The sequence below is a fragment of the Coffea arabica genome, chromosome 11c, assembly GCF_036785885.1.
Source record: "Coffea arabica cultivar ET-39 chromosome 11c, Coffea Arabica ET-39 HiFi, whole genome shotgun sequence".
NCBI lineage: Eukaryota > Viridiplantae > Streptophyta > Magnoliopsida > Gentianales > Rubiaceae > Coffea > Coffea arabica.
Genome location: NC_092330.1, coordinates 20,795,704 through 20,915,212, shown reverse-complemented (window position 1 = coordinate 20,915,212; position 119,509 = coordinate 20,795,704). Strand labels below are relative to the sequence as shown.

Sequence of the window (119,509 nt, the reverse complement as noted above, 5' to 3'; positions counted from 1 at the left end):
TGGAGGCGGTTGAGAGGAGGTCCCCTGTCCAGATTCAGGCTGAGATGTGGGTTGTGGAGTAGGCCGTGACATTTGACCCTTGATAGCTCCCCTTTTGAAGCGTTTGGATGTCCGTTTGACAGTAGGAAGATCCTCATCCACATCCCTGAGTGGATGCTTGCGTCCGGCAGTAACTTTTCCTCCCCTTAGATTCACCATTGTTCTAAATGTGTGGAATGGAGGATGCAAATGATGCACACAGCAGTAGGGAAGTGAATCACACAGAAATTTTGGGACAAAAATACCTTGAACGAGATTTGACAGAGCGGTTATGCAAGAGTAGGGTTGTGAGGAAAATTTGGGGATTTGCGAAATGTTACTCAGTTTGGTGAAATGATCAGGAGAAATAAAACGCAAACGATGGGGAAATGTTTTGGTTGAGTCAATTTGGGAATGGTAGCTACAGAATGGTACGAATTTGAGAGTGAGGGAAGAGAGAGTTTTCGTCCGAGAGGAAATAGGATATGAAGAGACTGAAGCAAATAAGGAAGAAAGTTGATTTAAAAAATGAGCCGTTGCATTGTCGGACGGCCGACCGAAGTTGTGCGTCCGACAGCTGCGTTCGAATAGGCGCAATCTGGAAAATGACTGAAGAACATCATCGAACGTCCGTTCATCTTCTTTCGGACGTCCGAAGACCCAAAGAAAATTAAGATGATTTTTCGATTATTCCTAATTTTGATCTTAGATGAATGAACTGTTCTAATGGCAAAGTTTTCGTAAAAATATCAGCAAATTGATCTTTAGAACAAACATAATTTACACAAATTTCACCTTTTTGAACAAGATCACGAATAAAGTGATGCTTTATATCTATGTGTTTTGTCCTAGAATGATGAATAGGATTTTTGGTCAAATTGATAGCACTAGTATTATCACAGAATACAGGCATGCAGTCATACAACAATCCAAAATCATTCAAAGTGTGCTTCATCCATAGAAGTTGAGCACAACATGCACTAGCGGCAATATATTCCGCCTCGGTGGTAGACAAAGAGATTGCACATTGTTTCTTGCTAAACCAAGAGACTAAACAATTTCCAAGAAAATGACAAGTTCCACTCGTACTCTTTCTATCCACATGACAACCTCCAAAATCAGCATCCGAATAACCATATAGAGCAAACTCATTAGATCTAGCATACCAAAGACCATAGTCTAATGTACCTTTCAAATACCTAAAAATTCTTTTTACAGCATTCAAATGTGATTCTTTTGGACAAGATTGAAATCTAGCACACAAGCAAACAGCAAACATAATATCAGGTCTACTTGCGGTTAAATAAAGTAGGCTTCCGATCATACCTCTACAATGCTTTTCATCCACATGATTACCTTCTTCATCTTTGTCAAGCTTTGTAGAAGTGCACATTGGAGTTCCAACTTGTTTTGAGTCCTCCATGCCAAACCTTTTCAGCAATTCCTTGGTATATTTTGCTTGATTTATAAAAATTCCCTCAAGAGTTTGATGTATTTGAAGTCCAAGGAAGAAATTTAATTCTCCCATCATACTCATTTCAAATTCATTTTGCATAGTGGTGGAAAACTCCTTACATAGATACTCATTAGTAGCACCAAAGATAATATCATCAACATATATTTGCACAATGAGAAGGTCATTCAACACATGCTTAGTAAAAAGTGTGGTGTCCACAATACCTCTTTTGAAACCTTTTTCAATCAAGAACCCACTTAATCTTTCATACCAAGCTCTTGGAGCCTGTTTTAAACCATATAAAGCTTTAGAAAGTTTAAACACATGACTTGGAAATTTTGTATTTTCAAAACCAGGGGGTTGATCCACATACACTTCTTGATCAATAAAACCATTTAAAAAGGCACTTTTAACATCCATTTGAAACAATTTGAAACCTTTGAAGCAAGCAAAAGCAAGAAGCATTCTAATAGATTCTAATCTTGCTACGGGAGCAAATGTTTCATCAAAATCAATTCCTTCTTCTTGTGCATATCCTTTAGCAACTAATCTGGCTTTATTTCTTACAACAACACCTTTATCATCCAACTTATTTCTAAAAATCCACTTTGTGCCAATGATAGGCTGATTTTGAGGTCTATCAACAAGTGTCCAAACTTCATTTCTCTCAAATTGATTAAGTTCCTCTTGCATAGCCAAAATCCAGTTTTCATCCTTTAAAGCATCATTGATATTTTTAGGTTCAAAAAGAGAAACTAAAGCAAAATTATCAATCAATTTTCTAGATGAGGAACGAGTGTTTACCTTCTCGGATGGATCACCAATTATAAGTTCTTTTGGATGATTTTGGCTGAATTTCCAAGCCTTGGGAAGATCTTTGAGTGGATCATCATTTTTGTTTTCATCTTCCACTTCTTGATCATTATGAACTTCATTTTCCATTTCAGTTGCTGCTGGTTTAGAACTTCCTTCATTTCCAATTGATAGCTTTTCCATTCCTTCTCGAACACCTACATCATCATCCTCACACAAACTTTTGGAATTATCATCATTTGCTTCATCAAATGTTATATGTATAGCTTCTTCAATCACAAGTGTCCTTCTATTAAAAACTCTATATCCTCTTTTATTCTCACAATACCCCAAAAATATTCCTTCATCATATTTTTTGTCAAACTTACCAAGATGTTCCTTTAGATTCAAAATAAAACATTTACAACCAAATACTTTGAAATAACCAACCGTAGGTTTCTTATCAAAAATCAGCTCATACGGAGTTTTCTTTAAAATAGGTCTCAAGAGTATTCTATTCATCACATAACATGCAGTGTTTACCGCTTCAGCCCAAAGATATTTAGGCAATCTACATTCATTCAACATAGTTCTAGCAGCCTCTTGGAGAGTCCTGTTTTTCCTTTCTACAACACCATTTTGCTGTGGAGTCCTTGCAATAGAAAACTCATGTGTTATACCATTATGATCACAAAATTCTGGAAAACCACAATACTTGAATTCCGTCCCATTATCACTTCTAATCCTAACAATTTTTAACCCAAGCAGATTTTGCACTTTAGCAAACATTGAAGTAAAATTCTTGAAGGCATCATCTTTATGAGCAAGAAATATCACCCAAGTGTATCTAGAATAATCATCAACAATTACAAAACAATATTTTTTACCTCCCAAGCTAGTGATTTGAGTAGGACCAAATAAGTCCAGATGCAAGAGTTCTAAAGGTTTGGAAGTAGATACACACTTCTTTGGTTTAAAAGAAACTTTTGTTTGCTTTCCAAATTGACATGCATCACAAATTTTATCCTTTTCAAAACTGATTTTTGGCAAGCCTCTAACAAGCTCCTTTTTCGAAATTTCCTTTAGTAAATCCATGTTAAAATGACAAAGTCTCCTATGCCACAACCAAGGATCTTCATTTGAAGTTTTAAGACATTTTAAGCTAGAAGAATCAACTTTATCAAGAATCACAATATATATGTCGTTAAACCTCTTCCCTTTGAACACAATATTATATTTGGAATCAAGTACAATGCATTCATGCTTTTTAAACAACACATACAAGTCTTTATCACACAATTGACTAACACTAAGCAAATTATATCCTAAGTTATCAACTAAGAGCACATTATGAACAAAGGTTTCACCATCCTTACCAACATCACCTATTCCAATTGTCTTAGCTTTCACATCATCACCAAATGTCACCTTTCCACTTGATTTTGATTTCAGCTTTATAAACAAAGAAGGATCACCGGTCATATGCCTTGAGCAGCCGCTATCAATGAACCATTTGGACTTGTTTGATCATTTTTTCTGAAAAGATAAAGTGTTTGGTACCCTTTTTAATTTTTGGGTCCATAAGAGTTAGCATTGTATCTAACTAACCACATGCATCTCATCCCTTTGTTCAAATTCCTTTTCACATAGCAATCTCTACTCAAATGCCCTTTTTGACAACAAAAACTACACATGATGGAAGAGTTTTTAACATGTACTGGTTTAATATATCTTAATCCACCTCTTCTATATGTTGTGAAGCCATGTGCAACTTTGTTGTGTGAAAATGTTTTTTGACAAGCAGTAAGATGAGTAGATGACATGTTCTTTTTGAAGAAATCCTGCTTTCTTGCATTCAAGGTTTCATCCAATTTATCCATTCTTTTCTTCAAATTACCATGTCTTTCCTTCAGCATTTCACAAATATTTGTCTTTCTATCAAGCTCATTTTGAACATTGCATCCGGCTCTTACAAGACTTTCATTGTCAGTCTTTAGTTGTTTATTTTGTTGAAAAAGATTTGTATTTTCTTGAATGAGAAAAGCCATTTTCTGTTTTAACTGCTTGTTTTTATCATACGATTCCTTCAAGGCATCATGCAGTTTCTCAACAAAGGATTCAAGATCATCATCTTCATCATCATCACTTTCAGATAGAGAGTGTGTGGAAGTTACCTCATTATTTCCAATAGCCATGAAGGCCATTTGAGCTGATTCTTCTTCTTCTTCAACTTCCCCTTCGGAGTTGCATTCATTCCAAGTAATCTGAAAGTTGTTGAATCTTGGCTTCCTATCAGTTTTTCCATCTTTCATCTTCTTCATGGGGCATTCGTTTGCATAGTGTCCAGGTTGTCCACATTCGAAGCATTTGTCCAACTGTTTCTTGTTGAAATCTTGTTTTCCTTTGTACTTTGCAATAGATGGCTGATTCTGGAATTGATTGCTAGGACCTCCCCTTCTAAACTTTCTTTTATTCAAGATTCTCTTGAAGCCTCTGGTTATGAGAGCAAGATCATTATCATCACCCTCTGAGTCTTCATCATCTAAGTGAGCTGTATCATCTTCACCTTGAGTAGTCTTTAGAGCAATGTTTCTCTTTGCTCTAGCATCCTCTTCCTCCTGCACTTTAGATTTCAGTTTCAACTCATAAGAGGTTAGTGAGTTTATGATAGATTCAATAGGCACAGAACTTAAATCCTTAGCCTCCTCTATTGCAGTCACTTTATTTTCCCATTCTTTGCCCAATGCATTGAGAATTTTCCTGTTCTTCTCTCCCAAAGTGTACTCTTTGCCCAATGCTTCAAGATCTTTGATCAAGTCAGTGAACCTGCAATATATTTTGTCAATATCCTCAAGAGGTTCAATTTTAAATGATTCATATTTTGTAACCAAGATAGCATTTTTCTGTTCTTTCACGTTGTCACCACCCTCATGGATTTCCCTTAGTTTATCCCACATTTCTTTGGCCGATTTGCAGCCTTTTACTCTAATTGATTCATTTGAATCTAGGGCACTATAAAGAACATTCATGGCCTTGGCATTCAATGTGAGGTTAGTCCTATCTTGAGCATTCATTTCAGCTCTCGTTTTTGGCCGAAGCAACCCTGTATTTGCATCAAGAAAGTTAGCTTCATGCGGTCCTTCACTCACAATAAACCATAGTTCAATATCAATAGATTGCAAAAAGATAATCATCCGTTCTTTCCAGCTAACATAGTTAGAGCCACTGAACATGGGAGGCCTAGTAACAGATTGCCCCTCAACAAACATAGCATGACTGGTTGTCATCTTTACTCCAAACCGTTAGAGCTTAATCTCAAGGAGACCAAGCTCTGATACCAATTGTAAGTCCCAAATACAACCAAGAGGGGGGGGGTGAATTGGGTTGATTAAAATCCTAACCAAATTTATGCACTTTTCCTTTAATTGAAATTTACCTTCTTTTCTAGTAATGATTTGCCAAGTAGATTAGAAGACAAGAGCAATATTGATCAGAAAAACAAGTATAGAAAAGCAATGAGAATTTTATTAAACAGAAAAGTAAAATAGGGAATCAAACCAGGTGTCTACCAAGCTATCCTCAAACTTGAAGACCAAACACTAGGAAGAGCAACTTCTCTTTGATGAAAGAAGATCGACTAGATGTACAATGGAGGGAGCACTTCCTCCTTGCCCTAAGCCTTGCTTAGTCAAGCTAAGAAGTTTTACAATCACTCAGAAAACCCTCAACAAAGCTACACTAAGGATCCTTTCAACCACAAAAGAAATGCTCAACAGAAATTCACACCACTTTAATACAAATCTGCTTTGGAGACTATTTTCTAGCTAAAATATCTCTTGAGAACTTGTAAACAAAGTGAGCAAAAGTCCCTCCTTGGTTCTAACCAGTTTTGTTTTAAAGGGAACCAGAAATGGGCTTCATCAATGCTTCCAACGGATAGAAGGCAGCTGAAGAGTCAACTAGCCGTTGGAGCTGTCGGACGTCCGACGAACAAATCATCGTCCGAACCAATCGTCCGAAAACAGCAAGTTTGACGTTCGGACGTCCGATGAGTGTTTATCGTCCGACAGTACAGCGTCCGAGCTTAGGCCGAGAGTTGGCAAGTTAATTTGGAATTTCTCGGACGTCCGATGCGGTTGATGTGCGTCCGAGGTGTGCGTCCGAACCTTCCGGACGTCCTATGGCTCTTTATGAGCGTCCGACATAGCTTCCTTTTTGATGTTCTTACTTCTTTCGGACGTCCGACAGTTTCCTTTCGGTCGTCCGACCTGTTTGTCCTGTTTTTGCTTCTCCTTTTGATTGTTTTGCATTTCATGACACATTCGAACCTGATTCTAAACACAAACACTCATATTTGAAGAAAGTTAGATAAATATTTCAAAGTACCAAGAATAACACACTTGACGTACTAACAAGACAGTATCTTTTATTGGAACAAAACAATGACTAAATTCATTCATATTATTTCAATCTTGTTTGCCACATCCAAAGCATCGTAGACTGAAGTCAATTAAACATATGCTTTCTTTGTTTCATCAGGCCTGATCAAAGTGTTCACTTTCTTGGTCTGTATAAACAAACTTTTGTGATCATCAAAACCAAGAATAACAGTTTATGATTCTAAGTCGACATGAGAGGTACTTCCCACCCGAATCGGTGTGGTACATACTATAGCCCAGTAGTCGATGAGACATCGCTCCAATCGACTTAGAAAAGTTTATGGTTCTGAGACGACATGAGAGCTACCTCCCACCCGAATCGGTGTGGTACATGCTATCGCTCAGAGAACCGATCATTTATTTAGGGTTTTGAGCCGACATGAGAGGTACCTCACATCCGAATTGGTGTGGTACATGCTATCGCTCAGAGACCCGATTATAAGATTATAATTATAAGGGTTGATGGCATTCAGTCCAATCGACAAATACCGTTATAGGCCGAGGAGTGCACTCCAATCGGCAGTCATACAGTTCAATTATGAGTCGAGGAGATTCACTCCAACGACATATGCAACCCTAGCATATAATTCAATTCATATCAGGCAATTCAATTACAATTCATTTAAATGAGAATGCGTTCGATAAAGTACATACTCGACTCAGCAGTTATAAACCATCCATTTCATAATGAGCAATTCACATAATTTCCAAATATTCATGCACTTGACACTCACCTAGGCAAAATAAGAGAGTGTGGTGCACAATTCAAGTGTTTAAACATCCGTTGTGAGATCCTCTTGAAGGTCTCCTTGAGTGCCAGAGTAAATAATAATTATCTATCACACACAATCCCTTAAAAACCCCTAGTTATCAAGGTAGATTGTACATCCTAAGAAAATATCATGAAAATGAGCCTTAATTATTCATAAATCGAGGCTCAAAAGTGGGGTTTAATAATACAAGGAAAAATTGATTTTCATCTTTGAAATCAAGTGTAAAACGGTCAAGCAATATCGAAGGGAAATGGAGAGTTTCTAAAAACTTAATTCCCTTCAAGTTCAAAAATTCCAGATTTGAGGTGAAATCTTTGAAAAATCATATCTCACACTCCGTAGGTCCAAAATTGGAAAAATTGGTACCGTTGGAAACTACTTCCAAAGTACTAAAAGTTCCTAGAAGGCACATTTTCATGATTCAAAATGCAAGACACTCAAAATTTGGCTTCAAGTTGCTGATTTGGACTCTCAAGACAGATTTGGGGTTGGTTTTTGGCAAATTTTGGAAATTCGGCAAAATTCACAGAATGTGAACTAGCCTCTGACATTTGGAAATCAATTAGAATTACAATCAAAGTTTAAAACACAACAAACAGAACAAGAATCGGAGTTTTGAACGCCAAGATATAGCAGCTCAAAGTTGTTCAAAATTTCTCACTGAACAAGGGTTTTCCAGATTTGAAACATGAACTTTGAGACTTTGGTTGGGCATCGAAATGGACTTGGAATGGCACCAAATTTGGTAGTATTACAATATCATATAAGGGCTATTCCTCTGTCAAATTTCCTGCAAAAATTCATACAGAAGATCAGTTAACAAAGCCACTAAAGTTCCAAGAATTTCCAAGGCAAATCTGCCTTGTACTTCCATTTTCCTTTTTCTAACTTTTGGCCAATGAAATCATTTCAAATCTGGTCCATTTACAAATAAAAGGTCTAAAAAATATCCAACATGCATTTGGTAGGTGATGGACATCAACAGATTCAAAATATCAAGTCCCAATTTGAGCTAAGCCATTCGGCTAGCCAAAATGAGGGTTTTCCATCACTGAGACAGTTTTGTAATTCGGCCACAACTCACTCAATTCAACTTGGAATTGAGAATGGTTGCTGGTGTTGGAAACTACATTTGTAAGGTTACAATTTCTCAGAAGAAATCATTTTGAAATTCTATCCATAGCTAGCTCAAATTCAAGCAACAAATTCCAGTACCTCACTGTCTCTCTGGCACAGTCGTGAAACAGGACAGGTAAATTTGAAGAGCTGGTATGGTTCACTCAGGTTGAATCAGGGGAAAATTTTATGCCGTTAAAAATTGGAAGTGTCTATTTTCAAATGCCGCAAACAGCACTCAATTTCAACGCTGGAGTAAAGAGTTATGGTCATTTAAAATTTGCTGCCAGAGTGACTCTGAACACATTTTCCAGCTATGAAGAAATTTCGAAATCCAAACATTTACCCAACCAAATCGAGTGATTTTTGGTGAAAACTTTCCACACAACCTATACAACATATCTATGTCAAAATTAAGACAATTTGACTACCAAAAAAAAAATGCACCAAGGCTGCGGCAAGAACAGGGCAGATTCGGCCCTTCTTAGGTTTCAACCTCCTTTGATTTTCTTTCCACTTTTTCAACTTATAACCACTCATTTAACACTTAATCAACATAAATAACATCCAAAATTATCAAATCAGTCCAACATGTCCATTGTGAGATTTCATAAAGCCCACTCAAGTGATTTCCAACAAAATAAAGGTACCCACATGAAACTACAAGCTTCTAAGTGAAATTAAACTCATTATAACTAAGATTCAAGGGTTGGATGATTCACTACCTCCTTGGTTGTTGAACTCAGAATTTTTGGCCACTAGAAGCTCCAAGAAACCGTGGAAATGGTGCTCCTCTCATAGTCCAAGATGATCTCCAAGTTGTTTTGAGGTTGTGGTATGAATTTGAGGTGAAAAGGTTCAAGATCTCGGAGTGAAATGGGATGAAGGTTTTTGCTCCTTCTTTGGCTCCAAGTTTCGGCCACAATGAGAAAGAAAAGAGAGAGTGAAATCTGATAATGAAGCTTCTTGAGGAAGCTTGGTAGGTAGCTTTAAGGTGCACAAAAGTCAACTCTCTATTCACGCGCGTACGCGCGCGTTTTGTGTCCGATTCCTCTCGGGTTTGTTTCACTTATGCACTAACCCTCTAATGCACTTTCTTAAACACTATTATTATTTACTCTTAGTAGTCTAGATTAAGTTTCTAAAATCCATCAATTAGTCGCGCGCGTGAAAACACGAACTTCGGACCCGTGCGCGATAAAGTGCAATTTCAAATAAATTCTTGTAACGATGATATAACTAACTAATACTAGGGTACATAATCATGAAAAGAACTATTTTAGAAATAAGCCATGAGTCCTCACATGAGTCTAGTATTAATTTCTCAAATCTTCAATTAATTTGTACCAGCGTGTCTTTCGGAAAACTTTCGACGCGCGCACAGTGTAAGCTTAATTTTAGGTTACTCATATCTAACCTCTCAATTAACTTTTCTTAATCTACTATTGATCATTCTTAATTCTCCAAGACTAATGTACTCTCGGATCGAACATAGCCTCGAAAAATGTGTACTCTTTATTTTCCACTAAACGAGTCCTAGAAAAATTAATTTTACTAACGAGATGTGTTAAAATATAATTAAGACATTATTCCATGTAAATAAGTTTAAAATGATTGAAATAAATTATTCGGAGAAAACGGGTAAGTAGATGATTAATTAAGCCAGTAAAATAAAATAAAATGAGAAAAATTTGGGTCCTCACAAGAATTATTCCACTTCTTTATTTTAATATTTAGATGCCAAAGGACAGCAACAAACGATTCCACATTTATGAGAAACAACTTTGCAAGCTTCACTATGTTTTGGACCAAAAGTGGTCTTTGAAGCTTTGAATGTCATAGGATTTCATATATCTGAAAATACTTAACTATACATAAGGTCTAATAAACAAGAAAAAACAGCCTTATCATCATTCATATGTGGTTTGTTCAAGCTATTAAATGACAAAGTAATTTGTACAGCAAGCACAATTCCAAAAAAATAACCAACACACCACATTTATATAATTGTTTAACATACAACTTGTTTCAAGGTCTAACAACCTTTTATATGTTGATAGTATAAACATAGAAAATGATTCTATTGCAATTCAGGTGGCAAAAGTAAAACAGTCTCCAAATTTCCTAAATAAACAACAAAAGTAACAAGCATTCACTAAATTCCTAAGGCTTGATATTACAAGTTAATATTGTCACCTACCAAGAACTAATCTTCAATAACTTATGTTACTTTTAAACCATAGCAGCCATTATATCTATAATAAATATATGTCCTAGTCACAATTTAGGGTCTCACATTGGCTGAAGAATTATGAGAATGTCCCCTTTACAAACATAACTCAATTTAGACAAGTATATATAGTTGAAAATTACTTACCAATCAGTACGTTCAGATGTGCCTTCATCATCTTGCTTGTTGGCTTGCAACTGTGCTTTCAAAGATTTAAGGAGATCTTGCATTTCACTTTGTTGGTTCTGCATTTCACTTTGCTGGTTCACAAGCTTCTCCATAAGTTGCTGTTGAGATTGGACTGTTATTTCCAACTCAGCTGAGCGCTTCTCGGCTTGTTCTGCTCTTTTCTTGAATTCATCCATCTCTGCGAGCTTTTCTGCAATTATGCCAGCTTTGGAAGGACCACGGCCATGTATGTATCCAGTTACACGTCCAGTCACTTCAATGGAAATGTCTTCTTCAGTCCTATTTGCACCACTGGATTCAGATTCGAACTTTTTCTCCTTCATCTTGCTCTGTAATCATATAAATTCTGAAGTTAGATGTTCATAAGAGTTGTACAATGATATTCGAGTACCAATTCGTATTTTCTTACTAAGTTCAGAGCATATGTTTCGTCAACCATTGCATTCTTCTTCCTGCTGAAGTGGGTGATGTCACAAAGTTCTATTGGTCCAACTTCCCTTCCCTCTTGTGCTTCCTGTTAGTTTAAAAAGTTAAATAACCTGACCAAACAATCCAAAAGACATCTCTAGGACAGTCAATTACCCGGTCAGCTTTATGACTAAGAAAGGATTTTGTTCCAGTTGTATGAGCAGTTTTTTGCTTTGATCTATTGATCTTGTTCCTCTTACTTATCTTCTGTACTTATCAAGTTTAGCCGTGATCAAAATTTCACACACAAAAATATGAGTAAGAACAATAGTAAATGATCAAAATTCAACTATGTACCATAAAATTTGTACTACAGAAGTAGTCACAAAGGTAAATCCAATCAGATTCTTCAACATATTGTGGACGATTTGCAAATGCTTCCTCTTTTGTACTAAATTTCTTGAAAATCTTGTGGAAATTGTAGCGTCGACTTCGGTACTGTGTATTTAACTGCTTAAGAAGTGCTGGCTTAACATGTTCTCCTTCATCATAAGCAAAACTATTCTAAAATATAAGTGAAAACTTTTCTATAAATGTTAGAAAAAGTATATAAAAGACCTGTTGTAGGATTATTTGTTACCAAGTCAAGAAGAAAAACAAGCCTTCAAAACAATTTGACTTGCACTAACAAGTTTTAACGTTCCTTCTCTATCAGATTCTTGGAGTTTGGACCATTTTTCTGCTTTCGATTTGCCATATTTTCGAATGGCACAACTTGCCTCTGAGATATATTGTTGTGCCCCTTCTCCAATTACTCTTCCACTAACTTCAGAGACCTGAACTTTTACCTTTTTGCCGGCCTTCTTTTCCCTGGACAGTGCAATATTGTGAGTATATCCTCTTTTCCTAGTTACATTGATGCCATCTACTCAAAACATAGTACAAGGTTATGAATATGAGTGGAAAAATCTGAAATGAAATTAACTGTGTAATATAAATTACAAACAAATCTCATATATACCGGTATCATTCTGTTGAACATCCCTGCTCTCATTATTCTGGTTAGTTCCATAACCAATGGACTGGTTAGATCCGACTTGTACTGAAGTAGGAGTAGTGTCTTGCTGCTCAATAGATGTAGGAGTTGTCAACTCGTGTCTTGATGATCTTGTAGTGGTTTTGCGACCATTTGAAGTAGTAGGACCCTACAATTCAGCCAACTACACATTAGAAACGTACTTTTCGAATATGGATGCCAACTTGCAAGTGAGTATAAATCCCTTTTTAACTAGGTCCCAAAGCCCAAAAGTAAGCACTAACCTCAGTCTCATGAAATAGGCGATAGGCTAAATTCAGCACCATTATTGGCATTGCTAGTTAGATTACCATTTGGGACACCAACTTGCTACAGTGAAATAAGAAATACAAAGTTTTGGCAGATGCTTAATTGTTTAGGATCAATGGTATACAGAGGTGAAGGTACAAGTACATAGTTGAGTCAATTTTCATCACCTGTTCATCTATTTTTTCTCTAGCCTGTGCTGCATTACACGTTTCAGCACCTCGAGTTGGTCGCGAAGGATATTTTCCTTTCTTCCCTGGTCCAGCCATGTAAATACAGGATAAAAAAGATTACAATCATCCATGGCAACTTTCGTTGGATATATATGCAGCATTTGATTTGATGCATCTAGACTAAATATGACTAGAAAGTCATGACATGTTACAATTACCAGCAACCAAACGAGGAACTTAATTACTATGCCTTGTACTTTACAATAGATTTGATTTGATGCATTTAGACTAAATATGACTAGAAAGTCATGACATGTTACAATTACCAGCAATCAAACGAGGAACTTAATTAATATGCCTTGTACTTTACAATAGATATTGCAAAGTAGAAGATAAGAGTGACTAAAAATAATTCAAGATAAGAAAAATACCTGATATGAACCAAAAGTTACATGGTAAGAATAAATAGAAATTGAAAATGTTATTTTACAAGATCATTTAGTCAGACTCATAGTCATCACTTGCTACAAATTTTTCATTTTCATCTTCACTCGAGCTCAATTGCTGAATTTCATCATCATCTACAAAAAAAAAACATCCATTTTCCTGGCACGTTTAGCTGAAGAATCAGAATTTAGGATGCTAGCTTCTATAGCTTCATCAGCTAGCATATCGCCTCTTTTCAAGTTAGACAAATCGACATTCTCTTGTACTCCAATTAGGTCTTCAAGATAATCTTCTTGGTAAGCCTCTTCCTCTTCACATGATTTATCTTCGTCTTTTTCAAGAACAGCATATGATGAACGTGGACTAACTGTCTCGACAACATGCCAATGACCTCCAAGCCTCGTATCCTTTACGTAAAAGACATGTTCGGCTTGGGAAGCTAATACAAATGGCTAGTCTGTATACCATTTTTTTGACAAATTGATGCTGTTCCGATTACTTTGTTTGTCTATTTTAAGACATGAGCTATTTTTTAAGTCCCACCAATCACACTTGAACAGGACTACTCTGCTTTAAGTGAGGAGTATTCAACCTCTAAGATATCTGTAATAGCACCATAGAAGTTTATTTCTACATCAGCATGCTCACCCTTCACCATAATGCCACTATTCTAGGTTTTTCTGTCCACCTCACGTGTTTTGGTGTGAAATCTAAACCCATTGACATTACAACCAGGATATTTGTTCACTCTAAAATCAAGTCCTTTGGCCAAGGACAATAATTCATCACAACATCTACCATGTGCATGCATGTAACTGATCTATGTAACCCAAATAAGAAATTAGAATGACTTAGCAAATTAACAACTATATAAATACCACAAGTTTCCTAGCAGTTTATTCCATACTTACATGCTCTTCAAACCACTTTGGAAACTCTAAATCTTGCATCTACTGTACATTCGACACATTTTGCTGTTGAAGCAATTCTTTGTGCATCCTATTCAATAGTATTATTAGTTATCTATGTGCTACGGTTAGTGCTATAATTGACTAAACATATTACACTTCTCGTAGATAGGGGAAAATAAATTTATTACCTTATGTAATCATCAATTTTTTTACAATTTTTCAGGATGAATAAATGTATTTTCATCAACTCTGATTCACTTAAGCAACAAAATGTTGCTGCCCCAAAAGGCTAAGCCATTCCAGAAAAAATAGACAACTTTCCAGCAGCTTGAAAGCGCTTCATGTTTCGTTCTAGTTTATTAAATATTGTAGGAACATTGTGCAAATACCTGGAAATGAATGTTAGACATTCATCATCCAAGTAACGCTCAACAATGCATCCTTCCCGTCGAGCTTTGTTGTGCACATAACCTTTGTACTGACCCATTTTTCTGTGTCACAAAAAAAGCAGCCAGCGATGTCACAACAGTAGGACCCTATGAAAAAAGAAGATTCAGTCTTAAAATAGCCTTTACAGTACCTCTCAAATGGGAACATCCACTGGTACTATGCTAGGCCAGCAAGTTTTGCTTCAGCAGGTAAATGGACCATTACATCGAAGAAATTTGGAGGGAAAATTTTTTCAAGTTTGCAGAGTATTACAACAATGTTTTTCTCCTGTGCATCTAACTCATCTACGTAAAGAGTCCTGGAACAAATTTTCCTAAAAAAATTGCTTAGTTCTACCAAAGTTTGGGAAACATCCTTTGGCAGCATGCCTTTAATTGCTAATGGAAGTAGATATTGCAAGAATACATGATAATCACGACTCTTCATCCCTGAAATTTGGCACTCTTTTGGCTTAATACAATGAGATATGTTTGAGGCAAATCCATCGGGGAACTTAAGTGTGCTAAAAAACTGGCATAGTTTTTGTTTCTCAATGCGTGAAAGAGTGTAGCATGCAGCGGGCATCACCTTTGAATCCCCCTGAGTTTGAAGATGCAATTCTTCCCTCAATCTCATTTCCTTCAAATCCTTTCTAGCCTGCCAAGTGTCCCTATTTTTCTGACCCGTACCCATCACTGTACCCAACAAAATTTCACACACATTTTTGAGATATGCATAATGTCCGAGTTGTGTCTAATTTTGTTAGTACTCCAATATGGCAGCTCAAAAAAAATGCTCTTCTTCAACCAATTTGACTGATTTTGCATGCGTTTTCTTTTCTTCTCTTTAAGCAATTCAGGTGCCTTGCCAAACTCCATTTGGTCAATACCCTGAAATTTTTGCAAGATTTCTTCACCAAATAAAGTTCCAACAAGTTGTCTAAGATCTCTCTCGCCATCAAAGGACTTTCTTTCTCTACGCCATTTATGGTCAGCTGGCAAAAATCGCTGGTGCCCCATATAGCAACATTTTAATCCATTTCTCAGATATACACTAGTCGTCTCATCTAAACAAACAGGACAGGCTTTATAACCTTTCGTACTCCACCCTGACAAATAGGCATATGTTGGAAAATCTGTGACCCCCCCACTTCTCCCAAGGGCGAACCCGAGGGTATCGGCGGGATGCCTGCCTAGCTCGCGCCAGGACTCAAAACACAAAACTATTAAAACTATATAAACCAAAATAGTACTATTCACAATATATTCAATCCCGAAAGAGTATTTACATCCTCAAAAGGAGTTATCGAGACTACTATAGAATTCTATGCTACTAACTAAAAGCAGAAGTAGACCCGAAGACGGGTTCTTTATACAGATCACCAAAGTAAAAGAAATATCTTAGTTGTCCAACCATTACAAACCAACCTAGGTACACTAGTGATAGTGCAAAAGGGTTTCCCCGCGTTGTCCACTGTTAAGGAAAACAAAGGAAAGGGGTAAGCTAAATGCTTAGTAAGTAAACGGGGTAAAAGCGTAAATTTCACATTTAGATAAATAACTATTTCACAAAAATGTCAAGTCAAGTGCAAAAGTAACAGTACAATAAAACTAGGCCACACTTAAGGTCCGTAGAACTCTACTTGTACACCCACCTTGTGACGCCTCCGCTTCTCCCAAGGGCGAACCCTAGGGTATCGGCGGGACGCCTGTCTAGCTCGCGTCAGGACTCAAAATTTCAAAACAATAAAACTAGATAAACCCACAAGCGTACTATTCACAATATATCTAACGTCAAAAGAGTTCCATTTACATCTTCAAAAGTATCGAGTCAAACCACTCTAATACATTATAGTAACAACCAGCAGAAGGTAGATCCTAAGGAGGGTCCTTATACAAACCACCAAAACAAAAACAAATATCCTAACTGTCCGACTATTACAATCAAACCTAACTATACTAGTGAAGTGCCAAGAAGTTCCCCGCGTCGTCCCCTGCTAAGGAAAACAAAGGAAACGGGGTAAGTTAGAAGCTTAGTAAGTAAACAGGGGTAAAAGCATAAAATTTCACATTTAAAGAAACAACTATTTCACAAAATGTCAAGTCAAGCACAAAAGTAACAATACAAAGGAAGGATACAGGTTGGCTCCAAAGCCAAGTCATTTGCCATGCGTGATCTCCTATCGCCACTTGTACACTCACCGAACACCTTATCACCCTCACTGGCCAGTCACCTCACAAACTTGCTCGGGCGAGTGAAATCACAAACTTGAGCTTGAGTCACAAGCTCGGGTCACAAACTTGGTTCACAACCGGAACCTACGAACTTGGTGACCTCAGACTAGGTTGGACTGGCTCTGACCAAGCCCCGGCCGGCTCGAATAGTCCATCCAAGTCTTGAGATCGGGCCCACAACTTCAACATATTTCACGAACTCACGAAAGTCACCCCGAGCTCCAAGCTCAAGGGGTTCAAATCCAAAATAATTCATATATACACATCTCATGGAGGAACATAGGTACAAACTAGGGTTTAGGTCGAGTGTGATAAAGTACACCCTCGCCTAAGTCCCCCTTTTCACATCAAAACACATAAGCAGTTTATACACATAAATGGCCTGAATACTTACTCAAAATACGAAAGTAGTACAAAAATCACTTCGCGCGTGTTCGCTAGTAGTGGGTCTCACCGGCTCCGCCTAGCTCACCATTGTCTGAAATAGAAGATTTTATCATATTATATCACAAATGGCTACTAACAGACCCAAAACAAGCAAAACGGCAAAAATCGGCACACGCAAGTGCGGAAACAGCAAAATGGGCGCACGCGCGCGCGGAACGGCAAACGGAAATGGCCAAAACTGCCATCTCAAACCATTTTGATAAAAAGTTAGGCTAGGAATGTCGGATCAAGGTGAACGAAACACCGTTTTGAAGCTATAAGGAAGGGCTACAATTCTCCTGAAGACACCTTAATCTAGATCTGAATGGAAGCAGGTCGAAATTATGGAAAACAGTACCAGAAATTTACGTCTTAGGGTGACAAACAGGGTTTGTTTACTGGACCATAACTCACAGCTCACAAATCCAAATCAAGAAATTCCAAAGGTGTTGGAAAGCTAGGACATAAGGCTATAACTTTCATGTTTGGACCAAAAGCTGAATCAATATAGAGCATGGAGGAAAATGGGTCCAAACATTCCTGTCAGAACTGTCCACATTCGAAGGCAGTTCTGACAACAGATCTTGTTTTGGTCATAACTGGAGCTACGGGACTCAAATTTGGATGAAATTTATACCGTTTCGAAGCTAAGACCAAGATATATATTTATTATGAAGGAATCAACACCCAGTTCGCACGTTATCAAAACAAATAAAACATGGTCCGAAGCAAAAGTCAAAACGTAACACAATCCAGGGTACAAAACAGGTGCTAGTGTTTTGGCTATAACTCGGGCTACACTGATCCGTTTGACCTGAAATTTTGTAGGCATATTCAGGACATAAGAGGCTACAACTTTAATGTTTTGAGAAACTTCTGAATCAGCACGCAGCATCAAGAAAAATGGAGCTTAAGTTCAGGTTTTGGGTTGCCCTGCTTACCCGAATTTGCCGGTTTTTGCGCGTCGCAAACGCATGGTCCGTTCTATGATTGTTATGCAGGTTTTATAGCTAAATGCAAACCAAATACACACCCTAATCCAACTCCTATGAAGGCTTCCAATGATCCGAAATTGCACCATACAATTTCCACAAACTAACCACATATTATCTACACCTTCTAATTGAACTTCACATGCACTCATTAACTTAATCTAACCATTAGTGCAACAAACCCTAACCAAATTAACCCTAACCAAGCAATTACTCCTCACTTTAGCCTAGGGTTTCTTAACCCAAATTAGTTTCTACCACCCACTCACCAAACAAATGAAACAAATCATCAAACACAACCACTACAATCTTCATAGCATAAAATTAGAGCTAATTGACTTGTTTAGCATGAAACCCTAATTAGGGCTCCTATGGCTGAATCATCAAGGCCCAAATTTAACCAAATTACTCCATAAAAACAAATGATAAACATAAGAGGTACCATAATCAAGCACAACTAAGATCCATTACCAAAAATAGCCACTAGTTCATCAATCAATAATCAACTTAAGTCTTCAAATAGACTTTCTTAATGACCTTAAGCCAACTCCAAAGTGGATTCTTTATGCTTCAAAATGAAGATTTATGGAAGGAAATTGATTGAACTTCACAAACTTCCCTTGGTTTCTCCCTTCAAGGTGGCCGACCCTCTCTCTCCCTTTTTTCTCTTTAATTTTTGTTTTGTTTTGCCAACTAATGACTTATTTATGGCCCTTGAGACTAATATGTGGTGCAAGACCACTTAGGAGAGATATTTATTAAGCTAACCAATCACACAAGAGTGCTTTATTTGCTTTTTAACCCTTACACTTCAACTTAGCTTTAGTTCCACTCTTGCCCTCAAACATTTTGGACTCTTTCAATTAACTCCATAGGTCATAACTTAATCTAGTCCAAAACATGTCTTCACACTTAATTACTTCACTAATCACTTTCCTACCTTAATTACCTATACTTAAGCATACTTTATTTCACATAAAAGCAATTAAACCACAATATTTTGTCAAGGACAAAGTTAGGGTTTAAACCCAAATAAAAACTTCTAAAAAAACATAACACTAGAGATTTACTCATTTAGGGTTTCTAACCTTTTTAAACTTATTTAACCTATAAAATGGATCAAATCCTATACTTACCCGCATTAAAACACACACTAGCATAACTAACTTTAATCACCACTCGAACTTATGTTTAATACAAAACTAGGGTTTCAATCCTAACCCCAACTTAGGGTTTTCAAATTAGTCCCAAAACCTAATGTTACCGCACAAATAATGAATAAAACTTAATATCAAACTTAAGAACGGACTGGGGCCTCACACACCTAACACCTTATCACCCTCACTGGCTAGTCACCTCACGAAATTGCTCGAGCGAACGAAATTGAGCTTGGTTCACAAGCTCAGTTCACAAACTTGGTTCATATTCTCGGTGAATCGGATTCACAAACTTGGTGACCTCAAACTAGGTTGGACTGCTTTCAACCAAGCCCCAACTGGCTCGAATAGTCCATCTAGGTCGGAAGATCGACCCCAACTCACAAACGTCACCCCGAGCTACAAGCTCAAGGGGTTCAAACCCAAAATAAGTCATTTAGACGTGTCATGTATAAATATGCATGTAAATTAGGATTTAGGTCGAGTGCGACGAAGTACACCCTCGCCTAGGTACCCTTTCATTCATCTTAAACACATAAGCAAGTTATATACAAAAACGGCCCGAATACTTACTCAAAGGACCAAGATAGCAAAAGTACGAAATCGCGTCGCGCAGGATAGCTAGTAGGCCCCACCGACTCTGTCTAGTTCATCACCGTCTGAAATAGAAGATTGCATCACATTATATCACAAACGGCTACTAACATGCCTAAAACAAGCGAAACGGCAAAATTGGCACATGCAGTGCGGAAACGGCAAACGAAAACGTGAACGACCGGCAACGGAAACGGCAGATTTGGCACCTAGAATCGTTTTGATCAAATTTTAGGCTACGATTATCAGATCGAAGTGCATGAGGTACTGTTGTGAAGCTAAGAAGAAGGGTTACAACTTTCATGAAGACACCTCAAGCCAGATCTCAATGGAATTAGGACAAAAATGTGCAAAACTGTTCCAGCCATTTTATTTCGGGTTACCAAATAGGCCCTGTTTGAAAGACCATAACTCACGACTCAGGGATTGAAATCAAGAAATTCCAAAGGCGTTAGAAACCTTATTTATAAGGCTATAACTTTTGTGTTTTGACCAAAAGCTGAATCAGTACGGAGCATATGGAAAACGGGTTCAAAGTTCCTGTCAGAACTGTCCAAATTCGAAGGCATTTCTGACAACTGATCTTGTTTTGGTCATAACTGAAGTTACAGAACTCGGATTTGGATGCACTTTATACTGTTTCGAAGCTAAGACCAAGATATACATTTCTTATGAAGGGATCAACACCCAGTTCGCACGTTATCAAGACAGACAGAGCATGGTCAGAAGCAGAATTCAAAAACGTAACACAATCCAGTGTTCAAAACAGGAGTGAGTGTTTTGGCTATAACTCGGGCTACACTGATCTGCTTGACCTGAAATTTTGCAGGCACCTTAAGGACTTAAGAAACTACAACTTTCATGTTTTGAGAAACTTCTGAATCAGTACGTATCATAAAGAAAAAGTGAGCTCAAGTTCAGATTTGTGGACTGCCCTGTTTCCAGTTTTGCCGGTTTCGAACGTCACAAACGCATGGTCCGTTTCTATGGTTCTCATACAAACTTTCAGGCCAAATTCATACCAAATAAACACACATATACCAGCTTCTAATAGCTTCACAAAAGGCCCAAAATTCCTTTCCCAATTTAATCCCAAAACTTACCAAACACTAACCTTAATAAAGATTCTAATCTCACCAACTCTAGCCACTTCAAAACTTAACCCATCAAACCCTAACCAAGCTAATCCTTAACCAAGTTTATACTCCTTGCTTTAGCCTAGGGTTTCTTAACCCAAATCAGTTTTTATCATTCACTCACCAAACCAATGAAACCAATCATCAAACACAACCACTACAAGTTCAATAACACAAGATTAGAGCTAACTAAAATGTTTAACAAGAAACCCTAATTAGGGTTCATATGGCTGAACATCAAGGCCCCAAATTTCACCAAATTAATCCATAAAAACAAGTGGGAAACATAAAAGGCACCATACTCAATCACAACTAACATCCTTTACCACAATAACCACTAGTTCATGAATCATTAACCAACTTAAACCTTCAACTAGACTTTCTTACCTCAAAATAACGTATGTATGATGGCTAATGACCTTAGGCCAACTCCAAGGAGGATTCTTTATGCTTCAAGATGAAAATTTATGGAAAAATTTTGGTTGACCTTTGCAAACTTTCCCTTGTTTTCTTCTTCTTCTCCCACGGCTCCCTCTCTCTATCTCCCTCTCTTGTTTTGCTTTGTTTTGTCTTACTAAAGACTTGGTTAGGTCCCTTGTGACTAATATGTGGTGCAGGACCACTTAGGAAAGATATTTCTTATGGCTAACCAATCACATAAAAGTACCTTATTTGCTTCTTAACCATTGCACTTCAACTTAGCTTTTGTTCCACTCTTGCCCTCAAACATTTGGAACTCTTTCAATTTACTTCATAGGACTTAAACCTAATCTAGTCTAAAACATGTAATCACACTTAATTGCTTCACTAATCACTTTCCTATCCTAATCACCTATACTTAAACATACTTTCTCCATAATAAAAACAATTAAACAACAACCTTTATAACATTGGCAAAATTAAGGTTTTAATCCCAACTTAAGCTTTCTAATCTATTGTAACACTAGAGGGTTTACTAGTCTGAGGTTTTCTAACTTTTAAACTTACTTAACCTATATAAAATAAATCGAATCCCATAATTACTTACTCCAAAACACGCACTAGAATAGCTAGCTTAACTATAACTCGATCTTGTGCTTAATATAAAAGCTAGGGTTTTAATTTTAACCCAAATTAGGATTTTCTCATTAACCCTGAAACCAAATTTTATCGCACAAATAATGAATATCACCTAATATGAAACTTAAGAACTGACCGGGGTCTCACAACCTCCCCCACTTAGAATAATTTCGTCCTCAAAATTAATGCCTTTATTCGTGAACCATAATTGCAGGGTTTACAAGAATACATGTCGTCAGGGTCTATTAAACACTTGCAGTGCGCCGATAAGAGAGAGCGTACCTTCGATGCCCGCCGAAGGGTCAGTCACCTCCTGTTGACCCATTGCATATACTCTAGCTAGTCCTTTGGGTCGATTTTCCCCTGCATTTGACGGCTTAGCTGTGGTCCCTTCAGTCGGTGGCTTAAGTCTCTCTTTCTGCATCTTAGGGCATTGAGCAATTAGATGTTCCGTACTACCACATTTAAAGCATTTTTGTACCGAACTATTTTTCCAGCAATTCTCATCAGTGTGATTGCCCCCACAGAAACTACAGGTCGGTTTAGTTCCTATTGTTGATCCTCTATGCTGGCCACTCCTCTGGAACCTTTGCCCTACCTGACCTTTTTCCACATTATCTTGTGGACCACCAGTTGCTCTACTCATCTTAGAGGGTGACTCGTTTCTCGAGTTTTGTCTGGTTGCAATATTGCTTGAGCTAGGTTGTTTTCTTTTTCGGTCATGGAAGGCTTTAACCTGTCCCCTGGTAGTCTCAATTCTTTGTGCCTTTTCTAGTGCCTGACTAAATGTGTCCAGTTGGGCGGCCGCTAGTGCTTCTTGGATTTCCACATTTAAACCTTGAACGAAGCGGCGGATTCGTTTTTGCTTCGTTAGCACCAGATCTGGGGCAAAGCGAGAGAGTTTTGTAAACTGGATTTCATACTCCGCCACACTAGATGCCCCTTGATGCAAGCGAATAAAATCATCTTCCCGTTTCTCTTGCACAATGGGCGGCAGATATTTTTCATTAAATTCCCGTGTAAAATTAACCCATGTCCAGGGGGTCTGTTCTCGCTCCCACTTGGCTTTAATCACATTCCACCAAGTTCGAGCAGCCCCGTCAAACTGAAAAATAGCAAAAGATATCTGTTTTTCCTCCGAATACCCAAGTGCGGCAAATATATCCATCATACGGTCCATCCAACCCTCTGCTAGGTCAGGATTAGGTCCACCTATAAACTTGGGAGGTGCAAATTTTTGGAACCGTTCTAAAGCACGGTCCTCTCCCTCGTGATTGCTTGGATTATTTCCAGGGTTTCCTATAGTATTCCCATGGCCCTGACCTTGTTGGTCAACCATACGTTCTAGCAGGTCAGCCATTCGCTGGATGGCTGTAGCTACTTGATCTGGCTCATGTTCATTTTCCCTTTCAGGGTTTCGTCCTCGCCCTCTACCTTTACCCCGACCACCGGAGTCTATTTCGATTCAGAGTCTATAAATCCCAATAAATTGTAAACTTAGTATTCAAAATGTGAACAAAATAGAGAATACCAAATAAAAATGCACATATACAAGAGTCACACAAAAAAATGAACCCAGAAAGATTGTTTTCAACTATATACATATATGTACACAAAAGGTTATTTACAAAAGTGTTCCCAAAAGTCACATATATATCTACAAAGTCATACCAAAAGAGATACAAATCACCCGACCTCCTGTTGGTACAAAACCCAGTATACACATGAGCACCCAGCTCCAAAATGTAGTCAGTCAACCAAATAACAAAAGAAACCAGCCATGTTGGTTCTAACAAAAGTAATCCGCCAGATAGTCAAAAGAAAGTACAAAGGCGACCTTAAACGCCTCCCCTAGGAGCCCAATTCCGAACGGAACCTAGAGTATCCACCTCGCCGATCAACTCTGGGCCGGTAGCTCCTGGTGGTGCCTCCGCGGCCATATCTAATAGGACCTCGCAGTCCAATGTAATACTCCGGGCCCTCTCCATAAGCTGCCTCTTCATAGCGAAGAGGTGCTGGTGTGCGTCTCGGAGGCCCCGCTCCAAGTCCCTAATGCGCAACGCCTGCCCGTGGCCAACCTCTCTAGCCTCCTCTAGCTGTCTAGTCAAACGATCGCAAGCCTTCCCCAAGCTGCGTCGCTCGTCGTCCACTGCCAGGACGACCTCGTCAAGGTAGCCATACATATAGCAACACTCACAGGGTCGGTGCAACACCTGACCAAAGGCGGAATACAAAGTGTAGGGCTCCCTAGGCCTCTTCCGATATCGGATCACCCGCCTACGCATCACCCAGTCCTCCGGGCCCCTCGCTATGACGGCCCCACCTTTCCCTAAGGCATACCAAAGGGGTTAGCGAACCGCCTGCCCAGCTCTCGCCGGGACTACTAAGTCGATTTACACAAACCCGATATAGTGCGCGCGATAGGACCCAAAGAAAATGCACAATTGGAAACTACTAAGGTGAGAACATGCCACCAAACCAAAAAATCATAGTCTCGGCGAAATACATTTACTAGACAAGATTAAACACTTATACATATATGTACATTGGAGTCTTGAACAATTGAATATACAGTGCAATCCGAGGTATTCGTACTACACAAAATATCATTAGGGCTTCGTTTTCAAAAGAGCAAGTACAATTAGGGTTTCCAACCATTGAGGAGCAATACAAAATATCTAACTAGCTCAACTCATGCTTCAAAGTCACAATTCCAAGAAGTGGTTCCTTGCAAGGAAAACAAAGGTAACAGGAAGGGGTGAGCTTTCGCTCAATGAGGTACCAAACATATAGGGGTAAAATCATGGTCTTTCACGTTTAACCCATCAGATACATATACTAGATATAAAAGAAACCAGATTGGACACAATGATTCAAAGGAAAGGATACAGGTGGCTCTCAGGAGCCAGATTTTCATCTGCAGTACTTGATCCGAACTCGTTGACTCTCCGTCAACGTAAATAGAACCAACATATCCGTAGACCCCACTTTACACCAATTTTCCGTCCACCAAACATACCCCTACCGGGCCCGAACATCGAACAGAACAGAAGTGGTAATACTCGAGTATACCGGAATCAAGGGTCTCAATATCCAAAGATCCCAAAACAGATTACCGTGGTTTGTTATCTAATCGACCAGGCCGTTGCCGGCCCGACTCGAATAACTAGCCACAGGTGTTGAGCTCAGAGGTCACAGAAAGGTCGTTGGATACAAGTTTCCAAACGACGTCCGAACAGATACTGATACAAATACAGATAACAGATACAGATTCAGATTTAGATTCGCACCAAAATTGGCATATGAACAGACAAGAGAACGAGTGTAATAAAGTACACCCTCATCTCAAACAAAATAAACAGATAGTGCAGTCATTTAAATCACAGATTGCAAGGCAGAAATCAAGTTAAACAGCAATTGAGGGGAGTGGTACACTCACCGGTTTAAGTACAGATACTTCAAAAGTTTTCACATCAGATTGGCTTTAATCACCAAGGAACCCTAAAATCATCAAAGTAAACCAATTGAAGGTTTCACATCCAAAATCGAGTAAACGAAATGCACAAGTAAGGCTCGACCAGATGTCATATGCTGCCCCAGGTTCAGTACTAATACAGAGCAAAAAGATAACAGTTGGTCCTAGGGTTATAAACAACCCCCAAAACCCTTTATTTGTACTAAGATCAACTCAATTGAAGGACTCACATAGCCCTAAAATTTTGGGCAGCATGCCCTTTGTATTTACCTATTTTCCCAGCCACTTATGGCTTCGTTATTTCCTCAAGCAATCCCAAAGTCTTACACAACATCAATTCATTATAACAGCCGTTCAATAGGCTCATAGTCATTCAAGTACAAGATTTAGCTAGGAAAATAATCGGAATGAAAGGTAGGTCCTAAAACCTAAAAACAGTTTTGACGTCATTTAGCGGTTTTGACACCACTGGCACTACGGTTATCGGATGGAAGTGCAAGACACACCGTTTCGAAGCTAAGAAGTAGGGATAAAATGTTGTAGAAGGCCACTCAGTCCATTGTCTAGTGCAACCAGGTCAAAAATGCAATATACTAAATCAGAACCGAAAAAACAGGTTAACAAACCGCATTCTGGTTAACGAAACGTAATTCAGGCTACCTGAGTCCAAATCAGGTGAAACCAAAGCCATTCGAAAGCTAAGACACCAGGCTACATTTCATCAGAAGACCTCAACAACCAAATCAGTTATATTCCCAATCATATTAGCCAATTACAGAAGCAATTATCAAGTTCAGGTAGAAACAGGGCAACAAGGGTTTTTCGGTCTTTTCACAAGCTACGATACTCCGATTGGCCTGAAATTTTGTAGGCATCTCTAAAATATCATTCCCTACAACTTTCATGTTTTAACCCAAGGCTAATTCGGCCTCTAACTATGATGAACAGTAGCAGACAGAATTAGGGAAAATGAAACCCTAACTTTCCAATTTTCCTTCCAAAACTGAAATTTTCTGCAATTAACTACCATTCACCCACTAAGGCTTCATTCTAGATCATTTCCAATCATCACATATGGCCACACCACATGAATCATATTAAAACAGAAAAATCATAAATAAATAGAAAATGTCATCAATCTCACTAAAATCATAAAATAACCGACAATTTCACCTCTTAAACTACCACAAGTTGTTAATTAGGCATCATTAGATTGAGGAGAGAGGTTTCTTAGCTACTCACCTTAATAACTCAAGAGGAGGAGCAACTTGACACCATAAGCTTTCAAACCACTTCACAACCAAGCTTAACTTCACTAACTTAAGAGGTTTTATGGAGTAATTTGAAGATTAACCAGTTGAATTGAAAGATTGGGCAAGATTGGAGCTAAGAAATTGGAGAGCTTTTCTTTCCTTTTTGCTTGATAAGGGCCGGGCAAGAAGCTTGCAAATTTGAGGAAATTTTGGTCAATTTTTGGTTTAAATGGTAAAGTTATGAATAGTAAGTCAAAAGTAAGATTTAACCTCTAAGTGACACATGTCACTTTCATTAATTGCATGCCTAACCTTTTGTCTCTCTCACACCAATCCGCTGGGTAACCTCTAAATATCTCATAACACCCGATAAATTAAATCCAGTATCCAAAACTTAACCGAACTGGCCGAATTTTTCCGAACTTTTCGCACTAGCGGGTCCCACGTCCGATATATACTCTTAATTTTTCAAAAACTATGCGATACTAGAAAAATGATTTAAAAACCATATTTACACATAAAAATTATTTTTAAGATTTTCCAAATGAGAAAATGTGGAAAAACGTGCAATTAAAAGAAAATAAAACCTAGTAATTAAGAAAATTACGGGTTCTCACACTCTCTCCCCCTTGAAGAAATTTCGTCCTCGAAATTTTCTCTGAGCGGAATCGAGCAAAACTCAAGTAACTAGTAGCCTGTACCTTCTACGTCCTCAGAAGAAACGAGGCTCTTCCTTCCAGTCCCTTCTCTAGTTGACGGTCCAGGGTCGGTCTGGGTTGGCTGCTGGGTTCCTTTCTTTTCGTGCAATAAACTCGGGCAATTAGCAATCTGATGCTCGGCGCTCCCACAGCGCAGACACCTTCTCCCCTTTTTCCAACAATCCACTTCAATATGATTGGATTTCCTACAATAACCACAAATTGTCACACCACCCGCTCCACGACCCTTCTTAGCAAATGGCCTACCTCGCTTACCCTGTTTTGACCTTTGACTCTCACGAGATGCGCTCCTTTTCTTTGCACGGAAGGTCTTCACTTGTGGCCTTGCAATTTCTGTCCTTTGAGTTTTTTCTGGAACCCCCATAGAAGTAGTGCTTCGGGCCATTGCTAAGGCCTCTTCGGAAATCCCTTCGTATTTTATTTTTAGCTCTAAATTCTTGTGCAAGAGATTAATTTTCTCTGAGTACTCGTGCTTCCATCGCCCTTCCCAGTATGCGGCTAGGTTCTTTTGAACTTCTATTTCGTCTCGGAGAACCGCGATTTCCTTATACATCTCAACCCAATGTGTCACGTCACAAAATTGCTGGAACTCAGATGGTAGCCTGTCGAGCAAAACAATGGATCATAATAAATTCTTGCATACACGTGGCACTCTCGGTCCATGTTTTCTTCAGCTGTTATTTCCCCCCTTTTCTTCTCTTGACCCCTAGCCTAGTTTTGTTCCACAGTTATGACCATATCCGCAACTACGTCTTCCTTCAGATATATATAGTTTTCCCTTCCCTCTCTCTTTTCTTTCCAAAAGGGTACTTTAATGAATGAATGCAGTAAATAAAATAACAAAATCCAACATACCAATTACACAAATAACATATTGCACCTAACACACCATATCAAAAGACGGATAAGAAAGTACACAATTACATATCAAGTTGGACAGATAACCATGTACACAAACACATATACTAACGTCAGGTGGTAGGAATATACGGGCGAACCAAAAGGAAAAGGTGAAGCCGTCCCAGTATCAGCCCGTCTGGTCTCTCACGTCACTTACTATCCAAACTAGATGTCCATTGACCTCTTGTGCTCATTCTAGTCAGACAAAGCCTGTTCATGGTTCCAAAATGAAATCTCCAAATACTTAACACCGCCTCAACTTTAGAGTACTCGGGCACGAGAATCCGAAATAAAATAATTCACATCTCGAGCTGGCCAGTCCCAAGAGTAAACTATCTACAATCGAAATTCCTACCCGACATACCTATCTATGATTCTCAAATACCATAAGAAAATTTAAGGCCTAGAACCTTCGCAATTCGTAGCTTATGCTCGAACGAGTACTTAATCCTTCATACCTATTCACCACTCAGTCCATGCTCACTCCGCGCAGAGACCACACGAAGCAGGCTCTGATACCACCTGTGATGGCCCCACCTTCCCCTAAGGCGTACCAAAGGGGTTAGCGGACCGCCTGCCCAGCTCTCGCCGGGACTACTAAGTCGATTTACACAAACTTGATATATTGCGCGTGATAGGACCCAAAGAAAATGCACAATTGGAAACTACTAAGGTGAGAACATGCCCACCAAACCAAAAAATCATAGTCTCAGCGGAATACATTTACTAGACAAGGTTAAACACTTATACATATATGTACATTGGAGTCTTGAACAATTGAATATACAGTGTAATCCGAGGTATTCGTACTACACAAAATATCATTAGGGCTTCGTTTTCAAAAGAGCAAGTACAATTAGGGTTTCCAACCATTGAGGAGCAATACAAATTATTTAACTAGCTCAACTCATGCTTCAAAGTCACAGTTCCAAGAAGTGGTTCCCTGCAAGGAAAACAAAGGTAACAGGAAGGGGTGAGCTTTCTCTCAATGAGGTACCAAACATATAGGGGTAAAATCATGGCCTTTCACGTTTAACCCATCAGATACATATACCAGATATAAAAGAAACCAGATTAGACACAATGATTCAAAGGAAAGGATACAGGTGGCTCTCAGGAGCCAGATTTTCATCTGCAGTACTTGATCCGAACTCGTTGACTCTCCGTCAACGTAAATAGAACCAACATATCCGTAGACCCCACTTTACACCAATTTTCCGTCCACCAAACATACCCCTACCGGGCCCGAACATCGAACAGAACAGAAGTGGTAATACTCGAGTATACCGGAATCAAGGGTCTTAATACCCAAAGATCCCAAAACAGACTACCGTGGTTTGTTATCTAATCGACCAGGCCCTTGCCGGCCCGAATCGAATAACTTGCCACAGGTGTTGAGCTCAGAGGTCACAGAAAGGTCGTTGGATACAAGTTTCCAAACGACGCCCGAACAGATACTGATACAAATACAGATAACAGATACAGATTCAGATTCATATTCGCACCAAAATTGGCATATGAACAGACAAGAGAACGAGTGTAATAAAGTACACCCTCGTGTCAAACAAAATAAACAGATAGTGTAGTCATTTAAATCACAGATTGCAGGGCAGAAATCAAGTTAAACAGCAATTGAGGGGAGTGGTACACTCACCGGTTTAAGTACAGATACTTCAAAAGTTTTCACTTCAGATTGGCTTTAATCACCAAGAAACCCTAAAATCATCAAAGTAAACCAATTGAAGGTTTCACATCCAAAATCGAGTAAACGAAATGCACAAGTAAGGCTCGACCAGATGTCATATGCTGCCCCAGGTTAAGTATTAATACAGAGCAAAAAGATAACAGTTGGTCCTAGGGTTATAAACAACCCCCAAAACCCTTTATTTGTACTAAGATCAACTCAATTGAAGGACTCACATAGCCCTAAAATTTTGGGCAGCATGCCCTTTGTATTTACCTATTTTCCCATCCACTTATGGCTTCGTTATTTCCTCAAGCAATCCCAAAGTCTTACACAACATCAATTCATTATAACAGCCATTCAATAGGCTCATAGTCATTCAAGTACAAGATTTAGCTAGGAAAATAATCGGAATGAAAGATAGGTCCTAAAACCTAAAATTAGTTTTGACGTCATTTAGCGGTTTTGACACCACTGGCACTACGGTTATCGGATGGAGGTACAAGACACACCGTTTCGAAGCTAAGAAGTAGGGCTAAAATGTTGAAGAAGGCTGCTTAGTCAAGTTTCTAGTGGAACTAGGTCAAAAATGCAATATACTAAACCAGAACTTCAAAAACAGGTTAACAAACCGCATTCTGGTTAACGAAACGTAATTCAGGCTACCTTAGTCCAAATCAAGTGAAACCAAAGCCATTCGAAAGCTAAGACACCAGGATACATTTCATCAGAAGACCTCAACAACCAAATCAGTCATATTCCCAATCAAATTAGCCAATTACAGAAGCAATTATCAAGTTCAGGTAGAAACAGGGCCACAAGGGTATTTCAGTCTTTTCACACGTTACACTACTCTGATTGGCCTGAAATTTTGCAGGCATCTCTAAAATATCATTCCCTACAACTTTCATGTTTTAACCCAAGGCTAATTCGGCCTCTAATTATGATGAATAGTGCCAGGCAGAATTAGGGAAAATGAAACCCTAACTTTCCAATTTTCCTTCCAAAACAGAAATTTTCTGCAATTAACTACCATTCACCCACTAAAGCTTCATTCTAGATCATTTCCAATCATCATACATGGCCACACAACATGAATCATATTAAAACAGAAAAATCATAAATAAATAGAAAATGTCATCAATCTCACTAAAATCATAAAATAACCGACAATTTCACCTCTTAAACTACCACAAGTTGTCAATTAGGCATCATTAGATAGAGGAGAGAGATTTCTTAGCTACTCACCTTAACAACTCAAGAGGAGTTACAACTCAAGAGGAGTAGCAACTTGACACCATAAGCTTTCAAATCACTTCACAACCAAGCTTAACTTCAATAACTTAAGAGGTTTTATGGGGTAATTTGAAGATTAACCAGTTGAATTGAAAGATTGGGCAAGATTGGAGCTAAGAAATTGGAGAGCTTTTCTTTCCTTTTTGCTTGATAAGGGCCGGGCAAGAAGCTTGCAAATTTGAGGAAATTTTGGTCAATTTTTGGTTTAAATGGTAAAGTTATGAATAGTAAGTCAAAAGTAAGATTTAACCTCTAAGTGACACATGTCACTTTCGTTAATTGCATGCCTAACCTTTTGTCTCTCTCACACCAATCCACTTGGTAACCTCTAAATATCTCATAACACCCGATAAATTAAACCTAGTATCCAAAACTTAACCGAACTGGCCGAATTTTTCCGAATTTTTCGCACTAGCGGGTCCCACGTCCGATATATACTCTTAATTTTTCAAAAACTATGCGATACTAGAAAAATGATTTAAAAACCATATTTACTCATAAAAATTATTTTTAAGATTTTCCAAATAAGAAAATGTGGAAAAACGTGCAATTAAAAGAAAATAAAACCTAGCGATTAAGAAAATTACGGGTTCTCACACTCTCTCCCCCTTAAAGAAATTTCGTCCTCGAAATTTTTTCTGAGCGGAATCGAGCAAAACTCAAGTAACTAGTAGCCTGTACCTTTTACGTCCTCAGAAGAAATGAGGCTCTTCCTTCTAGTCCCTTCTCTAGTTGACGGTCCAGGGTCGGTCTGGGTTGGCTGCTGGGTTCCTTTCTTTTCGTGCAATAAACCCGAGCAATTAGCAATCTGATGCTCGGCGCTCCCACAGCGCAGACACCTTCTCCCCTTTTTCCAACAATCCACTTCAATATGATTGGATTTCCTACAATAACCACAAATTGTCACACCACCCGCTCCACGACCCTTCTTAGCAAATGGCCTACCTCGCTTACCCTGTTCTGACCTTTGACTCTCACGAGATGCGCACCTTTTCTTTGCATGGAAGGTCTTCACTTGTGGCCTTGCAATTTCTGTCCTTTGAGTTTTTTCTGGAACCCCCATAGAAGTAGTGCTTCGTGCCATTGCTAAGGCCTCTTCGGAAATCCCTTCGTATTTTCTTTTTAGCTCTAAATTCTTGTGCAAGAGCTTAATTTTCTCTGAGTACTCGTGCTTCCATCGCCCTTCCCAGTATGCGGCTAGGTTCTTTTGAACTTCTATTTCGTCTCGGAGAACCGCGATTTCCTTATACATCTCAACCCAATGTGTCATCTCACAAAATTGCTGGAACTCAGATGGTAGCCTGTCGAGCAAAACAATGGGTCATAATAAATTCTTGCATACACGTGGCACTCTCGGTCCATGTTTTGTTCAGCTGTTATTTCCCTCCTTTTCTTCTCTTGACCCCTAGCCTCGTTTTGTTCCACAGCTATGACCATATCCGCAACTACGTCTTCCTTCAGATATATATAGTTTTCCCTTCCCTCTCTATTTTCTTTCCAAAAGGGTACCTGAAATTTTGCAGGCATCTCTAAAATATCATTCCCTACAACTTTCATGTTTTAACCCAAGGCTAATTCTGTGACAGCCCCACCTCTCCCTAGGGCGTACCCCAGGGTTCGGTGGACCGCCTGCCCAACTCTCGCCGGGACTCAGTCGTTCACTACAGTCCTCAAATAAATACAAGATATATCTCAAATATAACTCAAATGTTCCAACATTTATATATCAATAGCGAAGCGTCCACGCTTCCACTGCGCCACTCTGATCCATGATCCCTATTCTTATACAAGAGGAATTCCATAACAATAAAATCACAACAAGCCTTCCTTCGCCACGAGCCCTGTGGAGGGGAATAAAATAGTTTTGGGGTGAGCTAGAAGCTCAGCGAGTAACCAGTAAAATCAGAAATCAAATATATTTCACAATAATGCATTTCGATCATTTCGATGATGTCATGATTCAGAGATCAAATGTACGTTTATTGCTCTTATGAGCCGGTGAAATCATTGCACTTGAACACCCAACGCTCAAATAGATCATTTAACGTTAACATTGAGAGGGAGCCCCTTTTTGAGCTCCAGATAAACATGAACATGAACCATAAACAAGGTGGAGACGTTGGTGTCCAGCACTAGACTTTCCCAGAACTCATTGAAGCCAAATCATGTCATGAATCCACATGCAAGCACGCATGATATGCAATCGAATAAATAATGCAAGAAGCATTTCACAAGTACTTTGGAAATAGTTTAGGGTCACTCACCTCCATGGCTCAGAATCATCCATCATATAACATTGCCTTGCTCAAATCCAAGTCTTAGATCGCCAACTCAAAGCAATCAAACCCTTTAAAACTTCGGACAGCACTTCCCCTAAATTTGCTTACTTTCCAGCCATCATGGCTTCATTATTTCCTCAGCCAGTCCCAAAGGTACACACACAACAACAAGTTCATCCAATAGTCATTCAGCAAGCTCCAAGTAGTACTAGTACAAGTCAAGCTAGGGAAAAGTCCGGAAATGAAAGTTAAGCTCAAAACCAGAAAAACAGTTTTGATGTCATTTTGCGGTAATGGTACCAAAGGTGCTACGATTGTCGGATGAAGGTGTAAGACCACCGTTTCGAAGCTAAGAGACAGGGCTACAATATTCCAGAAGGTCACTCAACCTAGTTTCGAGTGTAACCAGGTCAAAAATGCAAGAAACTACACTAGAACTGGAAAAACAGATTCACAGAACGCATTCTACCGGAAACATCATAAATCAGGCTATCCAAGTCCAAATTTAGAAATTCCAAAACCAGCTGAAAGCTAAGAAACAGGGCTAAATTTCGTCAGAAGGTCTCAACAACCAATTTGGAAGCAATTCCAGCCAAAACAACCAATTACAGGCGCAATTCTTACATTCGGGTAAAACCAGAATAGCAATAGTAATTTCGACTTTTCTCTTTCTACACTACTCCGATTGACCTAAAATTTTGTAGGAACCTCTAGAATATCATTCCCTATAACTTTCATGTTTTAAGCCAAGGCCAATTCGGCCTCTATCTATGAGTTACAAATTCGGGCAGAATGTTATCATCATAAACCCTAACTTTCCAAAATTTCTTCCAAAACAGAAATTGTTTGCAATTAACCACTTTTTCCACCTCATAGAGTCCTTAAACATCATTTCCAATCATCATACATAACCACACAACCATGTTCATATTAAAACAGAAAAATCCCCAAAAATTATAAAACTTCATCAAGTCAACCACAACTCAAGATATAATCCATCAAACCATCTCTTTAGCCATCACAAGTCACTAATTTAGCATAATCAAGAACAAAGAAAGGATTGCTAGACATGAACCTTGAAATATCAAGAAAGTTGATGGCTTAGTCCTTTGCCTTCTCTAATCACTCCACCACTACCTTCAATCTTCCTAAACAAGTGACTTTTGTGGAGGAATTTGAAAGTTTAACGGTTGTTGATTCACAAGATTGAGCAAGAAATGGAGCTGGAGTTGAAGGCTTTCTTCTTGTATTTTTGCTCCAAGAGGTTCGGCCAAGACAAGCATAAAATGGAGAGAAATTGGTCAATTTTTGAGGTTTAGTAAAGGTGATGCAAATTAGTCAAAGTCCAACTTTGAATAAGAAGGTGACACATGTCACCTTTTTTGTTTAAAACTTATCTTTTTGTCTCTCTAATACAAATATCTTAACACTTTGTAAAATAATATCACTTAATACAAAATTCCAACAAGTTGTCAAAAATATAATGCATTTACCGCACTTGCGGGTCCCACGTCCGGTATACGCTCTTAATTTCTCAAAAACTAACCGATACTAGAAAAATCATTTTAAAACTATCTTTGCACATAAACTTTATCCGGAAAATTTTTCTAATAAAGAAACTGTGGAAAAGGCGGGCAATTAAATAAAATAAACCTTAGAAAATTAGAAAATTTTCGGGTTCTCACTCTCATTCTTTTCGGGGCGTCACAAATTCGGCCTCTAACTATGATGAATAGTGCCAGGCAGAATTAGGGAAAATGAAACCCTAACTTTCCAATTTTCCTTCCAAAACAGAAATTTTCTGCAATTAACTACCATTCACCCACTAAGGCTTCATTCTAGATCATTTTCAATCATCATACATGGCCACACCACATGAATCATATTAAAACAGAAAAATCATAAATAAATAGAAAATGTCATCAATCTCACTAAAATCATAAAATAACCGACAATTTCACCTCTTAAACTACCACAAGTTGTTAATTAGGCATCATTAGATTGAGGAGAAAGGTTTCTTAGCTACTCACCTTAACAACTCAAGAGGAGGAGCAACTTGACACCATAAGCTTTCAAACCATTTCACAACCAAGCTTAACTTCACTAACTTAAGAGGTTTTATGGAGTAATTTGAAGATTAACCAGTTGAATTGAAAGATTGGGCAAGATTGGAGCTAAGAAATTGGAGAGCTTTTCTTTCCTTTTTGCTTGATAAGGGCCGGGCAAGAAGCTTGCAAATTTGAGGAAATTTTGGTCAATTTTTGGTTTAAATGGTAAAGTTATGAATAGTAAGTCAAAAGTAAGATTTAACCTCTAAGTGACACATGTCACTTTCATTAATTGCATGCCTAACCTTTTGTCTCTCTCACACCAATCCGCTTGGTAATCTCTAAATATCTCATAACACCCGATAAATTAAACCCAGTATCCAAAACTTAACCGAACTGGCCAAATTTTTCCGAACTTTTCGCACTAGCGGGTCCTATGTCCGATATATTCTCTTAATTTTTCAAAAACTATGCGATACTAGAAAAATGATTTAAAAACCATATTTACTCATAAAAATTATTTTTAAGATTTTCCAAATAAGAAAATGTGGAAAAACGTGCAATTAAAAGAAAATAAAACCTAGCAATTAAGAAAATTACGGGTTCTCACATTCTCTCCCCCTTAAAGAAATTTCGTCCTCAAAATTTTCTCCGAGCGGAATCGAGCAAAACTCAAGTAACTAGTAGCCTGTACCTTCTACGTCCTCAGAAGAAACGAGGCTCTTCCTTCCAGTCCCTTCTCTAGTTGACGGTCCAGGGTCGGTCTGGGTTGGCTGCTGGGTTCCTTTCCTTTCGTGCAATAAACTCGGGCAATTAGCAATCTGATGCTCGGCGCTCCCACAGCGCAGACACCTTCTCCCCTTTTCCCAACAATCCACTTCAATATGATTCGATTTCCTACAATAACCACAAATTGTCACACCACCCGCTCCACGACCCTTCTTAGCAAATGGCCTACCTCGCTTACCCTGTTCTGACCTTTGACTCTCACGAGATGCGGTCCTTTTCTTTGCATGGAAGGTCTTCACTTGTGGCCTTGCAATTTCTGTCCTTTAAGTTTTTTCTGGAACCTCTATAGAAGTAGTGCTTCGTGCCATTGCTAAGGCCTCTTCGGAAATCCCTTCGTATTTTCTTTTTAGCTCTAAATTCTTGTGCAAGAGCTCAATTTTCTCTGAGTACTCGTGCTTCCATCGCCCTTCCCAGTATGCGGCTAGGTTATTTTGAACTTCTATTTCGTCTCGGAGAACCGCGATTTCCTTATACATCTCAACCCAATGTGCCATCTCACAAAATTGCTGGAACTCAGATGGTAGCCTGTCGAGCAAAACAAGGGGTCATAATAAATTCTTGCATACACGTGGCACTCTCGGTCCATGTTTTGTTCAGCTGTTATTTTCCCCATTTTCTTCTCTTGACCCCTAGCCTCGATTTGTTCCACAGCTATGACCATATCCGCAACTATGTCTTCCTTCAAGTGTATATAGTTTTCCCTTCCCTCTCTCTTTTCTTTCCAAAAGGGTACTATAATGAATGAATGCAGTAAATAAAATAACAAAATCCAACATACCAATTACACAAATAACATATTGCACCTAACACACCATATCAAAAGACGGATAAGCAAGTACACAATTACATATCAAGTTGGACAGATAACCACGTACACAAACACATATACTAGCGTCAGGTGCTAGGAATACACGGGCGAACCAAAAGGAAAAGGTGAAGTCGTCCCAGTATCAGCCTGTCTGGTCTCTCACGTCACTTACTATCCAAACTAGATGTCCATTGACCTCTTGTGCTCATTCTAGTCAGGCAAAGCCTGTTCATGGTTCCAAAATGAACTCTCCAAATACTTAACACCGCCTCAACTTTAGAGTACTCGGGCACGAGAATCCGAAATAAAATAATTCACATCTCGAGCTGGCCAGTCCCAAGAGTAAACTATCAACAATCGAAATTCCTACCCGACATACCTATCTATGATCCTCAAATACCATAAGAAAATTTAAGGCCTAGAACCTTCGCAATTCATAGCTTATGCTCGAACGAGTACTTAATCCTTCATACCTATTCACCACTCAGTCCAGACTCACTCCGCGCAGAGACCACGTGAAGCAGGCTCTGATACCACCTGTGACGGCCCCACCTTCCCTTAAGGCATACCAAAGGGGTTAGCGGACCGCCTGCTCAGCTCTTGCCGGGACTACTAAGTCGATTTACACAAACCCGATATAGTGCGCGCGATAGGACCCAAAGAAAATGCACAATTGGAAACTACTAAGGTGAGAACATGCCCACCAAACCAAAAAATCATAGTCTCAGCGGAATACATTTACTAGACAAGGTTAAACACTTATACATATATGTACATTGGAGTCTTGAACAATTGAATATACAGTGCAATCCGAGGTATTCGTACTACACAAAATATCATTAGGGCTTCGTTTTCAAAAGAGCAAGTACAATTAGGGTTTCCAACCATTGAGGAACAATACAAAATATCTAACTAGCTCAACTCATGCTTCAAAGTCACAGTTCCAAGAAGTGGTTCCCTGCAAGGAAAACAAAGGTAACAGGAAGGGGTGAGTTTTCGCTCAATGGGGTACCAAACATATAGGGGTAAAATCATGGACTTTCACGTTTAACCCAACAGATACATATACTAGATATAAAAGTAACCAGATTAGACACAATGATTCAAAGGAAAGGATACAGGTGGGTCTCAGGTGCCAGATTTCCATCTGCAATACTTGATCCGAACTCGTTGACTCTCCGTCAACGTAAATAGAACCAACATATCCGTAGATCCCACTTTACACCAATTTTCCGTCCACCAAACATACCCCTATCGGGCCCGAACATCGAACAGAACAGAAGTGGTAATACTCGAGTATACCGGAATTAAGGGTCACAAATGCAGCGGAAACTAATCCCAAATATACATAAAATAATTCCGAATCCAAAATTGTACAAAGTTTAGGCCATCCGTACACGTGCACAAGTACTACAAATCCTTCCTTCGCCACGAGCCCTGTGGAGGAGAATAAAATAGTTTTGGGGTGAGCTAAAAGCTCAGCGAGTAACCAGAAAATCATTAATTAAATCGGTTTCACAATAGTTCATTTCGATGATGTCATATAGCAATGATGTCATAAATTAAATGATAAATCCGGAAACAACTACATCATTTGCAAAACAGTAAATATGGATTATCAATAATTCAAGAAACATTTACAATGGAAAGCGATAGTAACATTCATGAAAGGATACATTCATTCTCCTGACATATCCTCGCTCATTTGGTCATTCATTTCATTTCATTCACCCCGTCCCTGGCTTTTGGCCAGGCTCCACCAACCTACATAGGTAATACTCGAGTATACCAAACGTTCACCCAAGTTCCTAATCGCCTGATCGAATCCGCTTCTGGCTCAAGACGACCGGTAACAAGGGGCAATGGCCAGTTCAGCCCAAAAAGCTTACATTCATGCGCAAGTAACATTTCAATCGAAAATTTCACATTTATCGAGGTCGAGTGCGATAAAGTACACACTCGCCTCGAAAACTCGTTTTGGAAATCATTATAAGCGCTTAACACGTTATCAACCAAAATACAAGTCATGAAGTCAAGAAATATAGCAAACAAGGCACACTCAAATGCCAGCACACATGATATGCAAGAAAACATTTCAAAAGTAACTTTGGAAACAGTTCAAAAGTAAATAATGTAAGAAACGGTTCATAAATAACGTTAGAAGTAGTTTGAGGTCACTCACCTCCATGGCTCAGAAATCATCCATCATATAACATTGCCTTGCTCAAATCCAAGTCTTAGATCACAAACTCAAAGCAATCAAACCCTTTAAAACTTCGGACAGCACTTCCCCTAAATTTGCTTACTTTCCCAGCCATCATGGCTTCATTATATCTTCAGCCAGTCCCAAAGGTACACATACAACAACAAGTTCATCCAATAGCCATTCAGCAAGCTCCAAGTAATACGAGTACCATTCAAGCTAGGGAGAAGTTCGGAAATGAAAGTTAAGCTCAAAACCAGAAAAATAGTTTTGGACGTCATTTTGCGGTAATGGTACCAAAGGCGCTACGATTGTCGGATGAAGGTGCAAGATCCACCGTTTCGAAGCTAAGAGACAGGGCTACAATATTACAGAAGGTCACTCAACCCAGTTTCGAGTGTAACCAGGTCAAAAATGCAAGAAACTACACCAGAATCACAAAAACAGATTCATAGAACGCATTCTAGCGGAAACATCATAACTCAAGCTCTCCAAGTCCAAATCCAGAAATTTCAAAACCAGCTGATAGCTAAGAAACAGGGATAAATTTCATCAGAAGGCCGCAACAACTAATTCGGAAGCAATCCTGACCAAAACAACCAATTACAGGCGCAATTCTTACATTCGGGTAAAACCAGAACAGCAATAGTAATTCCATCTTTTCTCAAGCTACACTACTCCGATTGATCTGAAATTTTGCAGGCAGCTCTAAAATATCATTCCCTATAACTTTCATGAAGACCACTCTGTCCATTTCTCACCCTAACTAGGTTAAATTTTCCAAAACAACTCCAGATTTTCCAGTTCGAAATTCACTGCGGAAATCAACTAGCAGTCCTGCTTTATTCACTCATATCTCAGCACACACAACTCCAATTCAGGTAATTCCAAGGCCATTTGAAAGCTAAGATACAGGGCTAGAATTCTTAAGAAGACATCAACAACTAAATCAGTAGTATTCCCAGTCAAACTAACCAATTACCAAAGCTGATTATCAGTTTCGGACAGAAACAGGGTAGCAGGGGTATTTCGGTCTTTTCACAGGCTACCGAGCTCAGATTGAGCTGAAAATTTACAGGTAACTAGAAAACATCATTATCTACAACTTTCATGTTTTGTGGTAAGGTCAATTCGGCCTCTAACCTAGTCAAACAGAAATGGGCAGAACTGAACCATAAGAAATCTCAATTCTGGAATTTTCTCAACAACCATAGAAATCACCAAATCTTCCACACAAACCCACAAAAGTGGTATATAAACCATCATTAACCCTTATTAGCATCTTACAACATCAAAAACAACATTTCTACCCAATTGCTATAAGCTTTTACAAGAGTTCAAGGCTGCTTTACCTTCCAAAGGTGGGTTTACAAGGCTGCACTTCAAGAACCAAGTTCATTAGCTTTCTTTTGCTCTAACTCCCAAGCTTGTTGGATGGGTTGCACAAAACCAGAATTTTTTTCTTGTTCTCTCTCTTATTTTCTCTTGGTTTTTCTCCCCTCTTTTCTCCCTAGAGCTGGCTGAAATTCTCCTTGTTGTTTTGGCCTTTGGTCTTGCTAAGAAGATATTAACTAAGTCCCTTGGTCAAAGTCCACTACCTTTTTGATTAGCCAATGAAAATTAAGCTTGGGAATATCATGGAACCTTTAGGAAGTCTAGCAACTTGTAATCAACCAAAGTCACACTATGGCCCAAACTTCTTTTAATCTTTACAATTAACTCCAATGAGTTGTTAAAAATATACCACATTTACCGCACTAGCGGGTCCCACGTCCATAATACACTTCAAACTTAACGTGGACTAACTTGTATCAAGGAAATGAATTGAAAACTATATTTCCTTATAAAAATGTATAAGAAATGAATATATTGAAGAACGGTACAAAATTATAGACAAGGAAACAAAATAACGTCTAGAAAATATATTAAAAAAAAATTTTCGGATTCTCATACTCATACTTTTCGGGGCGTCACAATCTCCCCTCCTTAAAAGAATGTCGTCCTCGACATTCCATCTTGCCCTAATCAAGTCGAGATATCCTGCAAGAATCACTAATATTGCAAACCAAACCCACAGTCCGGCATCCTAAACTTCAAGCCTAGGATACACTACAGAGATCTGAAACCTAAGCTCTGATACCAACTGTGACGGCCCCACCTCTCCCTAGGGCGTACCCCAGGGTTCGGCGGGCCGCCTGCCCGGCTCTCGCCGGGACTCAGTCGTTCACTACAGTCCTCAAATAAATACAATACAAATCTCAAGTATACATCAAATGGTCAACAAATACTCATCCGTCTCCAATAATTACGTGTCACAAATGCAGCGGAAACTAATCCCAAATATACATAAAATAATTTCGAATCCAAAATTGTACAAAGTTTAGGCCATCCGTACACGTGCACAAGTACTACAAATGCTTCCTTCGCCACGAGCCCTGTGGAGGGGAATAAAATAGTTTTGGGGTGAGCTAAAAGCTCAGCGAGTAACCAAAAAATCATTAATCAAATCGATTTCACAATAGTTCATTTCAATGATGTCATATAGCAATGATGTCATAAATTAAATGATAAATCCGGAAACAACTACATCATTTGCAAAACAGTAAATATGGATTATCAATAATTCAAGAAACATTTACAATGGAAAGCGATAGTAACATTCATGAAAGGATACATTCATTCTCCTGACATTTCCTCGCTCATTTGGTCATTCATTTCATTTCATTCACCCCGTCCCTGGCTTTTGGCCAGGCTCCACCAACCTACATAGGTAATACTCGAGTATACCAAACGTTCACCCAAGTTCCTAATCGCCTGACCGAGTCCGCTTCTGGTTCAAGACGACCGGTAACAAGGGGCAATGGCCAGTTCAGCCCAAAAAGCTTACATTCATGCACAAGTAACATTTCAATCGAAAATTTCACATTTATCGAGGTCGAGTGCGATAAAGTACACACTCGCCTCGAAAACTCGTTTTGGAAATCATTATAAGCGCTTAACACGTTATCAACCAAAATACAAGTCATGAAGTCAAGAAATATAGCAAACAAGGCACACTCAAATGCCAGCACACATGATATGCAAGAAAACATTTCAAAAGTAACTTTGGAAACAGTTCAAAAGTAAATAATGTAAGAAACGGTTCATAAATAACGTTAGAAGTAGTTTGAGGTCACTCACTTCCATGGCTCAGAAATCATCCATCATATAACATTGCCTTGCTCAAATCCAAGTCTTAGATCACAAACTCAAAGCAATCAAACCCTTTAAAACTTCGGACAGCACTTCCCCTAAATTTGCTTACTTTCCCAGCCATCATGGCTTCATTATATCTTCAGCCAGTCCCAAAGGTACACATACAACAACAAGTTCATCCAATAGCCATTCAGCAAGCTCCAAGTAATACGAGTACCATTCAAGATAGGGAGAAGTTCGGAAATGAAAGTTAAGCTCAAAACCAGAAAAATAGTTTTGGACGTCATTTTGCGGTAATGGTACCAAAGGCGCTACGATTGTCGGATGAAGGTGCAAGATCCACCGTTTCGAAGCTAAGAGACAGGGCTACAATATTACAGAAGGTCACTCAACCCAGTTTCGAGTGTAACCAGGTCAAAAATGCAAGAAACTACACCAGAATCACAAAAACAGATTCATAGAACGCATTCTAGCGGAAACATCATAACTCAAGCTCTCCAAGTCCAAATCCAGAAATTTCAAAACCAGCTGATAGCTAAGAAACAGGGATAAATTTCATCAGAAGGCCGCAACAACTAATTCGGAAGCAATCCTGACCAAAACAACCAATTACAGGCGCAATTCTTACATTCGGGTAAAACCAGAACAGCAATAGTAATTCCATCTTTTCTCAAGCTACACTACTCCGATTGATCTGAAATTTTGCAGGCAGCTCTAAAATATCATTCCCTATAACTTTCATGAAGACCACTCTGTCCATTTCTCACCCTAACTAGGTTAAATTTTCCAAAACAACTCCAGATTTTCCAGTTCGAAATTCACTGCGGAAATCAACTAGCAGTCCTGCTTTATTCACTCATATCTCAGCACACACAACTCCAATTCAGGTAATTCCAAGGCCATTTGAAAGCTAAGATACAGGGCTAGAATTCTTAAGAAGACATCAACAACTAAATCAGTAGTATTCCCAGTCAAACTAACCAATTACCAAAGCTGATTATCAGTTTCGGACAGAAACAGGGTAGCAGGGGTATTTCGGTCTTTTCACAGGCTACCGAGCTCAGATTGAGCTGAAAATTTACAGGTAACTAGAAAACATCATTATCTACAACTTTCATGTTTTGTGGTAAGGTCAATTCGGCCTCTAACCTAGTCAAACAGAAACGGGCAGAACTGAACCATAAGAAATCTCAATTCTGGAATTTTCTCAACAACCATAGAAATCACCAAATCTTCCACACAAACCCACAAAAGTGGTATATAAACCATCATTAACCCTTATTAGCATCTTACAACATCAAAAACAACATTTCTACCCAATTGCTATAAGCTTTTACAAGAGTTCAAGGCTGCTTTACCTTCCAAAGGTGGGTTTACAAGGCTGCACTTCAAGAACCAAGTTCATTAGCTTTCTTTTGCTCTAACTCCCAAGCTTGTTGGATGGGTTGCACAAAACCAGAATTTTTTTCTTGTTCTCTCTCTTATTTTCTCTTGGTTTTTCTCCCCTCTTTTCTCCCTAGAGCTGGCTGAAATTCTCCTTGTTGTTTTGGCCTTTGGTCTTGCTAAGAAGATATTAACTAAGTCCCTTGGTCAAAGTCCACTACCTTTTTGATTAGCCAATGAAAATTAAGCTTGGGAATATCATGGAACCTTTAGGAAGTCTAGCAACTTGTAATCAACCAAAGTCACACTATGGCCCAAACTTCTTTTAATCTTTACAATTAACTCCAATGAGTTGTTAAAAATATACCACATTTACCGCACTAGCGGGTCCCACGTCCATAATACACTTCAAACTTAACGTGGACTAACTTGTATCAAGGAAATGAATTGAAAACTATATTTCCTTATAAAAATGTATAAGAAATGAATATATTGAAGAACGGTACAAAATTATAGACAAGGAAACAAAATAACGTCTAGAAAATATATTAAAAAAAAATTTTCGGATTCTCATACTCATACTTTTCGGGGCGTCACAATCTCCCCTCCTTAAAAGAATGTCGTCCTCGACATTCCATCTTGCCCTAATCAAGTCGAGATATCCTGCAAGAATCACTAATATTGCAAACCAAACCCACAGTCCGGCATCCTAAACTTCAAGCCTAGGATACACTACAGAGATCTGAAACCTAAGCTCTGATACCAACTGTGACGGCCCCACCTCTCCCTAGGGCGTACCCCAGGGTTCGGCGGGCCGCCTGCCCGGCTCTCGCCGGGACTCAGTCGTTCACTACAGTCCTCAAATAAATACAATACAAATCTCAAGTATACATCAAATGGTCAACAAATACTCATCCGTCTCCAATAATTACGTGTCACAAATGCAGCGGAAACTAATCCCAAATATACATAAAATAATTTCGAATCCAAAATTGTACAAAGTTTAGGCCATCCGTACACGTGCACAAGTACTACAAATGCTTCCTTCGCCACGAGCCCTGTGGAGGGGAATAAAATAGTTTTGGGGTGAGCTAAAAGCTCAGCGAGTAACCAAAAAATCATTAATCAAATCGATTTCACAATAGTTCATTTCAATGATGTCATATAGCAATGATGTCATAAATTAAATGATAAATCCGGAAACAACTACATCATTTGCAAAACAGTAAATATGGATTATCAATAATTCAAGAAACATTTACAATGGAAAGCGATAGTAACATTCATGAAAGGATACATTCATTCTCCTGACATTTCCTCGCTCATTTGGTCATTCATTTCATTTCATTCACCCCGTCCCTGGCTTTTGGCCAGGCTCCACCAACCTACATAGGTAATACTCGAGTATACCAAACGTTCACCCAAGTTCCTAATCGCCTGACCGAGTCCGCTTCTGGTTCAAGACGACCGGTAACAAGGGGCAATGGCCAGTTCAGCCCAAAAAGCTTACATTCATGCACAAGTAACATTTCAATCGAAAATTTCACATTTATCGAGGTCGAGTGCGATAAAGTACACACTCGCCTCGAAAACTCGTTTTGGAAATCATTATAAGCGCTTAACACGTTATCAACCAAAATACAAGTCATGAAGTCAAGAAATATAGCAAACAAGGCACACTCAAATGCCAGCACACATGATATGCAAGAAAACATTTCAAAAGTAACTTTGGAAACAGTTCAAAAGTAAATAATGTAAGAAACGGTTCATAAATAACGTTAGAAGTAGTTTGAGGTCACTCACTTCCATGGCTCAGAAATCATCCATCATATAACATTGCCTTGCTCAAATCCAAGTCTTAGATCACAAACTCAAAGCAATCAAACCCTTTAAAACTTCGGACAGCACTTCCCCTAAATTTGCTTACTTTCCCAGCCATCATGGCTTCATTATATCTTCAGCCAGTCCCAAAGGTACACATACAACAACAAGTTCATCCAATAGCCATTCAGCAAGCTCCAAGTAATACGAGTACCATTCAAGATAGGGAGAAGTTCGGAAATGAAAGTTAAGCTCAAAACCAGAAAAATAGTTTTGGACGTCATTTTGCGGTAATGGTACCAAAGGCGCTACGATTGTCGGATGAAGGTGCAAGATCCACCGTTTCGAAGCTAAGAGACAGGGCTACAATATTACAGAAGGTCACTCAACCCAGTTTCGAGTGTAACCAGGTCAAAAATGCAAGAAACTACACCAGAATCACAAAAACAGATTCATAGAACGCATTCTAGCGGAAACATCATAACTCAAGCTCTCCAAGTCCAAATCCAGAAATTTCAAAACCAGCTGATAGCTAAGAAACAGGGATAAATTTCATCAGAAGGCCGCAACAACTAATTCGGAAGCAATCCTGACCAAAACAACCAATTACAGGCGCAATTCTTACATTCGGGTAAAACCAGAACAGCAATAGTAATTCCATCTTTTCTCAAGCTACACTACTCCGATTGATCTGAAATTTTGCAGGCAGCTCTAAAATATCATTCCCTATAACTTTCATGAAGACCACTCTGTCCATTTCTCACCCTAACTAGGTTAAATTTTCCAAAACAACTCCAGATTTTCCAGTTCGAAATTCACTGCGGAAATCAACTAGCAGTCCTGCTTTATTCACTCATATCTCAGCACACACAACTCCAATTCAGGTAATTCCAAGGCCATTTGAAAGCTAAGATACAGGGCTAGAATTCTTAAGAAGACATCAACAACTAAATCAGTAGTATTCCCAGTCAAACTAACCAATTACCAAAGCTGATTATCAGTTTCGGACAGAAACAGGGTAGCAGGGGTATTTCGGTCTTTTCACAGGGTACCGAGCTCAGATTGAGCTGAAAATTTACAGGTAACTAGAAAACATCATTATCTACAACTTTCATGTTTTGTGGTAAGGTCAATTCGGCCTCTAACCTAGTCAAACAGAAACGGGCAGAACTGAACCATAAGAAATCTCAATTCTGGAATTTTCTCAACAACCATAGAAATCACCAAATCTTCCACACAAACCCACAAAAGTGGTATATAAACCATCATTAACCCTTATTAGCATCTTACAACATCAAAAACAACATTTCTACCCAATTGCTATAAGCTTTTACAAGAGTTCAAGGCTGCTTTACCTTCCAAAGGTGGGTTTACAAGGCTGCACTTCAAGAACCAAGTTCATTAGCTTTCTTTTGCTCTAACTCCCAAGCTTGTTGGATGGGTTGCACAAAACCAGAATTTTTTTCTTGTTCTCTCTCTTATTTTCTCTTGGTTTTTCTCCCCTCTTTTCTCCCTAGAGCTGGCTGAAATTCTCCTTGTTGTTTTGGCCTTTGGTCTTGCTAAGAAGATATTAACTAAGTCCCTTGGTCAAAGTCCACTACCTTTTTGATTAGCCAATGAAAATTAAGCTTGGGAATATCATGGAACCTTTAGGAAGTCTAGCAACTTGTAATCAACCAAAGTCACACTATGGCCCAAACTTCTTTTAATCTTTACAATTAACTCCAATGAGTTGTTAAAAATATACCACATTTACCGCACTAGCGGGTCCCACGTCCATAATACACTTCAAACTTAACGTGGACTAACTTGTATCAAGGAAATGAATTGAAAACTATATTTCCTTATAAAAATGTATAAGAAATGAATATATTGAAGAACGGTACAAAATTATAGACAAGGAAACAAAATAACGTCTAGAAAATATATTAAAAAAAAATTTTCGGATTCTCATACTCATACTTTTCGGGGCGTCACAATCTCCCCTCCTTAAAAGAATGTCGTCCTCGACATTCCATCTTGCCCTAATCAAGTCGAGATATCCTGCAAGAATCACTAATATTGCAAACCAAACCCACAGTCCGGCATCCTAAACTTCAAGCCTAGGATACACTACAGAGATCTGAAACCTAAGCTCTGATACCAACTGTGACGGCCCCACCTCTCCCTAGGGCGTACCCCAGGGTTCGGCGGGCCGCCTGCCCGGCTCTCGCCGGGACTCAGTCGTTCACTACAGTCCTCAAATAAATACAATACAAATCTCAAGTATACATCAAATGGTCAACAAATACTCATCCGTCTCCAATAATTACGTGTCACAAATGCAGCGGAAACTAATCCCAAATATACATAAAATAATTTCGAATCCAAAATTGTACAAAGTTTAGGCCATCCGTACACGTGCACAAGTACTACAAATGCTTCCTTCGCCACGAGCCCTGTGGAGGGGAATAAAATAGTTTTGGGGTGAGCTAAAAGCTCAGCGAGTAACCAAAAAATCATTAATCAAATCGGTTTCACAATAGTTCATTTCAATGATGTCATATAGCAATGATGTCATAAATTAAATGATAAATCCGGAAACAACTACATCATTTGCAAAACAGTAAATATGGATTATCAATAATTCAAGAAACATTTACAATGGAAAGCGATAGTAACATTCATGAAAGGATACATTCATTCTCCTGACATTTCCTCGCTCATTTGGTCATTCATTTCATTTCATTCACCCCGTCCCTGGCTTTTGGCCAGGCTCCACCAACCTACATAGGTAATACTCGAGTATACCAAACGTTCACCCAAGTTCCTAATCGCCTGACCGAGTCCGCTTCTGGTTCAAGACGACCGGTAACAAGGGGCAATGGCCAGTTCAGCCCAAAAAGCTTACATTCATGCACAAGTAACATTTCAATCGAAAATTTCACATTTATCGAGGTCGAGTGCGATAAAGTACACACTCGCCTCGAAAACTCGTTTTGGAAATCATTATAAGCGCTTAACACGTTATCAACCAAAATACAAGTCATGAAGTCAAGAAATATAGCAAACAAGACACACTCAAATGCCAGCACACATGATATGCAAGAAAACATTTCAAAAGTAACTTTGGAAACAGTTCAAAAGTAAATAATGTAAGAAACGGTTCATAAATAACGTTAGAAGTAGTTTGAGGTCACTCACTTCCATGGCTCAGAAATCATCCATCATATAACATTGCCTTGCTCAAATCCAAGTCTTAGATCACAAACTCAAAGCAATCAAACCCTTTAAAACTTCGGACAGCACTTCCCCTAAATTTGCTTACTTTCCCAGCCATCATGGCTTCATTATATCTTCAGCCAGTCCCAAAGGTACACATACAACAACAAGTTCATCCAATAGCCATTCAGCAAGCTCCAAGTAATACGAGTACCATTCAAGATAGGGAGAAGTTCGGAAATGAAAGTTAAGCTCAAAACCAGAAAAATAGTTTTGGACGTCATTTTGCGGTAATGGTACCAAAGGCGCTACGATTGTCGGATGAAGGTGCAAGATCCACCGTTTCGAAGCTAAGAGACAGGGCTACAATATTACAGAAGGTCACTCAACCCAGTTTCGAGTGTAACCAGGTCAAAAATGCAAGAAACTACACCAGAATCACAAAAACAGATTCATAGAACGCATTCTAGCGGAAACATCATAACTCAAGCTCTCCAAGTCCAAATCCAGAAATTTCAAAACCAGCTGATAGCTAAGAAACAGGGATAAATTTCATCAGAAGGCCGCAACAACTAATTCGGAAGCAATCCTGACCAAAACAACCAATTACAGGCGCAATTCTTACATTCGGGTAAAACCAGAACAGCAATAGTAATTCCATCTTTTCTCAAGCTACACTACTCCGATTGATCTGAAATTTTGCAGGCAGCTCTAAAATATCATTCCCTATAACTTTCATGAAGACCACTCTGTCCATTTCTCACCCTAACTAGGTTAAATTTTCCAAAACAACTCCAGATTTTCCAGTTCGAAATTCACTGCGGAAATCAACTAGCAGTCCTGCTTTATTCACTCATATCTCAGCACACACAACTCCAATTCAGGTAATTCCAAGGCCATTTGAAAGCTAAGATACAGGGCTAGAATTCTTAAGAAGACATCAACAACTAAATCAGTAGTATTCCCAGTCAAACTAACCAATTACCAAAGCTGATTATCAGTTTCGGACAGAAACAGGGTAGCAGGGGTATTTCGGTCTTTTCACAGGGTACCGAGCTCAGATTGAGCTGAAAATTTACAGGTAACTAGAAAACATCATTATCTACAACTTTCATGTTTTGTGGTAAGGTCAATTCGGCCTCTAACCTAGTCAAACAGAAACGGGCAGAACTGAACCATAAGAAATCTCAATTCTGGAATTTTCTCAACAACCATAGAAATCACCAAATCTTCCACACAAACCCACAAAAGTGGTATATAAACCATCATTAACCCTTATTAGCATCTTACAACATCAAAAACAACATTTCTACCCAATTGCTATAAGCTTTTACAAGAGTTCAAGGCTGCTTTACCTTCCAAAGGTGGGTTTACAAGGCTGCACTTCAAGAACCAAGTTCATTAGCTTTCTTTTGCTCTAACTCCCAAGCTTGTTGGATGGGTTGCACAAAACCAGAATTTTTTTCTTGTTCTCTCTCTTATTTTCTCTTGGTTTTTCTCCCCTCTTTTCTCCCTAGAGCTGGCTGAAATTCTCCTTGTTGTTTTGGCCTTTGGTCTTGCTAAGAAGATATTAACTAAGTCCCTTGGTCAAAGTCCACTACCTTTTTGATTAGCCAATGAAAATTAAGCTTGGGAATATCATGGAACCTTTAGGAAGTCTAGCAACTTGTAATCAACCAAAGTCACACTATGGCCCAAACTTCTTTTAATCTTTACAATTAACTCCAATGAGTTGTTAAAAATATACCACATTTACCGCACTAGCGGGTCCCACGTCCATAATACACTTCAAACTTAACGTGGACTAACTTGTATCAAGGAAATGAATTGAAAACTATATTTCCTTATAAAAATGTATAAGAAATGAATATATTGAAGAACGGTACAAAATTATAGACAAGGAAACAAAATAACGTCTAGAAAATATATTAAAAAAAAATTTTCGGATTCTCATACTCATACTTTTCGGGGCGTCACAATCTCCCCTCCTTAAAAGAATGTCGTCCTCGACATTCCATCTTGCCCTAATCAAGTCGAGATATCCTGCAAGAATCACTAATATTGCAAACCAAACCCACAGTCCGGCATCCTAAACTTCAAGCCTAGGATACACTACAGAGATCTGAAACCTAAGCTCTGATACCAACTGTGACGGCCCCACCTCTCCCTAGGGCGTACCCCAGGGTTCGGCGGGCCGCCTGCCCGGCTCTCGCCGGGACTCAGTCGTTCACTACAGTCCTCAAATAAATACAATACAAATCTCAAGTATACATCAAATGGTCAACAAATACTCATCCGTCTCCAATAATTACGTGTCACAAATGCAGCGGAAACTAATCCCAAATATACATAAAATAATTTCGAATCCAAAATTGTACAAAGTTTAGGCCATCCGTACACGTGCACAAGTACTACAAATGCTTCCTTCGCCACGAGCCCTGTGGAGGGGAATAAAATAGTTTTGGGGTGAGCTAAAAGCTCAGCGAGTAACCAAAAAATCATTAATCAAATCGGTTTCACAATAGTTCATTTCAATGATGTCATATAGCAATGATGTCATAAATTAAATGATAAATCCGGAAACAACTACATCATTTGCAAAACAGTAAATATGGATTATCAATAATTCAAGAAACATTTACAATGGAAAGCGATAGTAACATTCATGAAAGGATACATTCATTCTCCTGACATTTCCTCGCTCATTTGGTCATTCATTTCATTTCATTCACCCCGTCCCTGGCTTTTGGCCAGGCTCCACCAACCTACATAGGTAATACTCGAGTATACCAAACGTTCACCCAAGTTCCTAATCGCCTGACCGAGTCCGCTTCTGGTTCAAGACGACCGGTAACAAGGGGCAATGGCCAGTTCAGCCCAAAAAGCTTACATTCATGCACAAGTAACATTTCAATCGAAAATTTCACATTTATCGAGGTCGAGTGCGATAAAGTACACACTCGCCTCGAAAACTCGTTTTGGAAATCATTATAAGCGCTTAACACGTTATCAACCAAAATACAAGTCATGAAGTCAAGAAATATAGCAAACAAGACACACTCAAATGCCAGCACACATGATATGCAAGAAAACATTTCAAAAGTAACTTTGGAAACAGTTCAAAAGTAAATAATGTAAGAAACGGTTCATAAATAACGTTAGAAGTAGTTTGAGGTCACTCACTTCCATGGCTCAGAAATCATCCATCATATAACATTGCCTTGCTCAAATCCAAGTCTTAGATCACAAACTCAAAGCAATCAAACCCTTTAAAACTTCGGACAGCACTTCCCCTAAATTTGCTTACTTTCCCAGCCATCATGGCTTCATTATATCTTCAGCCAGTCCCAAAGGTACACATACAACAACAAGTTCATCCAATAGCCATTCAGCAAGCTCCAAGTAATACGAGTACCATTCAAGATAGGGAGAAGTTCGGAAATGAAAGTTAAGCTCAAAACCAGAAAAATAGTTTTGGACGTCATTTTGCGGTAATGGTACCAAAGGCGCTACGATTGTCGGATGAAGGTGCAAGATCCACCGTTTCGAAGCTAAGAGACAGGGCTACAATATTACAGAAGGTCACTCAACCCAGTTTCGAGTGTAACCAGGTCAAAAATGCAAGAAACTACACCAGAATCACAAAAACAGATTCATAGAACGCATTCTAGCGGAAACATCATAACTCAAGCTCTCCAAGTCCAAATCCAGAAATTTCAAAACCAGCTGATAGCTAAGAAACAGGGATAAATTTCATCAGAAGGCCGCAACAACTAATTCGGAAGCAATCCTGACCAAAACAACCAATTACAGGCGCAATTCTTACATTCGGGTAAAACCAGAACAGCAATAGTAATTCCATCTTTTCTCAAGCTACACTACTCCGATTGATCTGAAATTTTGCAGGCAGCTCTAAAATATCATTCCCTATAACTTTCATGAAGACCACTCTGTCCATTTCTCACCCTAACTAGGTTAAATTTTCCAAAACAACTCCAGATTTTCCAGTTCGAAATTCACTGCGGAAATCAACTAGCAGTCCTGCTTTATTCACTCATATCTCAGCACACACAACTCCAATTCAGGTAATTCCAAGGCCATTTGAAAGCTAAGATACAGGGCTAGAATTCTTAAGAAGACATCAACAACTAAATCAGTAGTATTCCCAGTCAAACTAACCAATTACCAAAGCTGATTATCAGTTTCGGACAGAAACAGGGTAGCAGGGGTATTTCGGTCTTTTCACAGGGTACCGAGCTCAGATTGAGCTGAAAATTTACAGGTAACTAGAAAACATCATTATCTACAACTTTCATGTTTTGTGGTAAGGTCAATTCGGCCTCTAACCTAGTCAAACAGAAACGGGCAGAACTGAACCATAAGAAATCTCAATTCTGGAATTTTCTCAACAACCATAGAAATCACCAAATCTTCCACACAAACCCACAAAAGTGGTATATAAACCATCATTAACCCTTATTAGCATCTTACAACATCAAAAACAACATTTCTACCCAATTGCTATAAGCTTTTACAAGAGTTCAAGGCTGCTTTACCTTCCAAAGGTGGGTTTACAAGGCTGCACTTCAAGAACCAAGTTCATTAGCTTTCTTTTGCTCTAACTCCCAAGCTTGTTGGATGGGTTGCACAAAACCAGAATTTTTTTCTTGTTCTCTCTCTTATTTTCTCTTGGTTTTTCTCCCCTCTTTTCTCCCTAGAGCTGGCTGAAATTCTCCTTGTTGTTTTGGCCTTTGGTCTTGCTAAGAAGATATTAACTAAGTCCCTTGGTCAAAGTCCACTACCTTTTTGATTAGCCAATGAAAATTAAGCTTGGGAATATCATGGAACCTTTAGGAAGTCTAGCAACTTGTAATCAACCAAAGTCACACTATGGCCCAAACTTCTTTTAATCTTTACAATTAACTCCAATGAGTTGTTAAAAATATACCACATTTACCGCACTAGCGGGTCCCACGTCCATAATACACTTCAAACTTAACGTGGACTAACTTGTATCAAGGAAATGAATTGAAAACTATATTTCCTTATAAAAATGTATAAGAAATGAATATATTGAAGAACGGTACAAAATTATAGACAAGGAAACAAAATAACGTCTAGAAAATATATTAAAAAAAAATTTTCGGATTCTCATACTCATACTTTTCGGGGCGTCACAATCTCCCCTCCTTAAAAGAATGTCGTCCTCGACATTCCATCTTGCCCTAATCAAGTCGAGATATCCTGCAAGAATCACTAATATTGCAAACCAAACCCACAGTCCGGCATCCTAAACTTCAAGCCTAGGATACACTACAGAGATCTGAAACCTAAGCTCTGATACCAACTGTGACGGCCCCACCTCTCCCTAGGGCGTACCCCAGGGTTCGGCGGGCCGCCTGCCCGGCTCTCGCCGGGACTCAGTCGTTCACTACAGTCCTCAAATAAATACAATACAAATCTCAAGTATACATCAAATGGTCAACAAATACTCATCCGTCTCCAATAATTACGTGTCACAAATGCAGCGGAAACTAATCCCAAATATACATAAAATAATTTCGAATCCAAAATTGTACAAAGTTTAGGCCATCCGTACACGTGCACAAGTACTACAAATGCTTCCTTCGCCACGAGCCCTGTGGAGGGGAATAAAATAGTTTTGGGGTGAGCTAAAAGCTCAGCGAGTAACCAAAAAATCATTAATCAAATCGGTTTCACAATAGTTCATTTCAATGATGTCATATAGCAATGATGTCATAAATTAAATGATAAATCCGGAAACAACTACATCATTTGCAAAACAGTAAATATGGATTATCAATAATTCAAGAAACATTTACAATGGAAAGCGATAGTAACATTCATGAAAGGATACATTCATTCTCCTGACATTTCCTCGCTCATTTGGTCATTCATTTCATTTCATTCACCCCGTCCCTGGCTTTTGGCCAGGCTCCACCAACCTACATAGGTAATACTCGAGTATACCAAACGTTCACCCAAGTTCCTAATCGCCTGACCGAGTCCGCTTCTGGTTCAAGACGACCGGTAACAAGGGGCAATGGCCAGTTCAGCCCAAAAAGCTTACATTCATGCACAAGTAACATTTCAATCGAAAATTTCACATTTATCGAGGTCGAGTGCGATAAAGTACACACTCGCCTCGAAAACTCGTTTTGGAAATCATTATAAGCGCTTAACACGTTATCAACCAAAATACAAGTCATGAAGTCAAGAAATATAGCAAACAAGACACACTCAAATGCCAGCACACATGATATGCAAGAAAACATTTCAAAAGTAACTTTGGAAACAGTTCAAAAGTAAATAATGTAAGAAACGGTTCATAAATAACGTTAGAAGTAGTTTGAGGTCACTCACTTCCATGGCTCAGAAATCATCCATCATATAACATTGCCTTGCTCAAATCCAAGTCTTAGATCACAAACTCAAAGCAATCAAACCCTTTAAAACTTCGGACAGCACTTCCCCTAAATTTGCTTACTTTCCCAGCCATCATGGCTTCATTATATCTTCAGCCAGTCCCAAAGGTACACATACAACAACAAGTTCATCCAATAGCCATTCAGCAAGCTCCAAGTAATACGAGTACCATTCAAGATAGGGAGAAGTTCGGAAATGAAAGTTAAGCTCAAAACCAGAAAAATAGTTTTGGACGTCATTTTGCGGTAATGGTACCAAAGGCGCTACGATTGTCGGATGAAGGTGCAAGATCCACCGTTTCGAAGCTAAGAGACAGGGCTACAATATTACAGAAGGTCACTCAACCCAGTTTCGAGTGTAACCAGGTCAAAAATGCAAGAAACTACACCAGAATCACAAAAACAGATTCATAGAACGCATTCTAGCGGAAACATCATAACTCAAGCTCTCCAAGTCCAAATCCAGAAATTTCAAAACCAGCTGATAGCTAAGAAACAGGGATAAATTTCATCAGAAGGCCGTAACAACTAATTCGGAAGCAATCCTGACCAAAACAACCAATTACAGGCGCAATTCTTACATTCGGGTAAAACCAGAACAGCAATAGTAATTCCATCTTTTCTCAAGCTACACTACTCCGATTGATCTGAAATTTTGCAGGCAGCTCTAAAATATCATTCCCTATAACTTTCATGAAGACCACTCTGTCCATTTCTCACCCTAACTAGGTTAAATTTTCCAAAACAACTCCAGATTTTCCAGTTCGAAATTCACTGCGGAAATCAACTAGCAGTCCTGCTTTATTCACTCATATCTCAGCACACACAACTCCAATTCAGGTAATTCCAAGGCCATTTGAAAGCTAAGATACAGGGCTAGAATTCTTAAGAAGACATCAACAACTAAATCAGTAGTATTCCCAGTCAAACTAACCAATTACCAAAGCTGATTATCAGTTTCGGACAGAAACAGGGTAGCAGGGGTATTTCGGTCTTTTCACAGGGTACCGAGCTCAGATTGAGCTGAAAATTTACAGGTAACTAGAAAACATCATTATCTACAACTTTCATGTTTTGTGGTAAGGTCAATTCGGCCTCTAACCTAGTCAAACAGAAACGGGCAGAACTGAACCATAAGAAATCTCAATTCTGGAATTTTCTCAACAACCATAGAAATCACCAAATCTTCCACACAAACCCACAAAAGTGATATATAAACCATCATTAACCCTTATTAGCATCTTACAACATCAAAAACAACATTTCTACCCAATTGCTATAAGCTTTTACAAGAGTTCAAGGCTGCTTTACCTTCCAAAGGTGGGTTTACAAGGCTGCACTTCAAGAACCAAGTTCATTAGCTTTCTTTTGCTCTAACTCCCAAGCTTGTTGGATGGGTTGCACAAAACCAGAATTTTTTTCTTGTTCTCTCTCTTATTTTCTCTTGGTTTTTCTCCCCTCTTTTCCCCCTAGAGCTGGCTGAAATTCTCCTTGTTGTTTTGGCCTTTGGTCTTGCTAAGAAGATATTAACTAAGTCCCTTGGTCAAAGTCCACTACCTTTTTGATTAGCCAATGAAAATTAAGCTTGGGAATATCATGGAACCTTTAGGAAGTCTAGCAACTTGTAATCAACCAAAGTCACACTATGGCCCAAACTTCTTTTAATCTTTACAATTAACTCCAATGAGTTGTTAAAAATATACCACATTTACCGCACTAGCGGGTCCCACGTCCATAATACACTTCAAACTTAACGTGGACTAACTTGTATCAAGGAAATGAATTGAAAACTATATTTCCTTATAAAAATGTATAAGAAATGAATATATTGAAGAACGGTACAAAATTATAGACAAGGAAACAAAATAACGTCTAGAAAATATATTAAAAAAAAATTTTCGGATTCTCATACTCATACTTTTCGGGGCGTCACAGTCTCAATACCCAAAGATCCCAAAATAGACTACCGTGGTTTGTTATCTAATCGACCAGGCCCTTGCCGGCCTGACTCGAATAACTTGCTCAGAGGTGTTGAGCTCAGAGGTCACAGAAAGGTCATTGGATACAAGTTTCCAAACGACGTCCGAACAGATACAGATACAAATACAGATAACAGATACAGATACAGATTCAGATTCGCACCAAAATTGGCATATGAACAGACAAGAGAACGAGTGTGATAAAGTACACCCTCGTCTCAAAAAAAATAAACAGATAGTGCAGTCACTTAAATCACAGATTGCAGGGCAGAAATCAAGTTAAACAGCAATTGAAGGGAGTGGTACACTCACCGGTTTAAGTACAGATACTTCAAAAGTTTTCACTTCAGATTGGCTTTAATCACCAAGAAACCCTAAAATCATCAAAGTAAACCAATTGAAGGTTTCACATCCAAAATCGAGTAAACGAAATGCACAAGTAAAGCTCGACCAGATGTCATATGCTGCCCCAGGTTCAGTACTAATACGGAGCAAAAAGATAACAGTTGGTCCTAGGGTTATAAACAACCCCCAAAACCCTTTATTTGTACTAAGATCAACTCAATTGAAGGACTCACATAGCCCTAAAATTTTGGGCAGCATGCCCTTTGTATTTACCTATTTTCCCAACCACTTATGGCTTCGTTATTTCCTCAAGCAATCCCAAAGTCTTACACAACATCAATTCATTATAACAGCCGTTCAATAGGCTCATAGTCATTCAAGTACAAGATTTTGCTAGGAAAATAATCGGAATGAAAGGTAGGTCTTAAAACCTAAAAATAGTTTTGACGTCATTTAGCGGTTTTGACACCACTGGCACTACGGTTATCGGATGGAGGTACAAGACACACCGTTTCGAAGCTAAGAAGTTGGGCTACAATGTTGAAGAAAGCCACTCAGTCCAGTTTCTAGTGCAACCAGGTCAAAAATGCAATATACTAAACCAGAACCGCAAAAACAGGTTAACAAACAGTATTCTGGTTAACGAAACGTAATTCAGGCTACCTAAGTCCAAATCAAGTGAAACCAAAGCCATTCGAAAGCTAAGACACCAGGCTACATTTCATCAGAAGACCTCAACAACCAAATCAGTCATATTTCCAATCAAATTAGCCAATTACAGAAGCAATTCTCAAGTTCAGGTAGAAACAGGGCAACAAGGGTATTTCGGTCTTTTCACAAGCTATGCTACTCCGATTGGCCTGAAATTTTGCAGGCATCTCTAAAATATCATTCCCTACAACTTTCATGTTTTAACCCAAGGCTAATTCTGTGACAGCCCCACCTCTCCCTAGGGCGTACCCCAGGGTTCGGCGGACCGCCTGCCCAGCTCTCGCCGGAACTCAGTCGTTCACTACAGTCCTCAAATAAATACAAGATAAATCTCAAATATAACTCAAATGTTCCAACATTTATATATCAATAGCGAAGCGTCCACGCTTCCACTGCGCCACTCTGATCCATGATCCCTATTCTTATACAAGAGGAATTCCATAACAATAAAATCACAACAAGCCTTCCTTTGCCACGAGCCCTGTGGAGGGGAATAAAATAGTTTTGGGGTGAGCTAGAAGCTCAGCGAGTAACCAGTAAAATCAGAAATCAAATATATTTCACAATAATGCATTTCGATCATTTCGATGATGTCATGATTCAGAGATCAAATGTACGTTTATTGCTCTTATGAGCCGATGAAATCATTGCACTTGAACACCCAACGCTCAATTCGGAAGAAATTCCAGCCAAAACAACCAATTACAGGCGCAATTCTTACATTCGGGTAAAACCAGAATAGCAATAGTAATTTTGACTTTTCTCTTTCTACACTACTCCGATTGACCTAAAATTTTGTAGGCACCTCTAAAATATCATTCCCTACAACTTTCATGTTTTAAGCCAAGGCCAATTCGGCCTCTATCTATGAGCTACAAATTCGGGCAGAATGTTATCATCATAAACCCTAACTTTCCAAAATTTCTTCCAAAACAGAAATTGTTTGCAATTAACCACTTTTTCCACCTCATAGAGTCCTTAAACATCATTTCCAATCATCATACATAACCACACAACCATGTTCATATTAAAACAGAAAAATCCCCAAAAATTATAAAACTTCATCAAGTCAACCACAACTCAAGATATAATCCATCAAACCATCTCTTTAGCCATCACAAGTCACTAATTTAGCATAATCAAGAACAAAGAAAGGATTGCTAAACATGAACCTTGAAATATCAAGAAAGTTGATGGCTTAGTCCTTTGCCTTCTCTAATCACTCCACCACTACCTTCAATCTTCCTAAACAAGTGACTTTTGTGGAGGAATTTGAAAGTTTAACGGTTGATTCACAAGATTGAGCAAGAAATGGAGTTGGAGTTGAAGGCTTTCTTCTTGTATTTTTGCTCCAAGAGGTTCGGCCAAGACAAGCATAAAATGGAGAGAAATTGGTCAATTTTTGAGGTTTAGTAAAGGTGATGCAAATTAGTCAAAGTCCAACTTTGAATAAGAAGGTGACACATGTCACCTTTTTTGTTTAAAACTTATCTTTTTGTCTCTCCAATACAAATATCTTAACACTTTGTAAAATAATATCACTTAATACAAAATTCCAACAAGTTGTCAAAAATATAATGCATTTACCGCACTTGCGGGTCCCACGTCCGGTATACGCTCTTAATTTCTCAAAAACTAACCGATACTAGAAAAATCATTTTAAAACTATCTTTGCTCATAAACTTTATCTGAGAAATTTTTCTAATAAAGAAACTGTGGAAAAGGCGGGCAATTAAATAAAATAAACCTTAGAAAATTAGTAAATTTTCGGGTTCTCACTCTCATTCTTTTCGGGGCGTCACAAATTCGGCCTCTAACTATGATGAATAGTGCCAGGCAGAATTAGGGAAAATGAAACCCTAACTTTCCAATTTTCCTTCCAAAACAGAAATTTTCTGCAATTAACTACCATTCACCCACTAAGGCTTCATTCTAGATCATTTTCAATCATCATACATGGCCACACCACATGAATCATATTAAAACAGAAAAATCATAAATAAATAGAAAATGTCATCAATCTCACTAAAATCATAAAATAACCGACAATTTCACCTCTTAAACTACCACAAGTTGTTAATTAGGCATCATTAGATTGAGGAGAAAGGTTTCTTAGCTACTCACCTTAACAACTCAAGAGGAGGAGCAACTTGACACCATAAGCTTTCAAACCACTTCACAACCAAGCTTAACTTCACTAACTTAAGAGATTTTATGGAGTAATTTGAAGATTAACCAGTTGAATTGAAAGATTGGGCAAGATTGGAGCTAAGAAATTGGAGAGCTTTTCTTTCCTTTTTGCTTGATAAGGGCCGGGCAAGAAGCTTGCAAATTTGAGGAAATTTTGGTCAATTTTTGGTTTAAATGGTAAAGTTATGAATAGTAAGTCAAAAGTAAGATTTAACCTCTAAGTGACACATGTCACTTTCATTAATTGCATGCCTAACCTTTTGTCTCTCTCACACCAATCCACTTGGTAACCTCTAAATATCTCATAACACCCAATAAATTAAACCCAGTATCCAAAACTTAACCGAACTGGCCAAATTTTTTCGAACTTTTCGCACTAGCGGGTCCCATGTCCGATATATTCTCTTAATTTTTCAAAAACTATGCGATACTAGAAAAATGATTTAAAAACCATATTTACTTATAAAAATTATTTTTAAGATTTTCCAAATAAGAAAATGTGGAAAAACGTGCAATTAAAAGAAAATAAAACCTAGCAATTAAGAAAATTACGGGTTCTCACATTCTCTCCCCCTTAAAGAAATTTCGTCCTCAAAATTTTCTCCGAGCGGAATCGAGCAAAACTCAAGTAACTAGTAGCTTGTACCTTTTACGTCCTCAGAAGAAACGAGGTTCTTCCTTCCAGTCCCTTCTCTAGTTGACGGTCCAGGGTCGGTCTGGGTTGGCTGCTGGGTTCCTTTCTTTTCGTGCAATAAACTCGGGCAATTAGCAATCTGATGCTCGGCGCTCCCACAGCGCAGACACCTTCTCCCCTTTTCCCAACAATCCACTTCAATATGATTGGATTTCCTACAATAACCACAACTTGTCACACCACCCGCTCCACGACCCTTCTTAGCAAATGGCCTACCTCGCTTACCCTGTTCTGACCTTTGACTCTCACGAGATGCACTCCTTTTCTTTGCATGGAAGGTCTTCACTTGTGGCCTTGCAATTTCTGTCCTTTAAGTTTTTTCTGGAACCTCTATAGAAGTAGTGCTTCGTGCCATTGCTAAGGCCTCTTCGGAAATCCCTTCGTATTTTCTTTTTAACTCTAAATTCTTGTGCAAGAGCTCAATTTTCTCTGAGTACTCGTGCTTCCATCGCCCTTCCCAGTATGCGGCTAGGTTCTTTTGAACTTCTATTTCGTCTCGGAGAACCGCGATTTCCTTAGACATCTCAACCCAATGTGCCATCTCACAAAATTGCTGGAACTCAGATGGTAGCCTGTCGAGCAAAACAAGGGGTCATAATAAATTCTTGCATACACGTGGCACTCTCGGTCCATGTTTTGTTCAGCTGTTATTTTCCCCCTTTTCTTCTCTTGACCCCTAGCCTCGTTTTGTTCCACAGCTATGACCATATCCGCAACTATGTCTTCCTTCAGGTATATATAGTTTTCCCTTCCCTCTCTCTTTTCTTTCCAAAAGGGTACTTTAATGAATGAATGTAGTAAATAAAATAACAAAATCCAACATACCAATTACACAAATAACATATTGCACCTAACACACCATATCAAAAGACGGATAAGCAAGTACACAATTACATATCAAGTTGGACAGATAACCATGTACACAAACACATATACTAACGTCAGGTGCTAGGAATACACGGGCGAACCAAAAGGAAAAGGTGAAGTCGTCCCAGTATCAGCCTGTCTGGTCTCTCACGTCACTTACTATCCAAACTAGATGTCCATTGACCTCTTGTGCTCATTCTAGTCAGACAAAGCCTGTTCATGGTTCCAAAATGAAATCTCCAAATACTTAACACCGCCTCAACTTTAGAGTACTCGGGCACGAGAATCCGAAATAAAATAATTCACATCTCGAGCTGGCCAGTCCCAAGAGTAAACTATCAACAATCGAAATTCCTACCCGACATACCTATCTATCATCCTCAAATACCATAAGAAAATTTAAGGCCTAGAACCTTCGCAATTCATAGCTTATGCTCGAACGAGTACTTAATCCTTCATACCTATTCACCACTCAGTCCAGGCTCACTCCGCGCAGAGACCACGCGAAGCAGGCTCTGATACCACCTGTGACGGCCCCACCTTCCCCTAAGGCGTACCAAAGGGGTTAGCGTACCGCCTGCTCAGCTCTCGCCGGGACTACTAAGTCGATTTACACAAACCCGATATAGTGCGCGCGATAGGACCCAAAGAAAATGCACAATTGGAAACTATTAAGGTGAGAACATGCCCACCAAACCAAAAAATCATAGTCTCAGCGGAATACATTTACTAGACAAGGTTAAACACTTATACATATATGTACATTGGAGTCTTGAACAATTGAATATACAGTGCAATCTGAGGTATTCGTACTACACAAAATATCATTAGGGCTTCATTTTCAAAAGAGCAAGTACAATTAGGGTTTCCAACCATTGAGGAGCAATACAAAATATCTAACTAGCTCAACTCATGCTTCAAAGTCACAGTTCCAAGAAGTGGTTCCCTGCAAGGAAAACAAAGGTAACAGGAAGGGGTGAGCTTTCGCTCAATGAGGTACCAAACATATAGGGGTAAAATCATGGCCTTTCACGTTTAACCCATTAGATACATATACCAAATATAAAAGAAACCAGATTAGACACAATGATTCAAAGGAAAGGATACAGGTGGCTCTCGTTGACTCTCCGTCAACGTAAATAGAACCAACATATCCGTAGACCCCATTTTACACCAATTTTTCGTCCACCAAACATACCCCTACTGGGCCCGAACATCGAACAGAACAGAAGTGGTAATACTCGAGTATACCGGAATCAAGGGTCTCAATACCCAAAGATCCCAAAACAGACTACCGTGGTTTGTTATCTAATCGACCAGGCCCTTGCCGGCCCGACTCGAATAACTAGCCACAGGTGTTGAGCTCAGAGGTCACAGAAAGGTCGTTGGATACAAGTTTCCAAACGACGTCCGAACAGATACAGATACAAATACAGATAACATATACAGATACAGATTCAGATTCAGATTCGCACCAAAATTGGCATATGAACAGACAAGAGAACGAGTGTGATAAAGTACACCCTCGTCTCAAACAAAATAAACAGATAGTGCAGTCATTTAAATCACAGATTGTAGGGCAGAAATCAAGTTAAACAGCAATTGAGGGGAGTGGTACACTCACCGGTTTAAGTACAGATACTTCAAAAGTTTTCACTTCAGATTGGCTTTAATCACCAAGAAACCCTAAAATCATCAAAGTAAACCAATTGAAGGTTTCACATCCAAAATCGAGTAAACGAAATGCACAAGTAAGGCTCGACCAGATGTCATATGCTGCCCCAGGTTCAGTTCTAATACGGAGCACAAAGATAACAGTTGGTCCTAAGGTTATAAACAACCCCCAAAACCCTTTATTTGTACTAAGATCAACTCAATTGAAGGACTCACATAGCCCTAAAATTTTGGGCAGCATGCCCTTTGTATTTACCTATTTTCCCAGCCACTTATGGCTTCCTTATTTTCTCAAGCAATCCCAAAGTCTTACACAACATCATTTCATTATAACAGCCGTTTAATAGGCTCATAGTCATTCAAGTACAAGATTTAGCTAGGAAAATAATCGGAATGAAAGGTAGGTCCTAAAACCTAAAAATAGTTTTGACGTCGTTTAGCGGTTTTGACACCACTGGCACTACGGTTATCAGATGGAGGTGCAAGACACACCGTTTAGAAGCTAAGAAGTAGGGCTACAATGTTGGCCCAGTTTCTAGTGCAACCAGGTCAAAAATGCAATATACTAAACCAGAACCGCAAAAACAGGTTAACAAACCGCATTCTGGTTAACGAAATGTAATTCAGGCTACCTAAGTCCAAATCAAGTGAAACCAAAGCCATTCAAAAGCTAAGACACCAGGCTACATTTCATCAGAAGACCTCAATAACCAAATCAGTCATATTCCCAATCAAATTAGCCAATTACAGAAGCAATTCTCAAGTTCGGGTAGAAACAGGGTAGCAAGGGTATTTTGGTCTTTTCACAAGCTACGGTACTCCGATTGTCCTGAAATTTTGCAGGCATCTCTAGAATATCATTCCCTACAACTTTAATGTTTTAACCCAAGGCTAATTCGGCCTCTAACTATGATGAATAGTGCCAAGTAGAATTAGGGAAAATGAAACCCTAACTTTCCAATTTTCCTTCCAAAACAGAAATTTTCTGCAATTAACTACCATTCACCCACTAAGGCTTCATTCTAGATCATTTTCAATCATCATACATGGCCACACCACATGAATCATATTAAAACAGAAAAATCATAAATAAATAGAAAATGTCATCAATCTCACTAAAATCATAAAATAACCGACAATTTCACCTCTTAAACTACCACAAGTTGTTAATTAGGCATCATTAGATAGAGGAGAGAGGTTTCTTAGCTACTCACCTTAACAACTCAAGAGGAGGAGCAACTTGACACCTTAAGCTTTCAAACCACATCACAACCAAGTTTAACTTCACTAACTTAAGAGGTTTTATGGAGTAATTTGAAGATTAACCAGTTGAATTGAAAGATTGGGCAAGATTGGAGCTAAGAAATTAGAGAGCCTTTCTTTCCTTTTTGCTTGATAAGGGCCGGGGAAGAAGCTTGCAAATTTGAGGAAATTTTGGTCAATTTTTGGTTTAAATGGTAAAGTTATGAATAGTAAGTCAAAAGTAAGATTTAACCTCTAAGTGACACATGTCACTTTCATTAATTGCATGCCTAACCTTTTGTCTCTCTCACACCAATCCACTTGGTAACCTCTAAATATCTCATAACACCCGATAAATTAAACCCAGTATCCAAAACTTAACCGAACTGGCCGAATTTTTTCGAACTTTTCGCACTAGCGGGTCCCACGTCCGATATATACTCTGGGTCCGTTTGGATTCTTGTTTTTGGGCCTGTTTTTGAAAAACTGTTTTTCACAATCCAAATGCTACAGTAAATGTGTATTTCAAAAACAACTCCAAAAACACCAATATCCAAACAATATATCAAAAACAACTCCAAATACATATTTAATATGTTTATTTCAACTTATATATTTCAATTATGTATAGGATATATATATTATATTAATTTAAATATATTTATTTATACATATTATAAATATTTTACTTTATATAAAATATATTTTTATATATTTATATAAATACTATATATTATATATATTATAAATATGTTATTATACATTTATATAAATGTTATATATTATATATATTTAATATATACATAATATATATTATATATATTGAACATTTATATAAATGTACATTTAAACATAATATATATATTTATGTATATTTATAATATACATTTATATTATGTATTATATATAATATAATACATTTATACATTTATATTAATATACATAATATTAATTACACATTTATACATAATATTAATAAATGTATACATTTATATTTATTACATTAATACATTTATACATAGTATTAATATATATTTATAATATATTAATTTATACATTTATATAATATTCATTTATAATTTATACACATTTATAATAATATACATTTATATATTTATAAATATATTTATATTATGTATTATATATAATATAATACACTTATAATACATTTATATATTTATTTATAAATATAATATATAATAAATAAATAAATATAATACACTTATTTATTTATATATAATATATAAATTTATTTATAAATATAATACACTTACTTATTCAGAATAATATATAAATATATTTATTCATAAATATATAAATGTATTTATTCATAAATATATAAATGTATTTATTCATAAATATATAAATATATTTATTCATAAATATATATAATTGTATTATAAATGCATAAATGTATATAAATATAAAAACATATAAATTATAAATTATAAATTATAATATACATTTATATAATATTCATTTATAATTTATATATTTATAGTAATATACATTTAAACATTTATAAATATATTTATATTATGTATTATATATAATATAATACATTTATATATAAATATATGAATATATTTATTTATAAAAGTACAAATATATTTATTTATAAATATTTAAATATATATTTATAAATATTAATAAATGTATTATAAATGCATAAATGTATATAAATATAAAAATATAAAAATTATAATTTATAATTTATACATTTATATAATATTCATTTATAATTTATACATTTATAAATATATTTATATTATGTATTATATATAATATAATACATTTATATATTTTTATATAAATTTATTTATTTATAAATGTATAATTATATATTGTTATAAAAATATAAAAATTATAAATTATAAAAATACTCGAAAATATGTTTTAAAAATACATCTAAAAATATTCCATAAAACATCTACAGTAAAAGTTTTTTATATAATTTTTTAAAAACAACTCCAAAAATAACTAATCCAAACGGACTTGTATTTGAAAAACGAAATGCTACAGTGCTGTTTTTGAAAAATAACCCCAAAAACAGCTAATCCAAACGGACCGAATTAATTTTTCAAAAACTATGCGATACTAGAAAAATGATTTAAAAACCATATTTACTCATAAAAATTATTTTTAAGATTTTCCAAATAAGAAAATGTGGAAAAACGTGCAATTAAAAGAAAATAAAACCTAGCAATTAAGAAAATTACGGGTTCTCACACTCGCACTCGGAGGTCTCAGTCCCGGTCCCACGCCGCTGGGTCCTGCACCGCTAGAACTGCTCGGATCCATACCTACAACACAGTCATTCGTCAGTTCCCTGGCATTTCAGCTTAAAATATACCATTCATCTTAAAGGAATCATAAGGGATCAAATATGCCTAGTGCCTATCACGTATATCCCAATTGCCCAAACCCTCTAACCTAGGCGTTTTGATACCACCTATGACGCCCCTACTTCTCCCAAAGGCGAACCCGAGGGTATCGGCGGGACGCCTGCCTAACTCGCGCCAGGACTCAAAACACAAAACTAATAAAACTATATAAACCAAAAGAGTACTATTCATAATATATTCAATCCCGAAAGAGTATTTACATCCTCAAAAGGAGTTATCGAGACTACTATAGGATTCTATGCTACTAACTAAAAGCAGAAGTAGACCCAAAGACGGGTTCTTTATTTAGATCACCAAAGTAAAAGAATATCTTAGCTGTCCAACCATTACAAACCAACCTAGCTACACTAGTGATAGTGCAAAAGGGTTTCCCCGCATCGTCCCCTGTTAAGGAAAACAAAGGAAAAGGGGTAAGTTAAATGCTTAGTAAGTAAACGGGGTAAAAGCGTAAATTTCATATTTAGATAAACAACTATTTCACAAAAATGTCAAGTCAAGTGCAAAAGTAACAATACAAATGAAGGATACAGGTTGGCTCCAAAGCTACGTCATTTGCCATATGTGACCTCCTGCCGACCCTCCGTCGACCACACTTAAGGCCCGTAGAACTCCACTTGTACACCCACTTAACACCTTATCACCCTCACTGGCCAGTCACCTCATGAAATTGCTCGAACGAACGAAATTGAGTTTGGTTCACAAGCTCGGTTCACATTCTCGGTGAACCGGATTCACAAACTTGGTGACCTCAGACTAGGTTAGACTGGCTTCGGCCAAGCCTCGGCTGGCTCGGATAGTCCATCTAGGTCGGAAGATCGACCCCAACTCACAAACGTCACCCCGAGCTACAAGCTCAAGGGGTTCAAACCCAAAATAAGTCATTTAGACATGTCATGTATAAATATGCATGTAAATTAGGGTTTAGGTCGAGTGCGACGAAGTACACCCTCGCCTAGGTACCCTTTCATTCACCTTAAACACATAAACAAGTTATATACAAAAATGGCCCCACCGGCTCTGTCTAGTTCACCATCGTCTGAAATAGAAGATTGTATCACATTATATCACAAACGGCTACTAACATGCCTAAAACAAGCAAAACGGCAAAATTGGCACATGCAAGTGCGGAAACGGCAAACGTAAACGTGAACAGCCGGCAACGGAAACGGCAGATTTGGAACATAGAATCGTTTTGATCAAATATCAGGGTACGGTTATCGGATTCGAAGTGCATGAGGTACTGTTGTGAATCTAAGAAGAAGGGCTACAACTTTCATGAAGACACCTCAAGCCAGATCTCAATGGAATTAGGACAAAAATGTGCAAAACAGTTCCAGCCATTTTATTTCGGGTTACCAAATAGGCCCTGTTTGAAAGACCATAACTCACGACTCAGAGATTGAAATCAAGAAATTCCAAAGGTGTTAGAAAAATTATTTATAAGGCTATAACTTTTGTGTTTTGACCAAAAGTTGAATCAGTACGGAGCATAGGGAAAATGGGTTCAAAGTTCCTGTCAGAACTGTCCAAATTCGAAGGCAGTTCTGACAACTGATCTTGTTTTGGTCATAACTGAAGCTACAGAACTCGGATTTGGATGCACTTTATACTGTTTCGAAGCTAAGACCAAGATCTACATTTCTTATGAAGGGATCAACACCAAGTTCGCATGTTATCGAGATGGACAGAGCATGGTCAGAAGCAGAATTAAAAAACATAACACAATCCAGTGTTCAAAATAGGAGTGAGTGTTTTGGCTATAACTCGGGCTACACTGATCCGCTTGACCTGAAATTTTGCAAGCACCTTAAGGACTTAAGAAACTACAACTTTTATGTTTTGAGAAACTTCTGAATTAGTACGCATCATAAAGAAAAACTGAGCTCAAGTTCGGATTTGTGGACTGCCCTGTTTCCAATTTTGCCGGTTTCGAACGTCACAAACGTATGGTCCGTTTCTATGGTTCTCATACAAACTTTCAGGCCAAATTCATACCAAATAAACACACATATACCAGCTTCTAATAGCTTCACAAAAGGCCCAAAATTCCTTTCCCAATTTAATCCCAAAACTTACCAAACACTAACCTTAATAAAGATTCTAATCTCACCAACTCTAGCCACTTCAAAACTTAACCCATCAAACCCTAACCAAGCTAATCCTTAACCAAGTTTATACTCCTTGCTTTAGCCTAGGGTTTCTTAACCCAAATCAGTTTTTACCATTCACTCACCAAACCAATGAAACTAATCATCAAACACAACCACTACAAGTTCAATAACACAAGATTAGAGCTAACTAAAATGTTTAACAAGAAACCCTAATTAGGGTTCATATGGCCGAACATCAAGGCCCCAAATTTCACCAAATTAATCCATAAAAACAAGTGGGAAACATAAAAGGCACCATACTCAATCACAACTAACATCCTTTACCACAATAACCACTAGTTCATGAATCATTAACCAACTTAAACCTTCAACTAGACTTTCTTACCTCAAAATAACGTATGTATGATGGCTAATGACCTTAGGCCAACTCCAAGGTGGATTCTTTATGCTTCAAGATGAAGATTTATGGAAGAATTTTGGTTGACCTTTGGAAACTTTCCCTTGTTTTCTTCTTCTTCTCCCACGGCTCCCTCTCTCTATCTCCCTCTCTTGTTTTGCTTTGTTTTGTCTTACTAAAGACTTGGTTAGGTCCCTTGTGACTAATATGTGGTGCAGGACCACTTAGGAAAGATATTTCTTATGGCTAACCAATCACATAAAAGTACCTTATTTGCTTCTTAACCATTGCACTTCAACTTAGCTTTTGTTCCTCTCTTGCCCTCAAACATTTGGAACTCTTTCAATTTACTCCATAGGACTTAAACCTAATCTAGTCCAAAACATGTAATCACACTTAATTGCTTCACTAATCACTTTTCTATCCTAATCACCTATACTTAAACATACTTTCTCCATAATAAAAACAATTAAACAACAACCTTTATAACATTGGCAAAATTAAGGTTTTAAACCCAACTTAAGCTTTCTAATCTATTGTAACACTAGAGGGTTTACTAGTCTGAGGGTTTACTAGTCTGAGGTTTTCTAACTTTTAAACTTACTTAACCTATATAAAATAAATCGAATCCCATAATTACTTACTCCAAAACACGCACTAGAATAGCTAGCTTAACTATAACTCGATCTTGTGCTTAATATAAAAGCTAGGGTTTTAATCTTAACCCAAATTAGGATTTTCTCATTAACCCTAAAACCAAATTTTATCGCACAAATAATGAATATCACCTAATATCAAACTTAAGAACTGACCGGGGTCTCACAAAATCACTTATAGTCCACAATAGAGCAGCCCGTAACATAAATTTTTCTCCCGTGGCTGCATCATAAGTCTCAAAGCCAATGTCAAAAAACTCTTTCAACTCATCAATTAAAGGCCTAAAAAGTATATCCATATCATTTCCTATGCACTTAGGACCTGTAATAATCATTGATAACAGGAAAAAAGGGTCCTTTAAGCATTTCCAAGGTGGTAGATTGTAAGGAACAAGGATTACAGGCCATATACTATATGCATTGTTCATGTTTCCATAGGGATTGAAACCATCAGTTGAAAGCCCCAACCTAACACTATGAGGATCTTTGGCAAAAGATAGGTGAGTTTCATCAAACTCCTTCCAAGCTATTGAGTCAGCAGGGTGTGTCCTTGTGTTTTCCTTAGGAACGCGTCTCTCCTTATGCCACCTCATATCTTGAGCTATCTCCTTGTTTATGAATAGTCTTTGCAACCTTGCTTTTAAGGGGAAATAGTGAAGCACTTTTCTAGGAATTTTAGAACCCGGGGATTTATAACGAGGTGCTTTACATTTTTCATTTGGGCAGTGATCGAGGCTTTCATTTTCTTTCCAATAAAGTGCACAGTCATTTTCACATGCATGTATTTTTTCACACTTGAGTCCCAACTCACGAATTAAATTTTTTGCATCATAGTATGAACTAGGAATTGATGCCATGGGAAAGACTTGATTGAGGAATTTCAGCAGCATGTCGATGGATTTGCAAGTCCACCGATTCATAGTTTTCAAATGAAGGATATGGACAACAAAGGAAAGTTTTGAGTACTTATCACAACCCGAGTAGATACTTTTTTCAGCTTCGGATAATAATCTAAGACACTTACTTGCTTCCCCCTCTTGCTCATTTGGAATATCCCTATTATGTTCCCCCGAATTTCTCCAATTCTCACCAAAGTTAGCAGCACCAACGTCATTTAACATTTCTTGAATATCATTTGACTCACTATTTTCTTCATCTAAAACTATGTTATCATTTTCATGATCATCAGAATCCTGAAACCTTTCACCATGATATACCCACCTAGTATAGCTCTCAACAATTCCCCCACACAAATGACTTTTCATGACCTCCATAATTTGATCCTCAAAGTTGTTGCACACTTTAGATGGACAAGGGAGCTTATATGTGGGATCCTTGCCTAAATAAGCAAACTCAATGAATTCTTTCACTCCTGCCAAATATCTAGGATGCAAGTAATCTTTAATTGTCATCCAACTCCTATCCATGTATTTTCACAAGCACCGTTGATCCTAACACAAAAAAATATGCAACCATGATACTACAAGGACAACACATATAATAAATATACGAAATTAAGCTCAATATAGGAAATTAATCTTCCCATACAACAACAATAAAAATTAAACAAAATAGAACATAGCTATTACTAAATTCAAGCATGTCACAATGTAAGCATATAAAAAAGGGCGAACAAATGATAGTAAAAAGGGCAAACAAATGATAGTAATTACTCTTAGTTATTAAATCATATTAACCATTGTGCACATATATATGCATTATATACATTTCTGTTCAATTGGACTGGCAATTAATAACACGAAAAAAGAAGAAAATAGGAGACGGAGAGCATAAAGGTACCAAAAGAGAAAAAGACAGCCTGTTTGGCAGATTGTAATATCCTAACTCATTTATGATGTCAATCTTTCAATAAACTAAGTCCACAGTCACTCGTTACTAAGAACAAATGATTTCAAGTCACCTGGTTCTCTAATGAGCATAAATAATTAATTTTGAAAAGACATGTAAAATATTTTTCTATAACTCTTACAGCTTTCACAGGTAAAATCCATTGCGGAGAGACTGAATAAGTGAGAGAACCATGCGTTTATTTGAAAATCACCAAAATCCATTTGAATTCCAAAATGGTTTAGGAGAATCGAGGGAAATATATATACAAACCTATAAACTATACAGATTGCTATGGCCATCGTGAAATAGAAGAAAACATAAATCGTAACATGTTATTTGTCCAATAATGGTGACAAAACACAAAGCATTTTTTCTCAAAGACTGAAACCATAAACAAATGAACTGGAAGAGTCACATATACAGTACAGTGGTGTTGGGGCCAATGAGGAACAACATATGTCCAAATTATCCTTAGCCAATTTATGTCTGGCACTTATGTGAACATATATATTCTTGATGTTGGCCCAAGTCCCCCGCAAAATTTGTCCAGTGATCTAAGACCACCACATTCTTATCCGTTATCACTCACCAGTCCCAAACCCTGGTGACCATGCTGAAAATTTAAAATCCTGATGAGAAAATAATTTTATGTTCGAAATATGTTTCCAATCGTTTCCTAGTACTTGATTTCAACAAAGAAAAAAAAAGCATCAGCAGGCTGCCAACCAAATGAATGAATTGATTCAACGCAAAGTTGATTGTGGCATTATGCGAATACATATGCTGGCCGCATCGCGCATAAGAGATATTTTCTTGGTCTCCCATTTGTCAATTTCTTGACTTGAAAGAGACAACCATCCTCAGGTTGTCAACTATTGTTTGAACAATTTGGTTGTCTGACAATTGGATTAAACCCACTAAAGCCCTTTATCATGTATAAGAAAATGTTGACCAAAAATTAATAAGGGTAAAACCCACAAGTAAGCAGAATCCAAAAGGAGGAGATGACTCCATCCATAAATCAAATGAAACCCAAAAAAAAACTGGACTGAAATTTTTGGCAAAAAAAATAATTAGGGCAAAACATTTGGGGGAAAATTAAGGAGGAAAAAGAGAATCAGCATACCTTTTTTTCCAGAGAGTTGGTGCTGAATGTGGTATTCTATTTGATCATTGCGGAGCCAAGATCAATCAGGAGATGACTAGGAGATGTTTCGGCAGAGATGAGGAGAAGTGTTATTTGGTTCTAAGTGTTGGTTGGTAGTGTCTTGTAGAGTGAATGAATAAACATGTCCAATGGTTGGTTTTACTAAGTGTTCAATATCAATTCCGCGCCTTTCCTCAGACTATTGATTTTGAATAAAATTTCAATTCCTTAGATTTCCCCCCTTACTTGTTCAGTAGCAAAATTTCAAACAAAGTTTTTTAGTTTCCAACTTTTTAGTTGAATTAATATTTTACTACTACATTATTACTTGCTACTTTTAATTATTTTTGTGAAAATATTCATAATGGGTGAGAAAATTGTGTTGCAATACTACAAGTGGTAAATGCACCTTGGTTCTGCTTCAAATAGTTAAATTTTTTATGGCATCAGACAGTTGATCCGATGTTAATATTGATATTACTTTTTCAAAATTGTGAACTAAATTACTACAACTTATTTATCTTTCTTTCCATATTTTCGCCCAATACTCTAGAATTTTTTTATTTTATACTAAGGAGAGATTATTTGTTTCAAATGGATAATTTCACTTTAAAATATTGCACTAATATTAATTTACATGACAAAATTTGAGTTCCTGATAGTTAAAAAATTCATTAGAGAGCAAATGTAGAATAACGATTGCTATAGTGTATAAATATTTTAAATCAGATAGTGAAAAGAGAAAGTTGTCACTAACTACTTCTATTATTATCAGTGACAACAACAACCAAGTTGTCAAACAAAGTGAAATTATTACTGATAACATTTAGATAGTCGCCGCTGATGTGGTTTGGCGTGATCTGGCGGGAGTCCAACTGTGACGACAATCCAAGGTCAGTGAGTTTGAGCTCCCTGGCGAAACCTAATGAACTCATCCTCCTTCTTCTCCTGAATTAGAGGTGGAAAATACTTAGCATTAAACTCCCTCATGAAGTTTACCCAAGTCCTTGGGGTTTGCTCTCTCTCCCACTTCATTCTTATCACATTCCACCAAGAACGGGCTATACCCTCCAACTGGAAGGCAGCAAAAGTCACATGTCTCTCCTCCGTATAATGCAAAGCAGCAAATATGTTGATCATCTTCTCTAACCACCTCTCGGCCACGTCTGGGTCTGGTTCTCCAGGGAATTTTGGTGGGGAGAACTTGTGGAATCCTTCAAGGGCTCTATCCTCACTCTCTACATGATTACCAGGGTTTCCAGGTTGATTGACAGGATTTTGGCCCTGATGTTCTACTACATGAGCCGAAAGATCGGTTATGCACTGGATAGCGGCGGCTACCTGAACATTACAATCAATCCCCGGTTTAGGATTCTGTTCAGGTACCAATTCACGATTACCCTCTTCATTCAAGGGTTGCCTAGATCCACGCTTACGGTCTCGTCCATTACGGGTAACCTCCATTTGGTTTAACCAATCTAGGGTCGAAACGTGAATATAATAGTAAAGATAGATCTATGCATGAACAAGTTACAAGAAGTATACACAAATCAAAAGTCAAATATATATAAGAACACAACTTGATCATACAAAGCATACAGTAGCAATCAGATACAAACAAAAGGAATCCCATGAAAGTAGTGGGGTCATATCCAAAAATACAATATACAACACTATGCCAAAAGTACAAAAACAGCTAACTAAGAGCTTTCCTACTATCCCTCATATGGGACCAAAACATGGCTCATAGGAACTCTAATCTAGTTCCAAACTAAGCTAACGGACTCCCTCTCATGGCTAGAACTAGGACGTCTCCCTCTCTAGTAGCTCCGTCACCCTGAACCTCCACTTGTGCATTAGCGCCAATCACTCCTTGTTTTAGTGCCTCACACTCATCAATAATGCCTCTGGATCGGTCCCTAACCTCCCTGACCACTCTAGTGAGGCGGTCATTAACTACCTGCAACTGTTCTCTAAGAGCATTCGTCCTCCCTTGCTCCATTGCTACGTCCTCCTGGAGCTCCCGAATCCAATCCACTTGCATCCTCATGATGCCCCTCAATCTCACAATCTCAGTTTGATCCCTAGCAGTGGCACGCCTAAGCCTCCTCCTCTCGTCTAGCATCGCAACGACCACATGATCGATATAGGAGTAGTTCTGACAATGACTACAACGCCTAGTCCAGCTAGCAGTACTCCAACATCAAATCGGCCCCCCAGCCTCTCCTCGTAATCAAAGACGTGAAAGCGCCTCCGAGATGGCTCACCTCCACTCTCTCCACTAGCTCCATCCATAACCTACAAGGATAACACTGTTGATATCTTAGACATGGTGAATCATACTTAATGATACCCTAACATATCACCCGAAGTTCCTGAGAATCAAATTTCTAATTTGCCCAAGTCATTTCTAACCTAGGCTCTGATACCAACTGCGACAGCCCCACCTTCTTCTAGGGTGTACCCCAAGGGTTAGCGAACTGCCTGCCCAACTCCCGCCAGGATTACTAAGCCAAAACACATGTATACCCTACCAAAGGCGCAATAGAACTTCGATATACCTTCCAATGGATACAAGAAAAGTACGCATAGCCATAGAAACATGCATTTCAACTAATATACGTAACCATTCACTTGCATAAATATATACAATTGAGTTTTCAACAAGTTAACTTGAAGTACAAGTCAGAATAGCCATAAGGTATCAAAGTACCCTTAGCATTTACTATTACAAAGGTGTGAGAACCCTAAAATTTTCACATTTGTTTCAGCATTTTGGTTATTCTCACTTTCCTTTTTCAATTGAAAAGAAAACCATTCACTAGCTATTTCTAAGGAAGGTTTCATTGTATATATATGAACGTGTGATTGTGTATATTATGTGTAGTTGTGTGAGATTATATGTATCTATATATATATATATCTTTGTTGGAAGAACGGATGAGCGCAACGTTTAAGCTTGGACAGAAAAATTTTGTGAAAAAGAGAAAGGGCCAAATCCGGCCAGTTCTTCTCCGGATTGTTGAAGGGTTTTGAAAAAAAAATGGATCTCTCCTCTGCCTGGAATCCGGTCAGAAATCCGGCCAGATTCCGGCCGGATTGTGACGTGGTACAGGCGGCCACCAACTTTGACCGCCTGTTTCCTTCTTTTTTATATAGCTTTTGGCCCAAAATATCTCTATTTCTTTCCTTTGCTCAGCTGTGCATCATAGAGAGGAAAAGAGAAAGTTCTCTATTTTCTTTCCTAGCTCCAATCTTTGCCAAAGATCTTGAGATTTCACCGTTGGATTTACAAACTACTACGTACAAGTGCTAGCTACAAAGGGTTAAAGGCGATAGTGGAGTTGTTTTTGGAAGGGAAGCTTTAAGTTCCTACCTTTCTTGAGCTCATAAGGTGAGTGCCAAGAAATTTCCTTTTTTGTTCTAATATTGGTTAATTAATGGCTTGTAAAGGTTAAAGATGTTATGTTGTGGATGATTTCATGGTTTTAAGTAAAGTTGGTCCAATTTATGATTTATTGGGAATTTTTCTGATTTTATATTATAATCATGGGTTGGTCTTGGATTGATAGCTCTATATGGTGTTAAATGGAGCTTTTGTGCATTAATTGCAGAAAATTTCCGCTTGTGGGGATGAATTCTGGTTTTAGGGTTTAATTTGGGGGTTTTCCTATGGTTGGCTCTTAAGCTTCTAATTGGCTTTGATTGAAGGGTATTGTGGCCTAATTGAATGTGTTTTATTGTTTATAAACCGTATGTGTGATTGTGGTTGATTCTTGTAAGATTGGGTATTTAATTGTAGGGTGAAAGTAAAGAATTTAGGGGGAATTGCTGTCCGTTTATATTCTTGTAATGTGAGTGAGTTAAAGTGGTTTTGGAAATGTAATTTTTGTGTCGAGTTGGAAGTACTTCATTGAAACCTACTTCGGTTCCCTCAAAGGGTGTTCGGGGGGCTACATTCTATTTGAACTTGTATATTTTCTCTTGGCGAATATCATGACCATTTTACCATTTTAAAACGTGATACCTCTTCAGTTTGAAACTTCAAATGTTGACTTACTCTGTACCAAAATATAGAGGTATGAATTAGGGTTTTCTCGGCCACGAGAAAACTTCTTCCAGGTGAGGTTTTAAATGTGAAATTAAGGTATTTTGTTCTCCTTTTCACAGGGGTTTTCATCAAGACATTTAGTCTATAATATCTACTTGAATATGAGTTGATTTTGAGCCACATAAACGATTCTGAAAACAATATTTCTTAGCCTATCTAGTTGGATTCCGATTTGTCTTTGGTCCAAGTGTTTTCCGTCGGACATTTTATAACCCTTTGAGTTTAGTTTTGCGTTTGGTTTATGAAACCCTAGTTATTTCCATCCATAGATCCAAATGCATTCACTTTAAATTCATCTTTATACATTTTACGCGTAAATAGTCGAGTTTCTTCGATTTCACTTAATTGTTTTGCTAGATGAACTATAATATTCTTTCTTGTTTAATCTTAGGTTTCATCGGTGACTAAGGGTAATATTCGGAAGGATATTTTGGACGTTATTTTGGATAACTAGGTGAGTGTTCTTTGTTTGTTATGTTTCTTGATTATATGGCTTGTATGAATGATTGATAACATGTTATATTTTCCTTGACTTCCTGGCTTGTTGTTATTGTTTGATAATGTGTTAAGTTCTCTTAATGATTGCCAAAACGAGTTTTCTGGTCGAGTGTGCACTTTATCACACTCGACCTAAATGAATGTGAAATTTTCAATAATTCAATGATTGAAACGTTACATGTGCATGAATGTAAGCCTTTGGCTGAACTGGACCCTGCTGTGAGACCCCGATTAGTCCTTAAGTTTGATAGTAGGTGAAGTGAAATATTTGTGCAGTAAAATTAGGCTTTAGGGCTAATTAGAAAATCCTAATTTGGGTTAGAATTGAAACCATAGTTTTGTATTATTCATAAGTTTGAGTTGTAATGCATGTTTCGTATTTTAGTGTGTGTTTTGGCACAGGTAAGTATAGGAATAGATTTCTTTTACAAAGGTTAAGTAGGTTTAAGAAGGTTAAAAACCTTAAATGAGCAAAACCACGAGTGTTATAATCGATTAGAAGTCCTAAGTTGGGGTTAAAACCCTAATTTTGCCTTTGACAAAAAGGTTGTTGTTTAATTGTTTTGATGTAGGATAAAGTATGATTAAGTATAGGTGATTAAGATAGGAAAGTGATTAGTGAAGCAATTAAGTGTGATTACATGTTTTGGACTAGGTTAAGTTTATAACCTATGGAGTTAATTGAAAGCTTTCAAATGTTTAAGGGCAAGAGTTGATCAAATGCAAAGTTGAAGGTGTAAGGGCTTGAGAGTAAAATGTGAGCTTTTATGCGATTGGTTGTGAGAGAAAATATCTTCCAAGGCTTGACTAGTCTTATATATCATAGGATTTGTGAGATAAACATAAGAAAAGAAACAAAACAAACCAAGGGAGAAAGAGAGAGAGAGGGCCGAGAGTGAGCTTGAAGAAGAGAGACAAAGTTCTTCCAATTTCATCCAAGTTTAGCCATCTATTTTCTTCTTGGAGCTTAGAGCAACCCTTTGAGCACTTGCTTGTTATAGTATCATCACCTGCAAGACTTGTTTGAAAGTAAACCGTTTCACTTGGAAGTTAACTTTTGGTGATTTAAGTTTTGAAGTCATGAAAGTAATATTTTTGTTGTGATTATGAACTTGTGTGGTTTATGTGGTGATTATTATGTAGTTTGATGGGTTATTTTGGTGATTTATTGCTGCTTTAAATTCGGTCAAGGCCATGAAGAATTAGGGTTTCTTGCTCCATGGTTATTCAAGTTGATTTGGTTGATTGTTTAGCTTGTAAATGGAATCTTTGGTGAGATAAGGTCATTTATATGGTTGATCCTTAGCAAAATCAGGTTTGGCCTTGAAACCCTAGTTCTAAGGGAAGTTAGTTTGGTTGAGTTAAGGTTTAGATGATTAGGGTTTGATTGGATAGGTTGAAGGGTCAGTTGAACTTGTAGGATTAAAAGCATAGAATATGGTTAGTGTTTGTTAGGTTTTGAGGTTAATTTGGAAGAGCAAATTCGGACCTTTTGTGAAGCTATTAGAAGCTGGTATATGGGTGTTTATTTGGTATGAATTTGGTTAGAAAGCTTGTACGAGAACCATAGAAACGGAGTGTGCGGTTGCGGCGCGCAAAACCAGTCAATCTGGAAAACAGGGTAGTCCAGAATCCATATTTTGGCTCTATTTTTCTTTGTGCTGCATATTGATTCAGAGTTTGTCCAAAACAAGAAAGTTGTAGCTTCTTAAGTCCTTGTTGTGTCTACAAAATTTCAGCCCAATCTGATCAGTAGATCCTGAGTTATGACCAAAACACTAATAGTTATGCAAAACTGTGGATTTGGTGACGTTTCTTGATTTTTCTTCTGACCGTGCTCAGTTCAGATAACGAAGGAACTGGGTGTTGAGGTCTTCATAAGACTTGTAGATTTTTGTTTCAGCTTCAAAACGGTATAAAGGTGTCCAAATCCGAGTTCCGTAGCTCTAGTTATACCCAAAACAAAATCGGGTGTCAGAACTGCCGTTGAAGTTGGCCAGTTCTGACAGGAACTTTGGACCCCTTTTTCCCTATGCTCCGTATTGATTCAGTTTTTGGTCAAAACACAAAATTTATAGCCTTATAAATAAGATTTCTAACACCTCTGGAATTTCTTGATTCTGGTCTCTGAGTCGTGAGTTATGGTCTTTCAAACAGGGCCTGTTTGATAACCCGAAATGAAATGGCTGGAACTGTTTTGTGCATTTTGTCCTAGTTCCATTGAGATCTGGCTTGAGGTGTCTTCATGAAAGTTGTAGCCCTTCTTCTCAGCTTCATAACGGTACCTCATACACTTCGATCTGACACCCGTAGCCTGAAATTTGATCAAAACAGTTATAGGTGCCAAATCTGTCGTTTCTGTTTGCCGGCCGTTTCCGTTTTCGTTTGCCGTTTCCGCACTTGCATGTGCCAATTTTGCCGTTTTTCTTGATTTATGCATTCTAGTAGCCGTTTGTGGAATAATGTGGTACAATCTTCTATTTCAGACGGTGGTGAGCTACACGGAGCCGGTGGGACCTACTAGCTATTACACGTGACGTGATCTTCGCTCTTTTACTATACTTGCTTTTTGTGTAAGTAATCAGGTCATTTGTTTGTATACGTTGCTTATGTATTTTGAGATGAATGTAAGGGTGCTTAGGCGAGGGTGTACTTTATCACACTCGACCTAAACCCTAATTTGCACCTGTGCTCCTTTATGAGATGTGTATAAAGGAATTATTTTGGTGTTGAACCCCTTGAGCTTGTAGTTCGGGGTGACTTTTGTGGGGCCTGATCTCAAGAACTAGACGGATTATTTGAGCCGGTCGGGGCTTGGTCGAAGCTAGCCCAACCTAGTCTTGAGGTCACCAAGTTTGTAGATTCATGTTGTGAACCGAGCTTGCGAAGCAAGTTCAATTTCGTTTCGTTCGCTCGAGCAAGTTTGTGAGGTGACTGGCCAGTGAGGGTGATAAGGTGTTAGGTGGGAGTACAAGTGGAGTTCTACGGATCTTATTTGTGGTCGACGGAGTGTCGACAGGAGGTCACACATGGAACGTGACGTGGCTTTGGAGCCAACCTGTATCCTTACTTGTGTTGTTATTTATATATTTTTGATTTGACATTTTTGCGACATAATTGTTTATTTTAATGTGAAATTTATATTTTTACCCCTGTTTACTTACTAAGCATATAGTTTATCCCTTTCCCTTTGTTTTTCTTAACAGGGCTGACGCGGGGAACTTTTGGCATTATCACTAGAATAGTTAGGCTTGGTTTGTAATAGCCAGACAACTATGATGTTTCTGTTTATTTTGGTGGTTTGTATAAGGACCCTCCTTAGGGTCCACTTTCTGCTGGTTGTTATCATAATGTAATATAGTGGTCTGAATAGCTACTTTTGGGGATGTAAATAGAACTCTTTTGGAGTTGGATATATTGTGAATAGTACGCTTTTGGTTTATCTAATTTTATTGTTTTGAAATTCGAATCTTGACGCGAACTAGACAAGCGTCCCGCCGATACCCTAGGGTTCGCCCTTGGGAGAAGCGGGGGTGTCACAGGTGGTATCATAGCACCTAGGTTAGAGGACTTGGGCAATTGGGACATACGTGATAGGCACTAGGCATATTTGATTCTTTTAAAATGAATGATATATATTAAACTGAAATGTTGGTGAACTAACGAATTAATGTTTATAGGTATGGATCCGGGCAGTTCTAGTGGTGCGGGACCCAGCAGCGTAGGGTCTAGACCGGGACCGAGACCTTCGAGTGCGGGGGCCCGGTGAACCGGGTATTACGTAGGCGGGCGATCCGCTATCAGAGGAGGCCTAGGGAGCCCTACACTTCGTATTCACCCTTTGGTCGGATGCCGCACCGATCTTGCGAGTGTCGCCATACCTATGGCTACCCTGACGAGGTCGTCCTGGCGGTGGATGACGAGCGACGTTACCTGGGGAAGGCGGCTGACCGCTTGGTTAGATAGCTGGAGGAGGCTAGAGAGATTGGCCACGGGCAGGCTATGCGTATTAGGGAGTTGGATCAGAGCCTCCGAGTTGAGGTGGAGAGAACGGACGCTCTTCATCGTCAGCTTCATGACACACACCAGTACCTCTTCGCTTTGAAAGGGCAGCTGAGGTAGAGGGCTCGGGGTATCATGCTAGACTGTGAGGTCCTATTAGATGTGGCCGCGGAAACACCACCACGAGCTACCGGCCCAGAGCTAATGGACGAGGTGGACACTTTAGGTTCCGTTGGGAATTAGGGCCCTAGGGGAGGCGTGTAGGGCCGTTGTTGGGATTTCCTTTTGACTATCTGACATGTTTGTTTTTGTTATAACCAGTATGCCTGGTTTCTTTTGCTATCTGGTGGTTGACTACATTTTTGGAGCCGGAGTGCTCATGTAAATAATGGGTTTTGTACCGACCGGATGTCGGATAACCTGTATATCTTTTGGTGTGACTTTGTAAATATATGTATATATTTGAGTATAATCTTTTGAACTTATCTTTTGCGTGTCTTTTGTGTATATGCTTTGTGTTCTTTATTTCGTTCATGGCTTGAATAATAAGTACATGTTATGTTTCGATTTATAGACTTTTGAATCTAAATGGACTCCGGTGGTCGAGGTAGAGGTAGAGGGCGAGGACGAGACCCCAAAGGAGAAAATGAGAATGAACCAAATCAGGTAGCTACAGCTATCCAGCGAATGGCTGACCTGCTAGAACGGATGGTTAACCAACAGGCTCAAGGCCAGGGAGGTAATGATGGAAATCCTGGACATAATCTTGGTAATCAGGAGGGAGAGAACCGTGCTTGAAAACGGTTCCAAAAGTTCGCACCTCTGAAATTTATAGGTGGACCCAACCCTGACTTAGCGGAGGGTTGGCTAGACCGTATGTTGGATATATTTGCCGCGCTTATGTATTCAGAGGAGCGGCAGATATCTTTTGTTATATTTCAGTTTGAGAGGGCTGCCCGAGTTTGGTGGAATGTGATCAAGGCTAAGTGGGAGCGGGAACAAACCCCCTGGACGTGAGTTAACTTTCCTCAGGAATTTAATGAGAAATATTTACCTCCCATTGTGCAAGAGAGACGTGAGGATGACTTTATCCGCCTGCGCCAAGGGGCATCCAGTGTGGCGGAATATGAAACCCAATTTATGAAACTCTCGCTCTTTGCTCTAGATTTGGTGCTAACGGAGCAAAAGCGAATCCGCCGTTTCGTCCAAGGCTTAAATGTGGAGATTCAAGAAGCACTAGTAGCTGCTCAGTTAGACACATTTAGCCAAGCATTAGAAAAGGCTCAGAGAATTGAGACTGCCAGGGAACAAGTCAAAGCCTTCCATGACCGGAAAAGGAGGCCACCTAGCTCAAGCAACTTCACGGATGGACAGAGCTCGAGAAACGAACCACCCTCTAAAATGAGTCAAGGAACAGGTGGCCCACGACCCACAGGGACCCCAAACTAGGGCAACTTTGAGAGAGGTCAGGTAGGGCAAGGGCCCAAGAGGGCTACCCAGCGTGGAGGGTCAAGTACGGGATTTAGGCACACCTGTGATTTCTGCGGGGGCAATCACACCGATGATAATTGTTGGTAGAATAGTTTGGTACGTAAATGCTTTAAATGTGGTAGCACAGAACATCTGATTGCCCAATGCCCTAAGATGCAAAAAGAGAGACCTAAGCCACCGATTGAAAGGGCCACAATTAAGCCGTCAAATACAGGGAAAAATCGACCCAAAGGACCAGGTAGAGTATATGCAATGGGTCAACAAGAGGTGACTGACCCTTCAGCAATCATCGAAGGTACGCTCTCTCTTATCGGTGCACCGCAAGTGTTTAATACACCCTGATGACATGTACTTTTTGTAAACCCTGCAATTATGGTTCACGAACAAAGGTATCAATTTCGGGGACAAAATTTTTCTAAGAGGGGGAGGTTGTGAGACCCCGATTAGTCCTTAAGTTTGATAGTAGGTGAGGTGAAATATTTGTGCGGTAAAATTGGGCTTTAGGGGTAATTAGAAAACCCTAATTTGGGTTAGGATTGAAACCCTAGTTTTGTATTATTCATAAGTTTGAGTTGTAATGCATGTTTGGTATTTTAGTGTGTGTTTTGGTACAGGTAAGTATAGGAATAGATTTCTTTTACAAAGATTAAGTAGGTTTAAGAAGGTTAAAAACCCTAAATGAGCAAAACCTCTAGTGTTATAATCGATTAGAAGTCCTAAGTTGGGGTTAAAACCCTAATTTTGCCTTTGACAAAAAGGTTGTTGTTTAATTGTTTTGATGTAGGATAAAGTATGATTAAGTATAGGTGATTAAGATAGGAAAGTGATTAGTGAAGCAATTAAGTGTGATTACATGTTTTGGACTAGGTTAAGTTTATAACCTATGGAGTTAATTGAAAGCTTTCAAATGTTTAAGGGCAAGAGTTGATCAAATGCAAAGTTGAAGGTGTAAGGGCTTGAGAGCAAAATGTGAGCTTTTATGTGATTGGTTGTGAGAGAAAATATCTTCCAAGGCTTGACTAGTCTTATATATCATAGGATTTGTGAGATAAACATAAGAAAAGAAACAAAACAAACCAAGGGAGAAAGAGAGAGAGAGGGCCGAGAGTGAGCTTGAAGAAGAGAGACAAAGTTCTTCCAATTTCATCCAAGTTTAGCCATCTATTTTCTTCTTGGAGCTTAGAGCAACCCTTTGAGCACTTGCTTGTTATAGTATCATCACTTGCAAGACTTGTTTGAAGGTAAACCATTTCACTTGGAAGTTAACTTTTGGTGATTTAAGTTTTGAAGTCATGAAAGTAATGTTTTTGTTGTGATTATGAACTTGTGTGGTTTATGTGGTGATTATTATGTAGTTTGATGGGTTATTTTGGTGATTTATTGCTGCTTTAAATTCGGTCACGGCCATGAAGAATTAGGGTTTCTTGCTCCATGGTTATTCAAGTTGATTTGGTTGATTGTTTAGCTTGTAAATGGAATCTTTGGTGAGATAAGTTCATTTATGTGGTTGATCCTTAGCAAAATCAGGTTTGGCCTTGAAACCCTAGTTCTAAGGGAAGTTGGTTTGGTTGAGTTAAGGCTTAGATGATTAGGGTTTGATTGGATAGGTTGCAGGGTCAGTTGAACTTGTAGGATTAAAAGCATAGAATATGGTTAGTGTTTGTTAGGTTTTGAGGTTAATTTGGAAGAGCAAATTCGGACCTTTTGTGAAGCTATTAGAAGCTGGTATATGTGTGTTTATTTGGTACGAGTTTGGCTAGAAAGCTTGTATGAGAACCATAGAAACGCAACCGGTCAATATGGAAAACAAGGCAGTCCAGAATCCAAACATTGGTTCTACTTTTCTTTGTTCTGCGTATTGATTCAGAGTTTACCCAAAACATGAAAGTTGTAGTGATACGAATCTTGTTGGTGAGAAGATTCGCGACCCATGATCACTTGTTGGATTTGACTTCGAACGCAAGAAACGGTAGCAACGGAAACCCTACGACCCCTCTAATCCCCGTGACTACGAACTTGTTGATATTATCTCAACCCGTAATCAAACGAATTAGAGAACCTCAGGCAAGTGTAGAAGGCGCCACAATTCAAGTGTGGATCTTGAATTGATAAGCCAAACAAGAACACTAGAGTAAAACTCTAAATTGTTCAAGGGTTGCTCGAAAGTTATGGAGAAAATTCTCTCAAATATTTTATGATAAAAGTGTCTACCCTTTATTGATGTAATATGGTGCCTTATATAGGGTACAAGTGAAAACCCTAATCTATTAAGAAAATGGACTAAGGGTGCAGTGGATATGGGCCCTAATAAGGGAGGCTTAACCCCCCGACGGGTTGGGCCTCACGTGGGCTTTCCTTCCTAGACAGCCCACTCTAGCAAATAATAATGAGTAAATTAGCAATCCTACCTTTGGCCATTCTACGTGCAATATGTACTTAGCCAATTATTCAATCTAATCAACTAATGTGGAAATAACTAACTATGATGCTAAAATGGAAATTAGGGTTTGGCAAAAAAAACCCTAATCCTCAGGTGTAGCTTCAATGCTTATTATCGGACCGCGACCACCTTCACTTGAGTGTATGAATCCTTCAAAGGACTTGTGTATGGCTTGAATAAGTACATTGAGTTGCTCACGAAGTTTCTTTGCGCGACCCCTAGTAATGGGTCCACTTGGGCGTGCACGTGATCCTCAGCTCCTCGATTACTCGAGCCATTGTTGGCCTGCCCACGTACGTGATCCTCAGCTCCTCGATTACTTGAGCCATTGTTGGCCTGCCCACGTACCATGATGCTATCATGTAGCTTCTTAAGTCCTTGTTGTGCCTGCAAAATTTCAGCCCAATCTGATCCGTACATCCTGAGTTATGACCAAAACACTAATAGTTATGCAAAACTCTAGATTTGGTGACGTTTCTTGATTTTGCTTCTGACTGTGCTCAGTTCACATTGATAACGAAGGAACTGGGTGTTGAGGTCTTCATAAGACTTGTAGATTTTTGTTTCAGCTTCAAAACGGCATAAAGGCGTCCAAATCCGAGTTCCGTAGCTCTAGTTATACCCAAAACAAAATCGGGTGTCAGAACTGCCGTTGAAGTTGGCCAGTTCTGACAAGAACTTTGGACCTCTACCCTTTTTTTCCCATGCTCCATACTGATTCAAATTTTGGTCAAAACACAAAAGTTATATCCTTATAAATAAGCTTTCTAACACCTCTGGAATTTCTTGATTCTGATCTCTGAGTCGTGAGTTATGGTCTTTCAAACAGGGCCTATTTGGTAACCCGAAATGAAATGGCTGGAACTATTTTGTGCAGTTTTGTCCTAGTTCCATTGAGATCTCGCTTGAGGTGTCTTCATGAAAGTTGTATCCCTTCTTCTCAGCTTCATAACGGTATCTCATGCACTTCGATCCGACACCCATAGCCTAAAATTTGATCAAAACAGTTCTAGGTGCCAAATCTGTCGTTTCCGTTTGTCGGCCGTTTCCGTTTCCGTTTGCCGTTTCTGCACTTGCATGTGCCAATTTTGCCGTTTTGTTTGATTTATGCATTCTAGTAGCCGTTTGTGGAATAATGTAGTACAATCTTCTATGTCAGACGGTGGTGAGCTAGACGGAGCCGGTGAGTCCTACTAGCTATTACACGTGACGTGATCTCCGCTCTTTTACTATACTTGCTTTTTGTGTAAGTACTCAGGTCATTTATTTGTATACGTTGCTTATGTGTTTTGTGATAAATGTAAGGGTGCTTAGGCGAGGGTGTACTTTATGACACTCGACCTAAACCCTAATTTACACCTGTGCTCCTTTATGAGATGTGTATATAGGAATTATTTTGGTGTTGAACCCTTTGAACTTGTAGTTCGGGGTGACTTTTGTGGGGTCCGATCTCAAGACCTAAACGAACTATTCGAGTCGGCGGGGGCTTGGTCGAAGTTAGTCCAACCTAGTCTTGAGGTCACCAAGTTTGTAGGTTCAAGTTGTGAACCAAGTTTGTGAACCGAGCTTGCGAAGCAAGTTCAATTTCGTTTCATTCGCTCGAGCAAGTTTGTGAGGTGACTGGCCAGTTAGGGTGATAAAGTGTTATGTGGGAGTACAAATGGAGTTCTACGGACCTTATTTGTGGTCGACGGAGTGTCGACAGGAGGTCACACATGGAACATGACGTGGCTTTGGAGCTAACCTGTATCCTTACTTGTGTTGTTATTTATATATTTTTGATTTGACATTTTTGTGACGTAATTGTTTATTTTAATGTAAAATTTACATTTTTACCCCTGTTTACTTACTAAGCATATAGTTTACCCCTTTCCCTTTGTTTTCCTTAATAGGGGCCGACGCGAGGAACTTTTGGCGCTATCACTAGAATAGTTAGGCTTGGTTTGTAATAGCCAGACAACTAAAATGTTTCTGTTTGTTTTGGTGGTTTGTATAAGAACTCTCCTTAGGGTCCACTTTTTGCTGGTTGTTATCATAATGTAATATAGTGGTCGAATAGCTACTTTTGGGGATGTAAATAGAACTCTTTTGGAGTTGGATATATTGTGAATAGTATGCTTTTGGTTTATCTAGTTTTATTGTTTTGAAATTTCGAGTCCTAGTGCGAGCTAGGCTGGCGTCCCGTCGATACCCTAGGGTTCGCCCTTGGGAGAAGCAGGGGCGTCACACCTGCCCTTCGTTACTGATCGAATCGAGCCAGAAGCGGACTCGGTCGGACGATTTGGTGACCCTGGGTGACTGTTTGGTATACTCGAGTATTACCCTGAAGTCTGGTGGAGTCCGGCCAACGTCCGGAAGGGGGTGAATGAAATGAATGAACGATTGATATTGTGAATGAGGGGTTTTACTTACCCAAAATGCATTTTCAAATGATTGGAGGAATAAGGGGATGAAAGGAGAATGAATGAATGAATGGCTCCCTGTGAGCGCGTATCCTTTTAATGAATGTGTTATTATCACTTTTTATTGTAAATGTTTCTTGACTTATTGTTTGACATATTGTTTGATTATCGCTTTCAATGGACTCATTGTTTGATTATGTGTTCGGAACCTTACTGAGCTTTTAGCTCATCCCTTTAGTTTTGTTTTCCGTAACAGGGAGAAGGCGAGCAAGGACGAGAAATCTGTATAGACTAGCGTAGACTAGTTTCTTGAACTTTGTAATGGTTCTCGCCCTAGCGCTTGGGACGGGCTGGATGTATGAAAAATCGAAAACCTTTGTATATTCGATGTTTGTACTCCCTTTTGAGATAACAATGTATATAAGTTTCATTTTAAGTTTTGGATTGTTGTTATACTTTTCCTTGTGGTTTTATTCCGGTTTTGATTGAGGTATGACTGAGTCCCGGCAAGAGTTGGGCAGGCGGTCCGCCGAACCCTTTGATTCGCCTTAGGGTGAGGTGGGGCTGCCACAAGAGGAGCTTAATTAAAAGAATATCTATAACTAGTTCTACTCTTTTCTCTAAAATTACGGTTCCAAAATATTGTCCCCTGTAAGGAAAACAAAAGTAAGGGGGGTGAACTTTCGCTCAATGAGGTACCAAAAGTTCAAACAGTCAAGAATCATGGATCTCCACTTTGAATCAATCATATATAAGTACCAAATAGGGAGATGAACAAACACCTCAGTTGAACATAGTAATTCACATAGAAAGGATACAAATGGCTCTCAAGAGCCAAATTCCCGTTGTAGTACTTGGTCCAAACTCGTTAACTCTTCGTCAACGTTTAAAGAAACAACCATGACCGTAGACCCCACTTTACACCAAATTCCGTCCACCAAACATGCCCCGTACCAGGCCCGAACACCAAACAGAAACAGAGATTGTAATACTCGAGTATACCAAATATCAGAGGGTTTCAGTATTCAGATAATCAGTAATAGTGTCCTCATGGTTCATCGATCTACCTCAACCAAGCCCCTTGCTAGCTCGATTCGATCAACTACCAATGAGGTTGAGCTCAAATTTCATAGTAAGGTCGTTGGATACAAGCCTCCAAACGACATCAAATCATGCACAAGTAACATATCCAAATTTATACAGTAACCAGTCAAATAAGCAAGAGAGCCGAGTGTGATAAAGTACACCCTCGTCTCGTCCAGAATAAACAGATGTTACAGTCATTCATGTCACAAATTGCAAGTACAAGTAAATCAGTTAAGCAACAAGTCAGGCGAGTAGTACACTCACCGGTTCAAGCAAAAACAACTTCAAAAGTTTCCTCCCGAGGTATGCCCTTGATCACCGGCACGTCCTAAGAACAACCAAGGTAAAACAGTTATGATTCCCACATCCAAACCCTAGTGAACATAATTCACAAGTGAGACTCGACTACGAGTCGTTTGCCTATCCAAATGAACTTCTAGTGCAAAGATACAAAAATGTGGCTTTGGAGTGAAAATGGTCCTAAAGACTTGAACAACCCCAAAGCCCTTCATTTCTACCCAAACTCGAAGGAACCAAACAGTCTCAAAATTTGGACAACACTTCCCCTTAATTTCTTTACTTTTCCATCGTACAATCAACGCCAAAGTTCATCTCAATTCAACCACAATTGCACCCACAAATCATAAGCCATAAATTACACTTAATTAGGGCCACAACCCCCTTCAATTTTAGCCAATTGATAACTCCGAAAACCAACCACAATTAAGCTCAATTTGGAAATCCAAAGCTGAAATTTATGCACATAAGCTGGAAATTTCTTTAGGCAAGTCAAATTAGCCTATAAAATCTCAATAATTGTTATAGCAAAGCTACCAAAACATGGACAACCCTCAAGCATCACATATGAGCAGAAAATTCACCAATTAAACTGAAAATTTCCATAATGAGATACCCCAACTTTTAGGATCATCTTTTTTTTAGTCTTAAAGAGAATATTACGGTTTCTTTAGTTTATTTTTATTTTAAAACATTATTTTGTTTAACTAAAGTTATTTCTTTGGGTTTGATTTAAAACCTTGTTTTATTTTAAAAGACTAGAAACCCTAAAAGTCTAATCAAAACCCTAGTTTCACTTGTGACTGACCGTTTTCTCAAATTTCTCACATTTTAACCGAAACCCTAAATTCGATTTATGGAATTGTAAAAGCCTCACGTTTTTCTTAAAATCCCATTTTATTTGGAACTTATGATTTTATAATAGTCCTACTATCCAATCATACCACAATAAGTGTAAACAAATATAGAAGTAAGGGTTTTCGTTGTCTGTTTTTAAGTTAGAGTGAATTAGGGTTTTCGCGTTTTTCCGTAGGGTGACTATTTGGTACAGAGTGAGGATCAAATTTGGTAGGTAAGAGTGATTTTTGGATAAGGAAATATTATATGATTAGAAGTGATAATAATAAGTTAGTGATTAGAAGGTTAAAACCCTAGTATACGCGTTTTAAGAAAAATCGGCTCACACCGACGGGTATCGATCACTACCAATTGAACCCACTACTTGACCACCACTTCCCTACCACCACATACCCTTGATATTTTTGCAAAATATCCCCCCTCATCCTCAGCCATGTGACCGAAATATGTGGCCAAAATACAAGGAGAAGAAAGAGAAATTTTGGGTGGTTTTGGTGGTGACAAGTGTCACACACCTTTGGCTCTTTGACCAAACCAATTGTCTTGCCTTTTATCTTCCATTTAGCTTCATTCTTCCTCATTTTTTTCTCTGTCTTGGCTGAGAGCAAGGTGAGGTGAGAGTGTGAAGAAAGGTTTCAATTTCCAACCCTTGAATTCAATCTTTTGAGTGAAACCAAGAAAACTAAACCGATTGATTGTTAGTTTGGAAGCTTGGGAAGCTAAGGGAACCAAAAATTTCAAGAAATAGTGGAGGATCACTCTTGCAAGGCTTTGTCTTGAGGTATATTGACTGATCACCCCTTTCTTTCTCCATTAATCATAATCAAGTTGGTTGTTAAGCTTAGAATTGAGCTAGTGATACCTATTTTCAAGTGGTTGTGATGATTAGAGGATTGTAATTTGAGCTAGGGTTTTGATTTAGTTGCTTATAATTCTTGTGGGTTAGGTGTTATATGATGTATATATATGGTATATGATCTTGTAAAGGTGATAGTAGTGGTAGATTCAAGATAAAAATGTGAAGTATGACTTGAAATATCAAAATTCCAGATTTCTGGAAAATTTAGTTTCAGTTCTGTCCGGTTCCATTTCTCTATGATAGAAGCCAAATCAGGCTTAGCACAAAACATTAAAGTTTTAGATAATGACATTTTATGGTTTCCTACAAAATTGCAGCCCAATCAGAGCAACGTAGCCTTTGAAAAGACCAAAATACCCTCACTGCCCTGGGATGCTTCCAGTGATCCGTTTTAGACAGTTCATCCAATTGACCGTGTCTATTCACTATGATCCATGCTGATTTAGCCATTTTCCAAACATAAAAGTTTTATTACTTTGTCTTAGCTTTTTAACGCCTCCAAGAACGCCTTAAACGGACTTTGGTAGCTTGAGATATGGCCATTTGAAGGCAGTACGGTTAATTAGCCGATTAGTTGGAATTTGGTTCTGTGAATTGGGATTTTTACTGGGTTACACTGGAAATTAGACTAGGTGGTCTTCACCAAAGTTGTAGCTCTCTGCCTTAACTTCAGAACGGTATAATTTATACCTCAATCCGATACACGTAGCTTCGGATGTGTCCGTTACGCAAGAACCCATCAAATCTGTCTTTTGTGAATTTCATTTCCGCACTTGTTATTAGCTTGATTTTTGGTCCTTGTATTGTCTTGAGCCTATTGAACGGCTATTGAAATGAGATTATTTTGTGTGTAACTTTGGGTTTGTTTGAAGAAAATATTGAAGCCATAAATGGCTGGAAAATAGGTAAACACAAGGGGCATGCCGCCAAATTTTCACAAGAAAGAGAAACTAGCCTTTGGAGTTTTAGTTTTGTATTTTGCAAATATGACTTGAATACCCTAAAATCTGGGTTGAGGTGTCTTCATGAAAGTTGTAACATTTTGTCTAAGTATCGAGACACTATCTAGTACATTTTGATCCGATAACCACAGCTCCAATTATGATCAAAATCGTGTAACCTGTTTTGTACCGTTTTTTGATTATTTTTTACCGTTTTCGACCGTTCTCAATCGTTTAAGTTATAAACTGCTATTGTATAGCCATTTCACTTATGTGTGTATATAATCTGTCGATACAGACTGTGAGGCTTTTGACGGTGACGGTCAAGCTCAGTAACTTGTATCGTTTTTCGTGCCAAACTTTATCAAATGAGTAATTGGGTTGTTTATTGATGTGAAATTGTTGAAGTACCTTGTATATGTTAAATGGGTACTTAGGCGAGGGTGTACTTTATCTCACTCGACCTAAACCCATCCTTTGTTTTGATTTCCTATGTGAGAATACATGCTTTATGTTGAGTATCACCCTCTTGCTGTGTGCTGAGGAGGGTGAATACATGACTTGAGTATCACCCTCTTGCTGTGTGCTGAGGAGGGTGAATACGTGACTTGAGTATCACCCTTTTGCGGTGTGCTGATGGGGGTGTTTACATGACTTGAATTAAACCCCATTTGATGTGTGCTGTTTGGAGTAAGTACTTTGTTGTGTACGCTGTGTGCTGTTTGGAGTAAGTACTTTGTTGTGTACTTGTTGAGAGATACCATCTATTGAGAGATCGGATATCTCAGGGCTTGGTTCCAACCCGATTCCAAGGGTTAGACGAACTATTCGAGCCAGCTGGAGCTTAGCCCTTTCCATTTGTTTTCCTTAGCAGGGGGCCGACGCGGGGATCGCTCGGGAAGGTGTTTAGTGTTTTGATTATAGACGAGTTGAACTTGTACTTGTTATAAGTTGACAAGTAAGGTGTATATAGTTGTCATGATGGTTGTAGTTATCAGCTTTTCTAGGGTCTATTTTCTGGTACTCGTGGTATGCATGACTTGATGTACTAGGTTGTGCAACTTTTGAAGATGTAATCGTTCAGACAGAATTTTCTTTTGGCGTGAATCTATTTTCTAATTTTATGAGTGAGTGAGTCCCAGCGAGAGTTGGCAGGCGACCCGCTGAACCTTGGGGTACGCCCTAGGGGGAGGTGGGGCCGTCACACATAACACCACTTCAAGTCATGAAATTTCTCATAAAACTACCAACTTAACAACCCTAAACCACTAGTATGGTAGTATTAGAAGCAAAGAGGGATTTCTTGGCAAAGTTACCTTGTAACCTCAAGAAAGATGAAAACTTAGGTCTTCTTCCTCTAAAATCACTCCACCAAAACTTTTAATCCTCCTTAGTAAGCAACTTTTATGGAGTAATTTGCAAAGGGGTTGGCTAAAACTCAAGATTGCAGCTTGAAATTGAAGTGGAAGATGAACCCTTCCTCTTGTTTTTCTCCTCCTTAGGTTTGGCCAAGACAAGCACAAAATGAAGAAAAATTTTGGTCAAAATTGGTTTTTAGGAAAGGTTGGTCAAAATCCAACTTTCAATGGTGTCACGGCAAATGGCGCCTTAGGGTTTAATCTCATCCTCTTGTCTTTCAATGGTTAATTTATCTAGCTAACCTCTAATTACCCCCTAGCACCTTGTAAAATAATATCCCTTTATGCAAAACTTCACCTAGTCGTCAAAAATTTATCGCACTTACTGTACTAGCAGGTCCCACGTCCATAATACACTACCAACGTAACATGAACTAACTTATACCAAGAAAATGATTTTAAAACTATACTCACTTATAAAAATATCTAGGAAATTAAGGTAATAAAGTAAAATAAAGAAAATGCATAAAAATAAATAGAATAAAATAATATAAAATAAGAAAATTTTTCGGATCCTCACACAGAGTATGAAATTGAGATTAAAAATATACAAAATTAACAACCCCAAATTATACAAGTCATTGCCTTAGTAAGTGTGTGAGAGAGACTAGTAGATCAATAAATTGTTTGTTGTTCTTTGTCTAGGTTTTTTCTTTCCTTCATTCACTCTTTCTTTTTTTGGGTAAGGAAAAGCTCGGAAATTCTGTTGCTCTGATTGCCCGAAAAAAAATTAGGCACTTTAAGAAGTACTCCCTATCTCATTAGTTCTTAATTTTTTTTTCAACTTTTGTGTAGTTGATGGTGTAGTTGTGTAAGAATGGAACACTTAAAGGAAGTTTATATGGCAATTAGTTATTGGGTGTCAGAAAAGTTCCAAATTAAGATGATCCTGTATACTTTAAAGTTTAGCAAGAGATATCTAAATTAGAAAAAACAAAAACTAAACGATAGCTCCAAATGAATTTTTTTTTACTTAACATAGGTAAATTTTCAAAATAAAGCATTTAAGCAAGTCCACAACCTAATGGCACAGGTTCATCCAATTCTCAAAGATTTAAACTTAAAAAGGTAAAATATAGAAAAAGACCCATGAGGTTAAGCGAACATACAGAAAAATCCACTGTAGTTTCAAAACATATATTCCGGTATCTCGTGGTTTAAACTAATTTAAAAAAGAGACAAAAATCGTCTGAATTAACCGGTTTAAAATAGATGCGCTTTTTTTGCGAGTGTTTCTATTAGAAACAAATAATTTTTCAGTTGATCTACGTATTATACCTTAGAGTTATAATACAAAAAATCCCCCTATGGTTAAACAAATCTACAGAAAAGCCCATTATGGTTTCAAATCATATAATCCAATATCTCGTGGTTTGAACTAATGTGAAAAATTAACAAAAACCATTTAAATTAACAAGTTTGAGGTTGCTTGACATAGAAAATAATTTTTTAAATCAAATTTTTAGCTGATATACCTATTAAAATCCTTAGAACTCATAAAATTTTTAAAAAATATATAAAAATAAATATAAAATACAACTCACCTTATTTCTATGCATAAAATAAATGAACAAAAATTTTTAAATAAAACTCACCATATTTCTATACACAAGATAAATAAATAAGAACTTCCAAATACAACTTACCTTATTCCTATGCACAAAATAAACAAATAAAAGCAAATTTCTCATAGGGGGCTTTTCTGTAAGTTGGCTTAACCATAGGGGGTTTTTTGTAAATTTGCTTAATAGGATCATTGTTAGAAGGTCTTTTATTGCTTATATATATATATATATATATATATATGGGGGGAGGAATGGGTTGAGTGGTACAGGGGGAGGGAGTGTAAGCAAGAGGTCTCCAGTTCGAGTCCTCCTGTTTACACTAAATATATATATATATAAGGGTAATTATATCATTTCGCCCACCTCCATTAGTTTTGATGATTTCCATTTCTATTTCAAATTAGTTCAAATCATAAAAGGCCAAAATGTATGATTTGATTTGAAATTATAAGGGGCTTTTTCTTAGATTAGCTTAACTACAGAGAGCTTTTTGTATTTTACCCAACTTAAAATTATAATACTAACAATGGGGTGAGCTCGACAGCTGAATTATTAACTAAATGCCTAATCGTATGTGTCAAGTAACGAAACAAAACAATATGTATTTTAGTTAGAGTAAATCTTCTATACACTGACAGTGTATACACTATCATCGTTTGATTCATGACATGTGTACAAAATTTAAATTTCAAATTCAAATTTTGCATAATTGTCATTCATCCAATACTAATAGTATATACACTGTCGGTGTAGGAAAGATTAATCCTTTTAATTATAGTAGATCATGTTATTCTTAATACTTACAAATGTTTATACCATTATGCACCCAAAACTTAAGCAATTAGACCTTATTTAAATATGCAAAGTAAAACATAGCAAACACCAATTAATCAACCACATAAGGCAACTTGGATGATGGGTTAAGCTTATTGTCACTTGGGCCGATAGCATGGACCTAGGCCTACTAATTGGGCCATATGAGTTGGATTTTAATAAGTCCAGAGTCAACTCATTATGGTTGGTACTATTTTAGAGATTTGTGTTCTAAAACATTTTGTCCTACGGAACTTGTTCAAATGGAAAATGAAATTACTATTGTGTTATGCCAGTTGGAGCGTATGTTTCTACTATCTTTATTTGTTGTAATGGTTCATTTGATCATTCATTTAGTAACTGAGGTAAGGATAATTGGTCTAGTATACTGTCGTTGGATGTATCCAATTGAAAGGTAATTGTCATAAGTTTAAAATTTCATCTTTTTTTTCCTTAATGTGATTAGTCTTATTATAACATATTATTTTGTAATTATCTCAGGTACCTATGCACCTTGAAGAATTATGTTCGAAATAAAAGTCGGACTGACAATTCGATTGCAAAAGGGTACCTAATTGATGAGTGTAAACCACTGAAATTTGGGCTGGTTTTGTAGTATTATGTAATGAATTTATGTTTAGGAGTTGCTCTCTTGTGTGTGATTTTCACAAACTTTATAAAATTGCTATTTTCAAGGATGGGGATGAAGTTACAATAAGGAGCATGATTGATCCAAACAAAATTTTGGCTATTGGAAAGGTTAGAAGTTTGGATCCTATGGCTAAAGTAGATGACACACCTTTTGTGACAGCCCCACCTTCCCCTAAGGCGAACCGAAGGGGTTAGCGGACTGCCTGCCCAGCTCTCGCCAGGACTAACGGGACAGTTTAAAGCGATCTAAAACGTTCCGGAAAGTATAAGCGCGCTTAAACAAGTCAAAATCACAAAATAAAAAAAAACGAAAATCGGAGCTGAACATGAATAGTGCGTGACACGTCAGAATCCGGCCGGAATCTGGCCGGATTTCCAAAAATTCTCAGGGCAATCCGGCCACTAATCCGGCCAATTTCTGGCCAGATTCTTGGCCGGATTCGACCCTTTTTCCTGCCAAATTTTTTTTCCTTTGCCGTTTGAAATCCGAATCGATCCGAAATCCAACCCGATATCAATCCAACATATACACATGGAAATTCAACATTTACAAGCCAAAATAGCATACAAAAGCTATCCCATAAGTTTATACATGTACGGTTTACAAATCTCAACTCAACGAATGGGTTGGATTAAAATGCGTTTAGGGTTTTGCCCAAAAGGAGCTATTCAAAATATATATGTACATAAGCTCAACTCGGCAATCCCTATTCATCGCCTTTCCAAAAGAATTCAATTTCCTGTAAGGAAAACAAACGGAATAGAGTGAGCTTACGCCCAGTGAGATACTATCACTCAAGCAACCAAGTTCATATAAGTATAAAGCTTTTCATTTCAAATCATCAAAAGTAAACCAAGAGCACACATTAATAGAGTTGATAAAAGGATACGGACGGCTCTCAAGAGCCCCTTTCCTCGCTTACATTCTTGATCGGACCTCATTGACCCTCCGTCAATGTTTAAGAGTAACCAACCGTAGGCTCCACTTTACTTCCATTCCTTCCACCCAACATACCCCTACCGGACCCGAACTCCAAATAGTAGAAATTTGGTAATACTCGAGTATACCGGAATCAAGAGTCTCACTACTACAAGATTCCATATAATAGTCCCCATAGCTCGTCAATTTTCACGACCAAGCCCTCGTCGGCTCGATTCAATCGACTACCAATGGGGTTGAGCTCAGTAGTAACAGTAATGGCCGTTGGATACTCGTCCAAATGACACCAAATCCAGTATATCAGGTATCATTTAAATACCACAGTAAAACAGTAGACAGTCGTATATAGTACCAAAAAGGGTGAGGGCGATCAAGTACACCCTCACTTTAATCAGTTTCAATGGCACATAGGCCCTCAAGGCATCAAGTTCAAATATAGCAAAGCCACATTGTAAATAAACAAGTAAGTAGTACACTCACCAGGCAAGCAAGTGAAATTTCATAAACTTTCGCCCAAAGAGCGTCTTTAATCACCGTCACGCCCTAAAATATTCAAACAAGCACAATAAGACTCGATTACAAGTCATAAACCAGTTCCGCATACTACCAAAATAGGGCTCCATAAGAATGTATAAGCACTAGAGTGAACCAGGGAAATCCGGAAATGGAATTAAACTTTAAACCCTAAAAACAGTTTTGGACATCATTTTACGGTTTTGTCACCATTGGTACTACGATTATCGGATGGAGGTACAAGATACACCGTTTCGAAGCTAACAGATAGGGCTACAATGTTACAGAAGGTCACTCAGTCCACTTCATAGTGCAACTAGGTCAAAAATTCAATATACTAAACCAGAACCGCAAAAACAGGTTAACAAACCGCATTCTGATTAACGAACCATAATTCAGGCTACCTAAGTCCAAATCAAGTGATTCCAAAGCCATCTGAAAGCTAAGACACCAGGCTACATTTCTTAAGAAGATGTCAACAACCAAATCAGAAGTATTCCCAACCAAATTAACCAATTACAGAAGCAATTATCAAGTTCGGGTAGAAACAGGGCAGCAGGGGTATTTCGGTCTTTTCACAAGCAACGCTACTCCGATTGGCCTGGAATTTTGCAGGCATCTCTAAAATATCATTCCCTACAACTTTAATGTTTTAACCCAGGGCTAATTCGGCCTCTATCTATGATGAACAGTGCCAGGCAGAATGAGGGGAAATGAAACCCTAGTTTCCACAATTTCCTTCCAAAACAGAAATGTTCTGCAATTAACCACACTTTCCACCTTCTAACTTCCTTCAATATCATTTTCAATCATCATCCATGGCCACAACATATGAATCATATGAAAATAGAAAAATCCCAAATAAATATAAAACTTCACCAATTTCAACCAAAAGTCACTAAATAACACCAAAAATTATCTCTTTAACTGACATAAGGTACCAATTGAACATTAATAGGATCAAGGGAAGGTTCCTTGGTCACATACCTTGCAAACCCAAGATAAGACCCAATTTAGCACCTTGCTCCTCCAAACCACTTCACAACCAAGCTTAATACCACTAAACTAAGAGGTTTTATGGAGTAAATCGAAGTTTTAACGGTTGGATCAAGAGATTGAGCAAGAAAATAGAAGGCAAAAGTTGAGGGATTTTCTTTCTTTTCTCCTTATGTTGCTCGGCCAAGAGGAAGACAAATGAAGCTCAAATTGGTCAAAATTCAAGTTTAGTAAAGGTAAAAGAAATTGGTCAAAGTCCACCCTCCAATCAAATCGCGCCACCTAGCACCTTTTAGGTTTATCCATATCCTTTTGTCTCTCCAATATTAATCCATTTAGGTAACCCCTAATTATCTCCTAACACCTAATAATTAAATCCCAATATCCCAAACTTAACCTAATTGGCCGAATTTTACCGAACTTGCCGCACTAGCGGGTCCCACGTCCGATATACATTCTTATTTTCTAAAAATCTAACCGATACTAGAAAAATCATTTAAAAACTATATTTACTCATAAAAATTATCGGAAAAATTTTCCTAATAAAAAACATGCAGAAAACATGCCATTAAAGAGAATAAAACCTAGAAAATGAGAAAATTACGGGTTCTCACACCTTTGGGGTCACGTTGGTGTGAAGTTCATGTGAATGTGCCTGTGGAGAGTAATGAGGAGTTTGTGACGCCCCCACTTCTCCCTAAGGCGAACCAAAGGGTATCGGCGGGACGCCTGGCCAGCTCTCGCCAGGACTTAGTACAATTCCAGTTCAACTTGAAGTACAATACTAACGATGAAATCGGAATAAAGGCACAAAGTCATTCTCATACACAAATATTCAATCTTACAGCACAAGTTCAAAATACAATCACTTTCCCAAAATATACAATTTCCAAAATATGTCTAGTCGATTATAGTTGATTACAATCAAAACCCTAATACAAAAGTGCCTCAAATCGGCTTCTCCATCACTCCTTCCATTTTGGTTCCTGTTAAGGAAAACAAATCTAATGAGATGAGCTAACACTCAGTGAGGCCAAGAAAACATGCAAAACACATAGTTTAAGTAGCAATGGCATTTAAGCAAGAATTAAAGCTGTAACATTCAAGCAACTCACAATTTTCAATTAAACACATTCAATGAGGATACGAGAGCTCTCAGGAACTAAGATCCACTTGCTTCGCCAAACCTTGATCGAATACCTTCCCATAATGACACTCCGTCAACCGGGTCGGCATTTAAGTCCGTAGAACTCCACTTACTTCACAGTTCCGTCCACCGTACACCGTACCGAGCCCGAACTTTTATAAAAGGCACTACTACACGAGTAGGCCAAGCAAGATCTCTCAATAGATCAAGCTTATAGTTATCTCATGGTTCACCAAGCTTCTCGACCAAGCCCTTACTGGCTCGGGTCGCAAGGTCGGCTAATTGAGATTTGGGCGTCCCCACAATTCAGTTATAAGTCGAGGAGATTCACTCCAACGACATACAGACAGTTCAGTTATAAGTCGAGGAAATTCACTCCAACAACATGCAAACAGTTCAAATACAGTTCAGTTACAAGTAGTTCAGTTAAGTTGTTCAGTTAGTTAAAAGAGAACGAGTGCGATAAAGTACACACTCGACTCAACAGTTATAAACGATTCAGTCCATAAGAAGCAATTCATATAATTGCAACAAATCATGCACTTGACACTCGCCAATCAAAATAGGGAGTAAGTGCTTAAACAATTTTTAGGCGTCCGCTTCCAGATCTTCTTGAAGGCCCCCTTGAGAGCCTAAGCAAATAATAATTGGCTATCACATACTATCGCTTATAAACCCCTGGATAACAGGGAAGATTGTACACTGGTACAATACTAAGAAAATGTCATGAAAGAGAGCTTTAATTACTCGTAAATCGAGACTCAAAAGTGGGTTTTAATAACACAAGGAAAACTGATTTCCTTCATGAAATCAAGTTTAAAATGGTCAATCAATCTCAAAGGATAGGGAAGAGTTTCCAAAAACTCATTTCCCATCGAGTCCGAAAATTTCATTTTTGCATGTCAAATTTAGAAAAATCAGAACTTGCACTCTGTAGGTCCAAAATTGGAAAACTTTATACCATTGGAATCTTGGTTCAAAGTACTAAAATTTCCTAGAAGATACTTTTCTAAGATTCTAAACGGAAGGCATTCAATTTTCAGCTCAAAGTGGCTGCTTTGAGCCTATAAGACAGATTCAGTCTTGTTTTTCAGCAAATTTTGGAAATTCGGTAAAATTCACAGAAAGTGAACTAGCCTTTAAAATTTGTAACACAATAAGAATTTCAATCAAGGTTTCATACACAACAAACGGAATTAGATTTGGAGTTTTGAGCGTCAAGATATAGCAGTTCAAAGTTGGTAAATTTCCACTACTAAACAGTAAATTTTCCATATTTGAAAGTAAATTTTGGGACATCATTTGGGTATCAAAATGATCTTAGAATGACACTAAATTTGGTACAATTTAATTTCCATATGAGGACTACTCCTCTATCAAATTTCACTTAAAAACTCGTACGGGAAGGTAGTTAACAAAACTACCAAAATGTAGGAAATTCTTAAAGCAAATCTGTCTTCTTGCTTTCTTTTCCTTTTTCAAACATTTTGCCCAATGAAATCTGTAGACACCAAATTTTAGCATAATTTCATTTACTATTTTATTTCTTTGCCTTTATTTGTCGTGTTAAATTTTATTCACTTTTTAGTTTGTTTTAAAGGTTTTTAGCGTAGAATTTATCGAAAAGGAAAATTTGTTCACAAAAATATGTTTGTTTCTTTAAATTCAATCTTTTGGCACTTTAGTTATTTTTATTAAGTTATTTTGAGAAATAATGAAAAATGAAAAATGATGAAAATGAAAAAAAAGGAAAAGTGAAAAATGCATTTTTTGTGGTTTCTAGTTCATTTACTTTTTCATCCAATGTTAATTAAGGTGTTTTTGTTTTTTTATTCTTATTATTTTAATTTTGTTTAAGTTTATTCTCTTTTAAAAAAAAAAAAAAACGTGCTCGCGGCATTCAAGCTGCATTTTGCCGCAGCTTGCAAAGAAGCATCGGGCAGCTCCTTAGCTGCAAATATATCAGAAAGGGCTGGGGTTTAGGTTTTGAGGTTGCCCATATAAAAGCTAAGAGAGTGGACAGCCGCAAGGGGGGAGGAAAAAAGAAAAGGAAAAAACAGCGACAGATTAGAAAGGAGAGCCGCAAGAGAGGATGGGAGAGGGAGAAAAAACATCAAAGGGTAAGAAAGAGATGGAGTGAGAGAGAGGGCTACGGGCTGGGAATCTGAAAAAAGAGAAAGCTTGTGAAGTAGTTTCTGAAGCTGAGGGAAAAGCAGAGCAAGGAGAGGAAGGAAATCTGGGGGCTTGAGAGCTAAGCAGAGACACAGACGGACAGAACGAAAAGAAAAAGAGGCGGCGGACAAGGGATCAACAAAAGAAGAAACAAGCTACGGGGAGGCAGGAACGGAAAATGGATAGCAGAAACAAAAGAAGGAAAATAGGGAAGGCTTCGGAAAAAAGGAAAAAGAAAACAGCGAAGAGGGCAGAGAGCATAGGGGGATTCTTTTGACGGCTGAAGGGAGAGAGTAGGTGAGGGCTAGAATTGGTTAAGCAGAAAGGATAAGGGAGGTTTACGGCTGATAGGAGCTGAAGGTTTAAACTGGTGGCTGAAATCAGAGAGAGAGGAGGTTACGGTAAAAGAACGGCAAGAGAGTGGAAGAATGAAGAGAGGAAAAATTGCCACAAATTTCTGCGAAATTTCACGACAAGCAGCCTGGTTCTGTCTCGAATTCAGGCGCAAATGTTAGGTTTCTGAGGAACCTTTTGCTTTCTGCATCTTCTCTGGTCATTGAAGGACAACTTTGGTGTTGAGTAGCTTCCATAAAAAAGGGCCACAAGACTTTCAAAATTCTGCTCTAAGTCTGCCCGTCACTAGTTTCGAATCTTCGTCGGCGAGAATTTGTAGATTTAATCTCTCGGTTTGAAGGCGTTCTTCAGAGTTCACGTTCTTAGGTAACCTCCTTCGTTAAGTGTAACTATCCATCCTGTTTTTTTCCTGTTCATTTCCATCTCTAAATGGAGCCCAGCCTGTTAAGCTGAAACTTAGTTTTGTTTCTTACGAATTAAAATCTGGCCAATGCAAAGTCATAGCAGACCTTCATTAAAGCAATGGTTGATAACTTTGATCTTCGTTTGAGCAGTTGAAGCCTTGTATTACATGTTTTTCAGTAGATGTTGATGCCATGAAGCTGCGTTTTCCTCTTCCCACTCCCTATCCCAAGTTCACGCATTTGGATTAAGTTGATGGTTGTGAAAAATCTGATTTGAATGTCATGTCTATCATTTGAGTTTATTACCTGGTTTGTTTCTTGACCTGATGCCTTGAAAGGAAATAGAATGAGTGGTGTTTGGGTTTGCAAATTTGTGTTTTAAGCACTTGAGTTATGATCACAATTTTGCTGGAAAATGAACAACTCCAATTGCCGAATGCTGGCTGGACTTTTCTCTAAGCACTGGTGTGTTTTTCTGTTTATGTTTTGGCTTATTAGGACGTTGAATTTGGTAATTTTATTGCTAAGGTCAAGGTCATGATGTTTGTTTAAGATTCTAGCTGTTGTTTGGATGGAAAAGTTGCATTAGAATGACCACAAGAATGGCAAGAAACATTGCTGGAAAATGTACATAGCTGGCCGAACCTTCATGTCTTATGGTTTTAGTCTTTTGTTTACTCTTTCATTTCGGTTCCAAGCTGGTATCTTGTCTAGATGACAGTTCAATCAAGCCTTTTATTGGTTGTTTGCATGAATATGTCTAAGTGCATGAAGAAATTGCATGAGAATGGTTGTGGAAGGAAAGATTTTTCCTGAAGCTGCGAAATGGTTATAGCAGAAATTTTCTTCATGGCATTTGCATGATTTTTCTTTTATGCTTTGGTTTGATTGAATGTTGAAGTTGTTTGCGGAAATGAAGTTGGTTTGATTTGAAAGAATTTTGATTAAGTTTGTGTTGAGGTTGACACTTGTTTTGCGGAAATGAAAGTAGCAATGTTGTTTTGGGCTGCAGAAAGCTTTCGGCAAAAATGATTGTTGCAGAAACAAGTTTCTTACGCTTGTTGCATGAAGATTGCATGAAACAATTTTCTAAGATTAGACTTTGGCCCCTCAAGCTTCCTTTTGTTGCACTATGGCCCAAACAATTGAAAATATTAATCAATTTGATCCTTCAAATTTCCTCTTCCTTTCCAATTGGACCCCCATTTGATGCATATGGACCTGCTTGATTATTTGAGGGGTTTTAGTGGTTCAATTTCATAGCTATTTGTGGTGCCTTAATTTTATTTTTGAAGAACTTGTGTTGTTTGATCATATTTTATCATTAAATTGGTGCATTAATCCTTTGTTTTGATGATTTTAGTCCAAATTAAGTTTAGGCCACCGTATTACCATCACAAAAAGGGGAAGGTATAATCTCTTTTACCCCTTTTGTTTCTCTTCTATGTGATCAAATGTGCTAAATGAGAATTGCATGTTTACTTGCTTTCCTAGCCTCTCCTTATTTCATTTCATTTATTTCATTTACTTTTGATTTTTATTAATGGGGTATGTGTACACCTCTTGGCTTGTAATAGATAGGGCCTAGATAGTAATTTGGTCCATTTTCCCTTTCCCTTTTGTTTTAGTTAGCAAATGTAATGGTTGCATGCCTATGTGTTATATGTTAAATGCTTTGTTAGGGCCTTGCATCTAGTCGAGCATGCTAAATGTTATGTGCTATGTGTTTATAAGTGTTTGGCATGTCTACTCGCTTTCCATAGCCTGAATAAATGTGATGGATGAATGTACGTTTCCACTAGTCCAACGCTAGTCGGAATTCATAGAATGGGCTAGTCCAATGCTAGACCCTTAGGGATTTCCCCTCATTAGTACATGTTTGCGTGTTCATTACATGTCATGCATTTTTCTTAGTTTATCATTTGGCATGCCCCTCGAACCCCTTTTCCTTTCATTTTAGGATTTTTGCATTTCATGCTAGTTATAGGGTTCATTTGCTTGAGAGTCCCCTTAAATATGGGATATAGACGAGTGTGGCTTTTTATAAACCTTAGCACGTTTGTATTCCCTCTATAAAAGGGCAAATTGAGTCACGATTTAGGTCTCCCCGTACCCAATGTGCATGAATTCCCTAGGCTCATGCATTTTTAAATCCACTCTACCATTTTCTACCCTCATTACACTTTCATTTTTTCCTCCCATTTTGCACACGTACACCTTTATGTTTCTTCACTTGCACACGAAACACTTTTATCATCACTTGCACACATGCACTTCATATTATCCTTTCACATACCGTACCTTGCCCACTCACGTGCACACTCTCACTTACACATTATTGTCTTTTATTATTTTTTCAAACTCATGCCTTCACATTGCATACATGCATTCCATTCATTTGCATCCCACTTGCATTATTCGTGACCTCTTCAAAGGATTGTTATTGGGTTTCACAATTAATGTGATTGGCACCACTCAACCTTCGAAGAGAAATTTCCCCCAATACCTCTAGGTCTAGGGTTTGCATTCATGTAGTGCATCCAAATGTAATAAATTCTTTGGTTAAAACAAGAAAATCTTTGATTAAATCATGCAACTAGCCTTGGCTAGGTCAAAGGGGTGCCTTGGATTTTATCCTTGCCTTCCCCTTTGTCAAATGTGACTTCCGAACCTTTTTCTTTGGTTTACATGGACTAGGAGTCGTTTAAAAGGGGTTTCTTACTACTTTTTCCTATTTTTTCTTTAAAAATTCATTTTTTGGTGATTTGGTACACCTTAACTCATTACCAAGTGGCGACTCCAATTTTCATTTCAAAAACCCTTTTTAAACTATAATTTTTGGGTCAAATCGTCGCATTCTCAAACCCCCATTTAGACCCATTTTTCTTTTAAATCACAATTCATTTTCCAAATCACAAATTGAATCAAAAAATACATTTTTTAAACCATTTATTTATTTATCAAAAAATGGGGCGCGACAAAATCAACTCCAATCCTATCCATTTTTTGAAACCAAGACTCTAGGAATACTTAATAAGCATTTTACAAGCAATGGACATCAAGATTTTGGACACAAAACGTCCCAAATCAAACCTAACCAGTCGGCTAACAAGAAGAAAGGGTTTTTCCAGATTTCCAGCTTTGGCACAGTTTGTAAATTGAACCATATCTCACTCAATACAACTTGAAATTGAGAATGATTGGTGGCATTGGAAACTAGACTCAAAACTCTACATTTAATCATCACAAGTCATTTTGAAAATCGGTTCATAAGTGAGAGCAAATAGAGCCACAAAGTGCAGCTTCTACCTTTCTCTCGGATAGACCATCAGAACAGGACAGCAGATTTTGCCGAGTCACTACAGCTCACTAATTTCGAACTAGAAAGTGAATTTGATACCTTTGGAAAGCTACAAGTGTCTAGTTTTAAATTCCACAAACGGCACTCGATTTCGACTTTTGTACAAAGAGATATGTTCGATCAAAGTGGTACTGTTCAGATTGCCTGAACACATTTTCCAGTTTTCTTCAAATTTCGAAATTTCAAGTTTTGCTCAACCAATTCAAATGATTTTTGGTAGAAACTTTCTACACACCATATATCAACCAATTTCACAGCAAAACAACCCACAAAAATTCGAAAAGCAGGTACGAAAATCACTGGACAGATTCGGCCAGTTCGAGTTCCTCACTTCCTTTGATTTTCCTTTCACTTTTCTAACCATAATGAACTCACTTCCTCAAGGCAGCTACCTAGAGGTCACCACAAGACCGCTAGCCTAACATTTAAAGCAAGAAATTAAACACCTCAAGTCCGCTAGCCTAACATTTAAAGCAAGAAATTAAACACCTCAAGTCCGCTAGCCTAATCCATGTTTAGGGTTCAAACCCTTGCAAATAAAGCTCCAATCTTTGAAGAAAATGGAAAAGTTCAAAGTTGATGAAGGCTACCTCATATCTTTGGAAGAAACCAGAAATTTTTGACCGAAAATCTCCCAAGAAAACCGCAAGAAGGTGTCTTCCTCCAAGCTTAAGTTGCTCTCCAAGTGATATGTGAGTTGTATGAGAAATTTGAGGTGAAATGGTAGCAAGAATTTGGAGTAAAAATGGTGAGCTTTCTTCCTTCTTCCCTTCCTTTTTTTGGCCGGCCAAGGTGAGAGAGAAAAGAGAGGTTTGTTGTGTGAATCTTCCTTTGGAAGATTGAGGGATTTGTGGCCAAAATTTGTGCAAAAATCAACTAGGAATAGTGCGCGCGCGCGAGTACCATACCACCGTTTTCTCTCTCGTTTGTTATACTTGTGTACTAAACCTCCAATGTAATTCCTTTAACACTATAATTATTCACTCTTAGTAGTTTAGTATAAATTTCTTAAATCTCCATTTAACCATTCCGGCTCGAAATACACGAACTTCCGATTCGCGCGCGATAAAGCAAAGCTTAAAAGAAATTCTTGTAACGATAATATAACTAACTAATACTAGGGTGTAAAAATAACTATTTTAGAAATAAAGACATGAGTCCTCACACGAGTCTAGTATTAATTTCTCAAATCTCCAATTAGTTTGTATCAGTTCGTCTTTTGGGAAACTATCAACACGCGTGCGATAAAGCAAAAATTTGAACTCACCCACCTCTAATCCCTTAATTAACCTTTCTTAGTCTACTACTGATTATTCTTAATTCTCGAAGATTATTGTACTCTCGAATCGAATTTTGCCTCGAAAAATGTGTATTCACTATTTCTTACTAGACAAGCCACAGAAAATTAAATTTGCTAACGGAACGTTTTTTAAAATATAAGTAAGGCATTGTTCCATGTAAATGGATGTAAAATTGTTGAAATTAATTATTCGGAGAAAATAGGTGAATAAATAATTCAATAAGCCAGTAAAATAAGATAAAATAAGAAAATTTTTGGATACTCACAGTGTTGATGAGGCCATACCATAATTTCTGAAAGATTAGAGATGCAATTGGAGTGGCTATTGTTTGGCCAATAAATCTTGTACTCTTTTTGTCATACCTTTACCATTTATCTAATACAGTTATTATTTGTTTTCTAATGTTAAAATTGTAAAACAAGACCTCTGTGCATTGTAATTTGTCTTGTTTGGTTTACGACACTTGTAGGTGAGTATTGAAGAAAACTAAAGCAACATTGGGTCAAGTGGTAGTTTTTTAAAGGCATCTTCCTTGCTTTGTAGTTGAGTTCCTGTCCTGTGCATCTTTTATATGTACATGACTGATTTAAAACCATCTAAATTAATATGTAATTTGTAGATACTTTTGGTGTGGATTGTTTGGATGATGTATTTTTGTTCAAGTTTGGATGATTGTATTGCTTCTTTTATATTATTGTACTAGCTACATTACAATCCTTCAAAATTTAGGATCTGAGATGCTTTTGCAGCAGGATGAAATGTGGTTTTTGTCGTTAGATGATATGCAGCAGGAAGTTGGAACACTTTAATTTGGATGCTATACTGACAAGTAAAAAATGTCATAAAAGCCTGATCTAGTTACTCTTCAAAAGTGTCATAATATTTCTATCTACTTATACTAAAAAAGCGTCGTGATATGTTATTGTACCCCAGCATTTCGTGTCATTTGAAAGTGTCATAATAGGCATAGATAATGACATTTAACAATGTCATCATAATGATAAATTGGGACACTTAAAACTGTCATAAACCTATTGTGACGCTAGAATGGATGACGCTTCCAGTAGAGCGTCATTATAGCCTAAACGTCATGACATAGATCTATAATGACACTTTTGAATGTCATAAAAGGATGCTTTTGTAGTAGTGAACGGCATCAAAAACTTGACGAGTGCAGGGTATACATATATAATTAGTTCATCCATAATTAAGTTTTACATTTATAAAATCCTAAATATCCCACACGCGATTTTTCTGCGAGTATACAAGTCGTTTATTGAGCATAGGGGTATTAGGTGTTGATCCCACCAAAAAATGGGTCAAAAAGCTTGTATGAAAATAACACAAGTTGCAGAGCAAGTTGCAGCCGAAATTGAGGAATACACGACTTCAAGCCACGTATTCATGAAGTCGTGTTTTTACTTATGTGAATTTGGCACCACTTTAATTGCTATTTTCTTGATAATGGAGGCCGAACTAGCTCTTGTGTAGAATATGAAAGTTGTAGCCCTTAGAGTTAGCTTTCCAATCCTCAACAATCATCCCATTTGGAGCTCTATGGACCGAGAAATCACACAAAATACCCATGACTAATCAGAGCTCTGTTTCAGTTTTCGACAACAGAGCACTTCTGTATTTTGAATTTTTTACTATGAAAATGACTAAACTGGACTTTGATGTCTGCATGCCAAATATAAATCTGTCTCTTAGCCTCAAAATGGTGAAGAATCACCTCAATCTAATCATTGTAGCTCAAGCTATTGCCGAAATACCACAATGTGTCAAAGTTATAAAACTTTTGTTTTGTTCTTGATTGCATTTCCTCTCTTGCACTTCATGTCTTCTTTTAAACTACTTGAAATCATCAATATTCATCCAAATATGTTCTCAATTTACAACCTTTGATGATTGAATTATTCAACCTACAAAAATATGAAGTTTTCACCATTAAAATTCATAGAAATGCAATTTTTATACTTTAACCACAAAATGCATATTTTCACTAAAATTCTAGTTAATTAGCTATAAAAATAGATAAAACACACCAAACTAGTTAATAAAACACACTAAAAAAATGTAAAATATACACTTATCAATAGCTGCAGCCAAAATTCTTGCTAGAATTGAGTTTTAAAAAGTTGTAAAAATTCAAAGATAGTAGCTATGCAAGTTGCTCACATGTTTATAGAATATGCACCCTGATGGTCATGTATTGTGGGTGTGTATTGCCTCCCCAGCAAGTTTGCACTTTTTTTATCAGTCTTCAACTTTGTTCTTTTTTTTTGCATCAAATTCAACTAACATTTTCCCAATACTGGAGGCTGAACTAGCTCTTGTATAAAATATGAAAGTTGCAACCCTTTGAATTAGCTTTACAAGCTATTAAGAATCATCTAATTTGGAGCTCTGTAGACTACAAAAAGATCAAAATACCTTTATCTAGTCAAAACCTTGTTTCAACTTTTTACAACAAATCTATCTAACAGTATTTCAACTTTTTAACTAGGAAAACTCATGAAATGGATTTTGATGTCTTCACAAAAAATGTAGAGCTATACTTTATCTTCAGAATGGCTCATGAATCATCTCAATCTGATACTTTTAGTTCAAGATATAGCCAAACTACCAAAAGGTAATAAAGTTGTTAAACATTTCTTTTTTCTTCTTTTATACTTGATTGCATTTCATCTTTTGACCATTCTGCATTTCATATTTTCTTTAAATCGTTTCAAATTATCAACAATCATTCAAATATCTTCTAAATTCACTCCATTTGATAAGTGAATCATTGAAACCTACCAAAACATGATGTTTTCACCACTTTAATCCATAGAAATGCAATGTTTCACACTTAAATCACAAAATGTAAACTTCACTAGAAACCTAGTTAATTAGTTATAAAAATGAATAAGAACACCAAAACTAAATAATAAAACACACTTGAAATTAAACACACAAAATACACACTTAACAACAATTTCTCTAACAAATCTAAAGCTGCCACTATATAGAATCAATGAGTGGTAACAAAGGCTGTCACAGATGTTTTTCATGTGTTGATGCTGTACACTTTTATTAACGAGCCTTTGGTCACGATTGATTGGCGACCTCATAGTTGTCGATTAGTGACGACTTTTAAATTTTTTGTTACAACATTTATTGTCACTATTGATTATTTCTCTTGTTGTGTTAGGTGGATTTTCTTACAATATTTTTTGAAAATAAATGAGCTAGCTCTTAGAACTTCACCACAAAAATAGGGAAGTCTAATGCTAGTAATAGCCAATTCATCACAAGAGTGAGTTTTGGTTACCACAGGAAATGAATCCCTAATAAGACAAAAGCTAAAAGCAAGAGTTTGATCCATTCACTTGTGTTCTTGGTCATTAGTGGAACTTATAGTGTGTACATTATCACAGTTGGATGCATGACACATATGCAAAATTTGAATTTCAAATTCAAATTCGAATTATGTGTCACACATTAAATGGTGAAAGTGTATGCATTGTCAGTGTATAAAAAATTAATCCATATTAGTATTTGGTAATATTTTTTTCTCAAATTGTTCATCTACAAATCGTTTCTTATATGTTTTACTTGTTATTTATTTAACTAATAGAGTAAGTGAAGGATTTTGTAGTTGATTTAAGCTCCTTGGGATCGATCCTTTATACACCCTACACTATAAGAGCGACCTGTATACTTGCAGGAAATGAGTGAATTTAGGAATTAAACTTGAGTGTAGTGCTAGAAATCCAAGAGCGACCTGTATACTTGCAGGAAATGAGTGAATTTAGGAATTAAACTTGAGTGTAGTGCTAGAAATCCGTTAGTATATTTTGAAAAAAAAAACCACTATTACGCATTGGATATCCAAATACATGAGGATCCAAATTTGGATTTATTTTTTCAGATCTATAAGGGTTTAGGTCTGAATCTAGGTTTAACTAAATTTAATGGGTCTGAATTTGGGTTAAAGAGATTTAGCCCAAACCCTATCCACTGACATGACTATTGATAACCAATGAATCTTATGTGGCAATCATCAAATACTATATTGAGGGAAAACAGAGTCAGTGTACATGTAATGGAAAGGAGCCTAATCCGTCTTAGTGGTATTTTCTCTTTCGGAGTGGTCACTCGAATGCTAAAAAATGGATGAGGCAGAATAGAGAAGCACAACGCGGAAGTATTTGTTTTTCAAACAGTAACAACAAATCTGAAAGGTGTGATCTTACGGGCTGATAATATACCTGAGCCAGCTCCATACCTAGTCAGTGATTATGCAAACACTTTGGGTGAAATCTCCTTGACGATGGGGGCAATAGCACTACCAATATTTCTCTCATGGAAGGCAAAAGAAAACTTGTGACGTGATCAGATTTTTTTTTTCAAATAAAAATTCAAGTATTTCCTGATCTTCCGTACTTTCTTGTAATGAGTTAAATCAATTTAGGATTATTGGAATTATTCAAGGGTTGGTCTTGAACATAGTCAAACACTCGAGATTTGAAGCCTTACTTCATTCATTCATTTAACAAGTTATGGTCGACAGATAAATTATATGCAACTCGATCGGATGTCTAAAATGCAAGAAAAGGTTAGGAGTGCATTTGGATCATTGTTTACAATACTTTTGGCGTTACATTACCCGTTGCACCATGTATTAAAGTGATATATGTCTTGTCAACTATTATCCACAAATAGTTTGGGACTGTTGGAGGACATATATTCATTTATAATATTTGTTACCCTAATACAATCAAAGTATTTAAAAACTAAACTTGCTCAACATAAAGCTGAAGTAATTTATTAGGTGGAAGATTTTGAAAATCCACAAGGAAAGAGGTGTCCTAGTTTTAAGTCTTCTTCTAATAAAAGCTTGTAAATTGGCATATGTGGCAGATAAATTATATGCAACTCGATCGGATGTCTGAAATGCAAGAAAAGGTTAGGAGTGCATTTGGATCATTGTTTACAATACTTTTGGCGTTACATTACCCGTTGCACCATGTATTAAAGTGATATATGTCTTGTCAACTATTATCCACAAATAGTTTGGGACTGTTGGAGGACATATATTCATTTATAATATTTGTTACCCTAATACAATCAAAGTATTTAAAAACTAAACTTGCTCAACATAAAGCTGAAGTAATTTACTAGGTGGAAGATTTTGAAAATCCACAAGGAAAGAGGTGTCCTAGTTTTAAGTCTTCTTCTAATAAAAGCTTGTAAATTGGCATATGTGGGAATGAGCTGCATGACTTGAAGCAAGATGTAAATCTCTGAACCGAAACAGAAAAAAAGAAGCAGTAGCATGTGTCCACGACAACTAGTTTAACAACCAGCTTGCTTCATTTCTGATGTAGTTTGGCCTGAGCCGCAGCATTCATCATGGAAGGATTAACAACGCTGAAACCTCCGTCAACTACAAGATTCAGTCCACTTACATAACCAGCTTCATCGCTTGCCAAGTACAGTGCAGCTTGAGCAACATCATCTGCTGTCAAAGTCTTCCCTTTAAGATTAGCCACTGCATTTACAAACATCTGCATTTGTGCAATATACTCTTCAGAATAATTCCCTCCTGCTATGCCAGTCATTACGGCATAAGGGGAGACACAGTTGACTCGTATACCATGTTGACCAAGCTCAGCTGACTAATTCTTAGCTAGACCTGCAATTGCATGCTTAGTGACTGCATAGGCATGAGGTCCAAGACCAGCTATATTGACGGAGGCGCTGGCTGTGAACAATACGCATCCCCTGCGCCGGGGTATCATGACTCTTGCAGCATGCTTGGCTCCTAAAAATGAGCCCACCAAATTTACACCAATAACCCGGTCCAACTCTGACTTTGACGTTTCCAGAATAGCAATTTTGGACCCTTCAGTGATTCCAGCATTGTTGTACATGATGTCAAGTTGGCCGTATTTGGCTATGGTGGTATCGATAAGATCAATAATTTGGTCCTCTTGTGATACATCACAGTGAATGTAGCATGCATTTTTGCCAAGCTCATTGGCAATTGCTTGGCCTAGATTGTCTTGGATATCGGCTACTACAACTTTAGCACCATTGCTATGAAAGAGCCGAGCCGCAGCTGCTCCTATACCGCTGGCACCTCCGGTGATAATTGCCACCTTACCATCTAGCCTGAAAGAAGTGCCAAAATGGAACTTAGATGCAGAGGTAATATGAAATTATGAACAGCTACAGGTGATTTTTTTTAGCTTCATAACCAAAACTAGCCAACATAGATGAGAAAATACTGAAACATAAACAGATAAAATTGACACAACAATTATCTATCTTTACGCTTTTTAAAATGAAATCATTTTCTTGCCTAGTTCATTTGATGTCCTCCGTATTACAATGATAAGTTCTTGTCAAACCTATTTAATTTCAAAAAAGATTTTAGAAATCCTTTTATACCCGCAAGAGTCATTGTTGTAGAAATTAGTATCATTTTGTCATTCTCAAACCTTTATTTATCAATCTAAATGTTCTTTAACATTTCTATACAGTCAAATTAAGCTAAAATACTAACCTTTTACTGGAGGAAGCAACTCTAGGGTTAGAGCTCATCTTATTGATCCTAAACCAATGTACAGAATACAGGTACCCAGCCGCAACTATGAAAAACAATTTTTGAGGAGCAATTTTTCGTGCCTCTGCAGCTTTTTCTATCAGGGGAAAGGGTTTTATAGAGAAAAACAGTGTAACAATGCTTTGGTTAATTAATTGATTACCTTTTTAGCTTGGACCATTTTTACCAAATCCAAGGATAATATAGGTTAGGGTTTGGCAATCAAATTAATAAGAGACGGAAGACTTTTGGTTTCGTCATTACTAGACTTAAAGGCACTTCGAAGTAGAGCAATACATTAAATAATTGCGGCTGGAAAACTAGGAATAAGAGGCAGAGCGACCCTGAACTCTACCATGAACTTGTGCAATAGGACTTGCTACAATTCTGAAAATTAAAACTGTAAGTTTAAACATATCCTTTAAAATTAAAACTATTCAGAACATAGTTTATAACAGCTAATATTTGTTATACAAAAGAATTAAAATTAAATTGATAAGATCTTGTCATTTGATTAATGATTATAATCTTTCAATGATATTAACTCATCTTGAACTGTTAAATAGTCATGCCCCGACCTTGAAAGTTTCAAAATTCCGGGCTGAATTCTAAATCCAATTACCTAAATAGAAAAAACTTTATGGGAGGTGAAAGTGTAAGTGAAAGGTTTCAGATTCAAAACCTTCCACTCACCTAAAAAAAAAAAAAGAAAAGACTTTATAATTACTCCTTGAGCAAATTTATGTCCCAAGACCTCCCACTTATAAAAAAAAATAGAAAAGGCTTTATAAATACTCCTTGAGCAAATTTACTTTCTAATAACCAAATTACTAAAGGAGTTTAAAGTACATCAGGATGATCCTGATTTAGAGTTTTTTAGACACCCAATAACTAATTATCACCTAAACTTCCTTAAGTATTCCATTGTAATAACAATCTGCCTACACTCACACAATCTTCACATTTGCTATTCCTTCTTTTTTTTTTTGTTTAAAGTAATTTACACAATTTTTACCGTTTAATTTTTTTCATTTTCTTTATTTGTTCAAAAGAAAATACTCCTTTAGTGGACTTATCCTTTACTATTGTTTTTAAATGTAATTTAGGCAACTTTTTCCTTTTTCTTTAAGCAAAAAAACAGCATTCTTATGATTGTATAAATGTGATGCTATCCCAACTATCAATGATTAAGGGAAAATGGAAAAGGATAATTGGTGCATTTACACAATTCACATTTAAAATATGAACTTTTTCAAACGAGTAATTCTGACGGCCCCACCTCTCCCTAGGGCGTACCCCAGGGTTCGGTGGGTCGCCTGCCCAGCTCTCGCCGGGACTCAGTCGTTCATTACAGTCCTTCACTACAGTCCTCAATTAAAATCGGAATAAATCACAAGAATACACAGGGCAGCGATCCAAACTTAAAGCGAAACTTATATACATTGCCATCCCAAAAGGGAGTATAAAGATCGAATATACAAAGGTTCTCAATCCTTCATACGTCCAGCCCGTGCCAAGCACTAGGGCGAGAACCATTACAAAAAAAAAAAACAAAAGAACTAGACTAGGCTAGTCTATGCTCTCATCCTGCTCGCCGTCCCCTGTTAAGGAAAACAAAACTAAAGGGGTGAGCTAAAAGCTCAGTGAGGTTCCGAACACATAGTCAGATAGTCAATTCAATACGTTAAACATGGAGTATCAATAATTCAAGAAACATTTACAATGGAAAGCGATAGTAACACATTTATTAAAAGGATACGGGCTCACATGGAGCTATTTGTTCGTTCGTTCGTTCCCCTGACATGTCCCCTTATTCCTCCAATTATTTGAAAATTTCCTTTTTGAGAAGTAAAACCCTCGTGCCTTCATTCGTTCATTCATCCCCTTCCGGACGTTGACCGAACTCCACCCATTCGGACGTTGCCCGGACTCCACCCATCCGGACGTGGCCGGACTACAAGGTAATACTCGAGTATACCAAATTCACCCAAGGTCACCATATCGCCCGGCCGAGTCCGCTTCTGGCTCGAGTCGATCGGTAACGAAGGGCAGGGCCCAATTCAGCCAAAAGGCTTACATCATGCGCAACTAATGTTTCAATCATTAAATCATTGAAAATTTCACGTTTCATTTAGGTCGAGCGCGATAAAGTACACACTCGCCTAGAAAATTCGTTTTGAAAATCCTTGAAAACACTTAACACATCATCAAACAACAACAACAAGTCATGAAGTCATGGAGAATATAACAAACAAGAAACACTCACCTATGTACGCAAAAAACGGGTAAAATATCCTTCCAGATATTATCCTCAGTCACCGAGAAAACCTAAATTAAACGAGAAAGAATATTACAGATCATCTAGCACAACAATTAGGTGCAATCAAAGAAACTCGACAATTATTGAGTAGAACGTACAAAAAGACTTTAAAGTGAAACGAGGACATTTGGACCCATGGACAAGAATAACTAGGGTTTCATAGACCAAACGTATGTATACCAGTTCAAATAGAAACTTAGTCCTCAAGCGAAAATTTGGGCAGCATGCCCTTTGTATTTTCCTATTTTCCAGCCATTTATGACTTCATCCTTTTACTCAATCAAACCCAAGATTATCCATAACAAAATTTCATTTCAATAGCCATTCCATAGGCTCAAAACAATACAAGAACAAAAATTAAGCTAATATCGAGTTCGGAAATGAAGTTTACAAAAGACAGTTTTGACGGGTTCTTGCGGAATAGGCACATCCGAGGCTACGCTTATCGGATTGAGGTGCTACTTATACCCTTTCGAAGCTAAGACACAGGGTTCCAATGTTTGTGAAGATCACTTAGTCCAATTTCCAGTGTAACCTAATCAAATTCCCAATTCACATAACCTAATTCCAACTAATTGGCTATTTAACCGTACTGCATTCAAATGGCCATATCTCAGTCTACCAAGGTCTGCTTAAGGTGTTCTTAGTGGCGTTGAAAATCTAAAACAGAGTAATAAAACTTTCATGTTTTGGAAAATGGCTAAATTCGTACGGATTATGGTGAATAAACACAGCCAAATAGACTGAACTATCTACGCGGAACACTGGAATACAACCTAGGGCAGTGAGGGTATTTCGGTCTTTTTACAGGCTACGTTGCTCCGATTAAGCTGAAATTTTGTAGGAAACTATAAAATACCATTCTATACAACTTTCATGTTTTGTGACAAGCCTAATTCGGCCTCTAACCACACGAACTGGAACCGGACAGAACAGGGTGAAATTTTTCTAGAAATCTGAAATTTTTTATTCCAATGATAACTTTCTTCATTTCTTGCTTCACTTGCTACCAAAACCCCCTATACAATCTTGGATACAACATATATTAATCATACATCAAGTTTGGCAGCAATTCATCAAACCCTAATGCATGTATCCTCAAGGGAAAACAACACCCAAGACATGATAACAACCATTATTCACCACAAATTTGAGATGCTAAGCTAATTTAAACAAGATTAAGAGTAAGAAATGGGAAAATCATCATCCTTACCTCGCTTAGTGTCTACCAAGAGCAACCCTAGCTTTCCCCTTCAAAAATTCACCAACACCTCACTAAACCAACACTCAAAGATAACTTAATCGGTTTGTTTTCTTTGTTTCCTCACTTTGTAGCTCAAATTCAAGATGAAGGAAGATGGGTTTTGCTCTCTCTTTTCCCCTCTCTTGTTCGGCCAACCAGCAGAAATAATGAAGAAGAAAGAGCAAAATTTTCAAGATAAGAAGGTAAGAAAACTAAGTTTAGTCAAAGCCACAAGTTGCCGACACTTGGCACCACCACAACCATCCAAATTTTCTCTTTCTTTCCTTGCATTTTTAGCCCTAAATTTCGGTCAAAACCAGCTGGAAATAAGGAGATATTTTGCTCAAATATCAATGAGCTCATGTGGTAAGAAAGTGGTGGTCCAGTGGTGCGTTCAATCGGTAGTGCGCGGTATACGTCGGTTCGCACCGTTTTTCCTTAAATCACACGTACTAGGGTTTTTTTCTTTCCAATCGCTAACATTTATCATTGCTCCTAATCACATATTATTTCTCACCTAAAATTCACTCTTAATCACCAAATTTGATCCTTACTCCGTACCGAAAAATCATCCGGCGAAAAATCGTGAAAACCCTAATTTGCTCCAATCTTGAAAACGAAGAGTGAAACCCTACTTTCTAGGT

General features: G+C 37.9%; 1 protein-coding gene and 1 pseudogene across 1 annotated transcript; both read right to left on the bottom strand.

Annotated features, from left to right (window-relative positions):
- Positions 1-14,583: 14,583 nt before the first annotated feature.
- On the bottom strand, positions 14,584-72,519 carry LOC113715947 (uncharacterized). The gene is made up of 2 exons (XM_072070036.1): positions 71,249-72,519; positions 14,584-14,785 (listed from the first exon to the last, which is right to left on the bottom strand). Exons 1-2 carry the CDS (start codon positions 72,517-72,519, stop codon positions 14,584-14,586), a joined length of 1,473 nt encoding a protein of 490 aa, XP_071926137.1.
- Positions 72,520-114,067: 41,548 nt separating this feature from the next.
- LOC113715406 ((+)-borneol dehydrogenase 1-like) lies at positions 114,068-115,350 on the bottom strand (annotated as a pseudogene).
- Between the last annotated feature and the right edge of the window lie 4,159 nt (positions 115,351-119,509).

What these genes read in the sequence shown, in the direction of transcription:
- LOC113715947 (XM_072070036.1), bottom strand. Translation starts at nt 72,519, where the DNA reads ATGGATAGGAGTTGGATGACAATTAAAGATTACTTGCATCCTAGATAT. An exon ending in AGTGATTTTGTGAGACCCCG is followed by an intron (nt 14,786 to 71,248) that starts GTCAGTTCTTAA and finishes TTTGTGACACAG; the next exon opens with AAAAATGGGTCAGTACAAAG.